This window comes from Nuphar pumila, chromosome 11, assembly GCF_984573655.1.
Source record: "Nuphar pumila chromosome 11, dmNupPumi1.hap1.1, whole genome shotgun sequence".
NCBI lineage: Eukaryota > Viridiplantae > Streptophyta > Magnoliopsida > Nymphaeales > Nymphaeaceae > Nuphar > Nuphar pumila.
The window spans coordinates 20000689-20144867 of NC_143259.1; the positions used below are offsets into that span (position 1 = coordinate 20000689).

A 144179-nucleotide genomic window follows, 5' to 3' on the forward strand; every position below is an offset into this window, starting at 1 on the left:
CATTCATCAATATATCACAATTAAGGGAACAAGTAAATATGCATGATTTCAATGCACATGTATGAACACATTATTATCTTTAGTCAAGTTTTCTTTTTCATATGCATGTTCCTATTAAATGCACACAATTTATGTTTCTCTTTTTAATTACCGATGTCGTAGATACACTAAACGGGTAAAATCTTCGATGTCAAGTTAGGTTCTCAGGGTAACTTAGCACACAATTTGTATTTTAGTACTGGGTTCCAAACCTAGCCCACGACCAATATCATAAAACAACACCATCTATCGGAACATTAGAAATCAGTATCTAATGTCGGAGACATCAGCATCTATGAGTGTCACTTTTCTTGGTACACCAAAACAACAGTTGTGTCTACACACCACCCCATGCAAAGTAGCGAATTCTTTCTAAAACAATGGCCAAGAGAAGAACCTCAATATCGGGTTTAGGGATAACAATAACGCACACAGACTTTTCGTATCCTCACGGTCCCCAAATAGCTAAGCCCAAGATTACCTTTCTTTAGAAGGAATATCAAGGAATCGTTAATTACATTGTTCTCTTTCTTAGCTTGTTATTAAATTAATTTCATAAATTTATAAATTAATATACAACCATAAGCTCACAAGTCAACATGAGAAACTCTTCACGGTCTACCACACGTGGCAACAATAGAATAATGCAATTAAAACCACAATATTAAATATGATCTTTGCAATGCATAAACAAGTAAAGTAAAAAGCACACTCGATCAAGGCATTCCACTGCCCATGATGATTCACTTTGATCATTCATGCATTCATATGCAAAAATCATTAGGAACGCGTCAATGCATTCATTACATGTTACATGATTTTCTATCCACAATCATGCATGCCAAATTAGTACCACAAATTCACATTTTTAAATGCGAGGCTCATCACGAGACTCCAGCCCCTGAAAAAATATAAAATAATGCAATATAGTGAAATAGTATCTATATGACTTTTACGATGCATTAAAATAAGTAAAGAATGAGCAATTCCAAGCTCGAGGCTCACCAGACGTACAATGATCTATTTTGATCATCGATGCATCATATGGAAAAATCGTAACAATTGTGTCATGAATTCAATAATATCAACATGCTTTTAATATGCACACTCATATAGGTCGAGTAACAATGTACATGCATTAAACATCCATATGTATATGTTCACAACATTCATGTGCATGTACTTATGTGTACTCATTCATATATATGATTTCATTCATGAGAGCTCAATTTAAAAATGTGAACATTTCTATGTCCACAAACCATACATCATCTCATGTACACGCATGCGCTTAAAGCAACCTGCATATGGTACAATGCTTAAGTATACCGTGTCAATGAAAGCACCTAAAACAAATCTTTCAATTTCCAGTATATTTCAAAAAACCCAAGTAGGCGGCAACTCACATATAATCAATATATAACTCTGATTACTCATGAACTTCATTTAACTAGACCAACAAAATAAGCATTTACATTGCAACAATATCCTTTAACTTAGTCTCATATTTGTCCCTCATTTTAAGTCTTAACACATTGTTAACACCATTTCCCTACCTTCCTGTTCCATTGCTTTCCATTAAAGAAATTTGTGTATACTATAATAGCTTATTAAGCATGCATCTTAGTTCTGAAAGCACTCTCTATTGGAGGATACATCTTGGGCCACATTTGGGATTAATACCTGTGAAGGTACGTTGGACATAGCCTGATTTTCCAGGTCTGCTTGACTTACCTTGCTAGTCTTAAAAGTGAGGCTTCGTTTGGGCCCAATATGCTTGTTTGTCTGTACTGGGCTAGCTGTCAGCCCATCAGCCAAGCAACAAGTTAAATTTTTTATTTTTAAAACTTACTATTTTTTTTCAAGAAAACAAACAGGCTACAGTCCCAACCGAGCCCACTCGACTGGGATCTGGGTGGTCCTGCTAAGAGACCCTGCACAATTTCAGACCACAAACCTGTCCTTCAGGATTCTCTTGCCAATAGCCAAGCAAATCTTTATATTTTGAAAAACAAGATTTGGCATTCACGTGTCCACATCAAACGAGTAGAGCAGTTTTATGTGCAGTCAATGGGCTTCCTAATGCTTTTGAAGAGGCAACAACATCTTCACCTGATCCTATGCAGTAAGTGCAAGTAAGACATCATTAACAGATCTTCCAACCAGTTGATCGGATGGCTCAACCACAAGTAGCATAACATCTGATAGCCCAATGAAAAAAAATCCTCTTTACATCTTCTCCTCAGATACTAGGATACAACTTGCAACCAAGCAAATGCCTCTGCCTTCACTGTAGCCATAGCCAAATACTAGACACAAGGCATGGAACTACATCACAGGCCAAGTGATGCGGTGTAGCAAAGATCCATCAAGAACTGTGTGATACGTCCAAACAAACATAGATGAATACAACCAAAACACATCCATGGGAATCGATTTTCACCAAAAGAAACCTCTAAATAAGTATAGCTACTACCATTAAAAATTTGTTTTAGTATATACATAATTTTTTTGTTGCATGAAAGAATGAAAATATCAAGAGTACAACCATGGAGGAAGATCCATGCAATATCCTCTAATGTGTTTTTGAAAAAATATAGATATAAATACTTTTTTACATAGATTTTCATCGAATTATTGTAAATTCAATCTGTATCAATTTTTTACTTGATTCAAGAGATAAAACCCATACCATGAAGAAAAACGATGGTGGATGTTGAAAAACATGGGTAAATGGTTGAAGATGGTCCAAACTCCTCATCTTCTTCCTCCTTTTTCCTTTTTTTTCCTCACTTTATTTCTCCTCCTTTTTTTCCTTCTCTTTCTCTTTTCTCTCTCTGTTTTTGGGGTCTTTTTATGGGCTCTATAGGCGTGGTCGCTCATCCTTTTTTCTTCGGCCCTCTCTAAGAGAGTTTCCAAAAAATGAAACTCTCCCTCTCCCTTTGTTTCCTATTTTTTTTAAACTCTTTCAAATGTTGACTTTTTCAAAATTTTGTTAAAAAAGAACTCTTAGACTCTCAAATCCTCTTGAACTCTTCCATAGGTGTTTAAGGGCTCTTTCAAGAGTCCTAAACAAAACCCAAAATAAATTTTTAGAATTGCATTAAATTAATTAATTAATATTAAATTATAAATAAATTTTTAAAAGTTTCTAAAAATTACCAAATTAATGTTGGGGGCTTCTTAACATAAATAAACCCCAATTTAAAGATTTTTGATGAATTTAAAGTTAGAAAAATTGTTAGGCTTGAATTTAGATATGGATTCAGATCATTGATCCAAATCCATATCCAAAATCCAAATAGGTTTTAAACTGGATCAAATCCGGATTAATATGGGTCTAGGATAGGGTCTAAATCCATGTTAATTTGTATCAAATCCCTAAGATCCGATCTGATCCGAGTCTGAAACTGAACCTATAAACTGCTAAATTTTTGAAAAAATGCAATTTTTGGGCCAACCGTAGCCTGAATTTAGAAAAGTAAAATTGCATTGATCTCAGAATTCCGAGATGCATCCAACGACATGTAACTTGAATATCAAATTCTGAATTTTGCCTAAAAATGACTCAAATTTTGCTTGAATTTAAATGTAAAAAATGAAACTTTTTCTCATGTTTCAATTGGCTCGTTTAAACCTAGTTGATGAGACCTGGGCCAAACCCAAACTCAAAAACATCAATCGAAAATTGAGGTTCAAACAATTTTACTTCTATACTTAGCCAAATTTTTGAAAATCTCAAATTTAACTAAGTGTGAAAATATGTGACAATACAAGTTCAAAACCCCAATGGTATGTTGTATAAAACTGGTGGGTGTTTGTCTAACCCCAACTTGCTTATCTTAAAAAAAAAAGGAGAGAGTTGGCTTAATCTTTGATTCTACCATGGCGTCACTCAACAACAAACTCTGCTACAAGCATCATTCATTATCATTTGTTCCATTAACACAACCATTACCAATTTGTTGATGAAAATTAATGCTATATCCCTAATTTTAAGTTTAAGCATTGCAATACCAACAGGGGGCTCCGTGCAAGGGTGTCAACGGGCCTGGTTTACTCAGACCGGATCTGAACCAAACCCTTAGGGTCTGGGTATGGTGATAAATAAGAAGACCTGATTAAGACCCAGGTTCAGACTTGATGGTCCGATTAATACATGGATCTGGGTATAGTTTGTGAAATTTTATACCAGACCAACACTTGCCTGAGTTCGATTAAGACCAATAATTTTTCAAAGTAAAAATAATAAAAAATATGGTTTTAGTGGATATGATCCGGGTTTGGTTCATGTAGTTCTTAGTGAGTTTGAGTATGGTTTTTCTTATAGTGAACCCGATTAGACTAAGGTCCAGACCCGATACCATACCCAAAAATCTGGTTCAAGTCTGGTTCTACATGAGTCTGAAACAAACCCGACATGTTGACACCTCTAGCTCCACTTGGTTGGTAGGAGCTGCCAGTGCACCCGTCCTTGTGGCGCGACTTTGCAGGTTCAAAACCCAACAATACATTGAATAATAACTGTTGAGGGTCTGCTAACCCCATCTTACCTTTCAAAAAAAAAAGGTTTAAACTAGGGTGGGCAATCGACTCGACAGCTCGATAGGCCAAGTCGACCAAGCCTGCCATGGGCCGGGTTTGGGATATGATTTTAGGCCCTAACCCGTTAGGTGCCATGCTGAAACCCGACCTGTTATATATGTGGGTCGGGGTCGGGGTCGGGTCTGCCCGCAGGCTACCAGGCCAGTCTGATGGGCTTGAGTTATTTATTAATTTTTTTAATAATATAAAAATTTGAAACATTAACTATTACATGGTAACTTGAATAACTATTATTATTCACCTAATTAGATTTACCTAATTAGTTGCATAGGAACTTGCTATTTTCTCATTAACCCATAATTTCACTTTTCATTGGCCCATTGGGCAAATGGGTTGGGCCATGAACTTCTCTTCAAACCCGAGTCCATTAAGGACCGGGCCAAAACCTGTCCTGTTAGTAAATGGGCAGGCCGATTCGATGCCCACTCCTAGTTTAAAAGGTGCAATAAGCAGTCACCACCACAATAATACTATAATAAGTATCATAACTAGGACATAAACACATTGTATTGAGCCGAAACGAGCATTAGCTTTTCGGCTGCATAGGTCTTGAGTAAACCCAAGTATTCGCCAACTGACTACCAGATTGCTCATGTGTGTTTTAATAGGGTTAATATTTGATACAATCTAGCCCTTAAAAAAATCATTTATAAGTAGCAAAACCATTTTTATTTTATTTTTTGGTAAATTCAACCTTATAGATGTGATCTACATACTCAGTTTTGGTAGAAAATCAGCTTTTGGATTGCCGGAATCCAACTTGTTTACAGGTTATTCTGGTGACACAAAAATTAATGTCAGTAAATATACTTAATTTTTTGAACTAAAAAACATATTTTTGTTGAACATTTTGGGTTATGGGTTCAACCCACAGTGTGACCTGGTTTGACACCCATTAGTGGGTCACGTTAGTGGCCATGTAATGGAGATAGTGGGTGGGAGTTACGTGAATGCGGGGAGACCACATTCACGTAACTGCCTAATCTCCCATTATACATAAAAGGTTAGGGGCTACTAGGATGATGAGAGACTTGTAGCATTTCCCTGCCAAAATTTTGTTCCGCATTCGAACGCTGCGGAAAGGGTCCTGCTCACCGTCGACCTAAGGCCTGGGCTCATTGTGGGCGTCGACCGGCTGAGGAGAATGCCAAACTTCCTACACAAACTATGGAGAATTAAGGTACGCTCTCTGTCATTGTTGTTTTTGTAGGGATACACCGACATTGGGTTATGGGCCCACACTTGCCACGCATTCCCGCTGCATTTGCCTGTGTAGGGTGTTTCGGCGTTTTTGGCGTCGGTGGAGTTGTCGTGGGGCGACAACCACCGGTAAGCCACAAATCAAATCCTTATAAGAAAAGAAAGGATGATCGGAATATACCTGTGGCCGTCGGGCTGCAGAGATGATTCGTTGTTGCCGGGATGGTCGCTGGAACCATCTTCTGAAATCCCTCGTAATTGTCGGCCTGCAAGGGGCTTTTGCCGGAAAGTTGCAGAGGTGACAGTGGCGGTCTTGCCGGCGCCCAGGTTACCCTACCTCATCGCCAGAGTTACCTATAAATCGACGATGACAATAAAAAAAAATTTAATCCTTACCTGTCGTCGGAGGGGTGGGTTTCGCCGGGGTTTGCCGTGGGGCGTTTTGCCGGCAAAGGCAGCCATTGGCCGGCAGCAACCTTGCTGACACCACCGGGGCTGCCGCCGGACCGACAGGTTGTGTCAGTCTTCACCCATCGGACGGTGAAGCTGCCAATCGTCGCCGTGGGGCAACGTTTTTTGACGGGGGGCGGTCGCCGGATCGGCGTCGCTGTGGGTTGACGCAGGTCGCCGACAACCGGCGTCGGTCGTCGTGACGGCGACGTGGGTCGCCGTGGAACCGAAAAGGGAAAAACCCTTTTCGGTTTTTCCCTAAAAATGTAAACAGAAACCCATCGGGTTTCTATTTCATTTTTTATAAGTGGATCAGACCGGGTCCGGCGAGAAGACCCAATGACAGACCTGATCCAAACCCATTTTGGGTGGATCGGGTCTGCTATTCTTTTTTGGATCTGACCCGCACCCATAATGGTACCGGGTCTGGGTCTGATCCGGAAAGAATCGAGTCTTTCTCGTCGATCGGGTTTTGACCCGGGTCCATTTAGGATTGGATCTAACCCGGTTCTGTTTTGGACCGGGTCCGATCCGGACCCATTAAGAGCCAGGTTGAATTCGGGGTCCATTTAGGACCGGGTCTAACCCGGTTCTACTTTGGACCGGGTCGTACCGGGGGTCCATTTAGGACCGGGTCTAACCCGGTTCTACTTCGGACCGGGTCGTACCCAGGGTCCATTTAGGATCGGGTCTAACCCGGTTCTACTTCGAACCGGGTCGAACCCGGGTCCATTTAGGAGCGGGTCTAACCCGTTTCTGTTATGAACTGGGTTCGACTCGAGTCTGTTTTTGACCGGGTCTAACCCGGGTTTTAGTTCGGGCCGGGTCCGACCCGTATTAAGTATGGGTCGGGTCAGACCCGAATCCCATTTAAACTGGGTTGGATCCATAAAAGCAGGATCCAAACACTATTGAGACTGAATCGGATCAGGAACCTGATCTGACTCCTTCCAGAACCGGTTCTGAGCCGTTTTTGACCGGTTCTTTCCAGTTTTTCACCGGTTCCGAGATGCTGAGACCCTGTTTTCATAAATATAAAGAAATACAGGGATTTTGGCATACGGTCATAGGGTTTTATGAACTTTTGTTCATATTAAGTATCAGTTTATAAGGTTAAAGAACCGATTTGGATCCTTAGATGACCGGTTCGGGGCAGTTTCAGACCGGTTCAGAGTATTTTTAGATTGGTTCCTACTTGAGGACCCTAGGTTTTACCCATATGAGCATGTTTTTGTTATTTTTTATGCTTTATAAAGTATTTATTTTGAATAATGCATGACTTATGCATGTTAATTCATGTATTTTGCGTTGATTAAGTTGTGCATGATGATTTTAAGCATGAATTGTAACTAAATTCATGACAATTAGTTTATGCATATTTGTTGAAGCATGAACTTGTATTATGTCATGAATATACATGCATTAAAACGTGTGCATGGACGTGCTCCATAATACAAATAGAATTTTTGGTAAAAGATCTTGATTGACCGATTCGTGTAATCACCAAAGTGATCTGAGTCGGGTTAATTAAGGATTCTTTGGACCGTATTAAGATTTGTTATTATGATTATGTGTGAATTTATGAAATATCGATTCTACCCAAAGGTAGACGTTGTGTTCCAAATTTACACAGGGTGTGATAGTAGATGTGTATTTCAGCCCATGAAGCATGTTCGTACCCAAAGGTACAGTGCTGAATTGCCTCTGGTTACATGATTTGCTAGTTTCACCAATTGAAGTCAATTTCTTGAGAATTGAAGAGACGGAGCAATTATGAGTATTGTCGTTTTCACCAAAGTGAAACGATAATGGCTCAACTATGTTTGTCTCAGAAAAAGGTGAAAATAAATGGCCTCACTTTTACCTTTTCAACACGAGTCTTGTCTGAGCAATAATAGTAATGTCTTTTCGATTTTCGTTCCTTGTTTTATCAGGTTCCTTCCATATCGACGGTTCTAGTAATATCCCTATCTTAGACGAATCAAATTTTTTAGATTGGAAAGAAATTGTGTTATTCACTTTGGGCTATATGGATTTAGATCTGGCCCTTAGAATTGATGAACCTCTCGCTCTTACAGAGCAGAGTACAACTTATCAGAAGGCTGCCTTTGAGAAGTGGGAGCGCTCGAACAGATAGCCTGTTGGTTTTGCAATCTCGGGTGGCTTAGAATATTTGAGGCATCATTCCTCATTGTAGGACAGTTAAGGAATTTTTTGGGAGCCATTGAGGCTCAGTTCGTCACTTCTAATAAGGCAAGGGTCAGTACGCTCATGTCCAAATTAGTGTCTGTGAAATATGTTGGTGACAGTTACATCCGACAGCACATTTTGGAAATAAAGAATATTACGACTCAACTGAATGACATGAAGTTCGCCATCTCTGACTCCTTTTTAGTCCATCTGATCTTAACCTTGTTACCTACTGAGTATGGACCCTTTAAAATCTCCTACAACACACATAATGATGAGTGGTCTTTTAATGACCTATTGGCAAAGTGTGTTGAGGAAGAGGAGAGATTGAAGGGTGAGAGGGTGCCAAGTGCACATATGGCCTCTCATAAGGATAAACAAAGGTCGAGGCCAAAGAAAAGCTCCTTTAAAAGAAAGAATCAGAAGAAGGCCACTGGAGAGAGTTCAAACTCTCAGGCGAAAGCTAAATCCCAGTTTGGTGGCCCTCCTATAAAGTGTTTCTTCTGCAAAAAGAAGGGGCATAAGAAGGTGGACTGTTTGAAGTACAAGAAGTGGCTCGAAAATAAAGGTAATAAGTCATTCGTTACTCATGAGTGCAATCTAATTCATGTTCCATTGCATAGTTGGTGGATTGATTCTAGTGCCACGATGCACATTGTCAACTCTTTGCAGGCATTTCTGAACAAAAGGGAACCAACGGAGCATGAAAGAAGCATTTTCTCAGGAAATAAGATGCGTTCGCATGTCAAGAGCGTTGGGACCTGCAGAATTATGTTGGAGTCGGGATTTGTATTGGATTTGGTCAATACATTTTATGTTCCATCTTATAGTCGGAACCTAATTTCAATTTCAAAACTTGACAAGTTTGGTTTTGCTTTTAAATTTGAAAAATCTGAACTTATTGTTATGAAAAATTCAATGAATATAGGTTTTGCATATATGTGTGATGGTTTGTATCGATTAAAAACCAAATTCCAAATTCAGGAATCTCACTCAATTTAGAGCACAATGATTGGCAATAAACGTGGCCTAAAAGATGATCAATCCTATTTGCTTTGGCATCGAAGATTAAGACATATCTCAAAAGAGAGAGTCCAAAGACTCGTGAAAGAGGAAATCCTTGGATCCCTTGATTTTACGAATATAGAGCCATGTGTTGACTACATAAAGGCTAAGCAGTATAACACATATAAGAAAGATGCCAAACGCAACAATGGAAAGTTAGAAATAGTGCATACGGATGTCTACGACCCTTTTTCACCGTGTTATACAGGTGAAAAATATTTTGTCACCTTTATAGACAATTACTCACGATATATGTATCTCTACTTATTATCTGAAAAATCAGAGGTCTTTCAGGTTTTTAAGGACTTCAAGAAAGAAGTAGAGAAACAAACCAGTGAAGTTATTAAGGTTGTCAGGTCAGATAGAGGTGACAAATATTATGGTTGTTTCACTAAGATGGGACAAAAGGAAGGTCCATTAGCGCGATTTCTAAATGAGAAAGGCATTGTACCTCAGTATACCATGCCTGGTAGTGCTTATCAGAATGGTGTAGCTGAAAGGAGAAACCGTATGCTTAAAGAAATGGTTCGAGCGATGTTGAATCACTCAAACCTCTATTTGACTTTGTGGGGTGAAGCTCTTAGGACTGCAGTGCATATTCTGAATAAGGTTCCTACAAAGGTTGTCCAAAAGACTCCTTACGAGTTATGGAAAGGTAGAAAACCTTCTTTATCATATATGCACATATGGGGATGTCTAGCATAAGCTAAATTGTATAACCCACATATAAAAGCTTTTGATCCTAGGACAACTAGTGGTTTCTTCATTGGTTATCTAGAAAGATTGAAAGGCTTTAGGCTTTATTGTCCATCTCATACACCACAGATAGTGGAAATAGATAAAGCAAGATTTCTTGAAAATGGTTTTGTTGGGATAAATACGTCTCAAAATATTGATTTTGAGGAAATGCAGGATTCAGGTTTCACACCTGCTAAGGATAAAGACCCAATTTTCTCTATCATTGTTCCTTCGAGTAATGTAAGAGAAAGTTCAGTCAATGAATATCAATCCTAACTAGATCCTGTTGTTGATGAGGATATACAACAACAGGATACAGAGACTCATTTTGAACCACCTGTATGGAGGTCCACCAGAATTAGGAAATCTGCTATCCATCCGGACTATGTGGTGTATTTACAAGAGTCAAATGATTTCATAGACATTGATGAAGATCCCTTCACATTTGCAGAAGCCATTGAAAGTGAAAGATCAACACATTGGATTAATGCCATGAAAGAAGAGCTTGACTCTATGGCAAAGAACCAAGTGTGGGATCTTGTACCTCGACTTGATGAGGTTAGACCTGTTGGTTGTAAATGGGTTTATAAAACCAAAACAAACTCGAAAGGTTATGTGGAGCGGTATAAGGCTAGGCTTGTTGCAAAAGGTTTCACACAGGTAGGGGGCATTGATTATAATTAGACTTTTTCTCTTGTCTCAACTAAGGAATCATTGAGGATAATCATGGCCCTCGTAGCTCATTTTGATTTAGAGCTGCATCAGATGGATGTTAAAATTGCCTTCCTGAATGGGGATTTGGATGAGGAGGTATACATGCAACAACCTTCTGGTTTCAGTATAAATGACTCGAATAACTTAGTTTGCAAATTGAATAAGTCAATTTATGGACTTAAACAGGCTTCCTGCCAGTGGCATAAAAAGTTCAATCAGGTAATTATGAATTTTGGATTCACTGAAAATATTGTTGATCAGTGTATTTACATTAAGACTAGTGAGAGTAAGTTCATAATTTTGGTTTTATATGTTGACGATATTCTTCTTGCAACTAATGATTTGAGTCTTTTACATGAAACAAAAGACTTTCTTTCCTCTCATTTCGATATGAAAGACATGGGTGAGGCCACTTATGTCCTTGGAATCGAGATCCATCGTAACAGAACTAAGGGTGTCCTTGGTTTATCTCAGAAATCTTATATCCTTAAGGTTCTTAAAAGATATGGGATGGAGAATTGTTCTCCTAGTTCGGCACCTATAGTGAAAGGAGATAAATTGAGCTTAAAGAAATGTCCTCAAGATGATATTGTGAAGGCTCAGATGGATGTTGTCCCATATGCTTCGGCAGTTGGGAGTTTACAGTACGCGCAGACCTGCACTCGACCTGATATAGCATTTGTTGTGGGAATGCTTGGTAGATATCAGTCAAATCCAAGCATTGCACACTGGAAGGCAGCGAAGAAGGTCATGCGCTATTTACAAGGAACGAAAGACTATATGTTGACCTACAGGAAAGCTGACCACCTAGAGGTCGTTGGATACTCTGATGCGGACTTAGGAGGGTGTATTGACAGTAGAAAATCCACTACTGGATACATTTTCCTTCTAGCGAGTGGTGTTGTCTCATGGAGAAGTGGAAAGCAGTCTACCACTGCTGCTCATACCATGAAAGCGGAATTTATTGCTCTATACGAGACTTCATCACAAGCCATTTGGATTAGGAACTTCATTATGGGTCTTGGTATAGTGGACTCTATTGAGAGACCACTAAAGATCTTTTGTGACAATGAAGCAGCCGTGTCCTTTTCAAATAACAACAAGAGCTCAACATCGTGTCGACACATGAAGTTAAAATATTTTGTTGTTAAAGAAAGGACTGAGAATCATCTAGTATGTATTGATACAATTGGAACGAAGGAAATGACTGTTGATCCCCTTACTAAAGAGCTAGCACCGGGATTGTATTCCCAACATGTAAAGGGGATGAGTCTTTTTTATTCCTTCTGATATATGACAATACATTATGTGATCACATCTATGTTTATGTTTTGATTCTCTAAGGTTTTGTGTTATTGTTGATTTTGCATAAAGAATCTCTCATATGAGTTAGAGAGAATAGTAGAATAACAATATTAAAGGACCAATAGAATAGGTGAGAGACCAACCTATTCATAAATGTAATTTCTTTACATGCCTAAGCACTGAAGGTGAATTGTAGCGTAGTACAAGGAAATATGACATTTCATAAATGGGTGTTCATATCCTTGACTCATACGATTCATCCTTGTGATAAAGGGTGGCATGTGAACCCACATGAAGAATTAAATCGAGATAACGGTATATACCTCGATTTAGTACACTTTTGGTGTCAATGGGTCAAGTGGGAGAATGTTGGACATTTTGGGTTATGGGTCCAACCCACATTGTGACCCAGTTTGACACCCATTAGTGGGTCATGTTAGTGGCCATGTAATGGAGATAGTGGGTGGGAGTTACGTGAATGTGGAGAGACCACATTCACGTAACTGCCTAATCTCCCATTATACATAAAGGGTTAGGGGCTACTAGGATGATGAGAGACTTGTAGCATTTCCCTGCCAAAATTTTGTTCTACATTCGGACGCTGCGGAAAGGGTCCTGCTCACCATCGACCTAAGACCTGGGCTCATTGTGGGCGTCGATCGGCTGAGGAGAACGATGAACTTCCTACACGAACTATGGCAAATTCAGGTACGCTCCCTGTCATTGTTGTTTTTGCAGGGATACGCCGACAATTTTTCATTGAAAAAATACAACCCAAAGGTCGATCCGAATAGTATTTCTTAGTAAGGCTGCTGATGAGCTTTGATGAGATTCGAACAGTCGGTTGGTATAGGCCAGACATCAGGTTTGACCATGGCAGAATAGGCCTCAGGTTTGTTCAAGCTTTCCTGCTCAAATTCAGCATGTCTAGAGCTCCTGCAAGCACATACAAGCATCGCTTAGGATTGCTTAGTGCAATCACATGGCACAAAATTGGTGCATTAAACATCTGATTGCCCTCCATCAAGTCGGGCCCCACAACTGACATGCCTTGTGGTGATCAGGCGTTTAATGCACAAATAAATATTGGTGTAAACATATTACACCTGATCTTTTATGGACGGCTGAAGATTAAAAATAGGCAAGCACAAGCATAAATGCTTGATATGGGTTAAGCAAAGTTGGAGTCATTTGAGAGAGTTTGAATTTGGATACATAGAATGCTATGCTGCTGAGTCTGGGTCTCATATACATGAGAATCATAGTACTAATAAGAAAATTGTCCAAGACTCCTTGGATGCCATTGATCATGGAGATGCATGGCACCAAAGACTCATTTAAAAGGAGGGTCTTTACAAAGGCAGCCCCCACCAAAATTTCTAATGTTGTTCACTTTGCTGATGAACAACATCAATGATGCAAAAGATGGACAACTTGAAATCAACCCAAACGGGGGGCATTGAGTAGGTTTTGGGTGCCGTTCATTTTCATGATCAATGGCATCCAGGTGCCTTGGAAGGTGTTTCTGTCCAAGGCTCCTTGTACCCGTTCTCCACTCCTCATTAGGTGCTTGAAGCAGGTTATATGTTCTCCCCTCGAACACGCAGGTGCAGGTCCGAATGAGTGCCACATATATAAGCATGTGGGGCTCGTATATCCGTGTGTGTTGGCATCACTTAGCGTCGAAGTCCGGTGCAGTTGCAAAGACTTAAGTACCCTTTTCCACCATTCCTGCCATGAAACGACGGCTCGAGAAAACGACAAAAATATCTTCCATCCAAAAAAGGGAGGATAATCTTAACTCTTCAAAGTTCAAACGTTCTGTTTTTGCCCTAAGCAGTAAACTCTTATGTTGTCGCGGTATCACCCTTTGACGATGCACCATCTGTTGTAACAGGAGCTCCCTTTAATGACACACTCTTTGTCGTCATCTGTTGTCATCAGAGCACCCTTTGCTGTCATATGCTACTGTCGAAGAACCCTTTGCCATCGTCTATTGCTGTCAGAGCACACTTTGTCGTCGTCTGCGCAGTGAGAGCACCGTTGGCACCATCGGCTGCATCTACCTTCTAGGTGTTTCTCCTCCACTGTCGGATTACCAAAACTCCTGTCATTTCGATGAGTGTAAGGTTTCATTATGTAAACAAATCAATTTATAAATCTAAATGCTAAATCTTACAACTGGTTATACTATTCATGTTAAATAACACCTATTTTCATATTGAAACAAATCGATTTATACTTATCCACCTTCTCGGCGTCAAAAAATAGTTAGCACGATTTATTCTTATGAAGGCCAAACATTACAACTATATGTACTTATGAAGGCTAAAATTCTACAATGATTTGTATGTTTCAATGCAACAATGATTTATACATTTAATGCAATAGCGATTTGTACATTCGATGCAGCAACAATTTATACGTTTGAAGCAGTAGCGATGTGTATTTATGATTTATGCAGCTACCACAATTTGTACTTAAGTTTGCTAAATCATACAACGATCTTTACTTATGAAGCTCAAACATTACAACGATATGTACTTATGAAGGGTGCGATTTCTACAACGATTTGTACTTTTGAAGCATGAATGATTTATACATTTAAATTTGTAGCGATTTGTACGTTTGAAGCAGTAACGATTTATACGTTTGATGTATTTATGAAGTTACTTCAATTTGTACTTAAGTTTACTAAATTTTACAACAATGTTTACTTATGAAGCCAAATATTGTGATGATTGATAATGTTGGTGATTATGTAACAAATGTGATAATTTGTAAGAATATATACTTGGGGAGGCGATTGTAACATATAATGATGCAGTTAAATTTATGTGTTGTGTAGGTTAGCAATGACTAAAATTTGTAAGACAAGAAAGCCCCTATCGTTCGAGGGGATGACTACTGGAGAAGTGATCCACCAGTCCGATATCTATAAGGGTTATGAAACATACCAAAATATAATGAAGATTGAGAATGATAAAGACATGGACAAAGCGTTGGAATTTTATAATGCAGAGCCTGATCCATCAGATAATGAAGATGAAACACAAAAAAACAAGGATGAGGAAGAACTAATGATGAAGAAGAAAAAGGATGACAAAGAGAAGGAAAAGCAAAGGAAGAAGGAGGAAGAGAATGAAAAGCAAATGAAGAAAAGGTAAATAAAAAAAGAGGATGAGGAGGAGAGGGAAAGGCAAAGGAAAAATAAGAAAAAGGAGGAAGAGAAGGAAAGATAATTAAAGAAGAAGGAGAAAGAGAAGCAAAGACAAATGATGAAGAAGGAAGAGGAAATGCAAAGGAGAAAGAATCAAGATGAGGAAGAGAAGGAAAGACAAAGGAAGAAAAAGGAAAACGAGGAAGAGAATGAAAGGCAAAGGAAGGAGAAAGAGGACGAGGAAGAGAAGAAAAGGGAAATGAAAAAGCAGGAGGAAGAAGTAGAAAAACAGAGAAGGGAGGCGAAGGAAGGAAGGAAGAAGTAGAAAAGCAGAGAAGGGAGGCAGTGGAGCGACGGAGCAACAAAAATGGTAGAGGAGGAGAGGAGGAGGAGAGAATGAATGGAGAACAAGAAAGGCAGATGAGAAAGGTGGAGGAGCGAATGATGGAGCAACAAGAAAGGCATAGGAGGGAGGGAGGGGATGTAGAGAAGAAAAGTGTGACAAAGGTACGTAAATCACTCATGTCTGTCACAATTTAATGTGATAGGTATTATTATGTATAGTGATTATTGTGATAGTGATTATTATGTATAGCAATTACTGTGATAGCGATTACTATGTATAGTGATTGCTGTGATAGCGATTACTATGTATAGCAATTACCGTGACCTATGTATAGCGATTACCGTAATAGCGATTAGTACATATAGCGATTACGTAATGATTTACTGTGATAGGTATTATTATGTATATCGATTACTGTGTATAATGATTACTATGTATAACAATTACTATGATAATGATCACTATATATAGTGATTATTGTGACCTATGTATAGTGATTACTTTGATATTGATTATTATGTATACGATTATAGTGATAGCGAGTGTACAATGATTATTATATATAGCGATTACTGTGTACAACGCCATGTAAAAGTACAAATGAGGCTAATTGTGATTTGATACGAATAATATATTATTTTGTGTTACAGGGAGATCAGAAGAAAAGTAGAGCACCAGGTGAAAAACTCAAAGGGCGGTGTCAATGACCTATAATTCTATTATGGTATGGACAACTGAGTGAATATCAGAAGGACCGATTATGAAATATGCACTTCGACAACCTTCTAAACCAACATTATTTTGAAACATGCTGGAACACCATGACCCACCTGGTCAATAAGTGAAATAATAAGACGAATACATTTCAGTTTGATGGTTCTGAGATCACCATGACCCTAGACGATGTGGCATGAATTACAGGTCTTAAGTGCCATAGAAGTGTTGTCCTAGCACGTGATTCAAACTATAACGTAAGGGACAAGTGCACGACCCTTCTAGGAATGTCGATGGAGGACTAAGGTCAATGTATTTCTGGTGAAAGCAATTTCATATCGATGAAAGTTTCTTCTTTTCATAATAAATGGGAAGGCCGATCCGCTACACGTGCATCTGAAACAACTGACCAAGGGTTACGCGACTTCCTTCTTTATTTTTTTAGACTTAGTTTATTTTAGGATTTGTCTGGTTCAATGTTAAGTTACTTGTGGTTGTAGTTCTTGAAAGACTTAGATGAAGTCAACAACTATGCATGGGGTGTTGCTATGCTCGCACACTTGTAGAGTCAACTTTACCGTATGAGTAAGGGTACAAAACCATCGAAGGATTTTGGCGATTTGTTTAGGTAATTGTTTATTACATATTTAGTAGTTGTAGACTAAGATTTTTGAATGTTATAGTCTTACTAATATATTATTTTTGTAGGCTTGGACGTGAGAGTATATTGTCGCCTTGCATCCTTAGTGTGGCTCTACGATTTGTGGTTTTCCCAAAATTAGCCGATAGGCTACAATAAAAGTCAAGGAGGATAATGCTAAGTTTATTTTAGATGATCTACAATTAAATAAGGTAAATAGTTTAAAATTGTTCATAATCCTTTTAGCATTTATCATTCATTAGTATAAATCGCTGAAATATTTAGCATTCTTAAGTAATCATCGTTGTAGGATTTTATCTTCGTTAGTACAAATCGTTATCGCATTAGCATTTAGCATTCATTAGTATAAATCGTTCTAATGTTTAACATTCTTAAGTAATGATTGTTGCAGGATTTTGTATTCCTTAGTACAAATCATTATTGCTTTAGCATTTAACTTTCATTAGTGTAAATCATTGTAATGTTTAGCATTCTTAAGTAATTATTGTTACAGGATTTTGTCTTCGTTAGTACAAAGTGTTATCGATTTAGCATTTAGCATTCATTATTGTAAATCGTTGTAATATTTAGTATTCATTAGTGTAAATCATTTTAATACAAAGCACTCATTAGTGTAAATCATTGTAAGTTATGATAAATCATTTTAATATTTAGCATTTATTAGCATGAATAATTATGTCTATACCTAAACCACAATCTCCAATGTACAGGTTGTGTGGAGACTGTATGGAGATGGAAAGGATGAGGACCAAGAGGTTGTTGCTAAGGCTGCGAGACTGTTTGGCTACGATATTTGGTTGTTTAGCAAATTTAAAGTTGAGTTGCAGCATGTTAGTCGAGTTCTTCTACAAGCTGGCTTGCGACAGTCGACCCCAAAGCAACCTGTGGTAGTGAGATGGAAGATGAATAGTGGTGGGGCCAGGAACGTGAATTGGTATGAATGCTTCAAAAAATAATTGGATAGCTGAAACAAAGGAGGTGTTCGTGCCATAGCATATGATTATAAAGAACAACAATATGACTCCAACTATTTCAAAAAATATGAGGAACCCATGCATCAAAATCTGGAGATTGAGAAGAAGCAACGTGGAAGTAAGGTCCCCTCCTGTCCCCCACCATGTCGTCTCCCAGCATAGAAATAACATCCATCGTGTCCCTCCGGCTATAACTACAATTCCCTCAGTTGCAGTACATGATGAGGAGCCAACACAACTCACAAAGAAGAAGGTAGTCTTCGTCACAAGGTTAGAGATATTGGATAGTAAGAATAAGGAGTTACAGAAGGAGGTGCAGAATTTGGGGAGACAAATGTGGTCATAATATGGTATACTGGTAGAGATGATTACCAGTGGTTTTAATAAGATCGAGGAAACCAAGAGGCCACTGAGGAAAGAGAGTCCACCAAGGAAAAGAAAGAGACGATTTGTATGTCACAGTCCATCTGAGTCGTCAAGTGTCACGGAATAAACATTATGTGATTTTTGTATCTCGATAATTCTTTGTTATAATTCTATAATTCTTTTTTGTAACATGACATTTTATAATTGTATAATTCTTTTTTTAATAAGTGCAACACACAAGTGCCACTGAACAAATCGTTGTAATGTTCGACCTTCATGAATAAAAATCGAAGAAGCGTTTAGTGTTGTGTACTGTGAAAATTATGATTTACTTTTACGAGCTTTGTCTTTCTATCGCGATTTACACAATGAATGATAAAAGGCTGAAACGATTTATGCGTATGAACGCTACGTGCTATCACGATTTGCTTCATACTGATTGATTTGCAACCAGTTATAATTCTTTGTTGTAACGTAACATTCTATAATTATATAATTCTTTCTATAATAGATCATGATTTTTTTTTATAGAGAAAGTGTTCTATCATGATTTGTAGAGCCACATATATAAAACGGAAATGATTTGTCCTATCGTGGTTTGCTTTTATGAGCTTTGTCCATGTGAACGATATGTCCTATCATGATTTACATAATGACTGATTCATAAAAGGCAGAAAAGAAAAATAATAAACAAATCGACATGATGTTTAGACTTAGTAAAGTACAAATCGAGGTAACTTTAACAATAAAAATTAAGGAAACTTAATAAATATAAATCAATTTCGTTCACAAAGACAAACAAAGACATATCGTTGTCACGGTAACTTCATAAATATAAATCAACGTGATTTACAACCATATTCATTTACAAAAAATATGAGTATTTAGTTACAATACATCATGACTAATGGTTTGGCTTAGATACAATACATGACCATCATCATCAAAGAAAACAGACATCATCATCAGCATCACCCCCACGTCTAAATAGTGATGTGCTTCAAATGCAATCTAGGTGCACATGAAATCTAACTTGCTAGTGCAGAAAGCTTTGAAGATGGAACCACACGACTGTAGCATATTTGTCATGAAGTATATCGAAGATTAGGCATATATTTTTCCAACTGTGAATGATGGTTTGCGAACGATGGAGAGTCCGACAGTAGGAATAGATCGACACAATAAAGGGTCCTATCACGATTTACACAATGACTGATAAAACGTGAAAAAGAGATAAAAAATAAATCGACATGATGTTTATTGCTAAAGTATAAATCGAGGTAACTTGATAAATTTAAATCGACTTATAGCCACATCGATTTAAGTTTTATATTATAACAATATTTTAGTAACAAAGACAAATCATTGTGGCGAACATAGACATCATTGCTTAAATCGCGATATTTGTTGCAACATCTATATCTCACAACTATCTTGGATCAATACATGTTACCTGGATCTGAAAGCACAAGTTGACATGTTACTTGATGACTTTAAAGTATAAGTCCAAAATGAGTTGTCCTATCGCGATTTACACAATGACTGATAAAAGGCGAAAAAGAGAAAGAAAAAATAAATCGACATGATGTTTATTGGTAAAGTATAAATCTAGGTAACTTAATAAATACAAATTGACTTACAACCACAACAATTTAAGTTTTATACTATAACAATATTTTAGTAACAAAGGCAAATCGTTGTGGCGGACATACACGTCATTGCGTAAATCAAGATATTTGTTGCAACATCTATATGTCACAACTAGCTTGGATCAATATATGCTAACTGGATCTGAAAGCACAAGTTAGCATGTTACTCAATGACTTTATAGCAGATCTCCAAGCATAATTGGATCAATTTCCCAAGATCTATATCTCACAACTAGCTTGGATCAATATATGTTACTTGAATCTGAAAGCATAAGTTAGCATGTTACTCGATGACTTCATAGCAGATCTCTAGGCATAATTGGATCAATTTCCCAAGATCTATATCTCACAACTAGATTAGATCAATACATGCTACTTGGATCTGAAAGCAGAAGTTGGCATGTTACTCGATTACTTTATAACAAATCTCTAGGCATAATTGGATCAATTTCTCAAGATCTATATCTCACAACTAGCTTGGATCAATACATGCTATCTAGATCTAAAAGCACAAGTTGGCATGTTACTCGATGACTTTATAGCAGATCTCCAGGCATAATTGGATCAATTTCTCAAAATCTATATCTCACCACTAGCTTGGATCAATACATGCTACCTGGATCTGAAAGCATAAGTTGGCATGTTACTCGATGACTTTATAGAAGATCTCCAGGCATAATTGGATCAATTTCTCAAGATCTATATCTCGCAACTAGCTTGGATCAATAAATGCTACATGGATCTGAAAGCACAAGTTGGCATGTTACTCGATGACTTTTTTTAATAAGTGTGCTATACAAGTGCCACTGAATAAATTGTTGTAATGTTCGGCCTTCATAAATAAAAATTGAAGAAGTGTTTAGCATTGTGTACTGTGAAAATTATGATTTGCTTTTATGAGTTTTATCTTCCTATCGTCATTTACACAATGATTAATAAAAAGGCTAAAACGATTTGTACGTATGAAGGCTACATGTTATCGCGATTTGCTTGTTACCGATTGGCTTGCAACCAGTTATAATTTTTTGTTGTAACGTAACATTCTATAATTATATAATTCTTTTTATAACAAACTGCGATTTATTTTTTTATAGAGGAAGTATTCTATCACGATTTGTAGAGCCACAGACATAAAGTAGAAACGATTTATTCTATCGTGATTTGCTTTTATGAGCTTTATCTATATGAATGATATGTCCTATCACGATTTATACAATGACTTATTCATAAAAGGTAGAAAAGAAAAACAATAAACAAATTGACATGATGTTTAGACTTAGTAAAGTACAAATCGAGGTAACTTCAATGATACAAATTGAGGTAACTTCATAAATACAATCGATTTACAATTTGATACTGATTTAAGTTTTATACTAAAATAATATTTTAGTAACAGTTGCAAATCGATATGAGTAAATCACGATATTACATACTGATATCGTTTACAAAGACAAACAAAGACATATTGTTATCATGGTAACTTCATAAATATAAATCGACGTGATTTACAACCATATTCATTTACAAAACATATGAGTATTTAGTTACAATATATCTTGATCAATGGTTTGGCCATGAAACTATTTGTATTATGAAGATTTTATCTCGATATTCTATTTTCTATAGCGATATGCAAATGAAATGATGTTTTTTAATTTATGTGTAATATAATTCATTCATTTATTATATACTTTGTGTGCGATTTTTTAAAACGAGTGGGATATGAAATGACGTTTCCTTTATAAATGAATGACACATCGTACAAGTTCAAGAGGGTGTTGCTTCGCTTTTCTTCATGAGTAAGGAACAAACGAACTGACGTTTCCTTTATAAACAACGTGTTCGGGGGCTGAACATATAACCTCATGACAACGACAGTTACATGGCCAACGACTATGAATCAGTGGTATATTTTATAAACCTTGTGACGAGTATCTTCGAAATTTGTCTCTTTTATGTCATATATTAGATTTGTTTTGTGTACTGCAGAAAGGAATTGCAATATAATATGATAGATCATTTATTTAATATTTTGCTAATGCCAGTAGAACATCCACAAAAAAAGGTGCTCGAAAACTCAGTAAAGAGCTCCAAGAGAACATCAACCGGCTGCAAAATGAATTTGCAAAAGAAAACACTATCAGTAATTTTGTACATATGAAACTACTATCAGTTATACATTTACGTATGCCATAGGTATGTATATTAACACATGCATATTTGTTGCAAACAGACTATATACGATTTCAATAATTACATTCAAAGCAATGCAACAACCAATACTAGATGCATCGTCAACCCTTATTTCATGGTATATCGGTTTGCTTATATGTTTATTTTCTTTTTTTATTTACTCTTGTTGCTTTTTATTTTCACCTTACTATTATCAATGTTTCGTTCAATAGAGTTCCGTCTACCGACTGCCATACTTCACTGGATTTCAAGATAGACTACAATGTTGGGGTAACGATTTTCGCTGCAGAGACTTTTGATCAAGTGAAACGGTAAGTAAGAAACCTGTTGTCCAAGGTTTGTGAGGCATAACAGCCTTAACACGATTTCTACTATCGATTTGTAAGGTATTATATTGATTTAAGATATTATTTTGATTCTTAATATAGATTGTATGCAGATTCTTAATATCGATTTCTAAGCTATCAATAGGAATTTTCATATCGATTTTTGTAAGATATTTTATCATCGATTTGCATATATTAATTTCTACATTGTGGCAATCGTGTATGCATTGGGTCTTTTATGTGATGGATTTACGAAAACAACAACTATGGTGCTACAACTCATTGGACTTTCACACTAGTATAGAACGTGACATTATGCATTTGGTAAGTTTCTATCTATAAGTTTATCATATCTTGTACAGTAGCCCAGAATTTACTTGCTTCTGCATTAACCACAGGTGGGATTCCTCAAAGAAGTCTTGGGTGTCGACATTAGCGAGTGGAGGTTTCACTGCACACTTGATATTTTTTTACAAAATAATGGCGTTGATTGTGGCGTATTTGTAATGAAGTATATTGAAGCAATATACAATGAACAAGAACCTGGTTTTGATGTTGTATGTTCTACACTTAAACATGTTTTATTATCCTATATTATTGGGGACTCAATTTCTATATTGAACTCACATTACCTTTTTGTTGCAGGATAATATACCTAGATTCTGCACAGAACTATGCAAAAAATTGATGGAGTTTCTAATTGCAGAAGAGAAAAAAACTCAGACGATAAGATTACCTAAAAGGCAACGAACGACGCGAGCCCCCTAGAAGTAATATGATATGCATACATTTGTAATAGATTTTGTAGACTGTGTATACAAATTTTGTAAGATTGTATATACAAATTATGTAAATCTCTCTGGGTTGAAATAAAAATTCAACAATTACCTCAATTTCAAGAGAAATACTGATATATACTTCTAGAATGGAAAGATCAATGTTTTCCATCCTTTTACATAGGACACTATGTAAATTGATGTGGTTGTAAATCACGTCGATGAGTTATATGATCAATTGCTTTTACTATACACGCCAATAAGTTAGACTCTTATTTATAGCAAAGGCAAATCGTTGTCTCTGACATAGATGTCATTATGTAAATCACTATAGGACACTATATGGTATAACGATTTATATAACATGTTGGAAGGAAAAAAGTGTTGTAACGATTTATACATGTGAATGCTAGATGAAATAACGATTTTTACTTTTAATACAGTTTATTTACAAAACAACTTTTTACACAATGATTCAAATGCAGTACATGTACAATGATTTGTATATGTGAAAGCTAGATGAGACAACAATTTTCACTTATAATACAGTTTATTTACAAAACAACGAACGATGCGAGTTCTCCAGACGTAATATGATGTACAAAGATTTGAAATAAAATTTGTATTGTATACAAATTTTGTAATATACTGTCTATACATATTGCCAAGTACATTTCTGTTTAATCAAATACAAAATATGTATATCTATCTCGATTCAAATATAAATTCTATATATTGTACTTCTAATTGTACTCATGTAAGCTATGTTTAAAAGGCTAACTTTTACAGCGATGTGTACTCATGTACAGTGCGATTTTCATCCAGTTATGGCCGACATAGATGTCATTGTATAAATCGTGATAAGACACTACATGGTATAACAATTTATATAACAAATAAATCGCCATATGACACTATATGATATAACGATTTATATAACATAGACGTCATTCTTATACCATTAGTAAATCATGATAGAAAACTACAAAGGAGATTTACTAATGGTATAAAATTTAAACTACAGTGATTTAACAACGATCATGCATAGGTAGTAAATGTAATTCATCGTCGTGGTTTATAACCACAAACTTGTCAGCGATAGCGATTTAATACTAGCAATTTACCAAATAAGAGAAGTCAATAAATGCTATATTAGTTAACACCCCTTGTACAAATTGTCATCACACGTTTAGCATTCATAAATAAAAATAGCACTGAAAGGAAAAAAGTGTTTTGTATCTACAACGATTTGTATATGTGAAAGCTACATGAGACAACGATTTTTACTAATGGTATAAGCATTGAACAATGGCAATTTACCAATGGTATCAAAACTGTAGCTCTATAGGCTAGATGAGACAATGATTTATACATGTGAAGGATATATATTACAACAATCAATCTTGAAATGATCACTATTTACAATAACTTTTACAATGCAATTTCAATTACACAAGTCAATCATCACAGAGATTTATTAAGTTACATCAAATTACATAATTCACAAATCATGCATGTTTATTATGTTGCATCATGTTAATACAATGTTATGTTCTATCATGTTAATACAATCAAATACAATTGTGTAGTTGAAGAATTTATACGTGATTCTTGTATTCCATTGCTCACTTTTGAATTGAACTGAGCCTGTCATGAAACAGAACAATATAAGACACTACTTTAAGTTTAACAAGAAATGCAAATATCCTTCCAACATTGATTACATACCAAAAGACTTGTAAAACTGATGCCATCGTTCTACTCAAACTGGTCAGGAAGATTGAAGGTTCCAACGTTGTAGTGCACGTCTATAGGGTATTGTTGTATGTTGGAAATTACACAAGTTAGATATTGATAAGCTGCACGTAATGCAATTTACATGAGAAGCAGTATAATGTATTATTATATACCTATTTATGCGAAGGGCTTGGTTGCTTTTGCTTAGGAGTTGGTTATTTTTTAGACCTTTTCTTGTCAACCAATTCTAGTGCACCTTTTGTCCTTCGATGACTGCGATCAGAGGCAGGTTTTCTTTTGATACCCTTCGCTAGGTAAAATTTTACATCATAATCTACAATGTTGACTTCTGACTTGTTGAAGATGATGTTTACGCTTCGGTGCAACTTCTCATGTGGGTCGAGGAAAGCATGATTTTCACCTTTGTTGTTCACTTCCATTTTCTTAGATTGGTCTTCACGAGCTGCAACAAACTGATGGTGAATTAACTGCACATTTTTAAGTAAGTCCCTTGACATTTTTCTTATGCATACATAGGTTTTTTCACTTTTGATGTCAAATCTGCGACATACAAAAGTAACCTACATAGTTGTTGATAACGAGAGGCTATGTGGCACTTCTCATCAACAACATTATCTATATCGAGAAGTTCAATATTTGCTTGTCTCGTCCATCTTTGCATTAAATATGACTCAGGTATTTCTTATATCTTCTCTTGATTAAGTGTCTTTAATGCATGATGACATAAAATTCCTTTGAATTCATACATTTTGTACGTGCATTTAACTGTTTCGCTGTCAACATTGTACGTAACATGTTCTTCTTACCTTTTTGGATGCTCTTTGCTCTCTCATATAATATGATATTTGTGCATATTCTCGGTTTGCATACGTCCTATGTTGTAATTCATGGCCTGTATAACCTCCTTCTTAATCCATTCAAATATAGTTAGTGTATACAGATCTGTAGGTCGTATTAATATTTTCATGCCCAAAGTTACAAGGCATGTGTTGAAGCATTTCACATCTTGTTCAAGCTCATTCTATCTAAGACCGTCTACAAATAATTTATATTGTTCCATGAAGCGAAACATTGTTAAACATGAATACAAGGTTTTCTTCAGTGTGGCATGCATAGATTAAGCTCTTTGTGTGCTTATCATACATGCACAAAAGTATTATTTTTCATATGCCAATACCCACTTCTCTTTGTCTGTATATAAATTTTGTAACCACACATAATCTTCAAGCTCATATATCTAAATCATTTCCTCTCAATCAGACATAAAAGTGACCTCGTCTACACTCTCAAATACATACCTTGTTAACTTTTTATCAAACCCTATCTTCTAATTAAATATGTGTCCTATGTTCTTTGCTGCATTTTGAAAGATATGCCATAAATATAAGTGAAAATGTGCATCTGGCCATACATGAGGCATTGCAGCCGCAATTGCATGATCACCATCTATAAGTACAACTTCAGGGTGCTTCCCATTCATTGTTTGTGTAAATATTCTGAATAACCACTCAAAGGTTTTTTTGGTCTGGTCATACAAAAAAGTGTTGCCTAATATGCAACTCTGTGAGTGATGGTTCACTCGGACAAACTGCACAAATGGCCACTGTTTAGTATTAATTTTTACTGTCGTATAAAAAATAAGCACATCATTGAAGCATTCATAATTTACTCTTGACTTTGAATCTGCCCAAAACATATTCACAACATATCCATCTTCATTCAGTTGCATTACACTAAAGAAATAAGGGTCTTTGGTTGATTTCTTCTGTAAGTAATCAACCAAAGAACATATTTATCCATTCTTCATGGTATCTGTTCTCTTCCTTCTTAAGTTGTTTCTTAGATCCATAGGTGTGAATGACATATTCTCGCGACCACCATCTATATGCGAGCACATATTGTATGTCTTCCTTGATTCAATGTTGGCGCTATCAGTTATTTCAGCAATTGTAGTATGTGCTTCAGTTACTTTACGATGTGACCTTAACATAGGAGTCATAAATGAAGTTGCTAATTCATGGTTATGATCATTGATTAAAGTACACACTATATATTTCCCATTCGGAAGTCTTCTTAACACAATTTTCGCTGGACAACCACATCTTTAATCTGGCTTGCTCCTTGTTGGATTTTCACTTGACTTCTTCCAACCTTCTTTAGAACATACATATGTCTTTCTCACCACGACACCATGTGAATTTTTTGACCAAGAATATCTTCTAACACTGAAGCCAAGTTTTAAGGCATAATCATTGTAAAACTTGTATGCAACTTCCTCTTTATTAAACTGCATTCCTTCTGCGGAAACAGAGTCAAGTGTACTATCTTGTATATTCTCAGTGCATGCACCTTTATCAAGTGTACTGTCATGATCGTCTACCTCTTTATTGAATTTCATTTTTTTTGCTGGAACATTCAAGTCAAAAGTGAATCCAATGTCTGCACCCTTCTTATCATGTGCATCATTAGTGCACATGTTCACTTCTTCAGGTGCATCATTAGTTCAAATGTTCACTTCTTTATAACTTTCCAATGATTGAGATACATCATCTTCACTGCAACCAGATGATAAGCTCACCACTATCAGAAGCAAGATATCAATTTGTGTTAGCCAGTGCATACATTTACTATGATTTATTCAAGATACATATAACAATAGATACTGATTAGTTAAGCAAGTAAAAAAAATGATTGAATGAATTACAATATAAAAGCAACATCGATTTGTTATTTGCTTATACTATGCATTGAGTTGTTATTTACCATGCAAATAAAAGAAACAATTTATCATATATGTGTGTTGACGATAGTGATTCACGTGACAATGATTTAATTATATATATGAAGCGATTTCAATAGAAATCACTAAATGAGCAGTGATTTGAATACGCAAATTCACCACCGCAAGCGCGCAATAATGCAAATTTTACACACATTTTAAAATCATACTATAAATATCTTGCAAATCAACACTAGAAAATACATAATATCTTACAAATCGATACGATAAGCATGCAAAAATGTAAATTCTGCACACACACATTTTAAAATCATACTACAAATATCTTACAAATTGACACTAGAAAACACATAATATCTTACAAATCGATATACATATCGCATAATATATTATAAATCGATACTATAATGCAACATAATAGCTTACAAATTTATATTAACAAACAAAATAATATCTCACAAATCGGTAGTATGTTACTACAACTGTGATTTGTGTTACATTGCATATACTGAGTGAATGGATGATACCGAATGGGGTAGAGACACTTTCTCGCATCTATAACCAAGCATTCTTGTCAACAAGTCCCAGTGTCTTACAAATATTTTTAAGTTTTCTATCGTCGAAAAGTGGTGTGAGTTTTGGAAAACCCTTTTTAAAATAATATTTTTAATCAAAATCAAGTGAAAGCCAAACAACAAAAATATAAAAATTGGCTTGCACGAGTGGTGGAGTCTGGGTCGATCTTAGGAAACGGGAAATACTTTGTATTCAACACAAAGTCTAAACTACTCTTTATTGCCAAAAAATAAAAGAATTAATTAATGAAAATAAACAAGAGAGTACTGCCTTATGCAGAGGGCTTAAACAAATAATTAAAGTGCCTTATTACAACCCAAATGAATTGAATTGAATTAAAAATAAAAACCTAATCTAAAAAGAAAAGCAAAAGTCTTCAGTGCTTGAGTCCTTGTGTCCTTTTATGTCCCTTTTAGGTTGAACACTTTTGTATGGTTTGATTAAGATCCCTTTGAGGGCTCTCTGAGGGCTTAAGGGGGCCTCAGAGGGTACTTCGAGGGTACAAAAAGAACTCTACCGCACATTCCAATGCTTTCCTGTAAAACACAAAAACAAAACACACAACAGACAAATAAATCTACAGGAAAATCAAAGGTAAATATGAAGAAAAACCACAAAAACATGAACCACTTAACAAGAACTAAACTACTAACATGAACTAACTATGAACTAACTTGTAACAACCTAATACTAAAAGACAAAATAGCAAAACTACCTAACTAACAACTCAAGAAACTAAATCACAACAAACTAATGGCTAACTAATTCAAGAATTCAAAAAACTAAAGTAAACTAAAAATCAAGAAAGCACTCAGCTGAACCTATCGACTAATTAAATAAACTAAGATTAACAAATTTATAAAAGAATAAGTACTTTACCTTTTGAAAATATTTTAAAAAATTACTTGCCTCCATTTTTAGAAAATGTGAAAAAATTGAGAGACGAGGCTCGCTCATCGGTACAAGGTTCAACCGTTCATGGCACTTTTACCAAGGGTAATTGAACCAATGATCGAATTTATGCCTTTGCTTTGCCTAAGAAACTATTCTAAGTCCTAACTGCACATTGAATCAGGCTTGTGCTATGAATTTGAACTTAAAAAATATGTATGCTTTTGAAGATATGCCATAAATTTGGATTTTCCAAGTGATTTTGAAATAGATTTAAAAAATATCTTTTTAAGAAATGGAAGAATTTGAACTTGAATTGAAAAATTGAAGTTGGATTTGATTTGAATTTGAAAACTTGAAGTTGAATTAAATTTGAGTTTGAAAATTGAATTCAGCTTTGAAATGAAATTCAAAATTGAACTTTGAATTGAAAATGACAAAATAACATTGAAGGTTTTGAAATTGAATTCAAAGTCAACTTTTGAAATTCAAAACCTGAATTGATTAAAAATCAAATCTGGAGTTGATTTTTGAATTGAGAATTGAATTTAGAAGTCAAATTTTGAAATTGAATTTAGAATTTAAAATTGAGATTAAAAATTAGAATTTAGAATTGAAATTGGAAAAATTGAACTTTGAATTTAAAATTTAAGAAGTAAAATCTGAAATTGAAAATGTAATTGAATTTGAAATTTAAACAAAAAATTGAAATTGAAATTGAAATTTTGGAAATGAAATTAGAATTTAGAATTCGAAATTCAAAATGAAATTCGAAATTTGATTTGGAATTAAAATTGAGAATTGAATTGAAATTCAGAATTAGGAATTGAAATTTTAGAAAGGAAAATTTGAAATTGAATTTGAAATGAAAATAGAATTCAAAATTTGGAATTTGAAAGAAATATGGAATTGAAATTGATATTTGAAATTGAAATGAAATTCAAAGTTGGAATTTGAAATTCAAAAATGAAAAGTTAGAATAAAAATCGGAAATTAGAAATTAAAAAGAGATATTTGAAATATGATTTAAATTTGAATGAAATTAAAAATGAAAATTGAAAAATAACCTTGAATTTATGTTTGAAAATAAAAAATGACTTCGAATTTTTAAATGAAAATTGTTGTTTTGAAAATCATTTCAAAAATTACTTAGAAATTTAAAAATGACTTGAAATAATTTAAAAAGAAATTATGTCATTCTGTCTTAAATGATGAATATGCTATTTCTTTGAAAAATTATTTGAATTTCAAGGAAAATTTCATACTTTATAGAATTAAGACAAGATTAATTTTCATATATTCATGACTACGGCCATAAATATAATTTAAATTAATCTTTATTTAAAATTCTAATAAAGACAAAGATTTTTTGCCTTTATAGAATTAAAACAAAATTAATTTTTAACATATTCATGACTAGAGTCACAAATATATTTTGAATTAATTTTTTTATTTTAATTCAAATAAAAGAAGAAAAGAGAATTATTTATGAAAGAAATGATGATTTTTGAAAATGACCTAAAAGTGTAGGTCAAATTTTTTTAATTATTAAAAAATAATAACTCTAAATATTATTCATATTTCGACTAGGGCCATAAATACAAACTTTACTTAGCTTTATTTATCATTTAATAAATGGTGCATGTGCCATTCGTATTTTCCATAGTGTATTTAGAAATAAAGAAAAAATAAAATGTAAGAAATTAATATGGAATTGATTTATATGCTCATTCATTCTAAGCATAAAATAAAAATTCTTATTAATGTAATTATTACAACCCTTGAATGAATTACAATAATTGAAAAGAAAAGAAAAGGGAAAATCCTTGGGATTTCTTCTTCTTCACTTCAGCCACCAAGAGAGGAGCCAAAGAGGAGGAGGAACACTTGAGAGAGGGAGGCCTTTACCTTCTTTTTCTTCTTGAAAAATTCGCCCCCATGGAGGCTTTTTATAACACAAGGTGAGGGCATTATGGGCATAGCCCATTTAAGATATTTTCAACCCCTTAGGGCTGATGTGGCAAAACTCACATGGGGGAGGGGTTGGCGCCAACCCCATCTGGGTTTTTTAGGTTGTTGAATGGGCAAAAGTGCCCTTTTGTGAAATATTTTGACACGTGACACCCTTTTGCAAGAGGGTGCCCATGTGAGTCTTTTTTTGTTTTGTAGATGGGCAAAGTAGACCTTTATTTAAAAATTTGACACATGGCATCACCTTGTGAGTGATGCTCATGTGGGGTTTAAAAGCAAGAGGGTTTTTAAAGGTTTGTTAAAAAAACGATTTTGATTTTAAATCTTGAAAATGCCAAGTGGCGCCCCTCTTTGAAAACAATTTTTTTCCTTTTGATTTTGAAATTAAGATAAAAAAAATAAAATATGAGAAATGAAAAAAGGAATTTAGAAATAACTGGATTCAAAAATCCAATTTTGATTTATAAAATCCAAATTGGGCAAAAACCAGATCCAGATTGAATTTTGAGAAATTTTGCAAAAATACTGATTTTAGATTTTGAATTTCAAAGATTATTTTTGAAATTAGGGGAAAAATGGATTTTGATTTTGAATTTGAAATCCCCAAATTGATTTTGAATAAAAAATGGTTTTTGATATTGGATCTGGATCTATTTTGATATTTCAAAATCCAAATTGAATTATGAATTGGATCTAGGGTATTTTTCAAAAGATTTTTGCAAAATGATGAATTTCAATTTGAAATTGAAATCCAAAGATTGGTTTTGAAATTAAGATAAAAATTAAATTTTGAAAAAGATCTGGGTCCAAGGTTTTGAAAAAGATTGAATCTGAATCTCGATTTGAAGAAAATTGGTTAAAAAGAATGGGAATCGAACTCTGAATATGGATTTCTGAAGAATTTGAAAATGAAAACCCCCAAATTCATAATAAAATTGGGATTTTGGATTTGGATCTTGAATCCAACTCAAAGGATGAAATTGGATCTTGGATCTAGATCATAATTCAAGAAGTGAATATTAAATCTCTGATGTTAGACGAAGCAGAGTTTAGAAATTGATTTGATTAAACTTCTGAACGGATCAAAAGGTGGATCCAAACTGAAATGGATCTGAAATGGTTTAATTAGATCCTGGATATCTGATGAGATATTCTAGGTTTCAAAGAATAAATTAGACTCTCAATATGGATTTCTGAATGAATCAAATGAAAAATCTAGGTTCGGAAAGAAATTAGATGCCAGATCCAACATTGGATCCAATATCTGAATTGAAATGCAGTGGATCTCGGATATTGATAAGATATTAGTTGAAGGAACTGATCCGAGTCTGAATTGGAACTTGTCTCAGTTTAGAAAAATGTCAGAAACAGTCTCCTGAAGAAATTTGTATTTTTTTTGTTTTCGCCCTGCAGGGATAGAAATACGGTATAGAACTGGTCTGAGCTAATTTAAACTTGATATGTTTGGAATGAACTGAATCTGAAGTCAGTTATACTCAAATGAACTAAATTTGGAGTCAAAACACTAGTTCAACCAGCTAGAGTCAGCTCGATTTGGACTGAATCGAGCTCAAATGAGCTTAAACAAAGGTCTGAGTGATTTTGAACTAGAACTGAGCTATTCCAACTCTTGGTGAACTTAGATTAGACTCACTGGGATGTGATCTAATGGATTTGATTGATTCAGAGATAGTTTGGTTAAGATTCGAGCTAAAATGAGCTTATTTCACTTGAAACAAACTAAATTAGCTGAAATGGTCAGAAATGTTCAGGATTCGCTCATCGCGAGCTCAGAGGAGCTAGAAATGACAGTCATTCTAACTTTTCTGAACTTGAGATGTGTTTGGTTAAACTTAACCGACGAAAGGTCTAAGGGTGACTCAGCGTGAAATGATAATTTTATTGGTCGAATGAGGTAGACTGGCCTCTAGACTGGACTCTATATCACCCTGCAGGGGGTTTGGCATCTGTGACTGAAATGTCCGGAGTGGACTTGAAAAATTTGGGGTGTTTAGAGAACCGTATGCAAGATGAAAAATTAACTAACAAACAATTGCCAAAGCATGTTGTATGTCATAAAAAAAACTAAATTTGACTATCTAAATCTGGAAATACACTATCTAGACTATTTCTAAGCTAAGCACTTAAGCAATGAATTAAAGAACAAGATTTGGTGGTCACTAATCTAGCAAAATTAATAATTTACCAAACTATTGATTCGACTTGATTCAACTAGGTTTAAATCTGACTAAACTAAGTACAAACTACTCCTAAACTATAGCTAATCATAATTGGATATAGACAAACGTGAATAAAAAAAAACTAATAGCTTAGCTACCTTAGGTCTATTCTAATTAATCAAAAAGTAACTAACTAATCAAGAAATAAACAGAGGGCATTAAACAAATTTAATTTCAAAAGATTAAATATCACAAGATACTGGCTGAATTAACATGCTAACTTGCTGTGAAAAGAAATAAAAAAATCAAGAACTAAACTGACTTCCCCCTACAATCGGTTGATAGCCGATTAAAAAAAAAATGATGATCTATGAAAAGGAGGGAGGAAGAAGCAAACCTTCGCGGATCACCTCCGATGGAGGGGTTGAGAAGAGAAGATGGTTGTTCCAGCTGCACACATGCCTCTCTGACGAAAAGCACGGTTGTCGATGATGGATTGGATGAGAAAAGAAGATAAAGAAGAAAAAGAAGAAGATGAGCGGGAGAGAAATCGACAAGGATAAAAAAGGAGGAGGAATGGAAGAGAGGGATGGTGCGAAGGGAGCTTGAGGCTCCTGGAAAAAATGTTTTTCTAGCCCTCAATGACTACTATTTATAATATAAAATTAGGTTTGTACATTTTCTATGAAAGTCTGGATAGTTTTCAAAAATTCTAAAAGAGGTCTCCTATAGAAAATGTGTTTTTCAAAAAGTAGAATTCTTAAACTAATTAAAACTCCTACTTAACTTTTCTAAACTAACTAAAACACTAATTAAAAATTTCTAAACTAAATAAAATACTAAAAAATGTAGGGCAAGCTTTGAAAAACATGATTTTTTTGATATTTCAATTTCGATGCAGTTTCTCAAAACTAACGATAAAAATGAGTTTCTAAAGTGATTTTATCATGGATCATGCATAAATAAAGAAGAGTAAAATGCGAATATGTATGTATGATAAAAAAGCCAACATCCACCTGCAATAACAAAATAACGCCTTAATGACACTCACGATGACATACGTTCTTCAACAATAGCATGATGACATGGAAAGGTACTCACGACGCCTTAATGACACTTGTTGGAATGTTTATTCATCATTGTTTTTTTCCATACTGCCTAACGAAAATGAAGAAGAATGAAAGATTGTAAAAAGAGATGGTCGACAAATCCTCCTATGACACCCACCAATGATCAAATCAGTCGATCAATTTATAGTTATCTCCACGAGGTAGGAACGAACCAAAAAATGTTTTGTAATATAAGGCAGAAACGAAAAGGCGACAATGTGTTTTAACACAAGTTAAAAACCAAGGCGGGAACCGAGACTCGTGGGAATGTGCAAAACTATTTACGGGAGAACATTTTCGCCAAACCATATCTATCTTACGGGAGGACATTTCCGTTAAACACATATCTATCTTTTTTATGTTATTTTAATATAAAATCATCATGGGTAACATTGACATATGAATTATCATGGATCCCTAGATATTCCACCATACACACCCGAACACACGAATTTGTGTTCGGAGGAGAACACACAACCCCCTCTCTTAGGTGCTTATCTTTCAAGCTGATTGGCTTATCAAAGCCAAAGCAAAGGGTGTGTTTGCATCAAGTGGAAAAGGGTGCCATTGGCGAGAAAAGCCACTCTCATGTTTGCTTTGCATCGTAGGGCCTGCAGAAATGACATGGGTGCCCGTGCATTTTTTTGCCAAAACTGCTCACTTTCTACACAATAAAAACCTGCACAAAAAAAAAACTTGGTTTCTTTTTCTTCTCTCATTTTCTTTTACAAACTTTACCTCGTTGTTTTGAGTTGAATTCATGCCCCTTAAAGTATGAACCCACATTCTTTTTTTGAATTTATAATATGAAGGAACTGCACTTGGTATGAAGACATGGTCGTACTGACTCAGTCTGTCATACTTATGGTCGTCGTATTGGCAGCATAAAACTCTAGGGCTAGAACCCCCTGCCCTGAGGCCTAAGCTAGGCATTGGCGACACTCATGAGAATCGAACCTTGACTGCTACTACGCCCACCCCCATTAGGCATGTCATTGCAACTTTAATTACACGTAATTGTCACGTCAAATTTACTCAATTAATTACTAACCTTCCAATTTGGGGCCGGATAAGGTAAAAGCGTACACTTTTTCTTTTTAACGCCGTGGATCGATGAGCCATCCATTTTCAGTTGGACGGTCGTAGTCAGACCAACATTTTTGTTCCCTGTGCATGGACTATTCCATACCTGATCTTGGGGAATTTTGTTAATTAAGAAACCAAAAGGCGTGAGGACACTTCTTGAAAAGCAGTGGATATTTTGTGATTAAAAACAGATGATGGGCATTTGGAGAGTAACAGCAGAGATAGGTAGCTAGATATTGATGCCTAAACTACTTTCACCAAATCATTTTCCAGGAGAGGTTGAAATGTCAATTATAACCGCTCTGCATCGGCACCCGGATATGAGAGAGAGAGAGAGAGAGAGAGAGAGAGAGAGAGAGAGAGAGAGAGAGAGATTGTTGGTATCGCAGAAAACGATTCAGAGAAGAGAAATAGCAAAAGGGTAACAAGAATTGGCTTGAGGGACGATGGATATGATGGTGGGAGGCGATGCTTGGAAGGCTCATGCAGCCATGGCACTTGTTCAGATCAACAATGGTGTGTACCACGTTGTCACGAAGGTGGCTCTCAATGTTGGGATGAATCAGGTGGTCTTCTGCGTCTATAGAGACATGTTGGCGCTGGCCCTGCTCGCCCCCTTCGCGTATTGCAGAGAAAAGTGTGACTTCTTTCCAGGTTTTGCTTGCCCTTTTTGTGGTTATAATTTCTTCGTTTCTTGCGGGGTTTCCAAATGAAAAGAGAAGGGCGTGCTTAATTTTGCAATTCGCTTTGTTAAGGGTTCTTTTAATCATTCGAATCGGCAGTTGGGGAGTTTTAGAGTGGGACTTTTGCTGTTTGCTCGTAACAGATTAACTCAATGATAAGAAAAAACTATGGTTTTTTGAATTTCATCGTATACCCTCTCTTTTGGGGTGTGCTTGGATACAGCCATTCATCCCAAAGAGTTGGAATTGTGATTTTTTTTCTAAACTGAACCTTTTTCAGAAGTTAGTGCGCTCAAATCACCCCCTTAAGATAATTGTTTATGTACCTTTTGATCAGAGTTACCGGAAGCTTCTTAGGTAGGTGGGAAGCTCGCTTCCCAGAAACTGGCTAGCTTCAGAAACTTCATGGGAAGCTCGATTCCCCACGCTTCTTTTATGCTTCTCATACACATGGTGTATCCATATTATATACTTTTCTCACGTTTCTTTTCATTTTTTCATGTATTTTCTCTCAGGCTTTCACTCACTTTCCATGTACTTTCTTTAAATTGGTAGCCTTCATTTAAAAAAAAAAATGTAACTCTTTTACAGAAAAATCATGAAATATAAGAATGATCAATTTTATTTTAGTTTTTATTTGTTTCTTGTTTGATTTCATATTGCTTTATTTTTTATTCATATTTCTCTTTTAAATTGAAACTTTTCTTCCCGCTTCTTATAAATTTTAAAATGCCTCGCTTCTTGCTTCCGCTTCCTAGTTTGACAACCTTGCTTTTGATTCAATTATTTTTGAAGCGTGCTGATCAAATCTCTCTCTCTCTCTCTCTCTCTCTCTCTCTCTCTGTGGTTGAGTTGGTTGGCCCTACGTTGCCTACTCCTCTGACTGTCTACTTCTTGATCATGACGCGTTCCTTTATGGCTGCTTCGATATCTCAGTTCTCTTCATTCTTTGTTCAGCTCCTCCTCTTCTGTTGCACTCTCTTTGTTGGCGGGATTCTTGGTGGCGATGCATTAGTGTCGCTACCGCCTACGACCCTCTTATAATCTGTAGTCGTGTCAACCATATTTGCCATTGTGATTGGGGTGGTCATCCCTCGCCCTTCGACACCAATAAGCTCGGCCCCTGACCGACCAGCTTCACATCTCATGCTGCTCACGATGGACTGGACAAATGTATAGATTTATTAAGGTATCGGGAGTGTCATGAGAACATAAAAGGGAAGCAGGTTTTAACGTGGTTAGGCATCAATGGCCTACGTCCACGACAGAACGTGTTCTGCGATAGCTATTATTCATACTATCATAGGAACCATCTACAAGGGCACGATAATATACAAGCCAAAGAGGCCAACTACACAAGGAAACAAAGTTACAATAGGAAGAAAAGACTGAATCCCATCACCAAGGGATAGTTTCTATCCTGAAGGCACTGGTGGAGATAAGCGTGATCTAAAGGATGATCCACCCATTAAGATAACTTGAACTCCCCCTCAAGTTGGTGCATTGATGTCAATCAGGCCCAACTTGCTTGTTACCCTTTGAAAAGTGTCTCTACCGGTACAACAACAAACAACAACAACTACACCTTCATCCCAAAACAATTGGGGTCGGCGATATGAACCAAAAAAGAAAATCATTCTGGGTCCTCCACATGAATCCTTCTCCTCCCAATGCCATGTCCTCGGTGAGGTTCAAAGCATTCATATCCTTTCCTATCATCTCCATCTAAGTCTTCTTAGGCCTACTTCGACCTCTTTTGACTAATATATTTTTCCATTTATCCATCCTTCTAATTGGAGCATCATTAGGCCTTCGCCGAATATGTCCAAACCACCGTAAACGATTTTCTCTCATCTTATTTTTAATGGATGCAACGCCTACCTTCTTACGTATCTCCTCGTTTCGAATCTTATCTTTTATTGTATTTCCACACATCCATCGAAACATACACATCTCAGCTAAACTCATTTTTTGAATATGATGTCTCTTGGCCGCCCAACATTCCGTACCATATAATAAAGCGGGCCTAATTGTCGTCCTATAAAACTTTCCCTTCAACCACAATGGCATTCTACGATCGCACAACACTCCAGTTGCACTTTTCCATTTCATCCACCCAACCTTTATCCTATGGTTTACATCTCCATCAATTTCTCCATCATTTCGAATGATCGATCCCAAATATTTGAAACAGTCATCCATCGATATTTCTTGCTCGACAAGCTTCACTACACTCTCATCACTACTGCGTTGCTTACTAAACCGACATTCCATATATTCTGTCTTACTCTTACTCAACGTAAAACCTCTTGCTTCCAATGTCTGTTTCCATAATTCTAACTTAGCATCAACCCCAACTCTAGACTCATCAATCAAAACAATATTATCAGCAAACAACATACACCACGACACATTTTCTTGAATTGATTTCGTAAGCTCATCCATCACTATAGCAAATAGGAAATGGCTTAATGTAGATCCTTGATGTAACCCAACTGTTATAGGAAAATTGTTTGTCACCCCTCCACAAGTGCGGACATTGGTTACCACTCCTTCGTACATACATATATTTAATTATACTAATGTACTTGAGAGTTTTATAGGACGACTGTCGGTAACCTTAGTAAATATATCTGCCAACTGCTCTTTGCTTCGAATGTAGGGAGTGCAAATGACTTTGCTTTGGATTTTTTCGTGGACAAAGTGACATTCGTCTTCTATATGCTTTGTCCTTTCATGAAATAGCAGCTTGATTGTCGCAATGCATCTCCATGGGTTCGTGGTTGGTGATGCCCATGTCCTTCAGCAGGGTCTTGATCCATATGAGCTCACACGTTATAGAAGCCATGGCTATGTACAACGTTGGATCTGGCTACAACATTTTATTTCTTGTTTTTTTAGGTGACTAGGTAATTTCCTACAAAGGTGCAATATCTTGATGTGGACCTTCTATCATTTGGATCTCCTGCTCAATCAACATTGGTATATCAAAAAATTCTTGTGTGACCGTTTTTAATCAGGATGCCCTTTCTTAGGGAGCCCTTCAAGTACCTAAGTATCCTGTATGAGGTAGTCTGGGAGCGTGCATGAATTGGCTGATTAGGTTCACCGCGTGTATAATATATGGTTTGGTGACCATGAGATATATGAGTTTTCCCACGAGTCTCTAGAAGCTTTTGACATCCTTGACAAGTTCCCTGTCTTCCCTGTCAATCTTTCGATTCAACTCGATGAGGGTGTCAATTGGTTTGGCCCAAGCATTCCGGTTTCTTTTAGTAGGTCCAAAGTGTACTTCCTTTGGTAGATGAAGATGCCCTTTTCTGAATGGGCGACTTTGATGCCTAGGAAATATCCGAGTTGCCCCAAGTCCTTAATCTCAAATTTGTGATGTAGATGGTCCTTCAGATTCCTTATCAGGGTAGAATCATCCCTTGTGACAATGATGTCGTCAACGGTTCCAGATGGGCTGGTCTTGGTGCACATAGAGTGTTCAACAGAACTCCTTTCGAAACTGGATTTAGTCAAGGCATCACTGAGCTTGGCGAACCATGCTCTTGATGGTTGTTTGAGCCCATATAGGGCCTTCTTGAGTTTGCATGCTAGATTTTTGTCTTGTTTCTTTGGATGTCCTGGAAGCAACTCCAAGTAGACTTCCTCTTCTAGATCACTATAGAGGAAAGTATTTTTGACGTCCAATTGGTACATTGGCTACTGTTTGTTCGCTACAATGGATAAGAGAATCCTGATAGAGTTCATTTTGGTGACTGGGGCAAAGTACACCTTCAACATGTGTATTTCGCAACCAATCTCGCCTTATATCTTTTAATGCTTCCATCGCTATGGTACTTGATTTTGTATGTCCACTTGCATCCCATTGCTTTCTTTCTCGATGACAGAGTCACTATGTCCCAAGTATGGTTCTTTTTTAAGGCAGCAGGTTCTTCCTCCATGGCCCTTCTCTATACTTGCTATGATTTGGCTTCCTGGAAGGTGGACGGCTCGGTGGTAGAGATATGATAGATAGGCTTGAGAGAATCCATCTAGGGTCACTTTGTCCTCGATGGGTACACCATCGACATGGAAGCACAATAGGTGTAATAGTCGGCTAATCTGGGTGGTGGATGATTGACCCTGATGGACCTCTTGACTTGGGTGTCCCTGATTGGATTGGGATCAGGGTTGTGCTCATGTTTGTTGCCTTCCTCTTGGGTCACTTGAGTGTGCTCTTGGTCAATCAGTGTTGCCACCCTGCAGGGATTTGATCTGTGGTGTCAATAGCAGGGAGGATGGGTATGGCGTGGCCTGTAAGGTGCTCCCCCTGATTGTCATCATCAAAGAAAAATGAGTCCCTTTCAGTGAAATGTGGCTCTTTTTCAAAGAAGTGAACATTGCAAGAATAGTAAAGTTTTTTTGTTTCAGGATTGTAGCACTTATATCCTTTCTTCACATACGAATATCCCAGAAGATGCACTTTGTCGCCCATCTCTCAAGATTGTCCTTGTCCTTTTCTTGGACATGGACAAAACATTTGTATCCGAAGACATGGAGGTGAAGAAGGGAACTCTTCTTTCTCTTTAGAAGCTCCACTGGAATTTTGAAGTCCAATGGTTGGTTGGGTAATATATTCACAACGCAACATGCAACTAATATAGCATCTGTCCAATAGCTCTTGGGCCATGTCACCTGGGTATGGGTATGGAGGGTACGACACGACAAGTTCGAAAAAAGTGGGTACGGGGACACGACTATATACATAATATTTTTAACTAAAAGAAAAAATAATAACATTTTAAATGTAAAAGAGGAAGAAGGGGTAAAATGAAAAGAAAGAAGGGGTAAAATGATTTTTTTTTTAAAGTGGGTGTTTTAAAAATGTGTATGTTTGAAAAAATATAAAGGGAATCTTTTGGTTATTTTTACATAAAGGAGGAAGAAGATGATATTATGAATACAAAATGGAGTAAAAAGATTTTTTTTTTAAGAATATGAAGATTGGCAAGGGCCTCAAAATAAAAAAGGTGGTGGGAAGGGCACCAACTCTCTCTCATTTCTCTCGCTCCGCAAGGAACAGGGGCGTAGCTAGGGGGGGGCAGGACTGGGCTGTAGCCCAGTCCTAGCTCCCCAAACAGTTAAAAAAGATTTTTTTTTTTAAAAGCCCAGTCCTAGCCCTGCCCTGATTCCATATGAAATAGATTTTTATCCATTTTTTAGCCCAGCCCTTACTGCAGCAAATAGTTTGATTTGTCCATATGAAATAGATTTTATTAATAATTGTAGCCATTTTTTATTTTATCTCAATTTTTTTTTCGGGGGCGCGCTGCCCCCGAACCCACGACTATCACACAAATATATATATTTTTCTACACCCCTGTTTGCCCCCCCCTCACATGAATCCTAGCTACGCCCCTGGCAAGGAAGACATGGAGGAGGCGGATGCGACGACGACGACAATAGGTATGGGCCATTCCTTCATCTCTCTCTCTCTATCTTGTTTCCCCCTCCCCCAACACCTCTGGTTTAACTCTCTCTCTCTCTTGTTTCCCCCTCCCCCAACACCTCTGGTTTAACTCTCTCTCTCAAGTGACTTTGCAGTCATAGAGAGAGAGAGAGAGAGAGAGAGAGAGAGAGAGAGAGAGAGAGAGAGAGAGAGACGGTCTGCGTCATTCTGCATGAAATATGCTCGGCTTTGCGCATCCAACAAGTTGACACCATTTGACTCATGCCATCTATCAATCACCCTCTTCGTGGTCTGACCCTGAAAAACAACACCCTTAGGGCAGAGTATAGCTATGCAGTTATGGTGTCTTGTCAACTTGCTCAGACAATAGGTTAGTAGGTGTAGAAGGGAGCAACCACCTGTGGAGAGAGAGAGAGAGAGAGAGAGAGAGAGAGAGAGAGAGAGAGAGAGAGAGAGAGAGGACGGCTGCACAGAAAACTTATCTCGTTACATCTTAGATTAGGGCTTCTCTCTATATTAAATAGAGAGAGGCTAAAAGGAAAAATTACATCTAAGTCCTTATGAGAACAAAATTTCAAAAGACCTCTAATATAAAAGAACTTAAACTAAAAACCACCTATTCTCAACACTCCCCCTCAAGCTGGAGCATAGATATCAATCATGCTCAGCTTGTCACAACATTTTGAGAAATTTAGCCTAGCAAAAGGCTTTGTAAACATATCTGCAACTTGGTCTTCCGACTTTAGGTATTTGGTAGTGATATGACCAACTTGAATCATATCTCTTACATAGTGGCAATCAACCTCAATGTGCTTTGTTCTCTCATGAAAGACAAGATTGTTTGCTATATATGTTGCCGCTTTGTTATCGCACATCATGGTCATTGGAGAGGAAACCTTCACCTGGAGATCATGAAGAACAATGCGAACCCACACCAATTCAGCAGCTGTTTGGGCCATAGCCCGATATTCTGATTCTGCACTCGACCTGGAAACCACATTTTGTTTCTTACTTCTCCATGAAATCAAATTGTCTCCCCAAAACACACAGAATCCTGTGGTAGATTTTCTATCTACTACAGATCCAGCATAGTCAGCATCAGAATAGGCTACTATCTCTAGAGTTCCACCTTTCCTGAACAATAACCCCTTTCCAGGAGAGGATTTTAGATATCTGAGAATCATTATGGCTGCATTCCAGTGTACCTCAGTTGGTTTGTCCATAAACTGGCTAACTTTGCTTACTGCTAAAGCAATATCCGGCCTGGTCACAGTTACATATAATAGCTTTCCTACTAGGGAGCGATAGCTTTTGCTATCAACTGGTTTTGACCCTTCTTCAAACAACTAAACTTTATGGTCCATGGGAATATTTGCGGGTTTAGCTCCCAACATGCCCGTTTCCTTTAATAAGTCAAGAACATACTTCCGTTGAGACAAAACCATCCCTTCACGGCTCCTAGCAACTTCTATACCCAGAAAATACCTGAGTGAACCAAGGTCTTTTGTAACAAAGTGTTTTTGAAGATGAGCCTTTGTAGCTTTAATAGCTTTCACATCATCTCCTGTAAGAATGATGTTATCCACATATACCACCATAACAACTATGCCAGAGCTAGTTTTCTTTATAAATAGTGTATGATCTGCTGCTGATCTATTAAAGCCAAAGCTTGACATCACTTCAAACAACTTTTGAAACCATGCACGAGGACTTTGTTTCAAGCCATAAATCGCCTTTCTCAATCTACACACCTTCTGACACTCCCCCTCAACCTCAAATCCTGGAGGTTGTTGCATGTAAACGGTCTCAGATAGATCCCCATATTGAAATGTATTTTTCACATCTAATTGGCACAAGCTCCAACCATGCTGAACAACTACTGAGAGAACAAGACGGATGGTACCCATCCGTGCAACAGGAGAAAAAGTTTCAAAGAAGTCAATACCATATGTCTGAGTATACCCTTTCGCTACTAATCTGGCCTTGTACCTTTCAATAGAACCATCCGATTTGTACTTTATTGTATATAACCATTTACATCCGACAATGTAAGCATCTGCTGGGGAATCAACTAGATCCCAGGTATGCTGAGATACTAAAGCATTCATTTCTTCTTGCATAGCCAGCTTCCAGCGATTATCAAGTTCTGCCTGTTGCTAGTTCAGAGGAATAGTTTCAGCAGATAAGGCTGAAATAAAAGACTTCATCTGATGTCCAATTCTGGCATGGGAGACAAAATGAGATATGGGATATAAGGTACATTGTCGTGTCCCCTTTCGTAGAGCAATAGGCCTGTTATCATCATCCTGAAGATCACTATTGTCAGTAGAACTTACCTCAGGAGAAGAAGAAGATGAAGGCTCTTGCGGAGGTGGAGCTCTACGCACATATACCAATGGAGGATTATTAAATCTGGAAGAGGATGAAGTTTGGTTCGGTAATAAGGGCACAAATTCCAAAGGAAAAGGAGGTATAGGTAATGGAAAAGATTCAACTGGATCAACCTACAGCGGGGAATCGGAAATAGAGTAATATGGAGAGGATTCCAAGAAAGATACATCCGCACTGACATACTCTCAGCGAGAAATAGGATCATAACATCGATAGCCCTTTTAATTTTTTGGATAACCTATAAATATGCATTTTGTAGCTTGAGCGACTAATTTATCACGGTCAGAGCCAAGTTTGTGTACAAAACAAACACATCCAAATATTTTTGGTGAGAAAGAAAAAAGTGGGGCATTAGGTTTTAGGATATGTAATGGAATTTGATCACCCACAAAAGACGAAGGCATGCGGTTGATCAGATAGCAAGCAGTGGTAATCGCATCACCCCAGTATAACGCAGGAACATTGGATTGAATCATAATGGTCCTGGCAACATCAAGCAGGTGCCGATGTTTGCGCTCAGCCACCCCATTTTGTTGAGATGAATAGACACAGAAAGTTTGTGGTTGGATGCCATGATCTTGGTAAAATTGTAACAGACCTTTTGATTTAAACTCGAGAGCATTATCAGTGCGAACAATCTTGACAATAGATTCAAACTGAGTTTTTATTTTAAGAATTAAAGATTTGATAATACTTGGAACTTCAGATCGTTCTTTTATTAAAAATACCCATGACAACTTAGAGAAATCATCAACAATAACAAAATAATAACGACACTGAGTCCTAGTAGGAATCTTACTAGGACCCCATACATCTGCATGAAGAAGTTCAAAAGCTTTATTACTAGACTGACTCTGACTCGAAGGGAACGAACTTCGATGATGCTTTCCCAACTGACATGCTTCACACTGAAATGATGTGGTGGAAGGAATTTGAGGAAAGACCGAACGAAGCTTTGACAAAGAAAGATGACCAAGACGACGATGCCACTGAACAGGACTGAATGAGTGTTCCACTGCAACATGAACATTACCCATTGGATGATGTAGATAGTAGACTCCATTTTCTTCATAGCCTCCACCAATCTTCTTCCTCGTCAGCAAATCTTGAAAATGACAACCCATCGGATCAAATATTACTCTACAGTTTTGCTCTCTTATAAGGCAACTAACAGAAAGTAAACTTTGAGGAAAGTTTGGAGCATGAAGAACATTTTGCAACTGTAATGAAGAGGATATAGAAATATTTCCCTGACCAACGACTAGGGAGGAACTCCTATCTGCTAATGAGACTCCTCGATGAGCATTAATATCCTTTATATCTGAGAAAACAAGTGAATTTCCACACAAATGTCTGGATGCACCAAAGTCAATAATCCACTTACTGTCAGTAGGATGAAGATGATTTCCGGTTGAATAGGCAACACCAGCTACAGGAGGAGTGAAAATGGAACTCAAAGGACGAAGAGCTATCAACTCATCATATTCAGCACGATTGAGGGTGATACTACGGTCACTTGCAGAGATATTCTCCTGTACGTTTGTTGTCTCGATAGTAGTAACATTTGCTTTAAGAGTATATGACTTTGATGAAGAAGAGGTTGGCCGACCATGCTTATCCCAACAACGATCTTCTAAATGTCCAGATTTTCCACAGAATGTACATTGAAGCTTTCCTCTACCTCCCATACCACGTCCACGTCCTCGTCCTCTGATATTCTGAGTATTTCCACACCCATAACCAGATGAGACAACAAGAGCAGATGATTGTGTCACAGGCTGAGATTGTGGCAGAGAGATCGCAAGTCTACTCAGACGATTGTATGCATCAGCAAGAGTGGGAACATCTGATCCAGTCAACATTTGAACTTTTGCAACAGAAAATTCTGAAGAAAGACCTGTAAGAAAATGAGCAACCATGGTTTGTTCTTGATGATCCTTTTGCTTCGAGCAACAAAGAGGCCTGTGAGCATGATGCAGGGCAGGACCCGATTGGGTCCATCGTGCCACCCGATCTGCCACAAAGGGCAAATGAAGGACTTCGCGCATATGACTCACTTGCAGGGACGGAGCCACGATGCAGGGAGGTACCCCTGCGCACCTACTACGTCAGGCGTGGTGGAGCTCGCATGCCCCAGAACCAGCTGCAAAGAGAGACTGACCCGGATCGTGGGTCGGATCCAGATCTGGACCCACGACCCGATCCAGTAAACAGCCTTTAAAAGGCCCTACCTAGGGTTGCGTGAGGCAGAGAAGTTTGAAACTCCAGCCGTCTTTACCTTCTGCATTTTTTTCCTATTCCTATTCCATTGTTACTTGCTTATTGTTTTTTTTTCAGTTCATTCCTTATTGTCAGTTGAATTTCCTATTGGTTATTGGAACATTTATTGTTTTAATAAAGATTTCAGCCACATCGATTCACGGTGGGCCATTGTTTATTCCTCCTCCACGCTGCTGCATCAAAGTGGTATCAGAGCCGCCCCTTCTTCATCAGTGAGATGGCTCTTGAAGCAGGGAACGATCCGGTGCGAGGCGAGGAACGTGAAGAGGCCGGCAGCGAAGACCCACTATTGCGAGTCATGGATGTGTTGACGAAGATCCAAGAAAACATGCTGCGAATGAGTAGGGATATCGCCGACCTGTCAAAGAGGATGGACGGGTTTGAAGATCGCGTGACAGCGCTCGAGAAACCCCAACAGCCGTGCGCAACATTGTGCGCAGGCCTCGGCGAGGGCGCAGCAGCAGGTTCACTTCCCTGTTTTACCGCAACCCTACCGATGACGCAACACCAACAGGGTCGAAGCCCCGCGTGCCTGCCGACGACAACCCTCGCCCCTGATCTGAGTCAGGCGCAACAACCCCAGGGAGCCCCGATGAGCAGCAACCCCCTGGTAACAGCCCCACCATCGAAAACGCGCCTCCCTGCGTTGGGATCGCAGGTAGGACTGAACCAGCAGGACCCCAGCCATGTGCAGGAGACACCTGTTGGTCCCAGCGAGTGGTCGCGCGTACCTGGGGCTATGCTGCAGGTCGACCCAAGCTTGCAGGGTCCCAGCTTTGCGTTGGGCCCACCTGCAGGTCCGACCCCGTGGCAGGGCACCACGCGCGATGCGCAGCAATGGGACTTGGGTCGGCACGGCCCCAGCGTCACGCTGGGTCCATTTATGGACCCAGGTTCGTCTGTCCGACCCAGGGGAGAACCATCTCTCCCTCCCGATCCCGCATGGAGAGGCTCCGAAATGATACCTCCACGAGCGGGAGCGGGCCAGACCCATTTGGAGGGACCTGATATCAGAGGGTCCAACTCGGCTTTTGTTTCAGCAGGGCACAGGCCCGTTTCGTTGGGACCAACCCTTGGGTCCCAGGGAGCGGGTTTGGGTCTAGACCACCCTTACCCAGCCTACCTAGTTGGTTCAGGTGCGCGGGCAACCCCGAACCAGAACCAACCCAGTAATTTTGACCTACAAAGTAGATCTCATGCCGACCCTAGCCCATATCGGACCCGGACGGAGCTCCAGTTTGGATTTGAGCCGGGTCAAAACCAGACCCATAATCTCTTGGATCGGGGATCGAGTTCAGACCAAGCCTATTATCCCCAAAACTCGAACCTCGATCCTTCCCATCCATATCTGGGTCCGACGAGTAGTGTAGGAGTGGGCCCGATCCACATCCCATCGGGCGAGTCAACCCATCCACATACCCATCAAGCCCCATACCCATACCCAAACCAACCTGTTTGCCCAAACCTGACCCAAAACCCAACCCAATATCTGGCCCAACACCTTACTCCTAACCCACAACCATATTATACCCATTCTACCCGTCCGGAACCAGAACCTCAACCGAACCCTCCCCCGAACCTTGGACTTCCCGTCATTCCAGTACCACAATACCGGCCGCAGATGGTGCCCGCCCACGGGCAAACCCGACCGAGGCAATGTCAGCAGGAACCGGCGCGCCCCGACCGCCGACCCCCCATCGGGAGAGTTCGACAACACCAGCATCCCGGCGAACAATACCGCCATACGGGCAATGAAGCAGCATGGGACGACGACATTTTCTGGAACGAGCATCCTGCAGGAATAGTGGAGCCGCGACAGCAGAGACCACCAGACCACTCCTCCACCTATGGCGTGAAATTGGATCTTCCGGAGTTTGCGGGGCGATTCGACGCGAAGCAGTTTTTCGACTGGTCTTATGAGTGCAGTTCTTCTTCGACTATCACACAGTTGCTGAACATCGTCGTGTCTCGTTAGCTTCTACACGATTGAGAGGCCTAGCACAGACATGGTGGGTGGAGCTACAACGATCAAGGGAGCGGCAAGGATTAGAGCGCGTACAGTCGTGGGAGGAAATGCAAAGACTGATGCAGTCAAAGTTCGTGCCTTCGGATCACGCCGAGCGAGCCTACAAGGAATACCTGACCCTGCGCCAAGGTTCCCGAACTGTAGCCGAGTACACCGCGGAGTTCTATCGTCTTTCCCTGCGAGTGCAGATCGAGGAAACAACTCGTCAGCAGGTCACGAGGTACATTTCGGGTCTTCGCCCTGTTATCTCTGATGATTTTAGTTGTGTCACAGTCGAAACATTAGATCAAGCCAGCAGTTATGCTATGAACATCGAGGACAAGCTGAAGCGGAGACAGGAATATCGGACGACCCGTAATGAGCCCTCTAGCCGACCCAAGCCTAGTTTCCCAACCAGGGGAGCAAGCTCCCCTAGTGATTCAAAACCTAGGACAGACCTTAGCAAACCTGACTAGTCAGGTCCAGCTTTTCACACCCGGTCCAAAGCCAAACCTACTGAGTCGACTTTTCGTTGTTTTAGGTGTCAAGAGTTAGGACATGTCGCGTCCAAGTGTCCGACCATGAGCAAGAACACCCATCTGGTTGAAGGGATTGTCGAGTCTGCAAGTGAGAGTGATAGTGATGACAATTCATTAGTTGAGGTTGAGGATGAGAGGGGAGTTATAGAGTTCGACGGCAACGTCGAAAGTTTGTTGTCCATCCGTCATGTGTTGACCACACCCCGAGAATCGGCCCTATCGAAATGGCTAAGGAATAACATTTTTAGGACCCGGTGCAACTGTGAAGGGCACGCATGTGACGTCATCATTGATACCGGAGCTTGTGAGAACATGGTGTCTGAGAGTGTGGTGTCTACCTTGAAACTTAACACAAAAAAGTTGTCCCAACCCTACAAGATGGCCTGGTTCAAGAAAGGAAATGAGGTTCCCATCACTCAGCGATGCCTAGTCCGGTTTTCCATGGGGGAACACTACCACGATGAGGTGTGGTGTGATGTAGCCCCTATGCACGCGTGTCATATTCTCTTGGGACGTCCCTGGCAGTTCGATCGCCAGACAACTCACGATGGCCGCAAGAACACCTACTCCTTTGTCTTTAATGGCCATAGAATAGTCCTTCTACCTATCAAGGAGACTGGTTTCCCCACTGTAGACAAACCTGAGCGAGTTCCCCGAATCGCAGGACTCTCGTACCGGCTCTTCCTGGACCACTGTCAGGAAGATGGCTATTGTTATGCCCTAGTGGCAAAGCCAGTGATGAGTTCGTCCGTGTCCATTCCCGCGGACGTTGCCCCTCTTCTAGAGGAGTTCCGCGACATTATGCCGGATGAACTACCTGATGGATTACCTTCGGCAAGGGTAGTTCAGCATGCCATTGACTTTGTGCCAGGGTCGAGTCTACCCAACCTTCCCGCATATCGCATGAACCCCACTGAACATACTGAGTTATTAAGACATGTTCAGCAATTGCTGCAAAAGGGTTTCATCCGCGAGAGTGTTAGTCCTTGTGCCGTTCCCGCCTTACTTACTCCTAAGAAAGATGGGTCCATCCGCATGTGTGTCGATAGTCGTGCGATCAATCGCATCACAGTCAAATACCGTTTTCCCATTCCTCGTTTGGACGATATGTTTGATATGTTATCTGGTGCCTCCATTTTCTCTAAAATAGACCTAAAAAGCGAGTATCACCAGATTCGTATACGCGAAGGGGACGAGTGGAAAACAACATTCAAGACGCGTGATGGATTGTACGAATGGTTAGTCATGCCGTTTGGGTTATCTAATGCCCCAAGTACCTTTATGAACATGATGACCCAGGTCTTGCGTCCGTGTATTGGGAAGTTTGTTGTTGTCTACTTTGACGACATTTTGATCTATAGTTCCTCATTGTCCGAGCATTTGAGTCACCTGCGTCAAGTCTTAGATATTTTGAGAAAGGAAAAATTGTATGCCAATGCCAAGAAGTGTGAGTTTATGACATCCAGTGTTGTGTTCTTAGGGTTTATTGTGTCCTCTGATGGCGTTAAGGCCGACCCTGCTAAAGTCCGCGCGATTGTCGATTGGCCTACCCCAAAGACTATAGGAGAGATCCGTAGTTTCCACGGGTTAGCCACTTTTTACCGACGTTTCGTGAGAAATTTTAGTACCCTTATGGCCCCCATCACGGAGTGCCTAAAAGGTACTAGTTTTCATTGGACACCAGCGGCTAGCAAAGCCTTTACGATCATCAAGGACAAAATGACCAGTGCTCCTGTTTTAGCCCTCCTAGATTTTAGTGCAGTCTTTGAGGTTGAATGTGATGCCTCTAAAGTGGGGATTGGCGCTGTCTTGAGTCAGAATCGTAGGCCCGTTGCCTTCTTTAGCAAGAAACTGACTCAGGCCAGGTGCCAATACTCCACTTACGATGTTGAGTTCTATGCCGTGGTACAAGCCCTTCGTTATTGGAGACATTATCTCATTTATAAGGAATTTGTCTTGTACACGGACCATGAGGCATTGAAGTATCTGAACAGTCAGAAGAAGTTGAGTGGTCGTCATGCCAAGTGGGTCAGCTTCTTGCAAGAGTACACCTTTTCGCTTCGGCATCAATCGGGTACCCTGAACAAGGTGGCTGACGCTCTTAGTAGGAAGAACAGTCTTCTGATGACTATGTCGGTGCAGGTCATTGGTTTTGAGCAATGCAAAGATTTATACCCTACGGACCCTGATTTTCACAAAGTCTGGGAAGGGTGCATTTCTTTAGATCGCAACCTCAACCCCCGTTTTTGTATTCATAATGGTTACCTCTTCCGTGGTAACCAATTATGTGTGCCCAATTTCTCCCTTAGACTTCAGTTGATTTCTGAATTACATGAAGGAGGATTAGCAGGGCATTTCGGGCATGATAAGACGTTCGCTCTCTTAGATGAATGATACTTTTGGCCCAAAATGCGCAAAGATGTTGTCAAGTTCATCCAAGGCTGTCATGTGTGTCAAGTGTCCAAGGGTCATCGTCAGAATAGTGGTCTGTACACCCCGTTACCCATTCCTGAACGGCCGTGGGAGCATGTATCCATGGATTTTATTGTGGGCCTTCCCCGCACACCACGTCGTTTTGATTCAATTTTAGTAGTTGTTGACCGGTTCTCCAAAATGGCTATCTTTGTTCCGTGCAAGCGCACCACCGATGCCTCTTTAGTCGCCTCATATTATTTCAAGGATGTTGCCTGTTTCCACGGTCTACCTCACACAATCACTTCTGATTGCGACACGCGTTTTATGAGCCACTTTTGGAAATCGTTATGGGCCCTGTTGAAAACTAAGCTTCAGTTCAGTAGTGCGTATCATCCCCAGACCGATGGCCAAACCGAAGTTGTGAACCGCACCTTAGGAAATTTGTTACGAAGCCTAGTGGGCGAAAATGTCAAGACTTGGGATCTCGTATTGCCCCAAGCCGAGTTCGCCTATAACAACTCCATTAACCGTTCTACTGGTAAATCTCCGTTCCAAGTAGTGTATGGTCGGTCTCCCACCCATGTCGTTGACCTAGCCCCTGTGTCAGATCTCTCAGCTCCAGCTCCGGATGCCTTTGATGCCGTTGAGTATATACGTGACATTCACAGACAAGTCCGGGCCAAACTTGTTGAAAGCTATGAGACCTACAAAGCTTTTGTAGATCAGGGTCGTCGTGATGTCCATTTCGAGGTCGGTCAACTTGTCTGAGTGTATCTGCGTCCTGAGCGTTTCCCTGTAGGCACCTATAGCAAATTAAGTCCTAAGAAGTATGGCCCTTTTAGGATCCTTCAGCGGTTGGGTTCGAATGCTTACCTCCTTGAGCTGCCCGATGATTGGCATATTTCCCCTATTTTCAACGTGGCTGATCTATATGCTTACTGTGGCAACAATAAGTCGACAGAGCCGACTTCTTCCCAACCAGGGGAGAATGATGCAGGGCAGGACCCGATTAGGTCCATCGTGCCACCCGATCTGCCACAAAGGGCAAATGAAGGACTTCGCGCATATGACTCACTTGCAGGGACGGAGCCACGACGCAGGGAGGTACCCCTACGCACCTACGTCAGGCGTGGTGGAGCTCGCACGCCCCAGAACCAGCTGCAAAGAGAGACTGACCCGGATCGTGGGTCGGATCCAGATCTGGACCCACGACCCGGTCCAGTAAACAGCCTTTAAAAGGCCCTGTCTAGGGTTGCGTGAGGCAGAGAAGTTTGAAACTCCAGCCGTCTTTACCTTCTGCATTTTTTTCCTATTCCTATTCCATTGTTACTTGCTTATTGTTTTTTTTCAGTTCATTTTAATTGTCAGTTGAATTTCCTATTGGTTATTGGAACATTTATTGTTTTAATAAAGATTTCAGCCACACCGATTCACGGTGGGCCATTGTTTATTCCTCCTCCACGCTGCTGCATCAGAGCATTAAGTCTTTCAAACACAGCTTTGACAGATGCATAGTATTGGGCCAAGGTCTGATCTCCTTGCTGCAAATTATAAATCTCCTGTTCTACTTGCAGGATACAACTCACATTAGTTTCTTGTGAGTATGTATCACGAAGATTGTCCCACATCAATTTGGTTGTATTATAGTAGATCAATCCATTTGCAATATGGGGTTCGACACTATTCATGATCCATGACATAACTATGTCATTATCTTCATCCCAAGTAACATATTTTTCCAATTTTTCAGGGGGTTCGTCTTCCAAAAGAATATGTTTTCGACGATGTCTAGATATCGACATCATAAAAGTTCTGGACCACCTGGCATAGTTGGTTTCATTCAATCTTACGGAAGAGCCGTACAAGAAGGGGTTGGCAAAAGCCTTATACTCCCCAATCTGTTCCATTTTAGAATCACATTTCGAATTTTCAGCCATACTGCTCCCTTGGACAACAAGTATTCAAGTAGAATTTTCCAACACTGTAAGGAATCAGCCCTGCTATTTCCAAAAAAAAAAAATAGCCCACAATCAGCAGGGAATCACTCCTGCTGCTTTCACGACAGAGGGATAGCTTAAACTAATACAACACGAAACAAAACTCGACACAGCAGGGAGTCACGACCATTGCTGCACCCAAACACACCACGACCAACGATAATATTCAGTTGCAACACAGATGATCATGACAACTGTTGTTCCCCGAACATATAAGGCATAACGACCAATAAGTCTTCAGAAGACAATTAAATAGATCAATCATATCTCGATCACACGCAGCAAACACAGGAAATAAATTTCAGAATCACGGCAGGCACACAATCAGCACAGAAAAATAAAAATCACGACTGACACACAATCAGCACAGAAAACATGACAATCACGGCTGACACGCAACAACACAGAAACTTGCTGCGTGACCCAAACAGCAGGAACAACCAACAACACGTCAATCACGGCAGACACGCAACAGCAGGAACTCGTCAATGTCCAGGAAATCACGCCAGGAGATAACGAAAAAAAAAACTCCCACGAAGAGAAAAAAAACTCCAGATTAAAAAAAAAATGGTTACGGCTCCAAGAAATCACGACAGGAGCTCCATCCTTAGATCTGACGACAGATCTTCCACAATAGTGCAACAGTAAACCTGATTTCACGCAGTCTGGGTTTTTTTTTCCTCTCGTTGGTGAAGATCAGTCCTCTCGTTATCACGCTCCCGAGATCGAGGGCTTTGATACCATGTAGAAGGGAACAACCACCTGTAGAGAGAGAGAGAGAGAGAGAGAGAGAGGACGGCTGCACAAAAAACTAATCTCGTTACATCTTAGATTAGGGTTTCTCTCTATATTAAATGGAGAGAGGCTAAAAGGAAAAATTACATCTAAGTCCTTATGAGAACAAAATTTCAAAAAACCTCTAATATAAAAGAACTTAAACTAAAAACCACCTATTCTCAACAGTAGGCATGTCAGGAATATAAAGTACTTCAGATTTGACATTATCATCAAGAAAGCATGTTTCACCTATTCCCTTAACCGGGATAGAGTAACCATCGGCAATATAAACGAGGTTCCTGTTGGACGATTTGAGATTGGACAACCGCCTCTGGTGGTCGGTTGCTCCCGAGTCAACAATCCATTGACCAAAGGTCGAAGAGATCATAAGAGCAAGATGGTTACCTGATGTGCCGACCTTATTTGATTCATGATTGGTAGTGAGGTTGGACCTTTGTATTTGCTGTAACATCTGAGCAATGTCATCGAGAGTGGCAGTTCCCTTGCCTTCCTTCTTGTTACCTTGGTTATTCTCCTTGGTGGGTTGATTGTGAATTTCCTAGCACCTCTCTTTGACATAACCGAGCTTTGTGCAGTGAGAGCATCGCAGACGTCCTCGCCCTCAACCACCCACACCATCGGTGTTAATATTGGAACCGACAATGATACCAACAACAAGGGTGGATTGAGTGGCTTCTCTCTTGGAGTCAGTCTTGAATGCGCTCTTTTCATGAGCCTCACCCTATTGTTTTAGATAAGGGTTCATGATGCGTCATCTGGTCTCTTCATATTGGATAGTGGTGCACACCGAGTTGAATGAGGGTAGGTTCTCCAACATGAGGATCTGCCCTCTTAAAGTGTCGTATTCGTGCCCTAGGCTAGTGAGAAGCTTGAATATCTTATCCTCCTTAATACACTTCCTGATGGTCTCTGTGTCAGAGGTCATGGGCAGATATATGCTCAACTCGTCCCACATACCTCTCGGGCTGCTAAGATAAGTGTGGAATGACTTGTCTCCTTTCTTGTAATGAGATCTCCTGTTGGATCTAGTAGATGCGAGCGAGGTTGTTCTGCTCGCCATAAACATCTCTCAATGGGTCCCACATTTCCTTAGCAGTGTTGATGAAGAGGAAGCCTTCCACAATATTGGGCTCCATGGAATTGAGGAGCCACAACATGATGAGGTGGGACGATGGATATGATGTTAACACTGAAAGACAAGTTGCAAACAAATTCACAAAAGGCTTGACCAAGGATCGTTTTTGGACACTTAAAAGCAATTTGTTCATGGTTCAACACCATGATCAACTTGAGAGGGGGTGAAAAAGTCTATTTGTCTATGTATTCTTTAATTGTATTTGTTATTTTGTATTACGGGTCTGGATAATATATCAGACCCGACTCATACTGTAAACGAAGGATATATATGCATGTTTTAGGTCACAATTTCATTATTGGAAATCGTGACAGCCACAACTCCTTCTTTCTCTTTCATCTCTCTTTCACGTGTGACAAATCCTAGTGAAATCTAACACCCACCTGCAAAACTTAAAGCCAAAGCAAGAACGAAATAACTAGACTGTCTAATCTAGTTAAAGTTAGTTGCATGAAATAACAATCAAATCTAAACACCAAAAATCTAAATGTATTTAAATCTAACAAAAAAAACAAAATCTAAAAATAAATTTTCTACATTAAGACATAGCACTAAACTAATAAAAATAAAATAAAGAAAACGCACAAACCTGATGCAGCCACGCCCTGCTAAGATTTGATCAGCAAATTAAAGTGTGTAATCGGGTTGGCAGATCGACTGGTAGCAGGATGCTCAGGTCTGGTTTGCTCGGCCAGATCTGGTCGAGGGATCGATTTTACTCAGTGATGGCAAACCTGTTGGCCTGAATATGTTGGCAATCAGATTGGCTGAATTAAATCAGCAGCCTGAACTGGTCAGGTGGAAACAAACAGACTTAATCTGATCTGGTCAATCAGATCTGCAGATGATGACAGATCTGAATAAAAAATATATCAGACCTAACAGTTTGTGTTGAATCAGATCTGTCGCAGATATGATCTGCTTTACTGTTTTCCTTTTCAATAAGTAAAAAAAAAAGAAACTATCACACATAAAATAATCTAATCAAAAGGGACTAACCTAAGCAGCAAACAAAAGAATAAACACTAATGTATGCAAAAATTAATAATGACTAAACTGTATGCAGCACTACAATAAATTAGAATTTAAAGAAAAGGGGGGAGAAGAGGCTTACCTCGAGTTTACCTCCGACAGACTGGGGAGAACAAAGCGGACTTCCCTCCTCTATCAACGTGTATCACACACCTCCAATCGAAGAGAGGAGACTCCAAACCGGCGAGGAAGAGGAAGAAAAAGGAAGAAGAAAGAGGGGAGGAGAGAGAGAGAGAGAGAGAGAGAGAGAGAGAGAGAGAGAGAGAGAGAGAGAGAGAGAAGGGGGGGGGGTTATTTTCAATAAGGGAAGACACCCCCTTCTAGCTTAAAACACTTATTTATAATGCTAATTAGGGTTAGAGGGGTGTTTTAGAAATTTTTCTAAAAGAGTATTTTAATTTTCAAGAATATCACAAAACCTCTTCTTTTAAAAAGTAATTTCTGAAAACCTATTAAAGAAAACAAAAATTTTCTAAAAAACACACGTGGGTCCAAACTTGTTTATTTTTTTCTTTAATTGAGATCAAATGCGACCTTGCAGGACAATGCACAAACATCAACTAAACACAGGTTGTTAATGCTAATTTCGCACAATATCATGCATACAAACTGTATAAAATCATGAATAAATTATGCATGATCACCTTGCATAGGAGGAAATTTTCCATTGATGTACCCAAGCTTGGATTTTCTGCTTAGGAATAATGTGGCAGCCTTCAAGCGTGAAATATAGTTGGATCAGTTCAGGAGAACCTTTGTAATCTTTAGTGTGGGGTTCTGCTCATGCACAACCATCTTTTGCACTCCAGGTTGTTGGTCCCGAAGGGACCGGACCCATCGCCATCTCCCGACATGGCTGCAGTGAGCAACGAATGATGGGAGGAGGAGAAAACTGATCTTCAGAGGCTCAGCAAAAAAAGCAATCAGCAGGTGCATCCCTGCTTTGATATCGTTGTAATGAAGTATGCGGAAGTATCCAAGAATGTCAAAGCATTCACTATGTCCAACACGGACAAATGAAACAAGCATAAGAGAGGAAATCCACCAAGGGATATACGAAGGGCCTTATAACAAGGCTACACACATAAAAAGAATATCTCTTTTATTGGAGAGGAGCTCTCTAAAGTAATACAAAATACAAGGGGGGTTCCCCCTATTTATAAGAAAAGGGAGACCAAAGGGGGCTCCCAATAGAGTCGTTGGGAGCAAGGTTTTAAAACCCGTGACTCGGAACTCGACTCGTTCTTTATTGACTCGTGACTCGGCGGGTCAACTCGGTGACTTGGACCGGGTTTTGTTAACTTTTGATTTTAAAAGAAAAACAATATATAATTTGTCTGAAACCATGTTTTTGAGTAAACATAGTCTCCAAACGTCTGTAAGAATATAAAAACAACTGCAAAGAGCTATAGAGGTTTGCTTGAATAATTGAATTTGATATCTATACAAGCACTTTGACTAATTCATGACTTGAATTAGAGGATTTGGTCACCATGAGTTCAGTCTGCTACTACCTAAGGTTCCTAAAATGGCCAATCATATATGCTAGCTTGTTTTAAAAGTTTTAATTCCCTCTTTAACAAATCCATAAATGTAAAACAGGGATATATGTGCATATTGAAAGTTTAAAGAATGCCCAATATCAACATAAATAAGCAATTTTCTCTGTATAAAACTATGCAGGAAATATATTAATGGCACAACTATAAAAAGACTACTAATATTTGAATATGTACAATGCTTGTTCACATAACAAATGGATGATGAAACCTAAATGTGACTTCCCATAGGCACAGTTGACCCGTCATATATAGTGAGAATCATTTCTTTAAAATATTTTGCTAGAATAAGTTGATAACACAAGGTGAACAATAGTTCGAACAACATGGCGATTTTATTCTATGGATTTAAATGCTTTTTTATCTTTAAATGATTTTTATTTTCTTTTTTATACAAAATCTGGGGGTAACCCTTGTTAAAATATATGTACTTATATATTTCAAAACTGTAATTTGAAACTCAAAAAACAAATTTCAAACATCCCAAAACTCGCCCGAGTCAGGCCGAGTCAAGCCGAGTCAGGCCGAGTCAAGCCCGAGTCAAGCCCGAGTTTTGGCAAACCGAGTTTGCCTTGCTGGGTTGACTCGCTGGAGGGGCGAGCCGAGCCGAGTCAGCCGAGTCAACGAGTTGACTCGGCGAGTTTTAAAACACTGGTTGGGAGCCCCCAACGACTCCATTGTGGGGCCCCTTTTGGTATCCCAAAATACATTTTAGAAAATAAAAAAACAAAAATAAAAAACAGGAAAATAAAAGAAATAAAACAAGTACCCCTATTGGGTACTTGTGAAAAGACCATAATACCCCTATCAGGTATTATGGTGAATACATCTATATATATATAGATGTATTATTACATATGTCTTAACACCCCCCTCAAACTTTATGGGGAGATGACCGAAAGTTTGCCAAGAAGGAACAAGAAGCGAGGAGCAGGCAGGGCTTTGGTAAAGAAATCTGCAAGTTGATATTCTGATGTGACATATGACAATGTAACTGTCCCACGAAGATATTCATCACGTACATAGTGACAATCCATTTCAATATGTTTAGTCCTTTCATGAAAGGTGTGGTTGCTGGCAATATAGATTGCACTTTTGTTGACGCAACAAAGCTTCGAAGCACTCGTAATTTCGACTCCCATATCTTGAAGAAGACTTTGAAGCCACACAAGCTCCATTGTAGTAGTTGCCATAGCCCTGTATTCTGCTTCAGTAGAAGACAATGAGACTTTCTGCTGTTTCTTGCACTTCCAAGCAATTAGCGAATCTCCTAAGAAAACACAAAAGCCAGTAGTTGAGACTCGATCATTTGGGTTTCCTCCCCAGTCAGCATCAGTATAAGCCAGTAAATCTAAGGAAGAGAGTGAAGATAGGAATAGCCCTTTAGTAAAAGTATTTTTGATGTATCGAATGATCCGAAGCACAACACTTATATGCACAGATGTAGGGGCATACTGAAATTGGCTTGCAGAGTGCACAACATGAGCAATATCAGGCTTGGTGATAGTCAGATAGGTGAGGGAGCCAATGAGTTGCCTGTAGGGCGTAGGATCATCCAGCAGAACTCCATCCTCCAGTCGTAGTTTAGCATTGATAACCTCGGGAGTCTCCACCTTTTTGTCATCTGAAATCCCAGATTTGGAGCATATGTCTGCAGCAAGCTTCATCTGTGACAATATATACCCTCGAGGAGAGTATGCTACTTCTATACCAAGAAAGTACCTGAGAAAACCCAGATCAGACATATCAAAATTATGTTTTAACATATTTTTAACATTAAGAATACCACTTTCATCATTTCCAGTGATGATCATATCATCAACATAAAGCAGAAGGATGATGATACTATTACCTGCACGTTTAACAAAAAGAGCAGTGTCAATATAACATGAATAAAATCCCAATTGTAACATGATAGCACTAAATCTATCATACCAAGCCTTAGGGGCTTGTTTAAGGCCATATAAAGCTTTTAATAATCGAAGAGTTTGACCTTGGTTAACACTAATTTCCGGCGGAGGGTCCATATATACTTCTTCATTCAATTGACCATTAAGAAAGACATTTTTAACATCTAATTGAAATATAGGCCATTTCTTAGATGCTGCTGCAACAATTAGAGTTCTAACGCTTGTCATGCGAGCCACGGGGGCAAAAGTCTCTTCATAATCGATGCCATATTCTTGTGAATATCCCTTAGCAACTAATCTAGCTTTATAACGTTCTAGAGAACCATCACTTTTTGTTTTGACTTTGTAGACCCACCGACATCCTATACCTTTTTTATTTGGAGGAAGTTGAACTATTTCCCAAGTTTTAGCCTTATTTAAAGCATTTAGTTCAACTTTCATTGCTTCGACCCAATGAGGAATATTTTTTGCTTGATTATAATGGGAAGGTTCATAGTAAGAATGCAAGGCTATTAGACAAGCTCTATAGTTAGGTGAGAGAGTTTCATATGAGACAAACCTATTAGGTGGAATTGATTCTCTAGAAGATCGCCTAAGGGAGGTTTCTTCTAGGGGTTCATTAAGCCGCAAGAATTTTTCTAAAGCACTAATAGGTTGTGCTTCCTCACGCCGAGTGTATACTTGGAGATTGTCACCATTAGTTGGTGATACATCATTATCATGAGAATCATTATTATGAGTATTTTCTAAAAATTCTGGATGACTCAAAGAGTCATCATTTGAATCTTCTAAAAGATCATTGATAAACATATAATCAATTTCATTTGGTTTTTCCAATATTTCAAATCCATTTTCATCTTCTAAAAAGGTCACATCTTTGGAGACAAATAACTTATTATTTTTATAGTCAAAGCACCTATAGCCCTTTTGATTTTCACCATATCCTAAAAATACGCATTCTATTGCTTTAGGTGACAATTTATCTCTTTTATGTAAAAGAACAAAGCATTTACACCAAAAAATACGAAGACGATTGTAATCGGGTGTCATATTGAAAAGCTTTTCATAAGGAGAGATATTGTTTAATTTTGAAGATGACATTCTATTGATTAAATAGGTGGAGGTTAACACGGCTTCGGCCCAAAAACTTTTAGGAATATTTTTAGAAATGAGTAATGATCTAGTGGTTTCTAAAATATGTTTATGTTTTCTTTCCGCTAGGCCATTTTGTTGAAGAGTTCTTGGACAAGATTTTTGATGACAAATGCCATGTTGTTTTAAATATGATTGAAACTCATTTGATAAGTATTCTCCACCCGAATCGGATCTAAGAATGGATATGTGACTTTGAAATTGATTTTGAACTTTTGCATGAAATTATTTGAAAAAGTTAAAAACTTCCGATTTAAGGTTAAAAAAATAAATCCATATATATCTAGTATAATCATCAATAAAGGTAACATAATAGGAATAACCACCTTTGGATAGAACCGGAGATGGTCCCCATACATCGGAATGCACCAATTCAAAAGGTTTTGTTGTTACAAAGGTTCTAATAGGGAAAGAAATAGACTTCATTTTTCCAAAAATGCAATCTTTGCAATTGATATTCTTTTCTTTACAAAACTTGTTTCTAAAAGGAAAAAGATACATTTTAGAGTAACTTGGGTGTCCAAGCCTTTTATGCCAAGTTTCAATATTTTTGTCTTGGACATAAGTACAAAATGAGGTATTTGGAAGCATTAAGTTATCCATAAAATAAAGATCTCCCTTCCTATGGCCTTGCCCAATCCCCTTCCCGGACCGGAGATCCTGCACAAAGCACCCTTGGGATGAGAAAGATATTTCACATCCATGGTCGACAATTTGAGAAACAAAAAAGAGGTTAAGATTTAATTTAGGAACTATTCTAACTTTTGGAACAAGAAAATTTTGAACATTTTTAGAATCAAGAGTTCCAATACCATTTATTTTGAGAAAAGTTCCATCGGCCGTAGAGACACAAGAAATTTTTGAATTGGTGTGCACGTTGGTTAATGCATTTTCATGAGGAGTCATGTGAAAAGAGGCTCCAGAATCTAAAATCCAAGAGTACGTACCGGGAGGTGATGATGAGGCAATGGCGGCACCGGGGGTGGAAGTAGCCTTTAGAATTTGTTGGAGAGCCAAGGAAATTTGACCAAGAGTATCTTTGAGATCCCCGTTCTTGCCATCATCTTCTTTGGTGGAGGATTCCTCAACGGAAACCACCTTTGGCTTGAATGCCCCATTTAGCTTTGGGCAAACGGGTTTAATATGTCCCGGCTCATAACAATGATGACATATAATCATTTTTCTTCCACCACTCCCTTGCTTACCAAAATGAGGTGGCTTGTATGTTTTAACATGATTGCTGGGTTTAGATACGGCAGGAACTTCATCTATGCTTTTACCCATGCTATGCCTAGTTTCTTCTTGAGTAATCTCGGCAATAGCCTCTTCTAAAGGAGGAAACGTAGATCTATGGAGAAGTGAGGATCTAACTTGTTCAAATTCGGGACGAAGCCCAAATAAAAATTGAAACAATCTATCTTGTTCCATTTGTTTTTGTCTTAGTTCCACATCCTCCGTAGCCACCCATTTAGGCTCTAAAAGAGCCAATTCATCCCACAAAGGATTTAGAGCACTATAATAGTCTTGTATGCTCATGTCGCCTTGTTTTGTGGTTCTTACTTTTTCTTGCAAAAAATAAGCTCGTGCAAGATCCTTTTAGGTATACATACCCTTCATAAAAAACCATGCTTCATTTGCCCGGCGGAATTTTGCAATATTTGCACATACCTTAAGTTCGACATTATTCATAAATCATACTAGGATTTTTGCATGGTTGCTCTCCCAATGTTCCATTTGGTGATGATAATCTTCAATGGCTTTGAGACGAGCATCACCTTCAAGTGCTTTCTCTTGATCTTCTTCCATCTTTGTGAGCTTAAGTTGGGGTTCCGGAACGGTTCCCATTACATAACCCCAAAGCTTCTTGCCTTTGAGATTATTCTCCATTGCGGATGCCCACATCATGTAATTTTTTCCATTGAGCTTGAATGATAGATCGATCTTGACTTCCATTGCTACAAAATGAAGAGGTGAAAAAGAAAGGAAGTAGAGAGAGACACGATTTTACCTTAGAAGATCGTATGGGTCTGATACCATGTAATGAAGTATGCGGAAGTATCCAAGAATGTCAAAGCATTCACTATGTCCAACACGGACAAATGAAACAAGCATAAGAGAGGAAATCCACCAAGGGATATACGAAGGGCCTTATAACAAGGCTACACACATAAAAGAATATCTCTTTTATTGGAGAGGAGCTCTCTAAAGTAATACAAAATACAAGGGGGGTTCCCCCTATTTATAAGAAAAGGGAGACCAAAGGGGGCTCCCAATAGAGTCGTTGGGAGCCCCCAACGGTCACAATTGTGATCGTTGGGGGCCCCAACGACTCCATTGTGGGGCCCCTTTTGGTATCCCAAAATACATTTTAGAAAATAAAAAAACAAAAATAAAAAACAGGAAAATAAAAGAAATAAAACAAGTACCCCTATTGGGTACTTGTGAAAAGACCATAATACCCCTATCGGGTATTATGGTGAATACATCTATATTTATATATAGATGTATTATTACATATGTCTTAACAATCGTGTTAAGGTATCGGGAGCATCATGAGAACAATAAAGGGAACCAAATTTTTTTGTGGTTCGGCATCAATGGCCTACGTCCACGACATGATGTGTTCTGTGATAGCTATTATTTACACTATCATAGGAACCATCTACAAGGGTACAATAATATACAAGCCAAAGAGGCTAACCACACAAGGAAACAAAGTCATGACAGGAAGAAAAAACTGAATCGTGTCAACAAGGGATAGTTTATATCCTGAAGGCACGAGTGGAGATAAGCATGATATAAAGGATGACCCACGCATTAAGGTAACCTGGCAAGATTCATAGTAGAATTGGATGGATCTATGATGGAACCCGAATGGCTCCACAATCATGAGAAAAAAAATGAACCCACAATCGTACCCTCTCTAACATCCATCATTTAATATGGCAGGCCTTGCATTCCAAGCGCACTTTGTCACCACTGGATTAGTGGTGGGACCCGTGAAGCAGAAAGCCGCTAGAGCTTTAATGCTTCTTTACAAATTTCGATCGGATCCAACAAAGATTCGATGCCCACAATTAAAAATGAATATAAAGTGACAATTAAACTAAAATAACATGATCATGTACCACACTGAACACCAACTCGACTCTTGACTCCAAAAGATCTTTGCATTGGACTGAAAGAGGATCTCTATTAGAATAAGAAGTTACAAATACAAGAAATTTTCCAACTCAAATAATGAGAGTTGTATAGGCCAGCCACAAATGGCTGCTATAAACTGAAACAAAATAAGAAAGATACAATTGTTCTTGAGTGATTAAATATAAACATCAAATACACCAAACTAATACAAAAAACTAAAAGCAAAAAAAGAAAAAAACAACAACAATCAGATGAAGAATAAACATATACAAAATCCGAAGATCAAAATATCAGCATCAACACTGATCCTAGAACAAGAAGAATCTATATTTCCATACGAAAACATACACGTCACCTTTAATGCATTTTCTAGTCTCTGCATAGGTTGAAAATTTTAAATTGATATGCGTATCTGGGAGAATTAGTAGGACATAGTACAATACCTCTTATTAGGAAATTTCCGTTGGATGTAAAGAAAATTCAGGTCTGAAATCTCAAATTAAAATCCGATGGATATGAGCTTCACATATCTTTGACTCAAGATCAATATGAGATATTTCACTAAAAATGTTCTTCACTTTCATAAAACATTGGAATATGACATGCTGCTTTGCATAAGCCTGCCAATTTCATTTTCAAATAGCTGCAATCAGGCATCATTTGCTCATGAAAATAATGTTACAAATGAGTCCCAAGCCTCTTTCGGAGTTTGATATGAGAAATGATTGATCAATTCTCTTTAAACAGAAGCCTTACTAACAAATAAGGCTTTCCCAGCTTTAATTCTCCATATTGAGGCTTGAGGAACAACAGGCAGAGTCGTTTCCATACCCAATATGATATTCCACAAATCTTTCCCATGCAATTAAGACTCCATGCATGACTTCTAGTAACCATAGTTATTGTGATTCAATTTTTCAAGCTACTCAAAATAACAACTAAATCTGCCATTTCTTTTTCTACTAATATGAAACTTGACTACTTGCAGAGCAGAACAGAAAAAATAAAAAAACTCTCTTTTTATAATATCACAAACAAATAAGATTATCAACTACATGTAGAGCAGAACACAAAAAAGCCTATTTCTTAGTACAATATCAGAAACATATAAAATCAATGTATCCAACAAGATAGCCGATGTGGGAACTCATGCCAAAGCCTGCAGAGATAAAACCCATTAGCTGCAAATGGGTTTAGAAAATATAGAGGAAAGCTGATGGAATGATAGATCACTACAAAGCTCAGCTCGTAGCTAGAGGTTTTTCCCAACAGTACGGAAATGACTATGACGAGACTTTTAATCCCATTGCAAAGATAACATAAATGTGAGTATTGATGGCACTAGCGGCAAGTAAATCTTCGAAGTTGTGGTCGATGGATGTGAAGAATGCATTCTTGCATGGAGAGAAAGGTCATGAGATCTATATGGAGCAACTAAAGGGATTTGAGTCCCCCAGGGAATCCCGATTATGTTTGCAGGTTATGAAAGACACTTTTTTGATTGAAACAGGATCCACGAGCCTGGTATGGAAAAATCACAGATTTTTTAGTATTCTGTGGTTACAAAGTTGCATTTTTTGATTCGAGTATCTTTGTAAAGCAAACAGACAAGAAAGTAGCAGCTCCACGAGCCTGGTATGGAAAAATCACTGATTTTTTAGTATTCAGTGGTTACAAAGTTGCACCTTCTGATTTGAGTATCTTTGTAAAGCAAATAAACAAGAAAGTAGCAGTAGTGTTAATTTATGCAGACAACATCATCATAGGAGATTATGCAGATGGGATTAACTTAGTCCATAATCATCTTCGGTGAGTTTCAAGATGAAATTGCTGGGGGAGCTGCAAGACTTTCTTAGTTTAGAAGTCAATTATGGAGAAAAAGGGCATATTCTTAAATCAAAAGAAATATGTAAAGGATTTGATTTGCAAATATGGCATGATTGACTACAAGCCATTTGTGATACCAATAGAAGTGAATGCAAAGCTAACCAAATATGCTGGTCAAGAACTTAAAGATGTTGCTATGCATCAGCAACTGGTCAGTAGTCTACTTTACTTGACCTTGTCATGACTAGACATAGCATATGCAGTCAGCATGCAGACTCCAAGAAAGCCACACTTAGTCAAAGGCACTATTGAGTATTGAATTCTTTATGAAAAAAGAGTTGTGAAATTGTTGGTTATTGCGATGCCCACTATGTCAGAGACTTGTCGACTTGACAGTCAACTACTGGATACACCTTCAGTTTGGGATCTGGAGCAGTCTCTTGGTGCAATAAGAGATAACAGACAATTTCACTGTGCACCACTGAGGCAAAATAGAGAGTGGCATCTATAGCAGCTCGAGAGAGCGTGTGGCTTATACAATTGATGACTGGCCACAAGCAAGATGCAGATTATGCAGTTGGACTCTACTGCGACAATGAAAGCTATCAAATTTGCTGAGAAACTCCAAAAGAGGCTTGGGACTTGTTTATAACATTATTTTCACGAGCGAATGATGCTCTATTGCAGCTGCTCAAAAGTGAAATTGGCGTGCTAATGCAAGGCAGTATGTCAATGTCCCAATATTTTACGAAAGTGAAAAATATCTGTAGTGAAATATCTTTTACTAATCTTGAGTCAAAGATAATTAAAACTCGGATGCGTCAGATTTTAATTCAACGCCTCAGACATGAATTTAATGGGTTTATAACCACGTTTTTGGCTGGCTTGTACAAACTTCTTTGTTCGAGTTGAAAATCTCTTGTATATGTAACTTCTTATTCTAATAGAGATTCTCTTTCACTCCATTGCACTGTAAAGCTAGACCTTTTGGAGTAAAAAAATCGATCTAGTGTTTGATGTGGTACGTGGTTGTGCTATTTTAGTTTAGTTGTTAGTTTATATTCATTTTCAATTGTGGGTATTAGATCTGATCTAAATTTATAAGAGAGCGTGGAAGCTCTGCAGGATTTCCTCTTTGCGGATCCCACCACTAATCCAGTGATGTCAAAGTGTGCCCAAGCTCGGCTCATTCGTCTGGTTTACCAGCCCTACTTCCTGGTGTTCTCTCTTCATAATTATAAATTTGGAGTTGTTAACTTTGTTGGCTTTAGCATGTATATTTTTTCTGTTGGAGTGGGATGAAATCATGATGGTGGTTATTCTTTGCTATGCAGAAGGATACGATTGCCATTAACTCGTCAGCTTCTTGTGTCATTCTTCTTTCTTGGTCTAACTGGGTAAGCATTTCTGCCAGCATTATCCCCAAGAAGTTCTTGGTCACTAGATTATGAAACATATTACTTCGTGGATGCCTAAATAGGATATTCGGAAACCAGCTTCTATTTCTTATTGGCCTTGGATACACGAGTCCAGCATATGCTGCAGCTACACAGCCTGCCATACCAGTATTTACATTTTTATTGGCTGCATTAATGGGGTAAAGACTGCTAATTTTACTATATCTTTTGTTGGTGATGGTCTAAGTGCCATCATGTTGAATTTGGTCTCATGAATTTGGTCGGTGCAGCACAGAGACAGTTAACTTGTTTACAAAGGAGGGCAGGATGAAGGTTGCAGGCACAACAACTTGTGTTGCTGGAGCTGTACTGATGGCAACTTTTAGGGGTCTGGCGGTCATTGGTAATGGGTTTGTAGATCTTGGTGCTCATGGCAAGATAAGTGCTGTATCCCAGCAGGAGCCTATCCTGTGGTTGGCCAATGGTTTCTTGGTGTCTGGGCTTGAAAAATGGCATATTGGTGTCCTGTGCCTTATAGGGAACTGCCTATGCATGGCTATTTATCTGGCTTTTCAGGTAATTTAGCATTTTGTGGTTCCTGTAGCTTTTGCTTTCCTATGAAATGGTACGACTGAAGACATAATTAGAGTTTTTGAAATGAAAATCTAAAGAACATCAAAACAGTCCACTGGCATTTGATGTATGAGACATTTATTACTCTTTTAAACAAAGATGAACGATTTTGTTGTCTATTATGTTCCACTATGGAGCCTGATGGACAGTGTGATGAGGTCAGTCTCGCAGTTTAAAGGCTTTTTGAGATCTTGGACTGTGTTTAGCCCAATATTGCAAATCAAGTGTTGGGATTTTCTCACGAAGGAATCTCTTTCTCTCTTTCTCTCTCTCTCTATATATATAAGGCTAATCTAACATTAAACTAGTTGTATTTAACATTAGATGAATTCAACCTTATTAAAATTACTAAAATACCTTTAAAAGACTGGCATTTTTGAAAATGCATGGTTACTTTTTAAGGTAAAAAAGGTAACTTTGATAGATTCATAACTTTTTCGAAAAGGGTGTTTGGCTTTTCAATTCCCTTCAAGTTCAAAATACCTATAATGCCCAAAAAACTAACCATGAATTTTAAAAAATACCGTTCTTTTAAGGGTATTTTAGTTATTTTAATAAGGTTGAATCCATATAATGTTAAACACAATTAGTTTAATGTTAGATTAACACACACACACACATATATATATATATATATATAGTAATGGGTAGGCGCAAAATGATAGGTGTTAAATGATACGTGCTAAATGAGTTTTTAGGGCTTTTTTGTTTTATTTTTAAATTATGACTGTACAGATGTGATCTATGTACTTGATTTTATAGGGATCATCTCTTGAAGTGATCGATTCCGACACATGGGTGGGTTTTTATAAGGTTCGAAAAATCAACGGTCCCAAATCTTTGTAAAATTTTGAGGCTCCAAATATCATTTTTTTCATCGAAAACACATGATCCAGGTGTGGATTCCTCGTAAATCGACCATGCCCAACACATTTATGGGGTCAGAACTGTGGAAAAAACACCGGAAGGGCAGAACAACCCATTTAGTTGGTATCAATTTCGCACCTACCCACTTATATATATATATATATATATATATATATATATATATATATATATATATGAGAACTGAACATATTAGGCCCCATTTTCTCTTTCGGTCCCATTAGGCCCCATAGTTTGAACTGTTTTATGATAGATCTGAACCATTAGATGTGTTTAACATGCTCGATTTAGTGGGAATCAACTCTTGGATCATGTTTTTTCAACAAAAAATGTATTTTTATGAGCCGAGAAAAATTGATGCCTTCATAGCCATTGCTTTTGGATCACCGGAAAAACCTGTATACAAGTCAGATTCCGGTGATCCAAAAGCTGGTTCCCACTAAACAAAACCTATAGATCACATCTATGGTGTTAGATGTGAGAAAAAATGTAAAAAAATACGATTTTTGAAGGGGCCTGATCACTTTGCTCACGTGATGTTTGATTCGGGTGCGACCTATAGTTTTATTTCTGCTTCATTTGCGAAATTGCTCGAGTTGGTTCCTTATAGCCTTGAAAAGGCTCTTGATGTGAGGTCACCTATGGGTGCATCCTCTTCGTGCAGGAAGTATTTTCCGGTAGTTTGCATTGTGATCGAGGGGCATGAATTGTCTGTCGACTTGGTCATACTAGATATGACGTTTTATTATGTCATTCTGGGTATGGACTGATTGTCCAGACATAACGCTACCCTTCAGTAGCGGGGTAAGAAGGTTATCTTGGAGTGCCCCGATTTGTCTGCATTGTCCTTTCATTCGACCGGAATGGCAAGCGAGGTGAAGATTGTTTCTGTTAAAGATCTCTAAGTACCACAAGCCGGGTTGTATGGTGTTCTTGGCCAGTGTGTCCGTTCAGGATAGTCAAGTGACACCCTTGGAGCAGTTAGACGTTGTCCGTGAGTTCCCGGATGTCTTTTTCGAGGATTTGTCAGGTTTGCCACCGCATCGAGAGAATGAGTTCTCGATTGAACTAGTGCCTGGTATGACACCAATCTCTCGAGCCCCGTATCGTATGGCACCTGCTGAGTTAGTAGAACTGAAGAAGCAATTGCAGGAGCTTCTTGACAAAGGTTTTATCAGGCCGAGCGTGTCTCCCTGGGGTGCACCGGTCCTCTTTGTTAAGAAGAATGATGGTTCAGTGCGACTTTGTATCGACTACCGTATACTAAACCAAGTGACGGTGAAGAACAAATACCCATTGCCTAGGATCGATGATTTGTTCGATCAGCTGAGGACAACAAAGGTGTTCTCGAAGATTGACCTTCGCTCTGGGTACCATCAGTTGAGAATCAAGACGTCGGATATTCCGAAGACAACGTTCAGGTCCAGATATGGGCATTATGAGTTTTTGGTGATGTCCTTTGGACTCACCAATGCCCCTGCAACGTTTATGGACCTGATGAATCGGGTTTTCAGTTTATGGCTGGATTCGTTTGTCATCGTGTTCATCAATGACATTCTTATCTACTCGGAGAGTGTAGAAGAGCACCGAGAGCATCTGCGGATCATATTATAAACAATGAGAGAACATCAACTCTATGCTAAGTTCTCCAAGTGCGAGTTCTGGATTGATAGGGTGATGTTTCTCGGTCACGTGATATCCGAGAGGGGCGTGGAAGTTGATCCAACCAAGGTAGAGGCCGTTTTGTCATGGGAGCAGCCGAAGACGATGACTGACATCAGGAGTTTCTTGGGTTTGGCGGGCTACTACCGCCGATTTATTCAAGACTTCACGCGTATAGCTGCCCCTATGACTCGATTGTTGTAGAAAGGAGTAAAGTTCGAGTGGTCAGCTCGATGTGAGGATAGTTTTCAGGAGCTGAAGAAAAGGTTGACCACGACACTCGTTTTGACGTTGCCTTCTGCGACAGGTGGTTTTGTTGTGTACAACGATGCTTCGGGGACCGGACTGGGTTGTGTCCTCATGCAACACGGAAAGGTCATAGCGTACGCTTCCTGACAGCTAAAGGTGCATGCGAAGAATTACCCCACGCATGACCTAGAGTTGGCGACAGTGGTCTTTGCATTGAAGATTTGGCACCACTACCTTTATGAGGAACAATTTGAGGTTATGACCGATTACAAGAGCCTCAAGTACATATTCACGCAATGTGGTTTAAATTTGAGGCAACGTAGGTGGTTAGAGTTACTGAAGGACTATGATTTCTCCATCGCTTACCATCCTGGTAAGGTGAATGTAGTGGCAGATGCACTTAGTAGAAAAGCGTCGGTCACAACAGCTAGCATGATTGGATATAGTTGGGATCTGGTCGAGGAGTTGGTCATATGACAACTGTTTGCGGATGACTTCAGACGCATCCTTTGTGCGGGGATGCAGGCAAGACCAGAGATCATAGATCGGATCGTGAAGCTTCAGTCAACCGATCCGGATTTTGAGAAATTATGTGAAAGTGCCCAAAAGCAAGAGGCACATTTTTGCCGAGAAGAGGACAGAACCATCATGTTCGGAGACAAATGGTGGGTTCCGAAGGCGCTGCAGGAGGAGCTGATGAGTAAAGCTCACAGGTCTAGATATTCCATTCACCCTGGTTCCACCAAGATGTTTAAAGATCTTCAAAGGACTTCCTGATGGAATGGGATGAAGCGGGACATCACGGAGTTCGTGTCCCAGTGTCTCACTTGTCAGCAGGTGAAGATCGAATACTAGAGACCTGGTGGACTTCTGCAACCACTTGAGATCCCAGAGTGGAAGTGGGATGACATCTCGATGGACTTCATAGTAGGGTTGTCTAAGACCCGACGACAGCGAGATGCCATTTGGGTAATAGTGGATCGTTTGATGAAGAGTGCCCATTTTCTCCCGATTAGAATCAGTCAGAGTTTAGAGAGTTTGGCCGATCTCTATGTGGATGAGATTGTTAGAATTCACGGGGTGCCACATTCGATAGTGTCAGATCGAGATCTGCGTTTCACGTCTCGATTATGGCGCCAACTTTAGAAGGCTTTAGGCACTATGTTGAAGTTTAGTACTGCATTCCACCCGCAGACGAATGGACAATCGGAGCGTACGATCCAGACTCTCGAGGATATGCTGAGAGCATGTGCTTTAGATTGGGCAGGCGATTGGGACAAACATGTGAAGCTTGCAGAGTTTTCATAAAATAACAACTTTCATGCCAGTATTGGTATGGCCCCGTATGAAGCTTTGTACGACCGACCATGTAGATCCCCTGTGTGCTGGGATGAGGTTTGAGTGAGAGCAGTGGAGTTTCCAGAGATCATCCAGCATTATGCAGATCAGGTGTGTTTGATCCGACAAAGATTTATTGCAACGCAAAGCAGGCAGAAGAGCTATGTCGATCAACGACGCAAGAAACTCAGTTTTGAGGTTGGCGATCACGTGTTCGTCCGGATCTCACCTACGAAGAGTGTCTTCAGGTTTGGAAAGAAGGGGAAGCTGAGTCCTCGGCATGTTGAACCGTTCGATGTTCTTGGGCGCGTTGGGGAGACCGCATATCGAGTAACACTCCTCAGTTTTCGTAGATCCACGATGTATTCCATGTCTCGATGTTGAGAAAATATGTACCTGACCCCTCACACGTGATTCACTATGAGGTGATCAAGGTACAACCTGACTTGACTACAGAGGAAAGGCTAGTGGAGATTGTAGATCGTCAAGAAAAGACGCTACATAATAGGACGATTTCGTTCGTGAAAGTGCGTTGGTAGCATCATGGGCTGGATGAGTGCACTTGGGAACCTGAGGTGGATATGCATCAACCCTACCCACACTTATTCAGTACGTTCTAATTTTGAGGACGAAATTCTTTTTAGGGGGTAAGAATGTAATAACCTAAATTATTTTGTTAATTTTTAACGCAAAAATTGTTTGATTTGGGCCTGGGATCCAAGTTCGGATCCAGGACCCATAAAGGTATAAGAAATTAATATCTTATCTAATAAAAAAAATGTTAAAGAGTTTAGTACAAAGATCCACAGTTGGATCCATTTTGGATCCAACCTGTGGATCCACATTGCCAGTGAGGCGCAGATCTAACACTCGGTTGGATCCCGGGTCTCGGACTCGGGCCGCGCCCCATGTAACAAACAGTAAAAAAAAATCTTTTTCGGACCCAGGCCGGACTCGGACCCGGACCCGATAACATTTTAGGGTTATAACACCCGACGGAGGGGGCGAGGGTTTTTAAAACCCCCTTCCTCCCTTGCTCGACTCAAGAAGGAAACCCCTTTGGGGTTTCCCGAATCGCACCTTTAAAAGCACGCAAGGGTGAGGGAGGATCCCTCACCCGTGCGCTCTTCCTCCTCCACTCTCTCTGTCTCCCTGTCTTTCTCCCTCTCCCCCATATTTTTCTCGGCTGGCTGCCGACGACCTTCCAACCGCTGGTGATCTCGTCTGACGCCCCACCTCCTCCTGCGGCTCCCTTCCCACGACCTCGCTTCTCGGTGACCACCGATCGCCGGCGATCCCGGAGCGCCGACGACACCTCCCTTAAACCCTTCTGTTAGCAGCCCGCGATTTTCGTACACTCTCGATCACCCGTTTGCGACAGAGGTTCGGTGGCCGGCAACATCCCCTTCTCGCAACAGCCGTAGCCCCCAAGCGCCGGTTTGAGGTACGGGTCCCCTCCTTTGAAAATAGATGAGAAATCGAGCACCGGTTCGATTTTATGTTTTTTTTTTTGTATGGAATCCATGAAAAAAAAAGAAAACGTTTCCATGGTAGATTTCTCCACGAGTTATGGAGGATGACCCATGGATCATCCCCATGGCTGGCTTCTCTGTAAATGCATGTTTGGGTGGTTTGGCTGCAGGCCAGACCCAGCCGACTGGGTCGGCTGGGTCACTGTAACACAAAAAAAAATGTGTGACACCAGGGCATAGGTCGGTTGGCAGCCAACTGAGTGATACTTAGCTGACTGCCAGAGGCAGGTGATGCGCAGGCTCAGCCTGCGCTCTGCTGTGCCTTGCCAGGCCCAACCGACTCAGTCGGCTGGGTTGGATCAGGGCCGAGCTAGTCGGCTGAGTGCTGGCAGTGCCTTACAAAAAAAAGGAGAGTTGTTCTTTTTTTGTAGACTGGCTGTCAGACCAGCCGAACTCAGTTCGGCTGGCCTGACAGGCCGAGCTACATGGGCAGCTGAGCCCCCGTTGAGTAGTCGACTGGGCATATGTTGAAAAAAAAAGGGGGAGTATTTCTATATATTACTTGATGTTAATTAAATCTGAAATTTTACATTTGGTATGCATGTTAAATTCCAGATCAGGGTTATGTACAAGTGTGTTAATTCTAATACCTATTATGAATGAAAAGTTTTGGGTGTTGAATTGATGTGATGTGCTGAATCAAAGTAATGTATAGTTGACCCATATACATGTGCTGAATTGAATAAATGTGCTAGGCTAGCGTTGTTGTCCGGGTCATTTATGAACAGTTTACTTACAGTGTATAGTATGATGTGTGTATATGCATTTCAAAAGGGAGCATTGCATTTACAACTATGTATGCACTTGAAGATGAATTATGCATTGATGTTTGTTTCAAAAGAATCATTGCATTTAGAGTACATGTGCACTTGATAAAAATGAGCATGTGATGTTATTTCAATGAAACATATGCATTGACAAGTATGCATGCATATGGTGGAAACATGCATTGATAGGTGTATGCGAGTTGTTGATATCATGCAATGTACATGAATATGCATACTCAAGGAAAAACATGCATTCGACAATGAGTAAATGCATTAAATGAAAACATGCATATGACATAATGCATAGTGAATGAAAGCATGCAATGGACAGAATAGGTGTATTATATGAACGCGTGCACTTGTCACTATCACATGAATTGATTGTAAACATGCTTCTAAATATCTTTGTTTCATACATAGTTGAAAACTGCATATATGAATGTGCATTTAGAAAGCATGTGAATTATATCACATTGTTATGATTTTTGCTCATGGTGCATCGATGATCCAAGTGAATCATCGCAGGCCTGGAGAGCCTTGAGCACGGGATGCTCTTTCTTTATTTACATTTAAATGCATCACAAAAATCACATTTATTTTTATTACACTGTTCTATGTGTTTCAACGGGCGAGAGTCTCGTGATGGTTCTCACAAAGGTAGATGAGAGCTTTTGCCTTTGCTTTTGCATGATGAATTGCAAAACTGAATAATTGGCTTTTAATAAAAGATAATAAATAAGAACAGTATAATATACGTTCTGAGATCTCCCATCGAAAGAATGAGAATCTTAGAGTTTCGGTTTTGGGGGACCTGTTAAAATATATGTAATCATATATATATATATATATATATATATATATATATATATATATATATGTATTTAGCTCATCACACCCGATAAAGAGTATTTTTGTAATTCTACCCATCAGGGGCATTTTAGTCTTTTTACATCTTTTTACATGTATTTTATTTTATATTTTCTTTTTTCTTTTTATTTTTCATTTATTGTATAATGCATTTAATGCATTGCATTGGGGGTCCCAACCAAAGGAGTCGTTGGACCCCCAACGGTCACAAATGTGACCGTTGGGGGCCCAACGAGTCCCCTTTTGGGCCTCTCAATGTTCTCTCTCTCTCACTCTTTCTCTCACTCATTTGTGTATAAATAGAGGGGTATTCCCCCATGGAAGGCATGACCTTTTAGGCCCTTATTCAATAAAACATATGTAACTTATGCCTCTTCGTAGGCTTATTGTGGTGTTCCTTAGTGGACCATTTTGTTATTTCCCATTGTGGGGTTGTGTTTGTCTAATGTTGGACCTTATGAATGCATTATGCATTCTTGCAATTCATTTTCGCATACTTTCTAACATGGTATCAGAGCTCAGTTATAATCAAGCTAGTCCTTCGGTGCATCAGAAAACGTGATGTTCAAAAAATCGAAAAAGTGGTGAAGTTTTTGTTACTTCTTTTCTTTTTCTATGTTTTGATGAAGCGTTTGTTATCTCTTATCTCTCTTCCTTCTACTTGGGATTACTTGGCATGTATTCTTACACTTTTCAAGTATTTAGCCTATGCATTACACATGAGAAAAACACTTGTTTTTTTTCTACCATTGAATATATATATATATATATATATATATATATATATATATATATATATATATATATATATATATATATATATATATGTAACGACCCCAACTCCTACTTTTGAAAAATGCGGAATTTTTTTTTTTCTAAGAGTTGCGGAAAACTTCCCAGAGACCTGGGGTCCCTACAGTTCCAATTTCAGTTGGATAACCACACACCACAAACGAAGTTGCAATTATCATCCATATCAACCAACTAAAACTCTTTTATTAATGAGTAATAAAATTTCAAAGACAAAGTTTCCTTCAACTGAAAGTAAAGTAACAATTGCAGAATTTAAAAGAACTGAAAGACAAAAGAAAGAGTCACAATATCCTCTACTGAAGCTGACAAGTCCAAGTATAACTCATCCATCCCCAGATGCATGTCCAACTTCACTGTTCACCATTTCCTGTGAAAAACCAACAAAGTAGGGTGTCAGAACCGAAATTCTGAGCACAGCTACTTCTAAAGAAACCAGATGAGAGAAAGAACATGGATAAGATTTCATGCAGTGATTTGAGTGAGCGCAGATATAAAATTTTCAACATCTAAATTTTCATAACTACCAATGATTTCATTTACTCACCAATCAATAACAGTAAACAGTGTCATATATCAACAACTAAATAACCAACCTTTCAGCATGATTTCACGAAGTAAAGCGTATGCAACCACCAAATGATGTCATGATACCAAGAATGATTCAAACATGCATGATCTAATGCATAACAGAAAAATGCATGATTATGTGCAATGCATGATTTCTTCTGTTATCTTTCATTTAAGTTCCATCTTTCCATATGCATGCCCTATTAGATGCACACATCTTTAAGTTCCTCTTTTTAATTACCGTGGCCCGCGGATACACCAAACGGGTACAAACCCCGAGGTCAAGTAGGTTCCCAGGGTAGCTTAACACACAATTTATATTTTATTACTGGGTTCCAACTTAGCCCTCGACCGATATCAGGAAACAACACCATCCATCGGAACATTAGACCTCCACATCTAATGTCGGGGACACAAGGGACACCCCACGCCCACAAGTGCCACTTCCTTGGTACCATAAACTCACAGCTGTGACTAACACACCACTCCCGGGTAAAGTGGTGGGCTCTCCCTAAAACCGTGGCCAGGAGAAGAACCTCAATATCGGGTTCAGGGGCAACAACGCACACGGAGTTTTTTGTATCCTCACAGTCTCCCCAAGACCGGATATCCAAGATTCTCATACTCTAGATGAGATATCCCAGAATGTATATTACACTGTTCTTATTCATTATTTTTATTTAAAGTTCATTCTTTAAGTTTGCCACACATATGCAAAAGTAAAGTGAAAACCCCGCATCCTCCCTTGCAGGGACCCATTCGGGACTCCAGCCCGTATCCACCACTAGAACAGTGCAGTAATGTGCCAAGTGATGCATTTAAAAACATAATTAAAAGAAAACCAAACCCACGGCTCTTCAGGCCGGTGATGGTCCAATTTGGCCATTAGTGCATCACATAATAAAACCAAGTAGTGTTTCATTCATAACACTAAGCCAAAATGCCAAACAGCATATATATTCATGCAAATCTAAACCCAAACATATGCATGTCATAATTCATTCATATGCATTTTCAATATGTGTGTTTTACCTACATCACATATTTAACCAAATTCATGGTTTCTTTAAGTGTGTGAGTGTACATGTACCAATTCACACAATAATCAAGCGTACATGTTCAAGAAGACTTACCAACAATTGAATCATGCTCACACTCATGCGAACCATAGTCATAACAGTCAAGTGAAAGCATAAATCTCCACGACAAGTGTTTCCAAATGCACATCCATATATGCCAATATAACCATGGACATAAAACAACAACATTCACAAGCACGGTTTCAAAGATTCATGTGCAAGGATTCACATATTTATTCCAAAATGTATGTTGTCATTCCTTGATAATTTTTATTATATCACGTGAACACCCATGCATGTAGATTTAAGCAATAAAACATTACTTTCATGATTGCTCATGCCCATGAAAACAACTAGACAACGATATCCAACTCAAGCATATCAAATCAAGTTTAAGCCTATTCACATTTTCATTCACCTGTATGCAAAGAGCCAGATCTAACATGATTAGCTAGTATTCTGAAAACTTAAGGTATTAAGCTAAGCTTCCATATGAGTCATACTATACATGAACAAGGATTCAATGGACCTGTCCTTTGTCCACAAGCATGGACAGGTTAAGGGAATAGCATTTATTATATTTTCCTTTGTAAAAATATAATCCAGCACCAGTCGGCTGGGCTTGGCAGGGTACCACACAACCCATGATCTTATGCTCTCTTTCCACTCAATACTTATAACAAAACAACAAGACTAAAATTGTCAAAAACAGCACAATGGTCATGCTAACTGGTTCTAACGCTAGTCAAAATGGACATTCCAGCTAGCCATTGCTTTGTCATTAAAAGATCAACAATCAAATTTCTGCATCATCAACAGTTAAAAGGAAACATTCACAGTTCAGACAAAACTTCACAGCTAGTACTCCTAAATCAGCTGAGTTTCTTTCCTTTCCCTTTTCAACTGATGGAAAACTTTTTCAGACAGTTCAAATGAAGCTTAAGAGAATATATACAATATTTCTGAAAACTTTGACTTTAGTATGCTAAGAGGTATACTTCCAAATAAGTTCCAAGAGAGTATTTCACCACTAATTAATTTGTTGTGAAAGAGATGCATGGTTGGAAACAGTACTGCAAGAAGCCAAAAATGCAATGCAAGCATAATAGTTTTTTTCTTTAATATTGACACTTAGTATAAAGTCATTGATTAAGACTACTGTAGTCAAATGAACACTTATAAAAGAATTTCTATACATAAAATGACTTATGGTTTATTTACAAAAATATACACAGCAACACTATGGATTTGATATCAAAAGCATTGAATGCACATGGTCCAGCTAATAACAAGCCTGAGCGTAACCCATATGGTCTTGAGAACGTCTAATATATGTATCTTTACAAAGAAAAATGCAAGTCATAATTCATAACTCTAGTAAGACCATATCTGCCTAAGATAAAATTTCAATACCTGAGACAGACCATTAACAATTTAAGAGCAAACTTTGAGTCATAACCTAAGAAATGCTCAAATTCCAAAGACAGAGGATGCAACAACTAATAAACCCCCTTTTTATATAAGAAAAATAGAAATCTCACATCCCCTTCAGACAACGTACATATAAGATTAAGAGTGAAATCATACAGCCTGTGGTCCAGTTCTTGTATATATATATATATCTTAATCAACATTAATTATGCAAAAATCATAAAGAACGTCCAAATAGAAAACACAGATGGGGAATTTGCTCATGCAGTTCATCAAGAAACAGGGTAAAATTTAATATATTAATGCTAACAAAAACTGCAGACTCCATTTCCATTTGTTTCAATGGAGATTTGATTTTAAGGCTTATCAAATTCAAATCAATGAAATGGGTACATGAAATATCACAGGATCAGTTTTGTATATACAATCTTTCAAACACCTATCCATAAACATCGGTTCACATGGAATCAACAATGCATGTGAATCATCTTAAAACAATCGATGCCTAGCATAAACCAACAACTCATAAAATTATTACCAATTTATTTCCTAAATAAAACTCAAGATTTCTGTAGCAAATAACGTTGAAACTGGGCATCCTGCTGAAACAAAAACTTAATTGAACCAAGATACAAATTCTTCCATATGGTTTAGCACTCAACATAAGCAAACTCCAATTTCCTCTTTCCCTTTAGTATCTAGGTTATTGGGTCCCAAAACAGAAATCCCCCAAAAATTGGGGTTATCCATTTCAAAGAATCGGAAACCCCACGAATGGGGCTAATTCGATACCACAGCCGAACCCCAAATCGTTTGGGCTAGGGATTTTTGCAATGTAGGGTTAGGTAAGAAAATCCCCAAATCGATTTGGGTTGGACTTTGTTTCAGTTTAGGGTTAGGTACAGTAAATCCCCAAATCGATTTGGGTTTTCGAAATGGGGAAACAACCTAATCCCCGAATCCTCCCCACAAACCCACGCATGGAATCGAACCCATGTTCGATCCCTAACCCGAAATCCAAGAGGCACCGTACCTGTTTCGCTGGTTTTCCGGCGATCTTTCCGGCGATCGGAGGCTGGAGACGTGCAGGCACGGTCGGCTGGTGTCGCTCCACGCTGCTACCGTGAAGAAGGGTGCTTGCTGGAGCTGCGGTGGCTGTCGCAACTTGTCGGCGATCTTCTACCTCCGGTGCGCGCACGCAGACAGGGAGAGAGACGAGGGAGAGAGAAGGACTGAGTGAAAAGGGAGAGGCGAGTGGAGAGGGCTTCCTCTCCACCTCCTTTTATCGACCCGGACTCCCCCTCCTCTGCCGAGATGGGCGCGGGGTCGTTACGCTCTGCGTAACCCCCTGCACCCCCTTTTGCTTTCTGCTAGGGTTTCATCGGGCAACCCTTATCGGGTTGCCCTTTTCGTTTAACAGGGCTGAAGAATATGGGGTGGGGCTCGGGTCCGAACCCGAGACCCGCAACCCGACCCCAAGTCAAAATGGATCCACAAGTGGATCCAAATGGATCCACTGTGGATCCTCAGATAAATAAAAAAAAACTTAAAAATTTTATTCATTTTAAATCTCGCATTTTATATAAAACCTTAACCCCCACCAAAATGGATCCGCAAGTTGGATCCAAGTGGATCCAACTGTGGATCCTCGAATCCGCTTAATATATATATATATATATATTATATTTCTATAGTATTACAAATATTAATATTATTTATTTATGATTATACACATATATATATATATATATATATTTAGATATATATAAATATATATATGCACATGAATCCAGTATATGGATCCCATACCCATCTACGCACCCCTATTGAATGATTATTCTCCGAATTATTTAGTTAATTACAAATTATTGTACTTATACGTACATATCAAATTTACGAGGTAAATGTATGCGAAAAACCACTTTATGGGTCCTGGATCTGTAATTTGGATCCAGGCCCAATTCGCAAAATTTTATAAAATTTTCGGGTTTTACAATATATATATATATATATATATATATATAAACATATATACGTATGTAGTATGTTTTGAAAGGAAATATATGGAAATGTATGTTTTTTTTTTTCTAAAATAGTATTTTAACCGTCATTGAACGTATTTAAGGAAACTAGATATATGTAGTATGTTTTGAATCTTGAAGCCTTTTTTTTTAAATAACTTTAATATATATATATATATATATATATATATATAACCATGAATTATTTATTCTAGATGTTTCGTCAATAATTGTCTTATCTTATTGATTTGATAATGATGTCTTATTTTATAAAATATAAACTTGTTTTTCACACACACACACACACACACACACACACACATATATATATATATATATATATATGATAATCGTCAAAATACAATTTGTATTTCATCCTTGATAGACATGCATATTCATGTTTGAAATTCTCAATTCGTTACATGCTTAAAAATGTAAAATTTTATATAATCATTTGCATATATGCTTAAACTTGATTAAAAACATGTTTATTTTATGAGACATATGGCTTTAATTATTGCATGAGTGCTTTTTCTATGAGAATGTATGCACTTAGTCTCTCATATTGTTTCTTTTATCTATGCATATGCCTTGGTTCCTTGTTAAAACTCTCTTGTGTCATCTTTTGAAAATATGTATTTTTGTATTACAATTGATAGCATTAAGATGTTCTCAATGTTTGAGAATGGTTCTAGATTTTTCATCTCTAGATTGTCGTGAATACATTTTGATAACCGTTTTGTAATGCTTGTTAAGCATTCTTTTACATAAATAAAATTGTTTATTCATGTGTGTTCCCCTTTTACCGTTTTTATGGGTTTTGCGTAAAGTGTTTATACAAAATTGTTGTTATGAGACATATTGTTGTGATTAATTATATTAGACCTTTGATTCTATTTTTTAATCGGTCCTCTTTGTAAAAACTTTTATTTGGAAAAATGATTCTTTAAGTGTTTATTGCCTTTTTGTGGCATTTATATTTGTCCATCACATGTTATTTAATGCATCATTTGTTTGGCCTTATTATTGTTATATTAGAGATGTTTGTTAAGGTGAGTTATGTGCACCTTGTGTTATGTCATTTTAGGTTGTCAACTTGTAGTTTGACCCTAAAATGACTTGTTATGTGATATCTAATTATGAGTGTGTCACTCATTTATTTTTGGCCATTGTTCTTATGGATGCTCTTAATTATGTGAACCTGTGATGGATATATGATAGTTGAAACCTTAAATGTTTTAAGGTATATTAAAATCAATGTTTTATTTGTTATATGTTTGTCATTACAAGTCTTATTGCCTCAAAAGTCTTCTCCTTTTATAACTCTTATCTAAGTGTCATCATATGTAGACAAGATTTTTATTACACCTTTGTGTGTTGGTAGCCCTTTGTTCGTTTTGTTCTCTTGGTCTAGTAGCTGAATACACTTATCTTGAGTGTTATTATATGTAGACAAGGCACGTTGAGTCACACCATGTTGTGTGATTTTAGTCTATGTTGGCATTTGTGTCCTTGTTCTAGTCGCTGAGATGTATGCCCATGGTTGGCTTCTTTCACTCATTTCAAGTGCCATTTTATGTAGACAAGAGATGTATTGTGTTTTAACCTATGGTTGGCTTGATACTATTGTTCTAGTAGCTGAACATACTTGATTTTGAGTGTCTTTTTACGAAGACAAGAGATGCTTTTGGTCCATATTGGCGTGTATTCTCTTGTTCCTGTCGTTGATACACTCATTTCAAATATTATTACATGTAGACAAGCGGTGTTTATACACACCTTTGTGTGTGTCTTTTGGCCTTTAATGACATTATGATTATGTTCTTGTTCTAGTAGCTTATATACTTGATTTGTGGGTTTTGGAAGACTAATGAGGTAGTTGCTTGTAGTGGATGAATTATTGTTGAAATTTGTTAAATTTCATTCATATTTTGTCTTTTAAAGATACAAGTGAATCATATCATTAATATGTATATTTTAAAATCAAATTGATTTTTTGGCATTTAATCTACATATTAAGTGCTTATGGTTTTGGCTACCTTTGTATTTGATATGCAAAATGAGTTTTTGTAATTACAATCATTTGAGTGAGATGTTCTTAAATGTGTAAGGTTCTCTACTAAAATAACACTCATTATTTTGCCTCTTAAGTGGACTTAAATCTTTTTGAACTTTTGTGTTTTATACACTCCTTTTATGCTCTTGACTCTTGGGTGGATGTTTTTTAGATCATGTCCTTGCAAGTTCACATATGGCATTTGTTTGGCAGAAAATTTCTTCTCTCTAAGATGTGAGAGAAATCATTAACTCATCTTTTGTTGATAAAATGTCTCCTTATTGGTGATCTATGTGTGTTAAACATGTTTTCTTTCATATGCTCTTGTACACATTCCCTTGAGAGCAATTTGTTCTTATGTGAACACTGTCTTCTTAGATATATTTCTAATACATGAAATTTTTTACTTGATCTTAATACAAATCTCATATTTTCTGTCTTTATGCACTTGTGAGTGTTCTCCGTTCATACACTCCTTACTTCCAAATATTGATAAAATCCTTTGTAAGAATGATTTTGGGAGCCTTAGTGCTCACCTATTCTAAGAAATTCAATCTTTTGGTATTTGTGGGTGTCCCCTTTGTACTTTTGGGTACTTTTATTCAAGTGTTCTTGGTGTGTCTTTGCACACGTATTCCTTTGTGGTGTTGGTGCTTGAAGTGCACATCTTTGAAGGCATTTTTACATGGTTCTTGGAGATATTTTTGGTCAAATGTTCTTAGTGTGGCCTTTGTGCATTTATCTTTCTTCAAGAACTTAGTGTGTTTTATCAATGTTTAAGGTTCATTTGTGTTTTGCATAAATACTCAATCAAAATGCATAAATTATTTTTTGAATCATTGTCCTTTTTAATCAATGTTATGGTCTATTATCCATTTTTTGATATCTCTTATTTGATTAAGATACAAAGGTACTTTTTACATGGAGTTCTTTTGGCTTGTTCCACAGGATCTTCAAGATGGGATGAATGAAGCATCTATGATACATCGTGAAAGGAACTTGGGGATGATCATTAAAGACAGTTAAAGACTGACAGATGCAAAGTTCTTTCATGCGCTATAATGTTGATGACTTCCATTGAAGATTTTTTTTGAAGACTGGAACCCTCCTTTTGTATCTTAAAACTTCTCGTTATCCCCACGCAAAGTTTGAGGGGGGGGTGTTAAAATATATGTAATCATATATACATATATATATACACATATATGTATTTATCTCATCATACCCGATAACGGGTATTTTTGTAATTATGCCCATTAAGGGCATTTTAGTCTTTTTACATCTTTTTACATGTATTTTATTTTATATTTTCTTTTTTCTTTTTATTTTTTATTTATTGTAAAATACATTTAATGCATTTCATTTAACGGTCACAAATGTGACCGTTGGGGGCCCAACGAGTCCCCTTTTGGGCCTCCCAATGTTCTCTCTTTCTCTCACTCCTTTGTGTATAAATAGAGGGGTATTCTTCCATGTAAGTCCTGGCCTTTTAGACCCTTATTCAATAAAGCATATGTAACTTATGCCTCTTCGTAGGCTTATTGTGGTGTCTCTTAGTGGGCGATTTTGTTATTCCCCATTGTGGGGTTGTGTTTGTCTAATGTTGGACCTTATGAATGCATTATGCATTCTTGCAATTCATTTTCGCATACTTTTTAACAGGACCACGAGGATACAAAAACTCTGTGTGCTTTACTTTGACCCCTGAACCCGATATTGAGGTTCTTTCTCCTGACCATGGTTTTAGGGAAAGTCTGTCACTTTACCTAGGGGTGGTGTGTTCGGCACAATTGTTGTTTTGGTATACCAAGGAAGTGACACTTGTGGGCGTGGGGTGTCCCTAGTGTCCCCGACATTAGATGTGGAGGTCTAATGTTTCGAAGGTGATTCGGTCGAGGGCTAAGTTTGGAACCCAGTAATAAAATACAAATTGTGTTAAGCTACCGTGGGAAACTAACTTGACCTCGAAAAAATTGTACCTGCTTGGTGTATCCGCGGGCAACGGTAATTAAAAAGAGAAACTTAAATTATATGTATTTAATAGGGCATGTATATAGAAAAAGAAAACCTTAAGGAAAGATAATAAAGTGATCATGCATTGCACATAAATCATGCATAATCCTGCTATGCATTAGAACATGCACGGTTACATGTTTTTTTAATTGTTACATGTTGGTGGATGCATGATGTTTAATTTCTAATGCATGATTAATTTCCTGCTTACTTAAATTGTGATTCATGTTATTGATTAATGTTCTTTTATGCCTAATAGATGCTCCCTGTTGCATGAATGCTTATCTGAATTATGTAATTGTCATAATTGCATTCTTTTGAATTATTGTATGAATTCGTATCCGTGTTCTTTATACTCATTTATTTTCATTAGAGGGATCTGTACGCAGAATTCTTCGGATTTCTGACCCTCTCTATTTGTGGTTTTTCGCAGCCGCAGATGATCAGTTAAGCGATTGACTTCTGGGGAAGTCACGGGTGTCACACACTTGTTAGACAGATTATAGATGGACAACGTTTCTCAATCTACTTTTATTTTCTTTTTGTTTCATTCAGTAGTTATTGCACTCTGAATATTTCATTTATGTAATTGTCTCTAGACTTATTACTCATTATTTTAATAAAGGTTTGGTTTGATATGAATGATAATTGTAAGCTCTATTGTGGTTGGTTGTTTTATCCAATTGAAAGTGGAACTGTAAAGGCTCCGGGTTTTTGGGATTGTTTCCGCACTTTATTTTTTTTTTTTGCGTTTTCAATGGGTATGAGTTGGGGTCGTTACAGGCCTAACGAGACAGAACGAGAAAAGGGGCAGCACCAGCTCATTACTGTATATATATATATATATATATATATATATATATATATATATATATATATATATATATATATATATATATATATATATACTATGTGTAGGCCATCAATGACCAAACAAAAATACCACCTTTGGTTTCTACAAGGATTAAAATTGTTTAAACTGTAAATCTGTTATTAATAAGTGAGAGTCAGTTTCATTCATTTAGCTGTTTGGTCTCAAGAGCTACTGCCTCTTGATGCTGGTTCAATTAAAAGATTGTCTTGAACTTTATTTTTTGCTGCCTGGAAGTATGCTTCACGCTTTCTGTACACTGCAGCCAGTTCTTTGACCTATCTTTTTCCCCCACATCCTTTTATGTGGGTCGATAGGCTAATGTTGGCGTCCACAGTTCAGTGTTTATATTAGCCTGAATTAACTTGGACTACTGTTTCAAACATGCTTTCCATCCTTGTCCATAATGTGACAGATCCTCTTTTGCTTAAATTATTTGCCTTTCGCTTTCCCATGTTCGTTGTGCAATTTAGATGAGTTTGTTTTCTGTTGTCTGATTTGTTATGTATACTGCATTTCTATCCTAATAAAAGCCTTAACTATGGGAAGATATAGCCTTTGAATAGTGTATTGGTGATGAATATGATTGCTAGATGCGGATAGTTGGTATGGTTTAGAGATATGACTGAGACTTTAGATATTTCTGCTGCTTTCAGACTTTTTTCTTTTCTTTTTTTCCCTGAAAGCTTGATTAATGATTTCAGGCTCCAGTATTAATGAGGTATCCTGCCAGCCTGTCATTGACAGCATATTCATATTTCTTTGGTGCTCTTTTGATGGCTTTCACTGGATTATTTGCAACCAATGGCAATACTGATTGGGCCTTATCAAAGTTCAAAATATTGGCAGTCATATTTGCTGTAAGTTTCTGATTTATATTTTGTATGTAATAATAATTTCTATAGATAATTTCAAAAGGACCTTCAAGCAGATGTCTTCTTTCACACATTCACGTCATAATATGAAGCTCTCCCCCTGTTCAAAAGTATCAGGGATCCAAGTGAAAGGAAAGTTCCATAAAAGGTTTTTATGGTAAAATTCATTTTTTCTGAATTTTACGGGATATTCTTTCCTTATTATTCTATTATTATCATCTTCTGATTAATGATGAATCTTTTAGCAGTTAGATATTTTTATTTTTTTCCCTCTGTGCCATCATAATTAGAATATACTGAGAGCAGAACCTAATTTCCAGGGTGTTGTTGCATCTGCTGTCAACTACGCGCTTCTGACTTGGTGTAATAAGATAATTGGTCCTGCATTAGTGGCATTGTATAACCCACTTCAACCTCTGGCATCTGCTTTTTTGTCAAGGATTTTCCTTGGAAGCACATTATATCTGGGAAGGTGGGACTTGAGCACTGAGTGAATCATTCAGCTTTGCGATCTTGCGTTACTTGTGGTTTCTTACAATCATATTTGTGATGTCTAAATTCTGATGAAAGTGGAAATTATTATTCAGATCTTAATTGTGTTTTCTATTCACATCTAAATCTGAATCTTACCTACAAATTTGACTCTCGATATTACTAAATGAGACTTCTGGATATTACTAGATGAGACTGACTTACATGTAAATTTATATCTGGTTGGGATAAATAGCTAACTGGTTCCAGGTTTGAAGGATTTCTTCATCAAACTCTGGGTCTGATTAGGCTGCATTTGATTATATCTGAACTGAGTCCAGCCCATCTATATTCCTAAAGACAACCCTGTATAGATGAGTCAAGGCCTTGATGATGATTATTATTGAAGTCAGAGCTTTCATCGCAGATTCATAAGCTAGTGGTATGAAAGATATTTACATTTCGCATTACATATTCCTTGCTTCATGATAAAGGGAAAGCAAAAGGGCCAACAAAAGTACCATGGCCATTATGCTGGATAATGTGTAAGATGATTGACAGGCTTGCATGTATTGTTTGAAGTTGGCTAATTTCAAGTATCATGTTTTGTTCGAACTACGTTATCTGTCATGCATCAAATTGGACAGTGGGGAAGTTCATGAATTAACATATGCTCTTGGTTTTGTTCAATCAATGCCATTCTTTGCGAAGTATACATCTTTGCTTGCTTTATTGAGCAACTGCCCATTTCTTTTTCTTTGGATTTACTTGCCTACACAATGCTGTCAAGAATCATACAGAACAGGCTTCTTCCAAGACCAATAGTTGCTTGCTTGTAGGCAACATGGATCATTGCATATGGCACAAATGTTTCAACCAAAGATTGAGGCACATTTATATTTTAGGCATATCAATTATGACGAATGCCTTCATGTCTCCTCAGAAAACTGATCACCAAATCTCAAGCTGCCCTATATTGCATTGCACAGGTCACCAGTCTGCTGTTACTCATGGTCCTAGTTGAATGCAAAGCCACATGCATCTATGTTGGTAACTTTCTTAGCAACTTTCCGTAAATCTGCTGCTGTCTTTCATGTGGTAACAGCCACCCATCACATACCTCCAGCAATCAGGCCCTGAGAAACCCTAGTATTATGCGTCAAGGCCTTAAGCCCAACCTCTTACATGCATGCCACAATTTCTTTGGTAGCTATTCATGTCAGCAATCTGTCATTTCCTTGTATTTTTTTAAATGTTAATCTGTTAGTCTGATAATGCACAAGAGAATGGCCAAACAAACTAAGACAAATTTGTACATAGAGCAGGGAAATCTTAGTATGGAAGACAGAGGATGAAGAGCTTCTATGAATTGATAGTTTTTGACTGGGATCACTAGGCAGTTCGTTAACTTTTAATGAGGTTTTGTTCATGAGAACAAGGGAATATAATCAAATTGAAACAATCATTCCAGGTCTCTATAGTTGTGTTTTTTATCATTTGGAAAGCTTTTTATCAAGTGATGTAGGTCACATGTTTAAATGTTTGAGGATCTAGATTAAATGAAAAGCTTAGCTGATAAAAAGCAATATGCTTGGTGCATTGACTCTTTTTCATATTACATGCTGAGTCAAAAAGAAATATTCTGGGGATTCTGGACCGTTTCTTCTTTGTTAGCGTTTTATTTTTTCTTTCCGTCTCTGAAATGGTAACAAATCTTATAATGGAAAAATATATCTGAATATTACCGACATGATATATCACAAGTTCAGGATAATCACTGTATTGATCATACTAATTGTGTTGCTTATGACTGCTTAAAGCACAAGCAAATTTAACAACTGATGGATATATCTGTTTGTGACAGTATTTTAGGAGGGGCTCTGATCATTGCTGGTTTATACATTGTAACATGGGCACGCTACAGTGAGAGGGTAGCAGCAGTAGGTGTGGCACACATCGACCGAGACTGTGAACCACAAGTTCATGAACATGCACCACTTCTTAATACTACACTGCAATGGCCAACAGCAAAGGTGTCAAAAGAGCCACATGAATCCTAAAAAGAGAGTGACTTTTGTTTTCCGCTGTTGTTATCATGGTTACTGGAAGCTTGTAAAATCCTAGGAAGCTTGCATCTTAAGAAGCTCCCTTTAAAGTGCAAAAACCACACTTCTTTCATGCTTCTGAAACTTTATGAAAAATTGCTTCTTCCAAAATGAAATCATTTTTACTTTCAGGGTTCTTTTTAATTTTTATTGTAAAACCTACATATGATGGATAATTTGTGTAATTTAAACCATAGGTTTTGTCTATTCAATTTTATGTTACTTCCTACTTATATATATGACCGGAATGCTTAGTTGTATTTAAGTGAAGGTTTTCTCTATTCAATTTTATGTTACGTCCTACTTACTTCTCACACTTCCTTACAGCTTCACTCTCCACGTTTCATGCGTTAAGGCATTTATTAAACACTTATAAACACTTGGGCCTTGTTTGGATGATGGGGCAAAACCAGGTTTATGGAAAACTAGGTTTGCTAAAAACTTAGGTTTTTGTGTGTTTGGTTTGCGAACAGTATAAAAGTTGAAAAAATCCCACCAATTTCTAGCCACTCGCGGGCCGAAAAATAACCGGATGGTACCAACCGACAAGAGCAGAACCATCTCGGTTATTTTTCCTGTTGGTGGTTGGCTAGAAAATGGCTGGCTATAAAGAAAAAAAAAAGTTTCAAATGTGGCCTTTCATGGTTGGAAAATAACTAGCCATGAAGGAATACTTAAGAAAAAAGGTAAACAAAAAATGTCAGACTGGTACGCTCGATGAGGGTGGTAGCCTTCCAGCCAGACATAGATTGGAAGAAGAGTGAGGTGGTGGGCCGGGTGGAAGGGGAAGTGAGGGTCGTGACTCCCACTCCTTGGACAACACAGTTGTGCATAGGGATGGCAGTGGGGTGGGGTGGGGTGGGGCGGGCCGGGGGACAAGGTCTCCACCCCCGCCCCGCCTCAAGATTAGAACCTCCATCCCCGCAAGGGGATGGATTTTAACCTCCACCCCCGCCTTCATCCCCGTTTCATGTCCTCCATCCCCGGTTCAAACGGGGATGAGGCGGGGTGGGGCTATTGCGGGGAAAAGTGGTGGGGACGGGGATGGGGCGGGGCGGGGCGGGGAAAAGTGTACCTCCATCCCCGAACGGGAACGGGGATGGATTTTAACCTTCATCCCTGGTCCAAACGGGGCGAGGCAGGGTGGGGCTCCGCTTTCCCCCGGTCCACTGCCATCCCTAGTTGTGCAGAGTAGCATTGCAAAATTGGCTTAAAAACCCGGTTTTGCTCCAACCGGGTTGTACTTAAAACTGGGTTTGATGGCATCGAAACAGCCACCAAACCATGGTTTTTGAGTAAAACTTGGTTTAACACCCAAAGCCAGGTTCAAACAGTTATTTTCGCTTTAAGCTACTTTTTGGTTTTGGTAGCTATAGTTTATAACAAGATGAACACAGTTATTCAATCAATAGATGCCCTTGAGCTCATTGCAAAATGTTCTTTCAGCTATGAACTAATTTACTTGTTCTATGTTATTCTGCTCCCTTCCAAACGTTCTTAAACCCAAAAGTTGTGGCTGCCTATGAAACTGTATCAGACGTTACAACGTTTTCTGCATGCGGTTGGACTGTGAAGTATTTGGGTCCACCACCTAGGAAAAACACTGTCATTCTCATGGGGGCCAAGATCCACATCTGAAACCATTCCATGGAATTTGGATTTGTGGACCGACTCAACCAATCCACTTACACCGCAGGTTCCTCTCCTGACTTGAACTAGCACCTATGTACACGGGCCAAGTCTTAACCCTTGTGCTTTTATCTTGGCTTGGTAAAGGTCCGCAATGTTTTTCATTTGATTACTTAAGTTGTTGGATCAACTAAGGTGCTTTCAGGTACAAGACCTAAATGTGATCCAATAATCCATTCTCATCTCCAGTACCTTAATTGGTTGATTTCGGTGGTGTTGGTGGGGTGACAGTGGGAGTTTCTCTCCTGAGTCTGTGTCCGGGTCTGAAACTCTGAATCCGATGCAGTGATGCCTAGACACAATCTTTTTGGACCCATCTTAACAAAGGCCCAAACCAAACCAAACCATTCACTTGTCTAGGCTTGTGACACGTTGCGTGGACCATGATATGGGTCCGGCAGTATATTACTAGACTGGACCCAAATCACAATTGCACTGAGAATGTACTAAAACATAAAGGAATGGATCAAATCTCTCCCGATATACATATCCAAGCCGCTATAAACTAGTGGAGCACTTAGGTTTGTTGTTGAGTAGGACATCCGATCCATCAAGGTCACCAGAATCCACCCAGATAACTTCTGTCCGGGTTATGTCAGGTCAACAAAATGAAAGCTCTAGACCCGTATTATTTATAGTCTTTAACAATATATTTTTTATGTAAAAAATCTATACAAAATACACGGGGCATGTTGGGTTAGATCTGTATCCGATAACTCAAACCCGAACTGTAGATTTTTTTCTGGGTCAGGTTCAGCTCGACTTGAATAGTGTTCATGTTGGCATTTTTAAGCCCATGCCCTCAAATCCAGGTTTGGGTAGGGCCACAGATCTCACAGAGTATCGACCCATGAGTTGACAGCCCCGAGTACCAAGTCCATAGTTGCATTTCAGGCTTTCTAGTACCAGATACCGGTACTAAACTCGTCTCTGAAACCATAGAAAGAAGTACAAATGTTTAAGAAACTAGTCCCAATTACTTAATAATCACACACCAACTTACATATAAACAACTTTATTATGTTATCAATGGGTATCAAGTTGGTTTCTCTTAGCATTTCTACATACAAATAACAATTTTATTTTATAAAGATATTAATTTTATTAAGAAATTTTTTAATATTATAAGATAAAAATTTATACAATAATAATTGATTTATATATTATGTTTAACTATTTTAATTTATAGGTATCTTTATAAAAATATATATTTCATATCGACTTTACAGAAACTACTAATTTTTTTAGAAATCGTATCAATATTTATTATAAACTTGTATCGATATATTTTAGAATTGTATCAACATTTCACTTCAAATAAAATCGTACATGAAACTTTTTATGAAAAATGACCATACTGTCTGTCCATGTAAATGGAGCATAAAATGACTGTATTGCCCTTCATCAGCGCGAACGTCAGGAGGACGACCGCAAATGTCGTTGAATTACCAAAGCAGGTTATATGTTCCCCCCGATGATTCACTGAATCCCACGTCTGTGTTCGGGGCTTTGAATGAGCACCACGTATACAAGCACATGGGGCTCGTATTCCCGTGTATGTTGACATAACTTTGCATCGGACTCTGGTGTTGTTGCAAAGACTTAAGTACCCTTTATTGCTATTCTTCTCATAAAGTGATGGTTTGAGAAAATGACAAAAATGTCTTTCATTCAAAAAAGAAAAAACAAATAGTTCAAAAAAAGGACAAACATGTCCTCCATCCAGAAAGTCGAGGATGATGTTGACTCTTCAAAGTCTTCTTCTTTTTCTGTTCAAAAAAAGGACAAACATGTTTTCTTCTTCTTTCTTCGTAAAACACTGTAAAACCCTTTCTCTCTCTAGAGAAGAAATCAAGGGAAACAAAGAGTTCTTCCTGGAGAAGGCCATGAACATCAACCCTCTCACTCTCTCTCCCTTCTCTCTCTACTTCTGTGCATATCCAACAAACGATCCTACATTGCTGCATCGTCATCTTCTTCTTCTTCCTTTTTCGTAAAACACTGTAAAACCCTCTCTCTCTGTAGAGAAGAAATCAAGAGAGGTAAAGGATTCCTCCTAGAGAAGGCCATGAACACCAACCCTCTCACTCTCTCTCCCTTCTCTCTCTACTTGTGTGCCTGATTTAGAGTTTTTGCCCTTACAGGAGGGGGGTCCGGGGGCTCCCCCCCGGCGCGAATCCCGCTGCGCGGTCAGCGGGCGGGGGTCCAGGGGGGGCGCCCCTGGCGGGGGGCTCGGGGGGCAGCGCCTTCCGGACCAAATTTTTTTTGGGCCTTCCAACAATGATTTGTAGTATTATCGGGCTTTCCTACAACAATTTGTAGCATTTGTAGTGTCTTCCGTAAATCGCGAAACGCTATAGCGATTTGTAGTGTCTTCCGCAAATCGCTATAGCGATTCGCAAATCGCTATAGCGATTCGCAAATCGCTATAGCGATTTGTAGTGTCTTCCGCAAATTAGGACCAACTTGTCAGAGTCATATCTCCCTAACCGGAGGTCATATTCCAAATCCGCGATTTGTAGTGTCTTCCGTAAATCGCTATAGCGATTTGTAGTGTCTTCCGCAAATCGCTATAGCGATTTGTAGTGTCTTCCGCAAATTAGGAAAGCCCGATAATACTACAAATGCTACAAATTGCTGTAGGAAAGCCCGATAATACTACAAATCATTGTTAGAAGGCCCAAAAAAATTTTGGTCCGGAGGGCGCTGCCCCCGAGCCCCCCGCCAGGGGCGCCCCCCCCTGGACCCCCGCCCGCTGACCGCGCAGCGGGATCCGCGCCGGGGGGGAGCCCCCGGATCCCCCTCCTGTAAGGGCAAAAGCTCTAAATCGGGCACACAAGTAGAGAGAGAAGGGAGAGAGAGTGAGATGGTTGGTGTTCATGGCCTTCTCCAGGAGGAACCCTTTACCTCTCTTGATTTCTTTTCTACAGAGAGAGAGTGTTTTACAGTGTTTTACGAAGAAGGAAGAAGAAGAAGATGACGATGCAGCAATGTAGGATCGTTTGTTGGATGTGCACAGAAGTAGAGAGAGAAGGGAGAGAGAGTGAGAGGGTTGATGTTCATGACCTTCTCCAGGAAGAACTCTTTGTTTCCCTTAATTTCTTCTCTAGAGAGAGAAAGGGTTTTACAGTGTTTTACGAAGAAAGAAGAAGAAAACATGTTTGTCCTTTTTTTGAACAGAAAAAAAAGAAGACTTTGAAGAGTCAACATCATCCTCGACTTTCTGGATGAAGGACATGTTTGTCCTTTTTTTGAACTATTTGTTTTTTCTTTTTTGAATAAAAGATATTTTTGTCATTTTCTCAAACCATCACTTTATGAGAAGAATAGCAATAAAGGGTACTTAAGTCTTTGCAACAACACCAGAGTCCGATGCAAAGTTATGTCAACATACACGGGTGCTTGTATACGTGGTGCTCATTCAAAGCCCCGAACACATACGTGGGATTCAGTGAATCATCGGGGGCGAACATACACAACCCTCTCTTGAATTACCATCTCCCTCTCTCTCTCTCTCTCATGAAGTCTCAATCCCATGACCCCTGAATGAACCCTCTCCAACTCCCCTTCTCCACCCCACGATTCCCGTTTCTGACGTTTCTCTCCGTTTCTCACGCTCTTCGGCGCAACCCATCTTCCCTCTCTCTGTACTCTTCCTTTTCCCAAGTTCACAACTACGGGACGATCGACTACGAGAGCAGAGAATCATGGAATTGGAGGTCTCTCTACCGAAGGATTGCGACGATGGGCGACCCCAATTTCGGATCGTCGTCCGTCGCGTCGCCCTGGGAGCTCCGTAGAGTCATTAAGGAGCTGCGGAAGTTTTGACGCTTCAAACTCGCTCTCGTGGTCGATCCATCTCCCCACTCCTCTATTTTTTGCTTCTCATTCCACTCTCTGTGATTGTTTTTGGTGTTCAGTTCTTTTCTTTGTGATTATTTGACTTTTTTTTCTTATATATCCTTGTTCTTGATATTTTATTTAAGTTTTGTGAAAAGTTTGTTGAATTCCCCTATTTTGACGTCATTTTTAATGTTCTAATTGTAATTTTCAATTTACAACTGAGAATTATATATACACACACGAAAGAGAGAAAGAGAGTTCACGTGTACAAACAGGTGTGTGTAGGTATCCGCATGTAACCTATGTGTTTACTTTGTGTTTAGAAATTTTCCTCGGTTAAATTTAATGGCAGGGTGTTGTCATTAGTTAATTGGAGTCACACCTTAGGAAGCTGCATTCTGTCATGTTACCTGTACTGGTAAATGGTCTTTTGGTCTTCTCATCTGGTGAAGTTTAACTATGACACCTTGATTGTTGAGGACCCAGTATCTACATGAGGATTTGTCAATTTTTGTGTAGTGTGTTAATAGCAACTTTGTCCTTTAAGGACGAATAAACAGCTCAGTTTCAAATTATCAGCTGATAGTCTGGGTTTATCTTTTTTCTGGATTCCTGTAGCATTTTCTCCCATTTTCTTTATTTAGCCAAGTTTTGGTTTCTTCTGGTTTCAAGTGTTTCAAATGAAGTCTTGCATATTATGTATGTATATATGCTTGTATTATATGTATCACAGTTATTATTATCGTGGTTATTTTGAATTTCTTTCAATATCCTTGTGAGAATTGAAAGAGCATCTTGAGAAAGTTTAGAACTACTCCGATACAAATCTCTTCTAATGATATTTGATATTTCCTTATCTCAATGTTTGAGGGAGAAGCTCAACCTCTAAGCGCTTTCAGTGAAAGCCTGATACAAATAAATAAGCATAAGCCTCAAATTTTTTTTTAACTTAAAAAAATTATCTAAAATTATAAATAAATAAGAAATGGTTTATTGATGAAGCAACAACCAACAAGAAATAAAAAATCTCAAATAAATACGGAAAAAATATGAGATTAACATGTAAAAGTAACATTAATGCAACAACTTGATCTATGTAAGTATCTAAGAAATAAAATATGAGCATTTATTCAATAAAAAATTAACATTAACAACAAAATGCATATTAAAAAATGTAAGTATCTCTCTATATGAGCATTCATCAAATGAAAATAGTTCATCACTCGATAGTCAATGCTATATGCTCCATTGGATAACAGATAGATAAGTAGTCTACATCCAGAAATGCTGTCTAAGAACATTCCTCTTTTAACAGTATGCATAGTATGAGTAATACAGAAAAAATAATAGCTCACATTGCCCAATTGTATTTACTAACCTGCTCTTTACTGAATATCCAAGTGGCATGCATTGCCTCATTTTATCTGGATCCATGCCACCACCATCATCTGCACAGAAAGGAATATCAGGAAACTATTGTAAAATGAGAATATTAAACAGTTTAGTCACGCTATATTTGAAATGGTGCAAGTCAGTGGCATAAAGCCAGCCCCCTGCACATCTTTAAGCTTCTTTATTGAGTAAAAGCTACACACTACACAAAATTTGATGCATTTTCTGCTCCTACAAGTCACATCCATACCTGTGCTTTGCTGTACAGAAAAAAAAGGTGTTTACAGTGACTTTCAGGATCATAAAACAAATTGTTATCCTTCATTCCTGTGCTTTGCTGCAACAGAGAAAATGAAACGAACTAAACAGTAAAAGAAAAGAAAAAATAAGGAAAAAAAAACAGTGAGGGAAACACCAACATTTCCTCTGTTTTCTCCAGGCACCCCAAAATTGCTTTACTCTGTTAGAAGAAAGAAACCAGACACCAAAATCCGAGCTCCTCAGGTCTGGACCGATTCATATTCAGTAGATTTGTGCACCAGAAACACTGTAAAAACTCAAGCAGATGGATCATGAATTAGAAACACGGCATTGTCAGTCTCAGCATCGACTCTGAGCAGCTTTGCAGCTGCAGGAACCACATCGATCATACTGTATAGAGCATCAAGACCAACTTCTTCCAGTGGCGCCACCTCATTAAGGTCGAAACCCGGCAAGATCGGAATTCTCTTCTGTTCAGTACTGATGGTGGCCATGGACGAGCAGTGGGAAGCCCTGTCTTCGTTCCAATGGCACCTCTTGTGCCCACCGAGCTCCTGTCCAGATGAGAAGGACTTATGACAGATCTTACACTGGTGGGCCGGCAGCTCGTTGGTGTCGAATTCCAGCGAGGGGAGCTCATAGAGAGGTTCAACGACCTCCTTCTCCGCAACTTCTGCATTGAGGAGCTCTTCTTTGGTCTTCTTGTGGCTGGTTCTGTGGCCCTCAAGAGCTTGGTAGGAAGAGAACACCTTGTGGCAAGGATTGCATCAGTACTTCTCGGATCGATCCATGAGAGCCCTGATCTTCTTCTTTGAAGGACTGGAATCCAACCCATTTTCTTCCTGGAGCTCTGCTGCTCGGCTTCGCCTCGCCGGAAAATCCATGGCAGCCGGATTCTTGGCGTCCTTGAGTATCATAAGGTCATAAGCGGCATCGAAAATGGGATCGTGGGAGACACCGAGACGATAAGTGGGAGACAAGTGAGGGATTGTGAGAGAGAGGCGAGTGAGGGACTGCATGCGAGAGAGAGAGAGAGAGAGAGAGACGAGAGACAGACGGAAACAAAATGAGAAATTAGGGTCGGGGCCCTGATTTAATAACATCTATTTTTTGGTCAAATGGGAGCTTTGACCCCCATTTGACCAACAAAAAGAGGCGCATATGCCTCACATTGAGGCGCATTTCGCCCTGAGGCGTACACCTCAAGGCTTTTACGCTTTATACCAGTGCCTCAAGGCACAAAGGCCCTCGCCTTGAGGCGAGGCATGCTTTTTGCGCCTTGAGGCGCATTTTTAATAACATTGGAGAGAAGAATTTGTCATCGTGATGGCGATGGCTATTGGAGTCATGTCGAGCATGGCTTAAATCGTACGTGAGTTGACTCTACGCCCCCCACCGATCTATATCATAGTTAGGAAAAGAAATGTGTATCGATGAAACAAACTTTTGATAAACTACCCTGAGACTACTCAGGGGCAACAACCACAGCCCTACGGGGGAGAGACTCACCAGTTCCACCGTCAGAGAGCTTGGTCGGTACGTAGGCGAACGATGAGGGATTGGATGGCGGCTCGAGTAAGAGTCACAAGGAGATCATCCCCTAGTGCATACTTTGCGTCTCGGGGAAGGTCTGAGATGGCTAGTACGCGAGGACGACACATGTCCCGAACTAGCTATGCGACTGCCTTGAGCACAACCAATAGAGGAACTCCAGGTCTGGTCATAGAGCCTCTTGCTGAAGAAACTAGGAGGGTGACAATTCAGGCTGCAGAGACAACATGAAATGCTGCACAACTTTGAAGCGGCCCAGGATTAGCACATGGGCGGACAACTTCGAAAAGTTCATGGGAAGGTGCGGATGAAGATCTCACTATTACCCCCGCTTCACTTACCTACACTCCAACTTCGTCCCCATATAATATGGGTGCCCCCTCCTGTGCCTGAAGATCCCACTGTTACCCTCGCCTCACCTACCTACACTTCCGCTTCGCCCCCATACAATATGGGTGCCCCTCCTGTATTTCACTCTCAACAGGCACAAAGAGATTTAGGGAGAGAAGCAAGCTTCAGATGGATTGAGGAGTGAGATGATGTTTTGCGTCTATGGATGTTTAGTCTTGTTGGTCTAGTCCAATTATGTCTTGTTTTGTTTCCTTTTTTCTTTCATGTGTACCGAGATGCTATTAAGGAAATAAAATACTTTTGACTGAATGAGTATCATAATGCATGCATGTGGTGGAATTTCGTACAATAATAACCTAACTAACTCAAATAATGATAAATCTATTACGTGATGATTTCAATGCAATATATATGGTTACTCGTAGGAGAACAACCTCTCTGTCTAAGGACACCTTAGCCGCCTGACGTGAGATGAGACAACCTGATATAGGGACTGGTGATGGCGAGCGCCTTGGCAGACCATCCCGGAGGGCACCTTCATCGTCTCGCACTTCGGAAGGTGCACCATCTCATAGAGCGCCTTCGTCTTTCCGTACCCCTAAAAGGCATGCTCCACGCAATCTTGGAGAAGGGAGTATAGAGATCCCACAAGGATCACGGATGGGAAGCTCAGGAGAAAAAACATGGGGATTCCTCTAGAGTATATTACAAATCACATTATATACGAGCTCTTACAAACCACTCGAGTTCAACAAGGACAATCCCAAAGAGTCATTTCAGGCATTACCTCTGGGGCCAAAAGGTTAAAAAATATGCAACCTTCACTTTTTGATGACACTCTTGATGGTGTTGTAACAGAAAACTAGCTTATGCAAGTGAAAAAAGCCTTAGATGCCATTTAGTGTTGAGAGGATTAGAGTGTATGGATCATAGTGTCGAACCTAACCAGCTTTGCGAAACACTGGTAGAGGACTATCTGAGACACTCTAAAGCAAGACACCTATTTGTCTTGGTCCACCTTTGTGAGAATGTTCTATAGGCAATTCTTTCTGAAGTGTTAGAAGGTGGAGAAAGAGGAAGAATTCAGGAAGCTGAAGCAATGAGATATGATTGTAGCCAAGTATACTGCATGATTTAACTCTCTTTCCTGTTTCACCAAGTCCTTAGTAGCAAACAAGAAAGAGAAGTGCAGACGCTTTGAAAGGGGTTTGAGACTCGAAATTTTGAGGTTGGTAGGGCCATTGTAAATAAAGAAATGCAATCGGCTCGTAGACTATGCTTCAAGATATGAATTTTGGAAGTTGAAGACGAAGGAAAAGCACATGACAAAATAGAAGACTAAACCCAACGACAACAATATGTCCGAGTTTTCTCGAAGGAAGTTTCAGTATAAGAAAAAGTTTCAGCAAGAGCACAAGAAGCACTACGGAGGTCATACTAGTAGTCAGACCCAGGGTAAGCAAGTCAGGAATTCGGAATGCCATCAAAAGCTAAGAGGCAGAAGATTAAGAAGTCGTCTCAATCCGATAATTCGTGCAGGACTTGTGATCTTTAAAGGCATGAAGGCAGGTGTGACTCGAAGAATGTCAAGTGCTATAACTGCCAGCAGATGGGTCACTATGCCAATGACTGCCTATAGCCTGACTGGAGGAATGGTGCAACCCTGAAGCAAAAGCCCGCAGTACCAAGTCGTGCATATGCGACCGCTCTTCAAGAAGTTCTTGCTAGCCCTGAGATGGTTGAAGACACACTCCCTATTTTTGGTATTTTAGTACATGTGTTGTTTGATTTTGGAGCTACACATAGTTTTACAATCCCAACCTTTGAAAAACTATTATCAGTTGTACCTTCACGGATGACTGTTTCTTACTTGATAGAAATACCCATAAGAGAATCCACTATAGTGAACACTATGTATAACAACTATGCAGTGAGAATAGAGAACCATGAGTTGCTTGTGAACTTGTTGCAACTCGAATTCAAGGATATAGATGCTGTCCTAGGTATGGACTGGTTGTCGAATCATCATGTCACTATTAATTGCAGAAGGAAATATATTAGTTTTCAAAACCCCTAGACTCCAACCTTCACATATTAAGGTGTTAAAAAACTAGCTAGGCCGATAATCATATCATGCTTAAAGGCCAATAATTACATTTGAGAAGGATTCATTGGATTTTTAGCTTACATGAAGACCGATGGGAGAGACGACCTCACTATATTATATGTGGATATACTTTGAGAATATGTGAATGTTTTTCCAAAGGAACTGTCGGGTCTCCCTCCTAATTGAAAGATCAAGATCCAGATCGATCTTATCTCGGGATCAACACCCATCTCAAAGGTCTCGTATCGGATAAGATCTGCAGAACTTAAGGAACTTAAGGAGCAACTATAAGATTTATTGGAGAGAGGTTTATATGACCATCAGTATCTCCTTGGGGTCCTCCAATTTTATTTGCCAAAAAGAATGATGGGTCACTGTGCATGTGTATAGCTTATCGACAATTGAATGCAGTGACCATAAAGAATAAATATCCATTGCCTCAAATTGATAACTTGTTCGATCAACTACAAGGAGATGCATGCTTCTCGAAGTTGGATCTGCCATCGAGTTACCATCAGCTAAAAATTAAGAAATAAGATGTGACTAAGACGACTTTTCGATCAAGATATGATAATTATGAGTTTTTAGTCATGCCTTTTGGTTTGACTAATGTACCAACAACTTTCATGCATATGCTGAACATAGTTTTCAGACCGTATTTGGATACGTTCGTGGTGGTATTTGTCGATGACATTCTTATTTATTCAATCACGAGGGAGCAACACGAGGAACACCTGAGGATAGTTTTACAAACACTTAGAGAACATCAATTTTACGCCAAATTTTCAAAGTGTGTATTTTGGTTAGAGCAGGTATCCTTTTGTTATGTCGTATCTAAAGAGAAAATTATGGTAGACCCTACGAAGATTGAAGCAGTCACCAATTGGGCTAGATCCAAGAATCCTATAGAGATTCATAGTTTCTTGGGATTGGCTGAGTATTACCGACGATTTAAGGAAGGGTTTTCTATTTTGGCAGCTCAAATGACCAAACTCACTAAGAAAGTCAAAGTTCGAGTGAAATGACAAGTGTGATCAGAGTTTTTAAGAGATAAATAAGTGTTTGACCACTGCTCTAGTTTTGGCCTTACCTTTTGGAACTGGAGGCTTCACTATTTACAGTGATGCTTCTCATAAGAGATTGAGTTGTGTTCTGATGCATCATGGTAAGATGATAATTTATGCATCTCGCCAAATGAAAACACATGAAGTTATTTACCCAACACATGACTTGGAGCTAGCAGTAGTTGTTTTCGCTCTTAAGATATGAAGACACTACCTATACAGTGAGCACTTCAAAGTATTTACTGACCATCAAAGCTTCAAGTACCTGTTTTCACAGAGAGACTTGAACTTGAGACAAAGGAGATGTCTTGAATTTCTAAAAGATTATGACTTTTAACTGAAATATCACATGGGAAAAGCGAATGTAGTCGCTGACGCTCTTAGCTGAAAGTCAGGAGCATTGGTCAGACTCGCAGATTGAGAGTTGTTTTCTACATTCACGCATTAGAAAGCAGAAACTTGGTGCTTACCAGGTCGATTATTGTTTGTGTAAATTATATTGAAGTCAGAATTGTGGGAGCAAATTAAAGAAAAGCAACCATCAGACCTGGAGTTTGCCAAAGTTAGAAATAAAATTTTTGAGGGTGAGAAGTCGGACTTCAAGGTGGATGCTCAGGGTCTTATTAGATTTCATCATAGAGTGTGTATTTCTAAGGATGATCAACTCAAAAATTAATTGTTGGATGAGGCACACCATTCGAGATATGCCATCCACCCAAACAATACCAAAATGTATCGAGATCTAAATGATACATTTTGGTGGAGCTGAATGAAGAGTAACATCGATGAATTTATAAGCAGTTATCTGGTGTGCCAGCAAGTGAAGATTGAACACCAATGACCCAAATGACTACTACAACCACTTCTTATACCTGAGTGAAAATGGGCAGATGTTACTATGAACTTTGTCTCAGGACTTTCAAAGACCAGAAATGAGATGGATTTAGTATGAGTGATTGTAGATAGACTAACTAAGTCAACTTATTTTTTAGCTTGTAAGACGAGTCACACTTGTGATCAGTTGACCTAATTCTTCATCAGAGAGATAGTCAGATTTCATGGAGCACCTGATTCGATTGTTTCAAATAGGGACTCTAAGTGTGCTTCTCGATTCTGACAGAGTTTTTAAAAGGCAATGGAGACACAATTAATAATGAGCACGACATTCTACCTTCTGATAGTCAGACAATCAGAGCGAACCATTCAGACCATGGAAGACATGTTGTGAGCATCTATTTTAGAGTATAGTGACTCGTGGAATGACATCCTGCCTCTCATAGAATTTGCCTACAATAATAGCTTTCAGGCAAGCATAGACATTGCTCCCTTTAAGGCACTGTAAGGCTGATGGTGCCGAACACCCTCATGTTGGAGAGAAAAGATTATCAGAGCCTAAATTAGTGCAACGTATGACAGACCAAGTCAGATTCATTCAGGAGCATCTATTGGCAACGCAAAGTCGACATAAAAGTTATGCGTTTCAAAGACGTAGTGAGTTAGAATTTGAGCAGAGTGATCATGTGTTCTTAAAGATATCTCCTTTTAAGGGAGTAATGCATTTTGGTCAGAGGAAAAAATTGAGTTCAAGATATATTGGCCCCTTTGAGATACTCGCGAGAGTTGGTCAGACAACATATCGATTGACTTTGCCACCTTCCTTGTTTAGAATTCATAACGTATTTCATGTCTCTATGTTACGGAAGTATATACCTGATTCCTTTTATATATTGGATGTAGTCGAGTCACTATTGAAAATCTAGAATGACCTAAGTATGAGTGAAAAACCCATAAAAGTTTTAAATACAAAAGAGTAGAAGTTGCGAAACAAAGATATATTACTGGTATTGGTCAGATGGAGTCATCACAACAAGAATTAAGCCACATAAGAGCACGAATCAAACATCTGTGCATAACTTTTACAATTGTTTTCATGTAAGATTCAGGACGAATTTTCTTTTAAGGAGGTAGAATTATGAAACCCACCTGATGAAGTTGGGTGAGGAAGGTAAAAAAAAGAAACTAATACAAGAACAAGGAAAGATGATTTCCCCAATTACGAAACCGCCTTCCCCCATTCTCGTCGTAGGGGGAGGGGGTGAGGATAAACCTTACCCCCCACGATCGTCGGGTAGGGTGAGGTTTATCCTCACCCACCATGAGAACTTTATAAATATTTCTCACGGTGCGCCTCCCTGCCCACTCGACAGAGAGAGAAAGAGAAAAAGAGAGAGAGGGAGAGTTGTAGAGAGTGAGAGAGAAGTACCTAGAGAGAGACCGAGAGGGAGGGAGGGAGGCAGTTGTCGGAGCACCACCGATGCCCAACGTAGGTAATTGCCTCTTTTCTCCTTATTTTTATTCTTTTTTATTTTCCTTAAGAGGCCGACAACCATGACTGCAGGAGAGTTTGAGGAGCGACAACCGACAACTATCGCTGTCGGAACCCTAACAAAAAGGGAGAGAGAGAGTGTGTGAGAGAGAAGAGGAGGAAGCCGACAATAGAGGAGTTGTCCGCAACCTCTCAGCGTTGTTGCAGAGAGAGAGAGAGAGAGAGAGAGAGAGAGAGAGAGAGAGAGAGAGAGAGGGCCGACAATTAGAGGTTACCGACAACCTCTGGGTAAAAGGACCCTGGGGCGGTCTAAGTGCGACCCAGACCAAACCAGGTAATATATAAAAAACATCTCAATCTTGGCCGACCGAACCGGTTCAGACTGAACCAGACCGACTCGGTCGGATTGAACCGGTCTGGGTGTGAACCCAAACCAAGTCAGGTCTGACCAAGACTGACTCAGTCCGGTTCAGTCCAGACCGAGTCTGGTCAACAATTTCGAACCCATCTCGGTCGACCGAATTGGTTATGACCGATCCAGACCGAGTCGAGTTTGACAAGGTCTCAATTTCCTGTTTGGGTCTGGTTTGAATCGGACCAGACCGGATTTGGGTCCAGTTTGATCTAGTTGACCTGAATTGATCGAAGTTGAACCGAATCCAGATAAAATTGGGTATGGATCTTGTATGGGGCTAGATGGAACAATACTGGATCTAGATCAGAACTGAATCTGGATCCAGTTCAAGACTATTCAGATCAGTCCTGGATCCAACATATAGCTAGATTTGGATCCAATCTATTGCTGGATGGATCAGTTCTGGATCCAAATCAAAACTGAATCTAGATCCAGTCTGACAGTTATGGATTCAAATCAGAACTGGATCTAGATCGAGTTTATAATTTAATATGGATTTAGTTGGAACTGAACTGGATCTAGTTCAACCTATTCCTGACTAGGATAGAACTGAACTAGTCCAGTCTGTCTCTAACTGAGATAAAACTGAACCTAGTTGGAACAGTTGGGTCCAGTCCAGTTATACAAAACTGGATATGGATCCACATCTGTTGGAAAGCAGATCCATTATGATTTTTTTTTAGAATTCAATTGCGTTTAAAACCAGACCCAGTTGGGTCGAGACTAGGTTCAGTAAACCTAGTACTCTAAACTCAGATTGAACCTGTTTTGATCTAGGATGAATCAGGTTAAATCACAAAGTTGAAATGATCAAATTGCCCTTGTGTGTGTACCTAATATCTAATTAAGTAAAATAGGCATAACTTTGCTCTCCGAACTCAGAATTGAGTGGGATTTAGTGCATTGGATTCGTATCGCATAGAGGAATCTTCTTGTCCTATGGGTCTGACCAAACTAGGAAGACAAAAATTGAGGTTTGACAGATCACCTCGGGAGGAGTATTTTGGTAATTCTATCAAAATATAAACAATTTATAAGTATTAACATGAACATGCTTATGTGATGATTAGGTTCTATTATTAGAACCACTTGAGACTCGATTGCGATGAAAGTACAATATTCACATTCGAGGTAAGGGATATTATATGTAATTTTAGTTGTCAACAAATCGTATTGCATTACATGTTATTATTCTATGTCACAGGGATTCGGCTAGCAGGGTGCCGCACTCGCGTCGACGCGACGCAGGTGCGGTCAACCCGACCCTGGGTGCGTTGACCACACTGAGGGTCATTTTGGTCCAATTTTTGGACTTAAAAAAAAATTTGCCAAGATTTTTTTTTTGCCCTATATGTCAGAGGGATTCTTCAACTAGGTGCCGCACCTGTGTCGCACCCTTACCCGATGCGGTCAACCTGACCCTAGGTGTAGTCAACGCACCCATGATCATTTATGTCTAACTTTTGGACTATATATATATATATATATATATATATATATATATATATATATATATATATATAATTTTTTATATTTTTGCCGCACACCTGCACTCACACCCATGTGACAGTTATTATTGTTGTTGTATATTAGCATGTTTAGAAATATAGTTCTTGAGTACAAGGTTTTAAAACCCGTGACTCGGAACTCAACTCGTTCTTTATTGACTCGTGACTCGGCGGGTCAACTCGGTGACTCGGACCGGGTTTTGTTAACTTTTAATTTTAAAAGAAAAACAATATATAATTTGTCTGAAACCATGTTTTTGAGTTCTGGGATGTTTGTAAAATAGGGATATATGTGCATATTAAAAGTTTATAGAATGCCCAATATCAACATAAATAAGCAATTTTCTCATGTATGAAAACTATGCAGGAAATATATTAATGGCACAACTATAAAAAGACTACTAATATTTGAATCTGTACAATGCTTGTTCACATAACAAATGGATGAAGAAACCTAAATGTGACTTCCCATAGGCACATTTGACCCTCCATATATAGTGAGAATCATTTCTTTAAAATATTTTGCTAGAATAAGTTGATAGCACAGGGTGAACAGTAGTTCGAACAACATGGCAATTTTATTCTATGGATTTAAATGATTTTTTATCTTTAAATGATTTTTATTTTCTTTTTTATACAAAATCTGGGGGTAACCCTTGTTAAAATATATGTACTTATATATTTCGAAACTAATTTGAAACTCAAAAAACAAATTTCAAACATCCCAGAACTCGCCCGAGTCAGGCCGAGTCAAGCCCGAGTTTTGGCAAACCGAGTTTGTCTTGCCGGGTTGACTCGCTGGAGGGCCGAGCCGAGCCGAGTCAACGAGTTGACTCGGCGAGTTTTAAAACACTGCTTGAGTATGAACATGATATATATAGAATGACTATGCATGAGTTAATTGCAATGAGATAACTGTATGCACACGACAGTCATAATATGTCATGAATATTAAAAAGAGATATTGTGTTATGACAATATATCTATGTTATAATCTTTGAATAACATGCATTGTGATGAGATTGTGATTAGCCTTGAGTCCCTTGAATTTGGTCATGTCGTTTGAATTTAAATTGAGATTAGCATGCTTAACCCCTTAAATCCCAAAAGTGACGACCTATGAAAAAGGCTATCTGGTTCGCGGCTAGAGTGCAACCACCATAGAGAGTGGGCCGTCGGTGATTTAACGATGTAGAAACTTTATATCGTTGCATGCTTAGTATGATAAAAAATATGAACCCTAATACCATTTTGAGATTGAGAATGAGAATTGTCATGATTATTTCACAATGGAATTTGTGGGAGAACGAGTGAAACACGAGTTTGAGAGTAAGGTTCAAAGTAATGAACCTAAGATATGATTTAGGGTTTTATAATCACAAAATATCTGGAACTCTGAACAACCATGGATGATTGAAAGTCATTATAGTTAGGATGTAGCATGAACCATGTTGGGTTTGAGCCTAACTTTTCGGCTAGCTACCGGTGGGGTCTTCCTTATTGTTTTACTGCAGTGCCTGGTGATCCGGGATCACTGGGAGAGTATGATTCATAATCTGGCCAACAATGTAGAATTTGAGTGTTATACATGGGTTGCTATGCCCATGGATGACTATGACCAATATAGCCGATCTAGTGTTATAGTCTGTTGTGAGTAAGTATTAGATAGAGGGAGTTAAGAGAGAAATTTAAAATACACAAACCTGTGTGGTATGTTGAAAACTAAACCCAAATTAGAGGCTTAGAGCTCACTACAGTTGTAAGTTAAAGTAATTTGTTGCTTATAAATATTCTTTATTGAGTTGTAGACTCAGTGATCCTTGTAAAATTGCAACTTTAGGTTACAGGCACAGTAGCGCTTGCAAGACGTGATCAACTATTTGAACTATTCTGTAGAGTATACTGTAAGTGTTATTTACTTGTCATTGAACACTCATGTAATTATTATTTTCGTATGTTATGAATGATGAACTTTGTCAAAGAATTTGAGTTTATTAAAAAAAAATAGCCATGTAGTGTGAACTGTGTATGCTTTTCCTCGGGAAAGTAATACCAAACAGACTTGAACTCTTGAGGTCCCAGATAGGAGTGTTATAGCATAGAAGTAAATGCATATACACAAATCAGATTAATTTTCACAATCAAAACGTCTACGTGAATACATAATTTCTTATAGGGTAAGATGCCCTTCAAACCAAATTGTGGACACATTGGTCTGACTAGAATCACCATGCACTAGCAGCCATACTTCCTCATTTATATTCCCCTCTTGTGATCTTTGCTGTGTTTAGCTGACCAGTATAATCCATGGAAGGCTATTTCAAAACTAATGTATCTTTGTAGACCTCTTCTTTTGTGTTCACTTGCCATTTAGATCAACAACAACAAAAAGGTTCCTTTCAAGGGTAAATTACAAAAAGTAGCTTTGCTAAAATGAAAATGCATGACACTTTTCGATAACTAAATATTTTTATGATGTCTGTCATTTCCTGGCATCCATTTTAGTTGTGATCATGAATTTTGAACTACCTCAGTTGTTATGATGCAAGTGCTCAACTTCATTTCTGATATTTCTTCCAGGTGTATGACTGGATACTTAAACAATTGGAAGGATTTGAAGTATCCTCAAGTGATATTGCAATCCAGTTAGATTTAATCTCCAAAGTGTATGGTAATTCTCATGCTGAGGAATTCTTCCCGAGTCTTCCAGAGAATTCTAGAGATGAAAGAACATACGGTGCTCTTCTCAATGCCTATGTCCATGTGAAAGTGAGGGCCAAGGCCAAGATTCTCATAGAGAAAATGAGATCAGAAGGTTACCTCTCTCATGCTCTTCCCTTCAATGACATAATGACTGTATATGAAAATAAACGAATTTGAAAAGGTGGATTTGATGATCCAAGAGATGAAGGAGAAGAATATAGCCTTGGATATTTATTCCTACAATATTTGGATAACGACTTGTGCTGCAATGGACATGGAGAAGATGGAAGAAGTGTTTAAGCAAATGAAATTGGACAATAATATCAGTATCAATTGGACAGCATATAGTACAATGGCAGCCATGTATGTCAGGCTTGGCCTGTTTTAAAAAGCTGAGAACTGCTTGCATGAGGTTGAGAGTTGAATTTCTGGTCGTGACTGAACACCATATGATCATCTTGTTAGTCTGTATGCGAATATTGGCAAGAAGGAAGAGGTTTACCGTGTGGCAGTCATATAAAGCAAGTTTTGAAAGTATACACAACTCGAGTTATCGCTCTGATATCTTCGTTAGTTCAAATGGGAGATATAAATGGTGCTGAAGAGGTTTACAAGGAGTGGGAGTCCATTAAATCCAGTTATGATCCCAGAATCTGCAATGTTTTACTGGCTTGTTATGTCAGGGAAGGAATGTTGGAGAAGGCTGATGGATTCCTCAAGCATCAGAAGTCTCATCATCCCTATAAACTTTATAATTTTCCTTGTATAAATTAAAACCATCAACAGATTTACCAGCTATAACAGAAGTTCTAATCAAAGAATTGTATGTTTCAGTGTCTAAACATTTCACCTTCCTCAGAATCTCCACCAGCAATGCAGCATTCACTGTGTAACCTTTCTCCTCACATGATCCCATAAAGGAGCCAATGTTATTTGGTTTTGGTTGCCAGGTGCGGAACTTCTTGATGGATGCTGCTTCCCTCATGGCCGACAGTGCTTTCTTTATTTCTCTCTTTGATAAATCCTTCTACTAGGATCTCCCATGTGATTGGGTTCGGCAGTCCACCTGTTTTGCCACTTTATATATTCTTGATGCATGAATTGTCAAGGTATTTAACAGTAATTATAATAGTTCAACATAATAAAGATGCTGAAAATTACAAAAACTTGCTGCATTGTGGCCCCAGTGTCCTTTAGATTCCTCACTGTACTCCAGCAAATAACAGAGGATTTGACAACTGTTATTTATGGACTGGTCCCCATTTGCCTTTACATCCATGTGCATGGCCTTTTTTGGTGCTTTTTGAAGGAGCGTATAGCATGTGATTCGAACTTAGAAAGGTTTTGATGCAAATCCAAGAGAGGATTCGTAGGAAAATCTACCCAAACTATTTATTTAAAGAAAACTGAAAACATCTAAAATTATCTAGAAAAACAGGAAATAAAAGGAAATTGAATCTAGGATCCAAGTTTTAGTGTTTTCTTTTACTCGCCTCATTTTTTTTTGAGAAAGAGTAAAATTTATTATCATATAATGTGATGAGGTATCAGATTACTCCTCTCGTTTGCTCGCCTACTTAATCTGTCATGGTGAGTGAGATCCTTATTTTCCTCAACCTATTGATGCTATTATGACAAATAGTGGATTTCAAGTTCTTACAGCAAATCAATTCTATTGGATTCTTGCAGTACTAATGATATTGATGCTAGTATGACAAGATTAGTGGATAACGAGATACCCATGTTTGAGTGCTCGATGCATTGTTTAGATGAAAAACCAGTGGCTGGAACTTGGGTTCTATCACCTCCCAACCACTCATCCACCCAGATCTTGGTGATCTTGTTCTAGGAACAAAAAACATGAAATCCCTCTGATGGTGGTAACTTTGTAGATCTTGGGAAAACCAAAACCGTACAAGAAGAAAAATGAGTGTGAACCACTGTTGCAAAAACACAATTTGGAATCACGAAGCAATATGGAAATCAGATTCAGTAGGTGGTCATTTCAAGTTCTTACAGGATGCAAGAAGTGAGAAGCGAGTAGAAAGTAGTATGGGATATGTGATATATGTTTTGAATAGTCCAAGGGAAACCCACCCACTGGCCTCCGGTAGGTAAAACCCTTGATCCCTGCCCGCTGGGGATTTCACCCAGCTTCTTCAACCATGTAGCAAGGGTCGCCACCCTTAATTTTTGAACTTGTGACGTGCCGTCAACTTGGTGATATTTACAAGTAGCGCCTACCAGATGAGTGGATCCCTTGTGGGCAGGATATGCGATATATGAAATTGTATGAACATAAGAATCAAGATTCCTAAAATAATTGAGATTTCTGAGAAAGTCATGAATTCTCAACATAAGAACCTGGATTCTTGAGGGAAACGGATTTCCCAGTCATGGGAGTTGAGATTCCTATTAAAGGAACTAAGATTCCCATCTCATGAGAATCAGGGTTCCTAAAGGAATCGAGCTTTCCTCAGATGGAAATCGGGATTTCCATGACTAGGAATCAGGATTCCCGCATCATGAAGGTCGGGAGTCCCACATCATGGGAATTCGAGATTCCTATAACTGATAATCACAATTGTCACTAGGAACCTCAATTCCTCAGAGATTCCAATTTCGCTTCCTGAGAATCACGATTCTCAAGCAATTGTGGTAACTATGAGGTGAACCCTGAACAAAAAAAAAACTAATTATGCTACAAATAAAGCTATGCTTGTATGATAGAACCCCCTTACATGAACATGGCATACGTCAAGACAGCAAGTATGTGGGTCCCATCCTAATGCTGACGTGTCATATTTCGATGAGGTGTTGTGGTGAAGTACTGTTTTACACCATGCTTCTGCAATCAAGCCCACCTTGCTTTGTTACTACCACTACAACAAAGTAGTAGATTAGCGACGACCACATTCCGTCGTTAATCCGTCGCTAATCCGTCGCTAACATGGTTAGCGACGGATTAGCGACAACGAGGCGACAGTATGCTTACGTCGCGAATATTTCGACGCTAACTGGCGACGAAATTATTCCGTCGCCAGGTCCGTCGCTAATTGCGACGGAATAACAAGCGCTATATTCCGTCGCCAATCCGCCGGTACTAAACGGCGACCACGGCTTGGCGACGGATTTAATTCCGTCGCTACGCCGTCGCTAGATTATTATGAATAGCGACGGATGGTTCCGTCGCAAACACGAAAAAAAATTAAAAAAAATTTATTTGAAAATTAATTACCGAGAACTGTACAATTTCTATTTCCTGTACAATTTATATTTCCTGTAAATAAAAAACAAACCACACAAAAAAATTCATATAACAAGTATCTACAACAATTAACCGTTCCACCTTAAAATTAAGAAGTTTAATTATTTACAATTCAACAATTACAATTAGGAAAAATAAAAAAAATAGAACTTCTTCAACACAGTCCTCTAATCATCGCCAAGATTTTGTGCGTCTTCTTGTTCATTGTCTTTATCTGTCCCTTCAGCTCCACTACCCTGATTATCGCTAGCAGCATACACAAGAAAAGAACAGTCAGTATTGATAAACAAAATATAATGAAATAAATTACACACTATATGTGATTCTATCATGTGCTCATGTGTGATCTAAGGCAATAAAAAAACTCTATATGTGATTCTATCATGCTCATATGTGTGCTAAGGCAGTCAAAAAATTGAATATGTGATTATAGCATATTCATATGTGTTCTAAGGCATCTAAAAAAACTCTATATGTGATTCTACCATGCTCAGATGTGCTTTAAGGCAGGCAAAAAACTATATATGTGATTCGATCATGCTCGTATGTGTGCTAAGGCAGTAAAAAAATTGAATATGTGAATATAGCATGCTCATATGTGCTCTAAGGCAGGCAAAGCCAAAAATTTTATATGTGATTCTATCATAAATGATATATAACATGTTCATATGTGTTCTAAGGCAGTAAAAAAACTCTATATGTTATTATAGCATGCTCATATGTGTGTTAAGGCAGTCAAAAAACTAAATATGTGATTATAATATGCTCATATGTGTTCTTAGGCAGTCAAAAAACTGAATATGTGATTATAGCATGCTCATATGTGTTCTAATGCAGTAAAAAAAACTTTATATGTGATTCTATCATGCTCATATGTGCTCTAAGGCAGACAAAAAGTTTTATATATATATATATATATATATATATGATTCTATCATGCTCATATGTGTGCTAAGGCAGTCAAAAAATTGAATATGTGATTATAGCATGTTCATATGTGTTCTAAGGCATCTAAAAAAACTCTATATGTGATTCTACCATGCTCAGATGTGCTTTAAGGCAGGCAAAAAACTATATATGTGATTCGATCATGCTCGTATGTGTGCTAAGGCAGTAAAAAAATTGAATATGTGAATATAGCATGCTCATATGTGCTCTAAGGCAGGCAAAGCCAAAAATTTTATATGTGATTCTATCATGCTCATATGTGTGCTAAGGCAGTAAAAAAATTGAATATGTGATTATAGCATGTTCATATGTGTTCTAAGGCATCTAGAAAAACTCTATATATGATTCTACCATGCTCAGATGTGCTTTAAGACAGTAAAAAAAACTATATATGTGATTATACCTGAGAGGGACCTGGAATCGAAGATCCCCTATCCTGAACAGCGGCCTTGATCTCATTTCGGAGAAAGGGGGCGACGGTGTATTGGAAGTAGTTATTCAGTGATTCATTAATGATCTCGCGTACATCATCACCGGAAAGAATAGTCGGCTGCTTAGAGCTTATGTCAGCGCAAGAAGTCGGTGAGCCGTAACTGGAAGAACCAATAACTGGTGAAGTGTTCATATTACTCCCAAACCCGAACACGTGACCTTTTTGTGGTTCACCTGCTGCAGTCACCCATGCTGTAGGATCAAATGATGGATGCTGAGTAGCGTCTTCGCCATATCGCTCTACCATCTGTTGCTCATATGCCTCCTACAAAATAATGTTTAAAGTATTCATTAATAATTAATGATAACATTATGATAACTTGCATATATATTGCAATGATTATTGATAGAATTAATACATACCGTTGTCGTTCTCGCCTTCTCTGATACGAAGACTCCCGTGGTCTTCCGTTTATGTGTTTCTACAAACACATCCTTATATGGTACACTGCCTCCTTTTTCTGCTTCCTGCGAAGTTAAATGACAAAAGATTTAGTACATAAGTTTGCAACAATACTTATAAAATTAATATTATATATTGATGAGTTACCATTTTCTTTAGGTGGCTCCCAAATGTCTTAGATCCACCTGTGTGTAGATGGGCTTCGGGCATCTTCGATCGATTTTGTGAAGCCTTTGTAGAGCGATTTTTAAATGCATCTCCCGCCCACTTATCGCACATTTCATCCCAGTAATCTCTCCTGATAGTAATAGGACCATGGTCCTTCCACAGTAATGGATCATCTACTACGCCAGATGCTTTTTTTGCTGCAGTCTTCATAGTGTGCAGCATGTCTGCAAATCGATTGGCAGCTACCTTCTGCCACACCTTCCTTGCATTATTTTCTTCCACCGTAGTTGCGAAGCAATTCGAAGCCTACAAATATTTTCAGAAAGTTAGTAGACATTGCTTAAATAAATTAAATATGAAACACATTAACTATGAGGAACAACTGTATACCATGAATGAGGACCACAATCTGTCTAACACCTCCTTTGGGTACTCTTTCCATTGAGCAACTGGTCCTGGTAGATGTTGAAGAAGTGAATTCCTAATCTCCCGTACTACTTCTTGTGGCTCAAACCTCGTGCTGCACATGAATTGTTACACAATAAATATAAATATAAAATATTTAAAAGATATGCAATAATTGAAAATAAAATACTTACGGTCGATTATCGATATACACTATTCAAATGAGTCTTCTTGTGCCAGCCTGAGAAGACCCTGTTTCCTGTGTTGGCTGTTGACTTGTGTGATCAACTGGTGTAGGTGGGTCATGTACAGGCGCAACATCATCTGTAAAAAAATACATTAGAAATTCTCAGAATGTGCATTTGAACTAATCAAGCATCTAATTAGTTATATGATATACCTATCACAGGAGCTCGTGAAGATGAAGGTTGAGCCTGGCTACTACTGGATGAGCGACCACTATAACCTCCACGAACCATATTCTAACAAATAACATATGTCATACAATACATTCAAATAATTCACATCAAGTATTACAATGCATTCAAGTCATTCACATCAAGCATTGCAATGCATTCAAATAATTCAAATCATTGACATCAAGTATTGCACTAATTCAAATCATTCGTTAATTGCATAAATTATAATACATTCAGATAATTGAAATCATTCACATCAAGTATTACAATGCATTCGAATCATTTGTATCAAGTATTACAATACATTCAAATAAAATTTTTAATCATTCACACCAAGTATTGCAATACAACTCACATCAAGTATTACAATGCATTTAAATAGAGGTTTATAGTATAAGATTTTGCTCACTAGCTTGAGAATTCTTCCTCGTCACTAGTTTGACTTTCTTCTTCTTCTTCTTCTTCATTGTTTGCCCGTCCACTTGGTACATCATTTGGATCACATTCCTCTATGAATGTTTCATCGGCCAATGGAGATATGACATGCATATCATGCGCAACATCGTGACCATAAGCGAAGTCACAGACATCATCTGATTGATAGTAATCACTGTCTTCAGCTATTATTGATAGTATACTATCTTTTTGTTTTTGAAAGGCAAGCTAGGGTTAGGCAGACCCCCAACAGTTATTATTCAATCGTGCCATAAGGGTTTTGAACCTGCAACATCCCTGTGGACTAACTACTATTTTATTAATGTGCAACACATCAGTTTGGTTGGTGTCCCTTTTGTTGGGGGTGCAATAAAAGGTTACCTGAGGGTGATTTTCTTATGGGTACTTTAGCTGTGGTGGACGGTGAATTTGACTCGTCTGTCTTAAGCACTCTCTGGCTAAAGCTGCCAAGAGATTTTTTGCAATTTTACTAAGGACTTTTCTTTTGATTACAGAATCAACTGCAAACAAATGGTTACTGAGACAGCTTTGTCATTTTTGAAAATAATAATGCATGATTCTGATGGTACAACTGATCTGTTAATGCCTCTAGTTCATTATTGGCCTGTTGAAATAGTTTTTTGGCTACCATTATTGAAGAAGAAAAAGAAATCCTTCAATATGACTAATTATATTAGCCACCAAATTGGAGTTTAGTGCATGATATGCAGAAAAATTTGTTCCAACCTTGCCTGTTTGCCTGCTAGTTCCATTAATACCATAGGCGCCAATTATCGCCCTCAGAGGTCATATTCATAGTGTCCAATAGCCGTTTTGTTGCATGGTGGGTGTCTACAGTTTAAAATTTCTTGTTAAAGCAGTTGTCAGTTTGTAATATTATATGTTATTTTCTAATGGGAAAATCCGGCTGAGATGGAGAATAGGGGAGGATAGCCTGTTTGTTGCCAGAGTGTTATCCTGCCTATTACAGTGACTTTGGCTGTTTAGGCAACAGCCCTGGTTTTCCACTCTTCACGGTGCCTAGGGGAATGACCAAGATGTCCTAATGGGGAAAACTTTATATTTTAGGTGGTTTTTATTACTTCCCCTGCTAACAATGATTATCAGTAAAGACAGGAACAAAGGTTAGGGAAATGAAACCGAGCCTAGTCAACTTGTGGGAGTCACTTCAGGCCTTTCTCATTTCTAGTGCCCTAACAGAGTATAGTCTTTCATCAGAGCCTTTTATTGATGGATAGAGGTAATTAATCAGCAAATGTATTCAACTAACCCACATTTGATGAAATAACTTGGACAATTTGAAGGCTGAACATAATCAATGTGCTTATAATATAAAACAGGGCTAGAGATGTAAACGGTTCAGATATTACGCATTACCAAATTTGAGGCAATCAGTCGCAGCCTATCAAATTTGGAGTTGAATTCAGATATAGATGAGTGCTCATCAAGTGACAAACATGTCACCATTGGCTGGAGATAAGGCGTCACCACCGTGCCTATCACAGCAATCAGAAGGCCAAGGGTGATGATATTACCGACTCGGATTTTACAGTGAGCTCCATGGATTTCTACAATGGAAGGTGTTGATCCATTATCATTGGCGGGTGGTGATAAGGCTTATCACCTGATCCACTCTCCATAAATGGAGCAACATTTGAGCGAACCTGGATCTCACTAACTATTTACTCTAATTTGATGCACTTTAACACACAAACCTAAACCAAATGGTTTATTTAATGATTTGGATCTGAGATGCCATAAGTAATCCAACAGACACCAGTTGACTGGATCTCGAACCAAACCCACTTGGTTGACGCCCCTAACATGGCCAAGTCTACTGAGTCACATGACCCAGACTCATATGGGTGGGACAAATGGGGTCACGCTAGGCCTCCCCAACTCAAACAAACTTGAACAAATGAGAACGAAGTTTGCTAACATCATTATTTATCACCATGAAGATTTTCTAGCAAACAACCATAATCAGGATCTTGGTAGTTGTTAGAAAAGAATGATTTGTTTAAATCAACATGGTAATAAGTAGATATAGACAGATAAACATTAAATATATAATTACTCATCAGATTATTAAAGGAATTCCTCGAATCATTTGAATGAAAAGAACAATCGACCTCTCCTCACGGTAGCTTTCACGTAGCTGTGATTTTCTCTCTCTCTCTCTCTCTCTCTCTACAAAAGAGATAGAGGAGAGGGCTGAAACCAAGGAAGAGATGGCTGAGATCCAGCATCAACAGGTCATCCCCAAGGTACTCACCTTCCTCTCTTCCTTACTGCAGAGAGTGACAGAGTCCAATGATGGGGCTTTCATGCCTGTATCACCACCATTGTCATCATCATCGTCACCATCACCATCATCGTTATCATCTTCTTCTCTGCAGAGGATCTCCATATTCCATGGGCTCACCAGACCCACAATCTCGATCCAGAGTTACTTGGAACGGATCTTCCAATACGCGAATTGCAGCCCGTCTTGCTATGTTGTCGGTTATGTCTACCTTGACCGGTTTGCGAGCCGGCAACCGGCGATCCCCATCACTTACTACAATGTCCACCGACTCCTCATCACCAGTGTCATGGTTGCAGCCAAATTCATGGACGACTTGTAAGTTGATCTTCCATTTTTCTCATTTGTGTATGATGACTCGAGTATCTGGCCGTATCGGAATTTGCCCATTGGGATTGGATACGGCCTGAATCTTGATGAGAATGAAGTGGCTCAGCCAATATTCTTTGCAACTGGACTGTCCAATGATGGAACTGGGTGCCTTATAAGGTACTCGGTCCAATCACTGCAGAGAGTGGCCGACCACCAAGAGGTTTAGTCAAACTTGTAGGCACTTAGGTTGGTGTAAGCACAACCGAGTCATATGGTTCTCACAGTGACTCGGTGAAATCCGATATGGAACCATAGATGGCCATCATCTACTATGAAAAGGGAAAATTTTGTAAACCTGTCAATTATCATATGTTACAAGGAAGTGCACAAGCCCCCACAGTTTTTTAGATTTGTAAGTCTGACAGTACAAATTCATCATGTTTTGGTCTAAGCAGACATCTTCAGACACCCCCACCATGTTTTGGCACAAATCAGATGCCAGAAAGCTGCCAAAAGTAAGTCTGGGTTTGGGCTTCCCACAGAATTGTCCATGACAGGTCTGCCACCATCTTGGTTTTAGACACCCAAAAAAAAAAGGGCCAGGTTTTGGTAGATTTTAAATGCACTATTTAAGCCAAGAATTGGTGGGGAGCATTAATTATGTAAAGAATAGTTGGTAATCTTGGGATTGCAACCAAGTGCCATAGATAACGAGGTTGTGTACTGTAATAAAGTGCAGGGTGAAAGATATGACAGTATTGGTTAAATCAATGATTCTTTGGTGGGGGACTTGGGCTAACCAGTACTGGGCACATGATTGCCAGCACCTGGTTGGTCCAATGCCTTAAGGTTGCTCAAATTTGAAAAAGGACTGTCCTGTGACATGTCCTAGCCGGTCTAGATGCATTGGGTTGGATGGCTAAGATCTACATATGATGCATTGTGCATCATACATCATATGCCGTATGATATGATCCTTTATCCTTAAATTTCGAGTCTCTGGTGTAAAGGATTATTGACCTGGTAGTCTGTGAAGGCCAAGAAGTTCAAGCTTTTCTGTCCCTATCCTATTATTGAGGTGTGTTTGGTTTGTGAAGTCCAATGACCAAGATCTTCCATGACTAAAGTTGAGTACCTAATGGCCAACATGGTCCACGTAGGGCATTGGATGACATTTGAATTGGCCGTTGTCATAAAAGTCTATTTCCAGGAATTTCTGCAATTAGGATCAATAAAATGTTAGATTCTTGAAAATTGGATGAAGCTGTTCCAAACCAACAAGTTCTTTGAATTCACACTGTTAACAATTGACTATCCACATCAATTTAGCATCCAAGGACATTGTAAGGTGCAAATAAAAACAAGTTGATTGTGATGGTCAAGTAGTTAGAATTAGGAAAATTTTATAGTAGGGGATCTTGGAATCAGTTCCTTCCCTTGCCAATAAAATAAAAACCAAATGCAATATTGAATGTTTAGATCTCAATGCCCCTCAACCAAATTTATATTATATCCAAGTTAGGCGATCACTTTGTGGGGTCACTGCTTGATTGGATCCACCAGTTGGCACAACCATGCACCCAATGAACGTGAGCCCCACTACAATATAGTACATGGCACTAGATTTAATGGTACATTAATGCCCACCAAATCTATATGGATTATTAGACTTGAGCCAAGTTAGTTGACATTGACTACAACTATGTATACTGACAAATACGTAGAGGGCACTCACTTTTGGCACAATTTCGTGTTTTCGCCGCCGAAACCGAAAAAAATATGACAAACAAGGCCAATTTACCACTCAAAATATTGTAAATCTGACCAATTGTTTTTTTTAATGGTTTTACCCTTTTTTGCATGAAAGATTAGGCACCTTGGTCAAACCACTTGTCTAAGTTGTCTCTTGAAAAAATCAGGTGCCATTTAAGTTGTCGCCTAAAAAAAATCAGGCGCCATATAAGTTGTCACCTGAAAAAATCAGAAGCGATGATTTCAACCAAACAAAAGAGCAAAACTGTCGAGAAAACAATAAATTGGCCATGTTATATTTTCTGGTCACGGTCAGTTTCGGCATTGTGCTAAAGATAATTGCCATATACGTCATTATCTGTAAGCATTTTTTTTATCATATATGGATCTCTAGACTTGAGCCAAGTTAGTTGACAACAATTATGTATGCTAGTAAGAATTCTTATGTTTTTATCATACATAAGTAAATTGAATTTTGGGATATTTCTCAACGCAACAATTATAATAGAATTAGAGTGTAAGTTGGTTCTGTGTCATTATCAAAAGGTTGATATTTGTTAGCTGTGCTATTGTCATGATATATAATAAACAAATTGTGTTTATTGCAGGTATTACAACAATGCTTATTATGCAAAAGTAGGTGGGATTAGCACCATTGAGATGAACTGTTTGGAGATTGATTTCCTTTTCGGCCTCGGCTTCCAATTGTACGTCACGCCATCGACCTTCCACACTTACTGCATGTATCTACAAAGGGAGATGCTGGAGTTTGAGTACTGCAATGGCTACAATATACAGAGACCACTCAAAATCAATGGTTGTTATTCTTCCTCTTCTTCCACTTCCGATGAAACCAACTCTCATAACCAAGAGTTTGTTATTTGCTGTACAAACGAATCTGTGTAAATAAGGACTTTGAATATCAATTTTCGTTTTTTATTCTCTTTCCTCTTTTATTCTGATTGCCCACTCATTTGAGGAGGGCAAGAAACAAGCAGCATTTGCTAGGATGATATTTTTATTTGTTTTTTATGCGTTAAGCAAGGTTTTTATATATCTTGAACTTTGGGGTTGGCAAACTTTATGCGTGCCCTCATATTTGTAACTAGAAATGACCTTGTTATTCTTAGGGCTAAAATTGAAAAATTGTGATAATACTTACAAAATGAAAGCTTTCACGTTATCCTTCTTTTTTTAGATGAGTGGGTGTATCCAAATCATAATTACTAAAAAGCAAAACAGATATAAGAAACGATGCCTCAAGCAGAAGTGGGGAAGCGACTGTTAGAAAGTAGTAGGTATTGAAAATGGAAAGAGTGCTAAAGAGAAAAAAGTAGTGTGAGCTGCATGATTCCAGAAATGTATTATGTGAGACTGCAAGAGGATCAATCTATATAGTCAAAAGCCTCAACTAGACACCGACGCCTAGGCTTTGCAATTCTTAGTTGGGCACTTTAAAAAGTACCAATTTTGCCGACTAGGCACCAACTAAGGTGCTTAGTCGGCAACTAAGCTGCTTAGGCATGAAGGCATTTTAATAATTTATTATTTTTATATATTCTGTTAAATTTTTTGTATATATATAATTACATATGTGTGTGTAATTTATTCTGTGAAATGATGAAAATATACTTATATATATACTTGTGTGTTACTTTGCTTTTGGGATTTTTTTTGTAAAATATTGAAAGCATGCAGAGTTAATTTTAATTGATTATATATGCATGTGTTACTTTGTTTCTAATGTATATATGTTATTTATATATGTATGTGTTGATTATACTGAATATATATATATATATATATATATATATATATATATATATATATATATATATATATATATATATATATATATATATATATATTCTGGTTATGTATATTAATATATTTTGTGAAATCTTGTATAATTTTGTACTTTGTGTAATAAAAGCATCTTATTAGCAAAAAGAATTATATATATTTTTACGTATATTTTGAATAATTTTTTTATATTTTAATTGAAGTACGGACTGGAGCAGAGTCTCACCAACTCTTCCACTAGCCTTTTTAGGGTCTACCAACTAGGTGCCACCTCGCTCTTTTGACTATATAGGGATCATTACAAAGATGATAAGCAAGGCAGGATTTCATAATATCAAGACGACCAAGGCAAAGAGATTGCAGGCAAGGCAGGTTTCTCGAGAATGCACAGAATGAGGTTGTCGGGCAAGATTTCAAAGGATCAAAACGAGGATAATACGCATCGTTTTGATCGTGAGACCTATGAATGTGAAAATATAGTAAGAATAGTAAGCATCGTTTTGATCGTGAGACCTATGAATGTGAAAAATATAGTAAGGATAGTAAGCATCGTTTTGATCGCAGGGACCTATGAATGTGAAAATATAGTAGAGAGAGAGAGAGAGCCGAACTATAATCATCAACATTACGAAACGAAAATAGGTTCAACCAACATTGAACCTACCGGGAAACCAAACACGGGCCCAAGACATGCCAAGGAGCCCCAAAAAAGGAAAAAAAAAAGAAAAGAAAAAAGGAAAAAAAAGAAAAGAAGAGATGCAAGGAGAAAAGAAAGAAAGAAACAAGAAGCAAATACAGTTAGGCGACGAGCATCACCCAGGATCATGAATGGTTCCTGGAGGCAGATGATGTTGCAGATCAGGGATGTTGATGCAGAGAATGGCGTATACGTCCGCCAAAATAAGGTTCACCATTTTGTTGAACACTGCCGGAATATGCCGAAAAATAGCATTGTTGCGAGTCATCCATACGACCCACCATGACGAGAGAAGCCAGGTTCGCCAAATAATACGCCATTTGTTGCAATGAGGAACTTGTTGAGGACCCCACAACAAATCATTGGCGAACGATTCCTGACGCACGCTGACCCCCGGCTTTTTCCAAGTCACCTTAAAGATGTTTTGAAAAACATAGCACTCCCAAAAAAGGTGAAAGGCAGATTCTTCAGCCGCCTCACACAACACACATTTACTCGGCAGATGAAATCCGATGGATTTGAGGAAGTTGTCAGTTTGCACCCGATTGTGTAAGATTAGCCAAGCCAGGAAACATGATCTCGGAGTGGGACCCTTGCCCCATATCAGGTTCGTCGGAAACCGGTCCACCCCCGACGGAAGGAGAGCGAGGTAGCCTTCTTTAGAGCGGAAAGATCCGTTCGGAGCAAGGTTACGACCAAAGAACTGAGACTGCGATTCAACATTGCCATTATGAGACAGGACTGCAGACCATGCTTGGATCCATGATCGCTGAATCTTTGACATAGATCGCTGACGCACGCTTGTGGCCCCCACCAATGATTCCACACCACCGTATTTAGCAAGAAGCACGCTTGCACACGGAGACCCAGGTTGGTGTGCAAGCCAGCTCTGCTTTACGACAAGAATCATACTCCTCAGCTGGGGGTCCTTGATTCCCAAACCCCCCTATTTTGGGGTAGACAAAGAGTGTCCCACCCTATTAGGTGGCGCTTGTTTTTGGGACCACGCCCAGACCACAGGAAGTACGTCACTACCTGAGCTATCTTCTTACTAACCCCCATGGGCATCAGGAACATAGACATAAAAAATTCTGGCATAGCAGAAAGAACGTGCTTGATGAGAGTTAGTCTACCCGCGATAGAAAGGTAGGACGTTTGCCAGCCCAAATTTTTTTCTGAACCCTTTGGATAGTGGTGCTCCAGGCTGTCGTTGATACCCGACTGATTTGAAGCGGCAGACCCAGATAAAAGAAAGAGTTATCCGAAACCGAGCATCCGAATATCCGCTGGCCCAAGTCCAACATTGAAGCAGGGGCGTTGACCATGGAAAGACAACACTTCTCGTAGTTCAAGGATAGACCTGACATCGATTGGAAAAAAAGAAGGACAAGCTTGAATCTTAACATTTGTTGGATGGAGGCTCTTCCAAAGATAATTATGTCATCAGCGTATGTCAGGATATGACTACGACACTCTTGAATACCGAGAGATTCAATTAGATCACCCTCCACTGCCCTCTTAACCAAGACCACCAGGCCTTCAGAGACGACGTTAAAGAGTAACGGAGACAGAGGACATCCTTGTTGAAGACCACGACCAAGTTTGAACTGTTTTCCCTTGACCCCATTGATCTGAAACTGTGATTGGGCATTGGTTACCAGCTCATGCACCCAGCTAGAGAAACGCCTACCGAAGCCCAAGTTTTTCAACATGTTGAAGAGGAACAACCAATGAACCGAGTCGTAGGCTTTATGAAAGTCAAGCTTCAGAGTGAAAAAGGCCCCCCGCTGATCTTGAGAGAGTGCAACACTTCTGTGGCCAAAATGAAGGAATGTTGAAGTCTTCTGTTAGGAATGAAGGCGAACTGAGTTTCTGAGAAAATCCTAGGAGCAATTGACCGCATCCTGTTAGCTAAGACCTTGGCGATAATGCGATATAAACTCTCTAACACCGATATAGGTCTAAACCGCGAGATATCCGATTCGGCTTCCTCCTTAGGAATAAGCGACACAATTGCTAGGTGAGAATGAACCGGCAGTCGGCCATTTCGATGAAACTCGGCGAAGACACTAAGAATGTCATTCTTAACCCATTGCCAGAATATGCGAAAGAAATCCACAGGATACCCATCAAATCCTAGAGCTTTCCACCCAGATGACTCCCGCACCGCCGAGACGATTTCTTCTTCGGTGAACAACCCCTGAATCGAGTTGGCTAGCACTCGATCCATGGACAAAAATAAAGTTGAACCCATATTGCCACCTACAGCTTGGTTGCAGGAATACATGTTAGAAAAATAGTTGGAGACAACATTGATTACCTGATCGCCCGAAAAGGAGACACCATTGATATATAGAGTGTGAATCGTATGTCTTCGATGCCTGTGAGATGCTAAAGAATGAAAGAACCTTGTATTCCCGTCACCCGCTTTAAGCCAATTCACCCTTGACCACTGCTTCCAACGAATTTCATCCTTTAGACGCCACGATTGCACTAGAAGAGTCAGCTCGGCCGATCTAGCATTGAGACATTCAATATCTGATGCATTCATATAGGACGTATCCAAGAGAGACTGATTGATAGAAGCCAGCTCTCGCTCCCAATCCCCCAGATTTTGGAATTTACTTATTCTATTGGAGATAAGCCAAGATTTGATATCGCGAGATAGACGAAAAAGCTTAACCATGCATCTTGTAGCCGCCCGGACTGCAAAGCAAGGTCTACTCCAAGATTGATGGACTAACGACTCGAAGCCCGCCTCCTTAAGCCACCATTGCTCAAATCTAAAGGATCTATTGCCGGTGAAGCCTTGACCCCATCGGATAACAATCTGACTATGGTCTGAGACAGATGGTGGCAGAAGACAACAAGAGATGTCATTAATAGAACTCAGCAGCTCTGACGAAACGAGCACCCTGTCTAGCAGACGAAAGCACGGTGTAGATCGTCGATTGGACCACGAGAAAGCTTCACCAACATGGGGAACGTGGTACAACCGGTTCATCTGAATAAAGTTTTGGAAGCCCCTCATTGAAGCCGAGAAATTAACCGGAAAGCTAAAATCGATAGGAGACATGAGGCAGTTGAAATCTCCCATGATAATATGCTGGTCCCCGAATGAAGCAATTACCCTATTTAAGTCCAACCAAAACTCCTCCCGACGGCTATGACGGTGGGGACCATACACCATAGTGACCACAACTGGAATAGTCTGAGTAGGTAAGGGAAGAGTGATGGATATGGAAAATGTACCTTCGTCCACCTGTTGTAAGGCTAGAGAATGCTTCCCGAGGATGAGGATGCCTCCCGCATATTGAGTCGCGAGCTTAAAGAAGGAATCTGCACCACGCCAGATTTCGGAGACGACGGAGCTCGAGATATCTGCCATCTTCGTTTCACAAAGAGCAATAAGATCGGGCTTTTCTTGACGGATCCAACTCGCCAGGAAAAGACGTTTGGTGGGGCAATTCAGTCCCTGAATATTCCAACACAAGATCTTCATAACTGAAAGTCTGGAAATACCCGAGGAGTGCGGATCCTCACAGACCGCCTAGGAGAGACCCCAGACTCGCCGGATGGAGATAGCGAAGGTCGACGACGTCTCCTAATAGGGAGACCTCCCCACCCAGGAGGAGATAACCCCTCGACCGAAGGAGATGGGGAGTTGATGAACAAGATACGCCCAACATCCGCGACCAAGGTCGGTAAACGATCTGCGATCGCGGCTAAGGACTCACGCATAACAGAATCGACGTTGAGGAGCAGAGCTTGGGAAAGTGCAAGCTTGAGCCGCCAAGCTGCATCGTCCACAGACAGACCCAAAAAGGATGAGAGTTGACCACTCATAGATGACGAACCCGCAATTGACGGAAAGACCAAGTTTGGGGAGCCCTCCAGGCCTGCGAAGTCACCCTCCCGGATGAAAGAGGAGGAGTTCAATGCCAACGGAGCCCTGCAAAACATGGCTAACAGAGGGGCACTTACCAAACTGATGGAGACCAGGCGAATCGGGCAGACGATGCACTTTGTTGAGAAAGACGAAACCAAGACTGAAAGGCCATCAACCAGCTTGAAGAAAAAACACTGTCGGATCAAGACTCTGATAATAGGTGACCTGTGGGCCCGAGCAAGGAGAGAGTCCTCCGAGAGATGAGACCTCTTACGCGAGAAAGGCCCAAACTCAGATGCCCCATAGGTCGAAGCAAACGAAATAGAGGATGTTGCAGGTGCCGAGAGGTAGAGAGAATCCTTAGACGCCAAGGCAACACCTGACGGTCCCCGATCACCATCAAGCTCGAAGAACGGATCCACCAAAAGGTTCCACAACAACATAGCCCAAGACTCAGACCACCCGTGAAGCCACGACAGCCAACATCTTCCTGACCGAGGCCAAGATGCCTCGTCACACCTGCCATTCCACCTGAAAACCCGCCCCGCTTCGAACAGCGAGCCCAAAAAGGAAGATACTACAGATGATGATGATGATGGTGCTAGCCGATTCGCACCCCGAGGCTGCAAAACGCCCCCTGCCGACACAGAGACACAAACACCGCCAGGTAGCCGCGGTAGCCCGAACCCCAACGCCCCCGAAGGAGAGCAAGATGACGACAACGGACAAAGAGAATCCCTGCTCACCCCAGACGACCTCGCCACGTCGCTAAAGGGACCCACACTATCCACCGATCTCCGTACGGCTTGAAAACCGAGTGGCCAGCACGACCACCAAGACAAGGAGAGGCGAGATCTTGATAATTGAATCGGGGAGAGCCTGCTTGCCTCACCTCTGGCCATAACAACTCCTCGCACATCAAAAAGAGCAAAAGAAGAGAAAAAGTACCTGCGTCGAACCGAAAAAGGAGAATAAATCGAAGGCACCCCAGAGCACGCGACCTGCATCCCCGATCTACGCCGAGGAGAAAAGGACGGATAAATCGCAGGCATCCCCGAGCAAGCCGCTTGCACCCCCGAGCATGTCGCAAGCACTCCCTGGTAGCAGAAGTCACCGGACGCGGAACCCGCAGAGACAGAGGCAACACCAAGGACAGGCGGGCCCGACACAGCAGAGCAGAAACTGTCCCAACCCAAGATGGCAGGCGAGCCACTGGTACGATCATGACAAAGATGGTTTAGATTGAAACGCTTCCCTGCGAAAGACATCGGAGCAGCCGTAGACGGTCGCATCGGCACCCAAACAGAGCCGATCTTGAATCCCAAAAAAGACGACGAAGGATCTTCCAAGATACCGATCTGGACCCAAGGCGCGAAAGAGGCTATGCGAGGGTGGTGCATACCTCGCGAAGAGGCTCATCCGAGGGAGGGAGGAGGGACTACCGCCCACGAGTGCCTCAACACTGGGTGCCGCCGAGACCTGAACACCGAGGCGTAATGGAGGCAGGCACGACGCCTGCGAAAGTTGAGTGAAAGGCAACCCGCGCACCACCAGTCACCCGGCTTCGCCTGTGAAAGACGAGAGCGAGAAAGCTTTTTGAAGAAAGATCGCTGCCAGGTAGCTTTCACCTCCTGCCAGCCCCGACCGTCGATCGAGCTGGGCGGTCTACGAAAGAAAAATGGAGCTCGAAGAGTGGCGCCAACGGAGCATGCCTGAAGGGATTCCACCCTGACAGCTCTAAGAAATCGCCCGACATCACGAGCCAGTAGTGAACCAGCGGCGAGACAGGACGCGAAGGCCTCCGATAGAGAGAAAAACACACGAAAAGATAAGCGGAAAGGGAGAGCAACAAAAGCACCTTGGCGGCGAAGGGCGAAAGCGAGTCCCCAATCGTTCAAAGCCTCTAAGATAGAGGATAGAGCAAGTTGGTTGGCCTGCAGGGAGTTGGAGGCTCCTAAGCCCCAGAAGAAGAGGGATGAGGGAGGCATGTGTCCCACCGTAGGATTGGCGATGGAGGTCGGAATCCTTGACGCCGATGGCCGAAACCCCTTACACTCGGGAGACTTGGAGCTTGGCGGAGGACTGTTTCTAGATGCCGAGGACCATGGTGTCGGTGTCGCGGACGGCCACCGCCGTGTTCCCCTTCCGGATGGCCTCCAGCACGTACTCCACCTCCCGTCGTGCATCGCTGAGTGCTGACGATGCCTCAAACACCAACTCACCCGCCACCGCACCGCTGGATTGCTGTCGATGCCCCTTCACCCGGCAATCGGACCTCCAATGGGGCTAGGGTACTCCGGTTCCTCAACACCACAGAGAGTGGTCAATCAACTAGCCTCAACACCACAGAGAATGTCCAGGGAGGGAGGGGAGAGGCTATCGAGTAGGGGACGGGTTCACGATGGGCGGGACATGGCAAAAAAAGGGGTCGTCCGGTCAATCCAGATCGGAGGTCGAGAGGTCATGAGAGAGAGATAGATGGGCTCCGATTACCGGCGCGCAAACGGGGGTGGGGGAAGGCAGAGTCATCGGCGAGCAGGCACCGACAAGAGTGCGAGCAGCAAGGCCGCCCATGACTGGATTCAGTGAGAGAGAGGAATCAGGCAGAGCAGGCGATGGCAAGGTGCTCAACAGAGCAGAAGAGGGAGTTCATCTCCGGCGAGTTTCTCATCGTCGGTGCTCGTCCCCGGAGGTGGTCGACTGATCAAACTCGGGATGGAGAGGGAAGATGGGAAGGAGGATCACTGGAGAACAAAAGGGGGAAGGACCTTCCCACACAGAGACGAGCGGGTGCGTACGTTCGATCTGATGGAGTTCTTGAGCCCTTCGCCGACGGTGAGACGAAATCCTCCTCGCAAGGCCAAGACTCCCGCTTCCAGACCCCCCGAAACCCTAGCCCCTTCCTCTGCTACCGCTCGACCTGCCCTTCACACGATCACATCCCAACCCAGAGAGCCCCGCAGCCGCTGACGAGAAGAAGCCTCTCCAGAAGAAACCTATGTGGCTTAAGGAAGCTCGCCGGCACCGGAGAACGCCGGAGTTAGGGCAAGAAGGTAAGTGGCGAGGGGTTCAAACATTTCAAAGATATATATATATATATATATATATATATATATATATATATATATATATATATATATATATATATATATATATATATATATATATAGAGAGAGAGAGAGAGAGAGAGAGAGAGAGAGAGAGAGAGAGAGAGAGAGAGAGAGAGAGAGAGAGAGAGCAAACTCACAAACAGATGGTGGATCTCTTACACCTTCGAGGTTGTTGTATATGAAAAACCCATCCTTCTAAATAAAGAACAGTCATTTGGGAACAGGCTGTGGAGCAAGGTCGCCTGAGGAAGTTCATGGGCAGCAAGCGACAGGGACAAGATCTCAGGTACCAAGGTCATAGATTGCATGATTGTTGTTTGCTTGCACATGAAACAATACACATCACCAAGAAGAAAGCCTTCATCCTTAAAATTCATCTTGAGAAAGCTTTTGACTTATTAAGCTGACCATATTTAATTCAGTGCTCAGTAAGGATTGAAGGGTTAAAATGGATGGCTTGGATGCAGGCAATATTGAACTCATCTTTATCGGTGTGCATTAACGACCAAAATGAAAGATACTTCAAATCCCAAGCGGGGATTGAGCAGGGAGATCCGTTATCCCCACTTTTGTTTATCATTGCAATGGAAGGGCAGAGTGTCATGCTTGACACGACAGTCTCTCTTGGCAGACTTAAAGGAATTGATTTACCTGTCACCCCTTTTTTGCAGATGACCTGCTTATCTTTGGTGAAGCAACACTTCATAATATGCAGTCATTGTGGCTAATCTTAAGATGCTTTGCAGCTATTTCAGGCTTAAAGATAAATTGTGGGAAAAGCCGAGTCATAATTTTAAACGACGATAATGGAGATTTCCAAGCAATGGCATCAGTAGTTTTTGGATTCCAAAAAGGAGAGCTACGCAACAAAGTGCAATCATGGAAGGACAAACCCTCTTCGCTTACGGGACGCATCACGCTTGTTAGGTATGTGCTCTCAACCATGGCCCAACACCACATGTTTCTAATGCCCAAGAAAGTGATCAAATGGATAGAAAAAACCTTGCAAAATGTTATTTGGAAAGACTTCGAACATGGAAAAGGTTAAATTAACGTATAGGATTGAAAACCTGCACACTCGCTCGTCTTCCATGAATTGTGAGGAGATATATTAAAGACTTATCATCACATTTGTTACAGAAGATTTTGACTGGGATTTACACCCAACCGTGTACACGATTTTAGGAAAGTTAGAGGATTACATTGAGGAAGTGCATTTGCCCATGGGATTTGTGGCTGGGAGATTATGAGGTCTGAGTAACTTCTAAGAGTTACTATTTACCTTAACATTGAGTAACTCTTGAGAGTTACTATTTACCTTAACACACCCGGGGGCACACATATTGAGCTTGTCCCGTAATTCATGAAACTTGATCGTAGGCAATGACTTGGTGAGCCCATCAGCAAGCTGATCACTGACGGAAATAAACTGAATTTGGAGATTGCGTACGTGATTCAAAACAAAGTGAAAATCGATCTCTACATGCTTCGTGCGAGCATGAAAAACGGGATTGGCCGCTAAGAATAATGCCCCAATATTATCACGCCATAGAACAGACGGTATGTGCAGGTGACCACCAAGTTCCGTGAGTAAAGACATTAACCACAACAAGTCAGAAGCAACACATGCAAGTGACTTATACTCAACTTCGGTGCTAGATCGGGCTATTTCTGAGAAGACCAAGAGATGACGTTATTGCCTAGAAAAACAATGAAACCCCTGGTAGATTTGTGATAATCCAGACACACTTCCCAATCTGCATCAAGAAAACACAAAGAGAAAGAGAATAAGATGGGCGTAGAAGTAGACCATACTCAACATTGTCCTATCTCAACACCAAAATATCATACCGTCTCGGTCTCGATGAGCCAGACTGAGTCAGGTCGATAGGGACACAAGACAGAGAAACTCTATGTCCTGTCTCAGATGACATACCAACCCGGTCTGGGCAACCAAACCGAGTTGGGTCTGAAAAAAAAGGAGACTGCATGGGTCTCGGGTTTTTAAGGGACCGATTTGATCTGTGTTGCATGTCAGACCTAGTCGACCATACCGCTTGGTCTAGGTGCGACCCAGGTCGACTCGGTATGGCGTGCCCCAGACCAAGTTAGAGCATGTCGGCCAGTCGACTCGGTACGGATGTGGTCCAGACCATGTCGGGTAGAAAAAAATAAATAAATAAAAACGTATCAGACAAATTCCGACTGTATGTACTCTAGACCAAGTTGGTCTATTTTTTTAACAGATCGACTCGATCAAGACCGAGTCAGGTCTGCTTTTGACAAACTGACTCAATCTAGACCGAGTCAATCATATTTTTAGAAATAAAAATAAATAAAAATAATAAAACACACACACACACACACACACACACACACACACACACACACACATATATATATATATATATATATATATATATATATATATATATATATATATATATATATCAGTGTAAATTGAACATGGTGAATATCTCATACAAATCAGTTCTTGATTTGGAGCTGAATTAGATCGAATCTTGCCTATTTATGGTAAATCCAAAATAAACTTCTATCCAGTTGGGTTCAATTCAAACCCAAGCTCATTTCATCATTGACACCACACTTATACCAAATCTATTATGAACAACGGTTGGATCGCTTGTACCAAATTCAGGATCCAGTCAGGTTTATGTTTGAAAACTTAAATAATCCACATTAGAATAAGGTTTGGATCTGGATCTAAAACTCAAGCAACAAATCTAGTTGAACTAAATATGGACCAGAATGAGTGTGAGCTAGGTGTGGTATACAGGCAAGACTGGACTCAACCCAGAATGAGTCTGGGATAAAATTTCATGAGCCCATGGATGGGTAAAAAGTTAAAATACTATTTTGCCCTTGTTATGCTCAATTAGTAGATTAAGCATAACTTTTCACCTCGATATCGAATTCAAGTAATTTTGGATCCTTGATTTTTTCTTTTCGAGTATGATCCATTAGCAGAGGACATGATGACAAACTCAAAAAAAATAGAGTCAAGGTTTGGCATGAAAACCTAGGGGTATTTTCATAATTTTTACAAGACTTGACTCTAATTGATGATATGAGATTTTCTATCTATTTTAGATCATAATTTGCAAGAAGACTAAGGTTATTCCTTAGGGTTGGAATTTAAGAGTTCTAGGTAAGTAAACATTTGCAAATTCCTCCTTAGTTAAATAAAATACATGTTGGTTAGTTTAGGCATCTTGAAATGTGATTCCATGTATTATAAGTATGCTAGTGTTATCCTGTTTTGAATAGAACAATTGAATAGCATGCTGATGAATCTATAATTTTGATGTTCAGTATGATGCTTAAAAATGTTGACACATATTACATGTTCTTTAACTTATGACATAATTTCAATTTTGAATGTATCGTGTGTAGAGAAAATCATGGCATTGATGCATATAAAATGTTGCTAAATATGGATGTTTGACTTTGAGAAATGAGAGTAAAGTTCCAGAGTTTCAGGATATGACTTGTTCTAAGAATGTCATGCTTATGCCTTGGGAGGGGCATTGTAAGCGTCGTGACATAATGAGTTAATTTTGTGATGAGTTGTTATTCTTAGAAATATGACATGTCTCTACATATTAAAAATAGTTAGTAAACATACATTAGTTATTGTATAATGCACCAACGGCAAGAAATAAAAGCTGAAAGAATAATGTGCATAGGATAACAATACAGAGCATGATAAGAAACTCTACTAGGTGAGACATTATCTAGGGTATTGTTTGGTGTATGTGTACCTCATGATTTGCTCAAGGTTAAAAACATTGCTTAATAGAGACATGTAGGATATATTATGAGCCACAAACTTTGAGGACAAGTGTAATTCCTCGGACACCTTGGAGGGAGGTATAGCTCCTCAAACACCTTGGGGGCAGGTATAGCCTCTCGGGCTCTTCGACTAGCTACCGATGAGCATTTTGAGGCTTCCGACGAGCAAGCTGCAACTATTGTGAGACCATAGTCTAGGCCGGTTTGGACTATGTTGTTATGAGTGGTTCATATGACTGGCCAATACTATAGACTTTGAGTTGACTACATGAGTTGCTACGCTCAAGGAAGCTATTTTTGAAATAGTCGATTATAGTAGAATGTGAATATCTGCTTTGAGATTGACAATAGAGAGTAGTAAAAAGGGATAAAATCTATAAATAGCATGTGTGCTTAGTTAGCAGACTAAACTAAGATTGAGAGCTTAGAGCTCACTACAATTGCAACAGTCGTGTCTTATTTGTGAATGCGAACTTACTGAGTTGTAGACTCACCCCCACCTAGTTACAAGTGTAGGTTTAGGGACTGTTGTTGATCGAACGACATAATTTTGGACTCAGACTCAGTTACTATCAGACATCAAAGTACTTGGAGTATTTCATTTTATCTTTGCATTTTCCTTTCATTCAGAATATATAATTTGGATACTTTTATTTGGGATGAAAATTATGGCAATTAATGGATGAATGGACCTTAATGTTATTATCATTTTGACAAAAAAATTTATGGCATGATTTTGAAGTCATTTTGGTAATTTTCCTTTGGGAACTAACATCCATGAAGTCAGGCTCAAGAGACCTCGGTTTGGGTCATTTCAATTGGTATCAAAGCCAGATTTAGAAAAAAGGAATATTATGGTTTGTGGATTATCAAGATTATAAGGTCATACAAGAAAGATAATTTTATCATCCAGGTTTGAATCAGTAGCATCAAGTAATAGGAAAGTCCGCCTAGTCGGTTAAATCATAAGCTTAATAAGTGTTTCATGTTAACATGTATGGATGCTAACAGTAGCAACAAGAATAGCCGTAGGGATACAGAAAGACATGAGCATCTAGAGATCATTCACACAGATCAGATGGTTGTCGTCCTATCATTCTTCGTGACAACTCTGATGGATGTGTCCAGGGCAATCATGAATATGACACCTCCCACTCTTTTCCCAGTACCAATCATCATGATAATCAACAACCAGGGTCAAGGGTATGAAGCGGATGCCGTGGCACCACCCAACCACCCGTTGGAGAAACGCCAGCATTACGGGGACATCCTCCTTATAGTCATGTTAGGAAAGGATCTATGAGGAACCGTGGATATAGAGATGCAACAACTTGTGGTGAAAGTTGTAGTAGAGCCCACTATGACCACTGCGAGGTAGGGCCAAGCACCATTACACCTTCCAGTAGCAGTGGGAGGGGTCAGGAGCAACAAAAAATATCCTGTCACGAGGATGCTAGGCGGACAGTAGTGCAACAAGATGAGAGCATTGTCATCCCAGAAGAGAGCAAGCAAAAAGACCAACACAGCCCCTTCGGGGCATGTCTCTACCTAAGAGAGGTAGAGGGCATATAAACATACACTTATACTTTCATGCCTTTTGCAACATAGCAGCACCATCACCAGTAAGGGTTCCTTCATACTATGAGGATGAGGAGAAACTCACATACACTCCAACTACCCCTTAATGGGTTCTATGTTGTATATAAAATAGGGTTTTGTTATGTTAGTTAAGTAATAAAGGCCTATTGTGGCCTAGTTGTTATTAGGGACTCACGGGTTGTATTATGGAAGAACTTATGAAAATACTCGATAACTTTATAAAGATGTTGCTCAATGAAATAATAGTTTATGTGTGATGGATGTGTCTACTTGCATAAGTGTTGAATAATTAACATACACAAGTGTATTTATTTAGTAACTTACTCTACTCTTAATTGCAGTTTAAGAACTCGCCAAGGTACATCTTACCAATCCAGAGGCTCCCAAGCAAGCAGCAGTCGAGCTGCACCTTCTTAAGCAAGGCATGCATATGAGGGTACTGCAAGCAGTAGTCCTGTATCTCCATAAACATCAAGGAGTTCCTCTTCGTAGTGTGAGAGCAGAAGGTGGAGGGGCATCACCAGTTTTGCACAGGCAAGACCATGCTACTGTGGGGAGTGGTGTGCCTCCCGGCTATACTATAGAAAGAATTTTGTATGAATTATTATAAAATTTACTACAAAATAACCATAATGAAGTTGCATCTGGAAGCAGTTCTTGGGCTAAGAAGTTCAAGAATATGAGAGTGCCTACCTTTGATAGAACTCCTGGGGAGAGGCAGTAGAGAAATAGATGATAAAGGCGGAAGGCATTGGATGTTATACAGTGCCTAGAAGACTAGAAGGCTTGGGTGGCAGTATCGAACCTAGTAGGAGATGCACTGATGGCGATCCATTAGTGATGTCCTGGGTAATGGAGAATTTGTTTCCTGGATCACTTTCATGAACAAGTTCTACAAATATTTTCTCTACGATAGAGAGAATGGAAAAAGAAGAAGAGTTCAAAAAATTGAAGCAAGGAAGCACGAGTGTGGCGGCTTACACCGCCAAGTTTACTTCGTTGTCTAGATTCATAAAGGCTTTAGTATCAACTGAGAAACAGAAATGCAAGCTCTATGAGCGCAGACCAAAGCTTGAGATATTGAGGATGGTGTGATCACTGCAAATTCAAAAGTTTACCAGATTGGTGGAAATGACATCTCGTTATGAGTTTTGGGATGTCTGAACATCAAAATCGAAGAAAGAAGAGAAGCCAAAGCAGATACAGTAGGGGCAGTCTAATTCGTCATCCTGAGGTTTCTTCAAGAAGAGAAAAAACAACAACCAATTTTTGAAGGTGCAAAAAGGAAGCAGTGGGGGGAGTAATAATAAGCAACAGGGAAAGAAGCCTGAACAACAAGAAACAAAAAAGCCCCAGCACCAAGGGCCACCTTCTAAGAACAACGACAATTGTAGGACTTGCGGCATCAACCATGAAGGTCATTGTGATGAGAAAAATATCAAGTGCTATAATTACGGACAAACGATATACATTGCCATGAAGCATCATCAGCTACTTGATAATTTATATCTAGAGGTGTAGGTAAAATAGGTAATAGTGCATCAAAAGTAGGGGTAGTAAAGATATGTATTGCTCCCTAGTCGAAAAGAACATGCGCATAAATACCAAAGACAAGAAGCGCACCTTCCACAACATCCAGACTAGCCAGAGCTTCCTGCAGAGTTGCCACATAAACTCGATACTTCATGGCAATTAAAAGTGCACGAGATGAATTACCCAACTCATGAGCTGGAGTTGGCGGCGGTAATATTTGCACTCAAAATTTGGTGACACTACTTATATAGAGAACAATTTGAGGTCCATACTGACCACCAGAGTTTGAAATATTTGTTCTTTTAGAAGGAATTGAATATGAGGCAGAGGCGATGGCTTAAACTACTCAAGTATTATGATTTTGAGTTAAAGTATCATCTAAGAAAAGCCAACATGGTTGTTGATACACTTAGTTGAAAAGAAAAAGCAATTACAAGACTATTCGTATCAAACCTGCTTGGCAGCATTATGGAGTAAAAAGCAGAAGTGCAATGTCTACCAGGTTGGTTGATGTTTGTCCAGACAACCTTAGGGTCTGAAGTTTAGGACAAGATCAAGGAGAAGTAACCTTTAGATCAGGAATTGAAAGGAATCAAATTAGTAATATCTAAATGTGAGGTTCCATATTTCATGGTAGACAACCAAGGTATTCTGAGGTTTCGAGATCGAGTGTGTATTCCTAAGGATGATGAACTTAAAAAACTTCTTGATGAGGCTCATTATTTTAGGTACTCCATTCACCCTGACAGTACGAAGATATACAGGGATTTGAAGGACAACTTTTGGTGGAATGGAATGAAGAAGGATGTTGTTGATTTTGTTAGTAGATGACTGGTATATCAGCAAGTAAAGATCAAACATCAGAAATAGGGTAAACTCTTGCAACCGCTACCCATTCCATATAGAAGTGAGCAGATATCATAATAGATTTTGTCACAGGATTTCCTAAGACCAAGGAAGGATTGAATGCGATCTGGGCGATCGTCGATAGGTTGACGAAGTGTGCAATTTTTTTACGTGCAAGACGTGTTTCTTCAAACAGTTGACTCATTTCTTTATTAGAGAGATAGTGAGATTGCACGGAGTGCCAGACTCTATTGTCTCTGACAAAGATTCAAAATTCACATCCAAGTTTTGGCAAAGCTTTCAAAAAGCAATGGGGACACAATTGAAGATGAGCAAAACTTTTTATCCTCCGACAGATAGACAGTTGAAAAGGACCATCCAAATGCTGGAGGATATGTTGCAAGCTTGTGCATTGGAGTATCATAACTCTTAGCATGAGATTCTGCCATTAATAGAATTTGCCTATAACAACAGTTTTCAGGCTAGCATTGTTATGATTCCCTACGAAGCTTTATATGAGAGATGTTGTAAAATGCCTCTATATTAGGACCAAGTAGGTGAGAGGAAGACATTAGAACTAGAATTGGTTCAACAAATAGAAGAACATATCAAATTCATCTATGAAAAAATCCTAACAGCCCAAAGTCGTCAGAAATGTTATGCAAATAAGTTCGAGCAAGGTGATCACATTTTCTTAAAAAAATCACCTTTTAAAGGGGTAATGAGGTATGAAAAGAAAGGAAAATTAATTTTAAGACATTGGATCCTTTGAAATCTTGAAAAAGATAGGTCCTACATCCTATCAGTTGGCATTATCTCCATCAATGTCCAGATTGTACAATGTGTTTCATGTTTTCATGTTAAGAAAATACATGTCAGATCCCTTGCACATACTAGACACATCGAATTAGTGTTGGATATTTAAGAAGACTTAAGTATTAGTGAAGAATCAATCAAGATTTTAGAGTTTAAAGAGCATAAATTAAGAAAAAAGTCATTCTGATGGTCCTGGTAAGATGAAAGTATCACAATAAGAATGAAGTTACATGGGAGTGTGAGCCAGTCATTCGTGCATAATTTTTTCATTTATTTACAAGTAAGATTCGGGACAATTTTTTTTAAGGGAGGTAAAATTGTAATACCCAACCAGGTGGGTTCGAACCCACCTAGTTCAATGAGTGTAAAGAAGTGAGACCCCCCCTCTCATTAAATGGGTAGTGGGGAGAGAGAGGATCCCACCTCCTCTCTTTAATTAAGAGGAGAAACCCCCTCTCTTCTACAATTTTAGTAGTGGGAGAGAGAGGGATAACTCCTCTTAAAGAGGAGCATTAGTGTGTGTGTGTGTGTGTGTGTGTGGGGGGGGGGGGCACCCATGGCTTATAAAAGCCATGGGTCCCCTCTCTCTCAATTTTGGTGTGAGAGAGAGATTGAGGGAAAGACGGAAGAGGCAGGAGAGGAGAAGAAGAAGAGGCAACGAGCAGAGCACCACTCCCAGGTAAGTTGGTTCTCTCATTTTCTTTAAAAACAAAAATTGGCAACCACAATAGTTGCTGGTGATAATGGAGGGGCTCTCTCAAGGAAGAGAGGTGCAAAAACAAGGATTGACCCTGCCCCTGCCGCCTTCAAAGGGGAGGCACAGAGGAGATCATCCCCTCTACCCTCATCGCTGGCAACACAATTGCTGGTGGTCTGTTGTTGCTGAAAAAAAAATAGAAGGGAGAGGGGGCAGACTACCGCCAACAACTATTGTTGTCGACGATGTCGCCACGTTAAGGGTGGGAGGCAAGCAAGTTGCCCTGCCTTAGCCACCGACAACCATAGGATTGCCGGAGGCTACCATACCAAAGAGAGAAGGGGTCTCAACCTCAAAATATTAGACCATCTCAGTCTAGACGAGCTGGACTGAGTCGGGTTGAAAGGGACATAGGGCAGAGAAACTCTATGTCCTGTCTCAGATGGCATACCAACCCGGTCCGGGCAACCAGACCGAGTTGGGTCTAAAAAAAAGGATATTGCATGGGTCTCGAGTTCTTAAGGGATTGACTCGGTCTGTGTCGCGTGTCAGACCGAGTCCGCTCGGTCTAGGTGAGACCCAGACCGAGCCAGGTTGGTATTAACCCAGACCGAGTCGAGTAGAAAAATAAAATAAAAATGTATCAGACCGATTTGGTCTAGACCGAGTCGATTACGTTTTTAGAAATAAATAAAAATAATAAAAAATACACACACACACACACATATATATATATATATATATATATATATATATATATATATATATATATATATATATATATATATATATATATATATATATATATATATATATATATATATATATATATATATATATATATATATATATATATAGGTGTAGATTGAATATATATACATATAGGTGTAGATTGAGCATGGTGAATATCTCATATGAGTTGGATCTGGGTTTGGATTTGAATCAGATCCAAACTCAAATCAGATCTTGTCTATTTACGATAGATCCAAAATTTTTTTGGATATAGTTGGGTTTAATTCAAACCCATGCTCATTTCATCATTGACACCATACTTGTACCAAACCCATTATGAACAAGAGTTGTATCACTCATACCAGATCTAGGATCTAGTCAGGTTTATGTTTGAAAACTTAAATGATCCATAATAGAATAAAGTTTGGATCTGGATCCGAAACTCAAGCAACAAATGTAGTTGAACTAAATCTGGACCAGAATGAGTGTGAGCTAGGTATGGTATACAGGTAAGACTGGGCTCAGCCCAGAATGAGTCTGGGATAAAGTTTCATGATCCTAGGGATGGTCAAAAATTAAAATGACCATTTTGCCCTTATTATGCCAATTAGTATATTAAGCATAACTTTTTTTTCCGGTATCGAATTCAAGTGATTTTTGGATCCTTGGATTCTTCTTTTTGAATCAGATCCATTAGCAGAGAACATGATGACAAACTCTGAGAAAATGAAGTAAGAGTTTGGCATGAAAGCCTAGAGGTATTTTCATAATTTTTAGAAGATGAAATTCTAAATGATGATATGGGATTTTCTATCTATTTCAGATCATAATTTGCAAGAAGACTAAGGTTATTCCTTAGGTTAGGAATTTAAGAGTTCTAGGTAAGTGAACATTTGCAAATTCCTCCTTAGTTAAATAAAATACATGTTGGTTATTTTAGGCATCTTGCAATATACTTTCATGTGTTATAAGTATTCTAATGTTATTTTGTTTTGAATAGAACAACGAAGTAGCATGCTTAGGAATCCATAATTTTGATGTTTAGTATGATGCTTACAAATGTTGATACATATTACATGTTCTTTAACTTATGACATGATTTCAATTATGAATGTATCTTGTATGAAGAAAATCATGACATTGATGCATGGAAAATATTGCTAAATATGAATGTTTGATTTTGATAAATGAGAGTAGAGTTCTAGAGTTTCAGGATAGGACTTGTTTTGAGAATGTCACGCTTATGCCTTGGGAGGGGTATTGTAAGTGTCGTGACATAATGAGTTGACTCTATGATAGAGTGTTATCCTTAGAAATACGACATGTGTTTGCATGTTAAAAGTAGTTAGTGAACATATATTGGTTATTGTATAATGCACTAATGTCAAGAAGTAAAAGTTGAAAGAATAATGTGCATAGGATAACAATATAGAGCATGATAAGGAACTCTACTATGTGAGATATGGTCTAGGGCATTGTTTGGTGTATATGTATCTTGTTCGTACATCAAGATTTGCTCAAGATAATATTACCTAATAGACACATGTAAGATGTAGCATGAACCACAAACCTTGGAGGCAGGTATAGCTCCTCGAACACCTTGGGGGCAAATATAGCCTCTCAGGCTCTTCGGTGAGCTACCGATGAGCACTTTGAGGGTCCTAACGAGAAAGCTGCAGTGATTAGAAGTCCATAATCTAGGCCAGTTTAGACTGTATTGTTGTGAGATCAACATCGTAGACTCTGAGTTGTTTAAATGGGTTGTTACGCCTAAAGTGGCTATTTCTGGAATAATTGATTAGACTAGAATGTGAATGTCTGCTTTAAGATTGACAATAGAGAGCAGTAAAGGGTGTGTGTGTGTAAAATCTATAAATAATATACGTGTTTAGTTAGCAAACTAAACTAAGATTTGGAGCTTAGAGCCGACTATAGTTGTAACGATTTTATGAATGTGAACTTACTGAGTTGTAGACTCACCCCCGCCCGGTTATAATTGTAGGTTCAAGGACTGTTGCTGATCGAAAGACATGATTTTGGACTCAGACCTAGCTACTATCATACATCAAAGTACTTGGAGTATTTCATTTCATCTTTGCATTTTTTTTTCATTCAAAATATGTAATTTGGATATTTTTATTTGGGATGAAAATTATGACAATTGATGGATGAATGAACCTTACTGTTATTATCGTTTTGAAAAAAAAGATTTGGGATGATTTTGAGGTCGTTTTAGTAATTTTCCTCTAGAAACTAAGATCCACAAATCAGAGCTCAAGAGGCCCTGGTCTGGGTCGTTACACTTCCAGTGTATCTACTTTCATGGCATTGACGACATTTTCTTCAGTTTTCCCAGTGCTCACCAACACTACCGCAAGCACTTTTTCTTAAGGTTGTGGGATTTGTCCTTATGGTAGGGGAGGGTGTTGCGTGTTCTCCCATGAAGATGCAGGGTTTGCTATAGTGCATGTTTAGGGGTTCGAATGAGTGCCACATATATAAGCATGTGGGACTCGTATCCCCATGTGTGTCAGCATCACTTAGCATCAGAGTCTGGTGTGGTTGCAAAGACTTAACTACCCTTTCCTGCCATTCTCGCCATAAAACAATAATTCAAGAAAAAGGACAAAAATGTCATCCATCCAAAAAAGGGAAATAATGGTTCAAGAAAAGGACAAAAATGTCCTCCATCCAGTAAGTTGAGGATGATATTAACTCTTCAAAGTCCAAACATTCCATTTGTACCATCTGCTGTAACAGGAGCTCCCTTTGATGATGCACCCATTATCGTCGTCTGCTGCCGCTGGAGCACCCTTTACCGTCGAATCGAGTCCAGGTTTCCACCTTGGTTTTTAGCTTGTGTTACAACACATTGTTGTCTTCTCGTTGTGTTAATAAACATTCCTGAGTTTGTTCCTACCTCATGGAGATAACTATAAATCGATCAACTAGTTTGATCATTGGTGGGCGTCATAGGGGCATTTGTCAGCCATCTCTTTTTACAGTCTTCTCTTCTTCGTTTTGTTAGGCAGTATGAAAAAAAGTAATGATGCACAAACATTCCAACAAGTGTCACAAGTGTCATTAAGGCATCATGAGTACCTTTCCATGTCATCATGCTATTGTTGAAGAACATATGTCATTGTGAGTGCCATTAAGGTGTTGTTTTGTTATTGTCGGTGGATGTTGTCTTTTCGACAATTGGAAAATTAAAAATATTTGTAAGACACTGGGACTTGTTGACAAGAATGCTTGTTTACAGATGCGAGGAAGGGCCTCTACCCCACCCAGTATCGTCCATTCACTCAATATATGCAATATAGCACAAATCACGGTTGTAGTAATATACTACCGATTTGTGAGATATTGTTTTATTTGTTAATATCAATTTGTAAGCTAGTATGTTGAATTTTTGTATCGATTTGTAATATATTATGCAATATGTATATCGATTTGTAAGATATTATGTGTTTTATAGTGTCAATTTATAAGTTATTATGCTGAATTGCTGTATTGATTTGTAATATATTATGTGATATGTATATCAATTTGTAAGATATTTTTAGAAAGAATTTTAAAATATGTGCATGCGGAAATACATTATTGCGTGTTTGCGGTGGAAATTTTTGTACTCAAATCACTGCTCATTTAGCGATTTCTATTAAAGTCACTTAACAACGTTGTAGATATAATTAAATCGTTGTCACACGAATCACTATCATCATCACACATATACGATAAATCATTTCTTTTATTGGCATGATAAATAACAACTCGATGCATAGTATAAGCAAATAACAAATCGTTGTTGCTTTTATATTATGATTCATTCAATCGTTTCTTTGACTTGCTTAACTTTATCAGTATTCGCCGTTATATGCATCTTGAATAAATCATAGTAAACTTATGCACTGGCTAACACAAATTGATATCTTGCTTATGACAGTGGTGAGCTTATCATCTGGTTGCAGTGAAGATGATCTATCTCAATCATTAGAAAGTTATGGAGAAGTGAACATCTGTACTAATGACGCACCTGAAGAAGTAAATATGTACACTAATGATGCACATGATAAGAAGTGTGCAGGCATTGGATTCACTCTTGAATTGAATGTTCCAATAGAAGAAATGCAATTCGATAATGAGGTAGACGATCATGACAATACACTTGATAAAGGTACAAGCATTGGGAATATACATGATAGTATACTTGACTTTGTTCCTGTAAAATTAATGCAGTTTAATAATGAGGAAGCTGCATATAAATTTTACAATGATTATGCCTTAAAACTTGGCTTTAGGGTTAGAAGGTATTCTTGGTCAAAAAATGCACAGGGTGTCATGGTGAGAAAGACATATGTTTATTCTAAGGAAGGTTGGAAGAAGTCAAGTGAAAATCCAACAAGAAGCAAGCCAGATTCAAGATGTGGATGTCCAGCGAGAATGGTGTTAAGAAGACTTTCGAATGAGAAATATGTAGTTCGTACTTTAATCAGTGATCATAACCATGATTTATCTGCTTCATTTATGACTCCTATGTTAAGGTCACATCGTAAAGTAACTGAAGTGCATGCTGTAATTGCTGAAAAAGGTGATAGCGTTGACATTGTACCGAAGAAGACATACAATTTGTGCACGCACATAGATGGTGGTCGCAAGAATGTGTCATTCACACCTATGGATCTAAGAAACCACTTGAGAAGAAAGATGACATATAACATGAAGAATGGATAAATATATTTTTTGGTTGATTACTTATAGAAGAAA

General features: G+C 39.1%; 1 protein-coding gene and 2 pseudogenes across 2 annotated transcripts; all 3 read left to right on the top strand.

Annotated features, from left to right (window-relative positions):
- The first annotated feature begins 36054 nt into the window (after positions 1-36054).
- On the top strand, positions 36055-89968 carry LOC149822161 (WAT1-related protein At4g19185-like). Of its 2 annotated transcripts, XM_089980161.1 has the most exons (7): positions 36055-36419; positions 67442-67504; positions 67588-67704; positions 67795-68080; positions 86993-87148; positions 87484-87635; positions 89499-89968. In XM_089980161.1, the coding sequence occupies exons 1-7, from the start codon at positions 36229-36231 to the stop codon at positions 89692-89694; spliced, it is 1161 nt and encodes a 386-aa protein (XP_089836287.1). In that variant the 5' UTR covers positions 36055-36228; the 3' UTR covers positions 89695-89968. The 2 variants fall into 2 exon arrangements, with proteins under 2 accessions (XP_089836287.1, XP_089836288.1); XM_089980162.1 differs by lacking the exon at positions 87484-87635.
- Positions 89969-94974: 5006 nt separating this feature from the next.
- Positions 94975-109748, top strand: LOC149822162 (pentatricopeptide repeat-containing protein At1g02150 pseudogene; annotated as a pseudogene).
- A 7991-nt stretch (positions 109749-117739) lies between these two features.
- On the top strand, positions 117740-120783 carry LOC149822163 (cyclin-U4-1 pseudogene; annotated as a pseudogene).
- The last annotated feature ends 23396 nt before the right edge of the window (positions 120784-144179 follow it).

Coding starts and splice junctions, on each gene's coding strand:
- LOC149822161 (XM_089980161.1), top strand. CDS start 36,229: ATGGATATGATGGTGGGAGGCGATGCTTGGAAGGCTCATGCAGCCATG. Junction 67,505..67,587: donor TTCTTTCTTGGTCTAACTGG/GTAAGCATTTCT, acceptor ATGCCTAAATAG/GATATTCGGAAACCAGCTTC. Junction 87,149..87,483: donor TATTGGCAGTCATATTTGCT/GTAAGTTTCTGA, acceptor CCTAATTTCCAG/GGTGTTGTTGCATCTGCTGT.